Source organism: Erinaceus europaeus, chromosome 17, assembly GCF_950295315.1.
Source record: "Erinaceus europaeus chromosome 17, mEriEur2.1, whole genome shotgun sequence".
Lineage (NCBI taxonomy): Eukaryota > Metazoa > Chordata > Mammalia > Eulipotyphla > Erinaceidae > Erinaceus > Erinaceus europaeus.
This window is the reverse complement of record NC_080178.1, coordinates 28,793,717-28,915,612: the sequence shown is the minus strand read 5'-3', so window position 1 is coordinate 28,915,612 and position 121,896 is coordinate 28,793,717. Positions and strand designations below refer to the sequence as shown.

Sequence of the window (121,896 nt, the reverse complement as noted above, 5' to 3'; positions counted from 1 at the left end):
TAGGAGAGAGAAAGAACCAGACATCACTCTGGTACATGTGCTGCCAGGGATTGGACTCAGAACCTCATGCTTGAGAGTCCAACACTTTATGCATTGCGTCACCTCCCGGACCACATTTATTTTTATTTTTAATGAGAGCAATATAGAAAGATACACAGAAAGAGACCAGAGCACTACTCAGCTTTAGCTTAGCTTATGGTGGTGCTGGGGATTGAGACCTGAGAGCTTCAGGCAGGCAGGCAGGTCTTTTGTCTAACTATTTTTTAAAAGTGTGCTGTTGTTTTTTAATCAATTAATTTTCCCTTTTGTTGCCCTTGTTGTTTTTATTGTTGTTGTAGTTATTATTGTTGTTGTTATTGATGTCGTTGTTGTTAGATAGGACAGAGAGAAATGGAGTGAGGAGGGGAAGACAGAGGGGGAGAGAAAGATAGACACTTGCAGAGCTGTTTCACCGTCTGTGAAGTGACTTCCCTGAAGGTGGGGAGCCGGGGCTTGAACTGGGATCCTTATTCTGGTCCCTGTGCTTTGCGCTACATGCGCTTAACCTGCTGCGCTACCGCCCGACTCCCTTGTCTAACTATTATGCTTTCTCCCCAGAACTCATGATTACTTATTTTTAAATGCTACTGTTGAGTAATATAAGTAGCTGTTTTCAAATAAGATGCAAACAAAAGTATCAGGAGGCATGACATTTTTTTGAGATTCTTTTATTTTTTTAAAGGATTGTTTTTAAAATTTTCAACTACAAAACGGATTTTCATACATTCTGCCATAAATAAAAACAAACAATAAGGCAGGACTCTACATAAGCAAACAAGAACAACTGTTTTCAGAAAATGTGATAAAATGCTTTACAATCTGTAAGCCATCCAGTTTTAAAAATAAAACTGTTGAAACTCACAAGTCTTCAAGTGGCACAGAAAAGACACCCTTGAAAAAGGAACAAAATGTGGTTCTGCATTTTGTTCTGTTCTCACATTTTTTGAAAGCCTAATTTTGCTTAGAACATTGGTCTGTTCCTTATTTTAAAATTCACAGATTTTTTTTTTTTCAAGAACCATATGATAGAGGCACCAATGACAATACGACTTTGTTTCCAAGAACCTTGTAACAAAGCATTGTCTCTTAATTATATGACTTAGGCAAAAAGGGAATCCTGGGTAAGAGTTTTCTGTAAGTGGCAAGTTTGGAGCCTGTTTTACCGAATTCGCTTCTGTTGCCGTGCTCTGTAAATGTCATGAATAGGGGGGACAACAGCTCCCTTTTCTTCATCGTCATCTGAGTCCTCGTTGGGCCTCTTGACAGCCTTGGTGAGTACTGCATTGCTTTCCACTGGGCCATTGCCTTCGACAGCCAGCTCCGGGGCTCCACCAGTAATAATCCTGACAGCTTCCTCAACAGCTATTGAACAAAATAAAAGCAGAAAGGACTTTGGAGGATGCTTCAAATGATGCCATTATAAGATGTGTATGTACTACTTTGAATACTTTGTAGGTGAATTCATAGCCTGCCTATTCTTAAAAGCATGCAATAGTACTATTCACTATTATGAAAGAGAAGGAAAAGTTAAAAGCTGCTGTTGAAATAAAAATAGTTTTTACAGCCAAGTCTGGTAGTATATGTTCCTATGAATAGAAACAACAAGGTTTTATGACATTTTACTTAGTGGAATTAGAATATGAGGAAGTCTTTCTGGATTACTCTGTATTTTGCTGTATTTCTGCCAGAAGGCTAGACGCTTCTGGAAACTTCAGTGACAAAGAGTAACAATCTTTTTTGGTTAGGAAGCAGTGTGAATTCCACTGTAAAAATGAAGCTTCTTATCACTTACTTATCTGTATCTTCTTATCACTTACTATTTGGTATCTTGCATCTTCGGAAAATTTCCATCAGTTCATCCACTTGTACAAAAGGGCCCTATTTGAACACAAAATTCAATTCTTAGTCATCTCACTACTCTGTAATCCCCATGACACAAGAGAAAAAGCATACAATTACTATTATATATCCCTTAATGCAAGGCTCTGTCATGAAAAATAGTGAACAGACCTGAAAACAGATTGGGGGAGGGAGGAGTTTCATCAAAACAACGGCAGCAGGTGGTACTGGGAACACGCCACCAGGAACAGGGTGTAAACCAGGAGCTGCAAGAGAAATAAAGTGCGAATCAAATAGGTTGGAAGAATTTCTTCACATGCAAGAGCTCAAACAAGTAATTCACAGCTGAAAGAGAGTCTATATCTAGACTGCTTTGTTCCGAACATTCTAAGCTTTTAGTGCTTAACACATTTGACCAAATACAAGTAGATGAGATAGTGAAAGTGGTCTCAACCCCATGGCCTCTGGAAGCAGAAAAGTAGTAAGTGACTGTAACACAGCCCAAGGGCTGAACTAAAGTCAGCTTTCATCAAAAAATACTTAGTCCAACAAGAGCAACAAAAGGGAAAATAAATAAATATAAAAAATTAAAAAAAAAAAAACTTAGTCCAATGGACCTTCTTCAAAAATCCTAGAAAGAGCTACTTACTACCCACTAGTAAGTTTAAGTAATGTCAAAATGATGTTACTGAAGTAAGTCTCTAACCTGTACAGATAGTCTATGTAACTGGGGAAAGGAGCAGCTACAATATACTGGATCTGCATGCAAGAGGGCCTAGGTTTAGTTCTCAGCACCACTAGTGGCCAGAGATGAGTGGTGTTCTGGTTATTAAAAAATAAATAAATAAAATAGATGTTTTAATTTTGCACCCAAGATAATTTGTATGTAGCAAAAGTTTTAAAAACAGTCCCGGGGTAAATGAATTAGCTCACTTGGGTAGTATGTTGCCTTTGCCATGTGTGTGACCTAAGTTTCAGCCCAGTCCCCGCTGCATTGGAGGAAACCAGTGCTGTGGTCTCTTTCCCTCTCTCTGCCTTTCTTAAGAGAAAAGGAAAAAAGGGGGGGGGGGTGAGGGGTGGAGTGTGTGTGTACATGCGGGGAAGAGAGCATAATGCAAAGAGAATTTCATGCCAGAGGCACAAAAGATTCCAAGTTCAATCCCCTACACCACCATAAGCTAGAGATGAGCAGTGCTTAGTTAAATAATAATAATAATAACTACAATTAAGGGCAACAAAATGGGAAAAAAATAGCCTCCAGGAGCAGTGGATTCATAGTGCTGGCACCGAGCCTCAGTGATAACCCTGGAGGCAAAACAACAACAACAACGGGAGATAGCATTATGGTTCTGCAAATAAATTTTCACATCAGAGGCACCAAGTTCTCAAGTTCAACCCCCAACACTACCATAAGCCAGAGTTTAACAGTGTTCTGGTCTCTCTTTTTCTCTGTATCTATATCATTAAAATAAGTAGAAATGTAAGAAGAAAAGAATTTGCCCTAAATATCACTACAAAAATGAATTACTGGAATCTGGCTCCAATTTGAGGGCTTCCCTCCCACCAAACATTTTTATTTTTAGCTCAAAGTTTATAGCCAAGTATCACTTGTCCCAGTGACCCTAAATCTAAGAATTAACTTACAATGGAAAGGTCACATTACTTTCCTCCCATACCTCTGGATCTCAAATAGTGGCTTACGTGCTAAATGTCGTGGCTGAAATGGAATCATCTGCTGCGTGTCGGGTTTAGGGTACTCTGGTTTTCTATCCACTTCATCTTTCAGAACAGGCACTATAGAAGGAGCTACAACTGGGTCTGGAATTATAGCTGCTAGCTTAGCACGGGAGACATCCTGAAAATGCAGAACAGAAGAATCCTAAACCTGAAAAAAGGGACTTAGAGAGTATGACTGTGCAATCCTATAATCTTGAGCATATACTGCGAATCACTCGGTTCAAACTGTAGAAAGTGGAGAGGGGGTAAGCAAGAGCTTCAATGATGGAAAAGCAAAAGGCTCTAAGCAAGTATGCTGTAAACTGACTGACCCCAGCTCCAGTTAAGAACCATTAGGCTGCACAAGGACCGGTGTAAGGATCCCAGTGCGAGCCCCCAGCTCCCCACCTGCAGGGGAGTCGCTTCACAGGCGATGAAGCAGGTCTGCAGGTATCTATCTTTCTCTCCCCACAACAACAATAATAACAATAACTACAACAAGGTCAACAAAAGGGAAAATAAATATAAAAAAATTAAAAAAGAACCATTAGGCTATGTTAGCAGGGAAGTCATTTGTAGGATAGACACCTTTTTCACTAAATATGTAAAAAGTGAGCAGCACATACACTGTTCTGACATCTCCCTTCACTAGACTTGAATAACATCAGTTCCCTTCATCAGAAAGGTTGGATTAAATAAGGTCTCTAGCTTCATGAATGCTACTAGTTCATCATCACTTAACTACTTAATAAGGTTTTGCATTACTTCCAACCTATTGTTATCGTATTAGTTTTAATGATCCCTTTCTTTCCTTTAACAAAGGAAGCAGTAACTTTTCCATTGACTACCAGGGACTTTAGCTCAAAAAACTTCTGGCATTTCCAGCTTCATATAGTCAGAAAGTAAAGAATTAGGAGCACAAGTCCCTCAGAGCTCAAGTCCATCCAATCTTTTCAATATACAGCAGTGCTCCAGCAGGCTGAGAGCAACTCTCCAAGATATGTCAAAAGAAGCGTTATGACCACTTATCAATAGAGGCCCCAACTCAGAAGTTCCTCTGCTCTAGACAACCCACTATTAGTTTACCCATTTGGAACCAAAAGTGCCTTTTGCCACCATTAAGGCATATGAGAAAATTTCCTCGAAATTTATTCATAACGCAGCTGGTTACATCAAATGTAGCTTGTAGGAAATTGAAATGAGTACTCAGTCCTATTGGCAACTCTGTGTGTGTGTGTGTGTCCCCTCTCTTGTTTATATGTTACACACACAAAAGTACATGAATCCTCCCCAAATAAACAAGAGGAGAAACAGAAATGCAAAGTGGAAAATTAATGTTTAAGAAGTTTTCTACTTAAAAACAGTAGTTCCAAATAGTTATACTTGGAAATGGTAAGATCTTTATTAACTTTCTCAGTTTCCATTTTTATCTTGGCAAGTCTTTCATAATAATAATCTTCTTTTATAGTAATACACATAGCAATCTTATAGTATCTCCTTGGTTCAAAGTAGAAATTTGGGGCTGAGGCAAGACTGGAACTTCTGTTAATGAACATATCTGAAGTTCTTTCTATTAAGGGTTTCTTAAATGTTTTACTCTAGTTCATACAGAAAGTGAGACTCAGGCCAAAAAAGGGTAGTGAGAAAATGGAGAATGATTAGGTCAAGAACATTCTAATGCTGGTTAGCTTAAAAGGACACGCTAGGATACAGCTTCCCTTTGTATTTCTATCTTGGGCTTGGTTTATAGAGAGAGAGGTCAAGAAAATATAGAATAATAGTTTTCTCAGTAAGAACTATTTCTAAGGCTTTGTCAGTATTAATCTCTTCCCCAGGTCTCAACAATTTCAGGTATCAGAATGAGTTGTTTTACTATGACTGCAATCTATACAGAGAAGATCCACTCCTATGTAAGTTCTCTTAAGAGCCCCACAGAAGAACCCCCTCGTGGGCTGGGAGGTGGCACAGTGGATAAAGTGTTGGACTCTCAAGCATGAGGCCCTGAGTTGAATCCCCAGCAGCACATGAGCCAGAATGATGCTGGTTCTTTCTCTCCCGTTATCCCTCTCATTAATAAATATTAAAAAACAAAACAAACAAACAAAAAAACAACCCAGAAAAAAACAACAACAGTAAATCCCTCAAACAACTTGGCAAATCTCTGTTTACAGAACTGTGACATTATTATATCTACAAACTATGTTAAGGGAATACATTACCTTTAAGGTATTCTGCTAAAACACACTCACCAGTTCTAAAAACTATTAGACAAAAATGTAATAAGACGACTATCAGATTTTTGTTTTTCTTCCCACCACAAACCCTTCATTTGCCTACTAGACAAGTCACAGCAGTTTTAAGGGAAAGAAGGAAAGTTTTTGTTAAATCTCAAACTTTCACTTTGTTCAGTACTCATAATATTCAAAGTTTCATAAACTCAAAGAGAATTTGTAAATATTTTTCTTCTGCAAATCTATCCTCAATCTAAATTGATTTCTGTTTCAGAATTCAGAGTGACAGTTATTCATATATTATTTTAAAACATTGGGAAAGGACTCTATACCACATCTTGATACTGAGTACATACCTTATAACCAAGTGCTTTTAGTTCACTTGCAGAGCAAGGATATAAATCCATGAATTTGTATCTATCTACTAGTAAGGCTGTTTCTTTGCCTTCATATTCTTCTTTGAATGCTGTAAACCGTCTTTTCTCTACTTTGAGTATGCTAGCTAGATCACCAATATTGCTTTCAAAAGCTAGAAACCGTGCCCAGATTTCCCTGTTAAAAAACAAGAAATATAAGAATATAAAAATAAGAGCAGTAAGAACAGAATTATATTCAGTGCTAATTTATCCTATTGGGCATGCAGCAAATTTATTTACAAAAAAAAAACCAAAAAACCAAAACATTTAAATTCATGGTCTCCCTCTCATTCCTGTTTTCTTCCTTCACCAAGCATCACCAAGCCAGGCCTACTTTTTCAGACAGAGAAAGTGAGGCACCACAGTACCAAAACTTCCCCTAGTGCTATAGAACTTCCTTGCATTAATACTATGCCAAGGGATCGAACCTGAGTCGTAGATAAGGCAAAGCAGTTGCCCTGTCACATGAACTATCTCGGTGACCTTCTTTTTAGAAAATAGTAAAAGCCCTTACGTGGGTCTGGGAAATTGTTGCACAGAACTTGCATGCTTGATGCACCACAGGTTCAGAGCCAGGTTCAGTTCCTGGCTCTGGTCTCTCTCTTCACTTTCTACCTCTCATTTTAAAAACGAGTAAAGTGCTTAGTGATATTTAAAGAGTGCCAGAGCATTTATTTTGGTTATTTGGTGTAACCAGGGAGCATGGGCAAGTTAATAAAGTATTAGGATCTCAAGAATGAGGCCCACCATTTGATCTCTGGCATCACACGTATCAGAGTGATGCTCTGGTTCTCGCTCTCTTCCTCATTAAAAAAAAAAAAAAATTACACACAGAGACACACACACACACACACTTCATCCTTGGGGCTGGAGAGAAAGCTTACTGGTTGGCATATGCCCTGTAATGTGCGCAGCCCATATATAAGGTCTGGTGCCACATAGGCACTGTGTTTGAATTTTGTAGAATACATTCTCTAATGAGTGTATAAATAAAAACGTATTCCAAAATCTATCAGGACTCCTCTCTTGTTCCATTAATATAGTACTTTTTTTTTTTTTAAACCAGACACTGCTCAGCCCTGGTTTTTGGTGTGGTGATGGATTGAACCTGGACTTTGGAGCCTCAGGCATAAGAGTATCTTTGCATAACTATTATGCTATCTATCCCCACCCAAATTAATTAATATAGTTTACTGGTAACACGCTTTTGCATAAGCACACCAAGTAACCAAAATAAATGCTCTGGCACTCTTTAAATATCACTAAGCTCTTCTGCATTTAAGTAATACACAGAGTGACATTATATAGCATCTATAGAACTACCACAGAAGTCTTACACTGGTAGACATTATTTTACTCAGTGAGAAAGAACTGGTGAGGTTATGAAATCTGCTCAAGGCATAATCTGCTAAACTAAAATAAGAGCCCAAAAGTGGAAAGACTATACCTCTATACTACATTGTACTATGGTGTTTTGTTTTTCTGTTTAGCTGAACTAACATTAAAATCATAGATCAAAGACTAAAATAAAACAAACTTTCCATATGTCAAGATGGGAAATTATCTAACTTTTCAATTCTCTAATTTGTTCATTTCAGTTTCTAGGAATATGGTAAACTGGAAAGAGAACATCACCATGTGTAAACTAATCTTCAACCAGTATTAACATACTGTAGGTGTTGAGAAGGTTCCCTTTGAGAGAGAAAGGAAATCTCTCCTGGAATCTACACTCAAGCATGCATTTACCCCACAGATAATAATTCAATTAAAGCTGCCATCTGAACCCAACCAACAAGTTTCCACAATGGCTTACCCAGACTTCTCAGGAGGAAGGCTTCCAGATGTTAAAACTCTTTCAAACAAAACTCGAGTATTATTGTCCTCTAGGATATTAAAAAAATATTAATATTTTTAAAAAGCAATCTCACAATTCAACAAAGCACTTAAACATGCATTATCTTATTAAACCCTCACAAAAAATCCTATGCAAAAAGTAACTGTTAAAAAAAAAAAGTGGATCAACGGATCAAACCCCGTGCATCACACATAGTGGCAGGCGCTACCAGAGCCACGTCTCCAGTCTTAAGCCTCATTTTCATAGATGAGGTACTTTGAAGTTTAATAAATAAGTAACCTGAACTGTCACTCACTCACAAAAGAGTGACAACTAAAAACCAGACCTGTAAAACAAAATGACACTGCAACAGGTATCCTATTAGCCTTTTCAAAGTAATGAAAAGTGGGGGTGGGTGGTGGCACACCTGGTTAAGGGCACCCATTACCATGAGCAAGGACCCGGGCTCAGTCCCCCCCCCCCCCACCGTCCTCACCTACATGAGGAAAGCTTCACAAGTAGTGAAGCAGTGGTGCAAGCGTCTCTGTCTCTCCTTGTCCCCTCTTACTTTAGCTGTCTCTATTAAATAAATTAATAGTGAAAACTTTAAAAAATAATAAGGGGAGTCAGGCGGTAGCGCAGCCGGTTAAGCACACATGGCGCAAAGCACAAGCACCCGCATAAAGACCCCGGCTCCCCACCTGCAGGGGTGTCGCTTCACAGGCGGTCAAGCAGGTCTGCAGATGTCTATCTTTTTCTTCCCCCTCTGTCTTCCCTTCCTCTCTCCATTTCTCTGTCCTATCTAACAACGACGACGACATTAATAACTACAACAAGCAACAAGGGCAACAAAGGGGAAAATAAAATAATAATAATGAGAAGTGGGGGCAGATTCTTTAACATGTGGGGGCCCTGAGCTCAGTCATCACGTGGGAGCACCCTGGACGGCACCAGAGGCAGCTCATGGGTGATAAAGCAGTGTTTGGTGTCTTGCCCTCTCTCTATCTGTTCTTCCCTCTCTCTTAAAAAGGTTACAGAAGAGACGTTGGGTTGGGGACGTGGCTTAGTGGTGTCACCATTATGCAAGGTCCTGGGTTCATTTTCCAAAACCATTATCACATGAATAAACGAAAAATGTTTTTGAAATAATAAAAATTACACATCTGCTGACACTGTATGTGTCAGACAACTGACATTTAAAAAATGCATTGAGTGAAGGATGACAAACTCAAAATTAGATATAGTTGTTTTTTATTTCATAGCAATAGAACTACTCTATGTTTAACTATGGGACCAGGCAGTGGTGCAGCTGGTTAAGCGCACATATTACAGTGGGCAAGAACCCAGGTCCTCAACTGCACAAGGGGAGCTTAACTTGTAGTGAAGCAGGGCTGCAGGTGTCTGTCTCACTCCCGCCCCTCTCAATTTCTCTCAGTCTCTACCCAATAATAAAGAAAGAAAGAGAGCCAAGAAAAAAAAAAAAAAACCCAAACAAACAAAGAAATGAAACAACCTATATTATAGTTACTACAAGTGGGTTAAAGTTGTGAGAGCTCCTTTATATCTGGAAGTTAAAAGGAATGCCTCTTGCTAAATCTAAAAGATCTATTAAACTGTTCTAATCTAGTAGTAAATTTATTAGTTATATAAAATGAATTTTGATTGCTAAAGCACAACTCTATAAGGTTGTTTTGGGCTGGAGGACAGCAAAGTGTTTATGCAAAAAAAAAAAAAAAAAAGAAAGAAAGAAAGGGAGTCAGGCAGATAGCGCAGCGGGTTAAACCTTCTCGGTGTAAAGCACAAGGACCAGCGTAAGGACCCCAGTTTGAGCTCCCGGCTCCCCACCTGCAGGGGCGTCGCTTCACAGGCGGTGAAGCAGGTCTGCAGGTGTCTTTCTCTCCCCCTCTCTGTCTTCCCCTCCTCTCTCCATTTCACTGTCCTGTTTAACAATGATGACATCAATAACAGCAATAATAACTACAACAACAACAACCAAAAAAACACAAGGGCAACAAAAGGGAAAATAAAAAATAAAAAAAAAACAAAAAAAAAAAACAACTTTATGCCTGAGGTACCAATGGTTCCAGGTGTAATTCCCAGCACCATTATAAACCAAAGTTGAGCAGTGCTCTGGCAAAAATAAATAAAGTTGTTTTAAAATATCCATAACAGGAGTCAGGCTGTAGTTCAGTACGTTAAGTGCACGTGGCGCAAAGGGCAAGGACCGGTGTAAGGATCTTGGTTCGAGCCTGGGCTCCCCACCCGCAGAGGGGTCATTTCACAGGCGGTGAAGCAGGTGTACAGGTAGGTCTATCTTTCTCCCCCACCCTCCATTTTTCTCTGTCCTATCCAACAACAACATCAATAAAAACCACAACAATAAAACAATGGCAACAAAAGGGAATAAATTAAAAAAAAAAATCCATAGCAGTAGTTGGCTGCTCAGTTATAAACCCCAGTACCACATGGGAGGTGCTATGATGTTTTTACCTGTTTCTTTCTGAACAAAAGTATGCCACTTAACATAATTCCTTCAAGCCTGGCAATTGAGGAGGTGGCACAATGGGTAAAATGCCAGACCTATAAGCTTGAGGTCTTGAGTTCAGCCCCCAGCATTGTATGTGTCAAGTGCTGCTCTGTTTCTCTCACCCACCCTCATCTCTCTCATATATAAATATTTCTTTCTTTCTTCCTTTTTTTAAAGTAGGTAACCTGGAGCAGGTAAATTATGCTACACTGTATGCTTTAGGGGTATAATGTCACCTTCCTGATATATGTCACCACACATAGCACAAGACCAAGTACCATCTTTTCCTCGTTCTTTATCTGGATAATTATTGCTCATCCTTCAAACGTATTTTTATGACACACTAACAGCACCATTCAGAAGAAGTAATACAAGTCACATACGTAATCTACATTTTAAGCTAAACAATTTTTTTTTTCCCCATCAGGGTTATTGCTGGGCTCGGTGCCTGCACCATGAATCCACCGCTCCTGGAGGCCATTTTCCCCCCTTTTTGTTGCCCTAGTTGTTGCAGCCTCTTTGCGGTTATTATTGCCATTGTTGACGTTGCTTTGTTGTTGGATAGGACAGAGAGAAATGGAGAGAGGAGGGGAAGACAGAGAGAGAGGGGAGAGAAAGATAGACACCTGCAGACCTGCTTCACCGCCTGTGAAACGACTCCCCTGCAGGTGGGGAGCCGGGGGCTCGAACCGGGATCCTTACGCCGGTCCCTGCACTTTGCGCCACGTGCGCTTAACCCACTGCGCCACCGCCCGACTCCCGCTAAACAAATTTAAAAGAGTAAGAACAAGTGAAATTAATTTTAATTAAACCCAATATATATAAATTGTCATTTCAACATGTAATCAATATGAAAAAGTAAGTTATTTTTATTTTTTACATGATTTTTTCTTTTTCTTTCCTTTTTTTTTTTCCCCCTAAACTAACTCATTGAAATCCAGTATTTATTTTACACTAAAACCTGGAAGCAACCCAGGTGTCCAACAACAGATGAGTGGCAGAGAATGCTGTGGTATATACACAATGGAATACTACTCAGTTATTAAGAATAATGAATCCACCTTCTTCAACCCATCTTGGATGGAGCTTGAAGGAATTATGTTAAGTGAGATAAGCCATAAAGAGAAAGATGAATATGGGATGATCCCACGGATAAACAGAAGTTGAGCAAGAACAGAATGGGAAATGGAAGGCAGAATTTGAATTTGGAGTATTGCACCAAAGTAAAAACCTCTGGGGGGCCAAGGGGAAGGGTAGGTTTTTCAGTTCCACTATAGGGGGGTGGGGGTAGGGACACAGACATTTGGTGGCAGGAATGGTGTTAATATATACTCCTATTAACTTAAAGTCTTATAAATCACTAATCAATATGAGAGGGAAAAATACATTGCATATTTCAAACTTTTTAATGTACAGACTTCAGTTCTGACTATATCTGAATATATCCTTTAATCTAATCACTTAAGATTTCAAATTAGCAAACTGACTGAATTTTAACACTGGGTTTAAATTGTTAATGCATTTCTAATAACTTAAAAAAATCAAATCATCCATAATCTTAGACCAGGGAGACCAGAAGCAACTAGTCTTGTCAGTATATAAGATATAGTTACTTGTAAATAGCATGAGATGACAGAAATCATGGTAAGGTCTTGTTTGGTACAGTAAATCCCAACCATGGGATTTTTCAAAGTAAACTCAATTCCCAAATAATTTGATAAGAATAATCATTATCTGTTGTCATCTTAAACTCTAAGACAGCATGGAGCCTTCCTCATTCTCCATAAAGCCCATATTTCTCCCAGTCCTAGAACCTCTGGGGCTTTGCTCGTTTTCCTTCATGCTTCTCTTGATCCATACCATTTGATACTGCATCTGCTGAGCTCAACCAAATCAATGCAACCAGTGTCACCTCGACATGTTTCACGTCAGACTGTGCCTGCCTGGGATGTCAACCCTCCAGCTCCAATACTCTGCCACCAAGTTGTAGATGCTACCATGATGCCAATCTGACTTCTCTGGGCAGACGACCTCATTAATGTGTCCTGGAACACCACTGCCCCAGAGCCTACCCCACTAGGGAAAGACATAAACTTCCAATTGAGGGGATAAGGTATGGAACTCTAGTGATAGGAATTTTGTATGGAGTTGTTCCCCTCTTATCCCAATCCTGTCAATCATTATTGAATCACTAGTAAAAAAAAAAAAAGAAAAAAAGAAAAGAAAAAAAGAGAAAAAAGCTTACTACTAAGTACTCTAATTACCATAGCTATATCACATAGCTCTAGAACTTACCCTATACTCACTTCTCTATACTTCTAAAATACTTCATTCAGGCCTCTATTTAGCATATTCTTTTAAAATATATATATATATTTATTTATTTTCCCTTTTGTTGCCCTTGTTGTTTTTTATTGTTGTTGTTATTGATGTCGTTGTTGTTAGCACAGAGAAATGAAGAGAGGAGGGGAAGACAGAGAGGGGGAGAGAAGGATAGACACCTGCAGACCTGCTTCACCACCTGTGAAGCGACTCCCCTGCAGGTGGGGGGCCGGGGGCTCGAACTGGGATCCTTACGCCAGTCCTTGCACTTCACACCATGGGCGCTTAATCTGTTGCGCTACCATCCAACTCCCTAGCATATTCTTTTACAACTATCTTTATCACAGCACAGTTAATGCTTATGCTTACCACCATGCCATATGACAAACACATTTTAAAAAAAACAAACAATTTAATCCTCAACAAGCCTATGAAAATTACTTTTTAACAAGATTGGATACCTAACCACAGAATACATGCTGGATTAAGTGCCAAATAATGCAATTACTTTTATACAACTGATTCCCCTACTTCCCATAAGGAAGCTGGTATAAGACTGGAGTCCCTAGTTCCCTTTATATCCCCAGACCCTAGTAACCAGAAGGTATTAGATAAATAATGGGATGCTGGGTGTTGGTACACCTGTTTGAGCGACATGTTACAATGCACAAGGACCAAGGTTTAAGCCCCCAGTCCCTACTTGCAGGGGTAAAGCTTTGCGAGTGATGAAGCGTACTGCAGGTATCTGCCTCTCTCTTTTCTGTCAATCACTCCCTTCCCTCTTGACTTCAGGCTGTTTATATCCAATAAGTAAATAAATAAATGATAATAATTTAAATAAATAAACAATGGATAACTAGGTGAATGGATAAACGAATGAACTGCTTTAAGCACTAATTTTGGAAGATAATAATGCTGAAATCAGGTATTGTGATTCTAAGAATAACAAATATATATACTCATAATTACTCTAAAATATCACATGTAAAAAAGACATTGATTTATGCAAGAGATTTTTTTTTTTTATAAAGTAAGTGCTCCACTATCTCACATTTTGGGAGTAAAGTCTTTTTCCAGAGTGCAGAATCACTAAGCTGAAATACAAAATCATAATTAAATTTCATTCTTACATACTATTTTGGTATACAGAATGTTCTATTTTTCAAATGTCATTAAAATCATTGATACATAGTTATGACATATAATTCTATAATCATTTAGGTGGGGCATATATTTCTCTCTTAAACCAACTTTTATTTCAGCTCATTTTTGGTCAAGAAATTATATAGCCTAGACTATGGGTTAACTACACTAAGAGATACATATATCATTTACAATATGCATGTAAATAAGAATCCCCTAGCCAATGCCTGTAAAAGAAAAAGCCCAAATAAAGAATGGCCATTATTATTACAACAAAACAGGAAAATAAAATGCTAATATAAACAATCTTCCTTTTTGGAAACCTTTCCCAGGAGCCTCAAATGACTTCACTTTACTACTTGGGCATGTCTGAGTTTTTGAGGATACAACTTTCCTTACTGTGTAGCTGGGTGGTGGTGCACCTGGTTGACCGTATGTTACAACGTGCAAGGACCTGGGTTTGAGCACCCAGCTCCCACCTGCAGGGGGAAAGCTTCACAAGTGGTGAAGCAGTGTTGCTGGTGTTTCTCCATCTCTCTCCCTCTTGATTTCTGGCTGTCTCTATCCAATAAACAAATAAATATAGTAAAGAAAATTTACTTTACTATTGACAGGACTTAGCTAATTATGCATTAAAGACGATGCTGCAGTTAAACAGCTCCTGCCATTACTTAGTAAATGTAAATTTGTGGTTGATAGGCCACAAATATTTATTTGGTGTGCAAGTATCTGGTTCTTGTATGTTGACAAAATTATAATACATTTGAGAAAGAAAAAAAAAAGACCACTCAGAAGCATAATTTTTAAAAATGACATTAAGGAGCTGGGTGGTGGTGCACCTGGTTGAGCTCATGCACAAAGACCCGGGTTCAAGCTCCTGGCCCCGCCTGCAGGGGGAAAGCTTTGCAAGTGGGGAAGTAGGGCTGCAGGTGTCTCTCTGTCTCTCCTCCTTCTCTGTCACTCCCTTACCTCTCAGTTTCTGGCTGTTTCTAGCCAACAAATAGATATAATAAAAAAGTATTTTTAAATGACATTAATATATTATTATTAAGTAACTATTATTGATTAGAATCTGCTTACCATTGAGATGAGAAAGATAGTCAATGTAGGCCAGGACATATTCTGGAATGTCCCCATATTTCTTTAGCCCCAGTTCGAAAATCTTAAAGGCAACAGATTTGTCCTAGAAGACAAGAGGAAAATGCCAATTTCCATGAAATGTCAGGCAAGATACTCAAAAAGAATTATAACACCCAATATGACAAGGAAATGAGGAGTTCGAATGGAATTTATTTTATTAGAGGGCTGCTCAGCTCTGGCTTATGGTGGTGTCAGGGATAGAAACTGGGATGTTTGTTGCCCCAGGTATGAAAGCATTTTTGCAGAGGCACCATGCTGTCTCTCTAGTTCTTTAAATGGAAAGAAAAAGTTTTAAAGTCTTTATTTATTAGCAAGCGAGAACCAGAGCATATGCAGTACCAGCTATCAAACTCAGGACCTTGCAATCTTACACTGTGTACCTCCCCTGCAGAAAAGTAGATATTTAAAACACGTTAAATATAAATGTCCAAAAGTGGGAGAGATGGTATAATGCTTCTGCAAAATGACTTTCATGCCTGAGTTTACAAAGGCCCAGGTTCAATTCCCATACAAACATAAATCCACCACCGCATAAAGTAATTGCTAATTGATTTATTAGTTGATTTATTAGTAATTGAGGCTCAGTGGAAGAGTGAAAGACATCCACTACAAGAGGTCCTTACCTCAGTCCCTGGCATTATCCATGCCAGAATGATGCTCTGGCTATTTCCTCTCTCATTCATTAAACAAATTAAAGAAAAATGAATTCATAGTAATTGCTTTTTCATTTTATGCCATTTTGGTTCACGGAAGGTTTCACAATAACACTCTACTTCTGATAGCGGATGGAACCTGCAGACTTAGATTTCCCTTATGATATTAAGCAACTAAAACTTCATGAAAGCTAGGACTAGCTATCTTTAACCGAAGGAAATTATTGTACTCTTATATTTTATCTTATTATTTACCTTACTGCAGTAATATTCCATGAGTGCTGCAGTTACATAGACATGGTGGCGAGTTCTAGTATCTTCTCTTGCTTTTTTAAATATCATTCTTCCAGATTTGATACCTTCAGCTCTTCTTGCAAATTTCATATATTGGATATATACCTATGCAATGAAGAAAAGTCTTTATTTTCTAGAGGTGAGGCAAAATGTAATCTTTATAAGAGCATTTGGTCCTAACTCATTTGTCTCTATAAGAAAACAACCTCACAAGGCCCGGCATAAGGGTTTTGGTTGCAGGCCCCGGCTCTCCACCTACAGGGGACTCGCTTCACAGGCAGTGAAGCAGGTCTGCAGGTGTCTGTCTTTCTCTCCCCCTTTCTGTCTTCCCCTTCTCTCTCCATTTCTCTCTGTCCTACCTAACAACGACGACATTAATAACTACAACAACAAAACAAGGGCAACAAAAGGGAATAAATAAATGTTGAAAAAAAAAAAAACCCAAAGTACAAATAAATAAAAAGCAAAAAGATGGTATGTGTTCTGTTATTTAAATCCAAAACCAGGAAATCTACTGGTGTTAAAGATGGATACAAATTAATTTCTGTAATTGTCATTATTCACATACATAACAACACTTCCCTAATTCAGGGATTGTTTTTTTTTTTAGTATATTTACAAGGTTGTGCAATCATTGCCTAATTCTAGAATATCTGAATTAAACATTAAGAAGGGATGAAAAGTGAAGTTATAAAAAAAAAAAAGAAAAGTGAAGTTACTGGAAAACATCCCATTAATGAACGCCAACATCTTGAAAGCTTGAAAAGTTTCGTCTAATACAAGCATATTTAACAAAGCATGTTTAATTTCACATTTTCCTGGGCTACTGCTTAAAGCCCACTACTCTATTTTATAACAGAGTAAAAGACTATGTAATGGCACTTCATCAACAAATTACTCATTAGTTATTTTACAGACAAACCCTACAGAGTGCCAAATACATGATGTGTTGATAATACTTGATTGGGGGTGGGGCGGTAGCGCGGTGGATTAAATGCACGTGGCGCAAAGCCCAAGGACCAGCGGAACGATCCCGGTTGGAGCCCTCGGCTCCGCACCTGTAGGGGAGTCGCTTCACAGGCAGTGAAGCAGGTCTGCAGGTGTCTATCTCTCCATTTCTCCTCTCTCCATTTCTCTCTGTCCTATCCAATAACAAACGACATCAACAACAACAATAATAACTACAACAAGGGCAAGAAAAGGGGGGAAAATGGCCTCCAGGAGCAGTGGTGCAGGCACTGAGCCCCTGGAGGCAAAAAAAAAAAAAAAAAAAAGATAATACTTGATCAATGAGCCAATACTGTATTATGAGTAGAGAGACTATGAGTAGTGTCTTGATTTGTCCAGTTTTGATCATGTCAAACAATATCGGAGTGAGGAGACATACATTCAAACCTGAAGGCCCAGACTGGATCTTTCACATCGGATGTGCCAGATATCTCTCAGACAAATCGTAAATATCAGGGCCAGATGGTGTTGCACCTGGTAAAGTCACACATTACCATGTGCAAAGAGGTACCACATCTTGGAAACAGTACTGCAGGTGTCTCTCTTTTGGTCTCCATCTCCTTTCACCTCTCTCCCTCTCTATTTCTTTCTATCTCTATCACAATAAATAAATAAATAAATAAAAAGGAAGAAAGTAAAGATTGATGGCAGGAAGGAAGAGGGTGAAAAGTGGCCACTAGGAATAGTAGAGTCGTGCAGGCACCAATCCACCATAAGCCTGGTAGTTAAAGTAAATAAAATAATAAATGAGAGATTATTAAAAAATAATAATGAGCATTAAAACAACAATAATGTTACCCATTATGGGCAGATCGGGAGTGAATTAGTTTTGAATTTCTTCAGGAAAGAAATTTAGTCTGATGTGGGCCAGGAAGTGATGCATTAGATAAAACATTGGATTCTCAAGCATGAGGTCCTGAGTTCGATCCCTGGCAGCACATGTATCAGAGTGATGTCTGGTTCTTTTTCTCTCTCCTATCTTTCTCATTAATAAATAAATAAAATTAAAAAAAAATTTAGTCTGATGCAAAGTGTGTGGTACATTTTATTAAAAATACTTTGTGGAGGAAACATTTAGCAGGATCAGGAAGCATTTAAGCAGATACAGTGGTTTTCTAAACAAGTTTAAAAATTATTAATAAATTCAGGAGACACAGAATTCCCCCCTCCCATGCCAAAAAAAAAAATAATAATAAGTGTTTAGAGCACTACACACACAGTGACCTGTTCTCTTCACCTCTTACTTAAGAAGCTCTACAGAATTTCATCAGGAATTCTGGGCTTTGAAAATTACACATTTAGCAACAAGTATGTGGAATAAATGGCTTTAAAACACAAGTGTGGAATTTGTTATCTTATAAATCACTAAAAAAAAAAAAAAAAAAAAGAGGAAAAAAAAAAGGAATCCCACTGACCTAGCTCCTATTGAATTAAGGAGAGAAAACAAAACAAAACAAAAAACCTAACAACAAACAAGGGACTGGATAACATAAGAAACATTCTTGTGGCCAGGTGGTGGCACACCTGGTCGAGCACACATGTTACACTGTGCAAGGACCAGGTCCCCCCAAAAGCTCTGTGAATGGTAAAGCAGGGCTGCAGGTGTCTCTCTCTCCCTCTCTATCACCCCTCCTCCCTCTCAATTTCTGGCTGTCTCTATCCAATAAATAAATATATAAATAAATAAGTAAGTAAATAAATAAAAACATTTTCCCCCTGAGGATGATCAAAATGTTTTGTGTCTTTTTAAATGTTTTTATTTATTATTTATTTATTTGCTATTATAGAGACAGAGAGAAACTGAGCAGGGAGAGAGACAGAGATACCTGCAGTCCTACTTCACCACTTGTGAAGCTTCCCCTCTGCTGGTGGGGACTAGGTGCTTGAACCTGGGTCCTTGTGCACTGTGATGTGAATGATTAACCAGGTGCACCACTGCCTGGCATGCTACGTCTTAATTGTGAAGTTGGTTCCATGACTTGATATTATTGGTCAAGACTCATAGAGCTATATGTATAGCAAATACAGCAAATTTTACTACATGTAAATTTTTTTAAAATTATTTATTTATATATATATTTATTTATTCCCTTTTGTTGCCCTTGTTGTTTATTTATTGTTGTAGTTATTGTTGTTGTTAGATAGGACAGAGAGAAATGGAGAGAGGAGGAGAAAACAGAGAGGGGGAGAGAAAGACACCTGCAGACCTGCTTCACCGCTTGTGAAGTGACACCCCTGCAGGTGGGGAGCCGGGGACTTGAACCGGGATCTTTACGTTGGTCCTTGCACTTTGCGCCACCTGGCTTAACCTGCTGCGCTACCGCCCGCCTCCTTATATATAAAATTTTAAACAGGCTACAGCAGTAGAAAAAGATTTATGAAATTACTCACCAAGGTAGGGTCAATGTCCTCAATTGCCAGAAGTCTGTTATATATACTGTGAACTTTCTCATACTTCATACGACTCTAAGATGGTAGAGAGAAGTGGATTTAAATATATATTCAAAGACTAGCAGGATATGAGCTCTGAGGAATCCAGAGGCTGCACCCCACAATGGCACCTGCTTTGAGCATAAATATACAGTCAGCTAAGGACTAATAACTGTTTTGCATCATCTCTGTCTACCAAAAACAAATGCCTGACAAAGAAGCAACTGGAAAAACACACACACAAAAAAAAAAAAGAAAGAAAAAGAAAAAAATAGTTATAAAGTAAAAAATCCCCACTAAGAAAGTTCTAAATACTTAAACTCACCTCTTCGTAATCTGCATATGCAAAATAAAGAAGCATATTCTTCTTCAATAAAGTGCTTATGGCTCTTTCATAAATATTAGCAGCTTCATCACTAAATAGTTTGGCATTATTCATATCCTAAGAGTTAAATAAAAAAAGTTTACTCAATAATTTTAATATAAATAAAAGAATTAAATTAACTGCATATAATACACACACACTTCTTATATACATATGCACAGATAAAAACTTTTGGATTCTAAAAATATTCCTTATATATTTCCCATTATTTTTATTTATTTATTGGATGGAGACAGAGAAATTGAGAGGGAAGGGAGAGAGAGAGAAACAGAGACAACTGCAACACTGATTCACTGCTCAAGAAGCCTTCCCCCTACAGGTGGGGACTGGAGGCTTGCACCTGGGTCCTCGAGCACTGTTCTGTGTCTACTCTGCCATTGTACCACCACCTTAGCCCTCCACTATTTTTTTTTTAGCCCTCCACTATTTAATATACATTAAATGACTCAAAAATTTATTCTTTTAAAAAACAACCACAATATTTTAATTCTGACTAAAGTAGCCTAATTATGAGTCACTAAAATTCTTTTAGTTTAAATTTCAATGGGAACTGACATGCTCCAAGGAGATAAAATCAATATGAAAACAATTCACACAATAAAAAAATTATGAATAATGAAGGTTTGGGCAGTGGCACTACCAGTTGAGTACTCATGATGTGCAAGGACCGAGGTTCAAGCACCCAATCCCCACTTACAGGGGGAAAGCTTCATGAGTAATGAAGCAGTGCTGCAGGTGTCTTTCTCGCTCCTCTTGAGCTTAAGCTTCCCTCTTAATTTCTGTCTCTATCCAACAAATAAATAAAATATTAAAAAGAAATCTGGGGGGTGGGGCAAGTGGTGGCACAGCCGGTTAAGAGCACATACTACCATGCACAAGGACCCGGCTCCCAGCCCCTGCTCCCCACCTGCAGGGGGGATGTTTCACAAGCGGTGAAGCAGGTTTGCAGGTGTCTCTCTTTTTCTCCCCCTCTCTATCTTTCCTCCCCTTTAAAGTTCTCTCTTTCCTGTCAAATAAAACAAGAAAGGAAAAAGCAAACAAACAACAACAAAACTAGGGGGAGTGGTGGATTTGTAGTGCTGGCACTGAGTTCCAACAATAACAATTAACTCTGGTGGAAAAAGAAAGAAAGAAAGGAAGGAAGGAAGGAAGGAAGGAAGGAAGGAAGGAACGAACAAAGAAAGAAAGGAAGAAAGAAAGGGAGAGAAAAAGAGTGGCCCTGGAGGTGGTGCAGTGGGCAAAGCATTGTATTCTTAGTCATGGGGTCCTGAGTTCAATCTCTGGCAACACATGTACCAGAGTGATGTGTGGTTCTTGCTCTCTCTCCTCCTATCATTCTCACTAATAAATAAATAAAATCTTTAAAAAAAGGAAGGAAGAAAGGAAATGAAAGAAAGGGGGGCCGGGTGGTAGCACAGCAGGTTAAGCGCACATGGCGCAAGGATCCTGTTTCGAGGCCCGGCTCCCCACCTGTGGGGTGGAGGTCGATTCACAAGTGGTGAAGCAGGTCTGCAGGTGTCTTTCTTTACCCCTTTCCGTCTTCTCCTTCTCTCTGGAATTCTCTCTATCTTATCCAACAACAACAACAACAACAACAGCAACAACAACAACAATGATAAATAAGGACAAGAAAAAGGGGAAAAAAAATAGCCTCAAAAAAAAAAAAAAAAAAGGGGGCGGAGGGTAGATAGCATAATGATTATGCAAACAGACTCTCATGCCTGAGGCTTCAAAGTCCCAGGTTCAATCCTCCACACCACCATAAGCCAGAGTTGAACAGTGCTCTGGTTAAAAAAAAAAAGGAAGGAAAGGTACATAGGTGAAGATGTGCCCAGTTCCTCATGTCTAATCAAGTATTCCGGTCTATCAGCTTCAGTTATTACAAGGGTCTTTTTTTTTGTTGTGATTGTTGCTTCCAGGGATATCACTGGGGCACGGTGCCTGCACTACAAATCCACTGCTCCTGGAGGCCATTGTTTACCATTTTTGTTGCCCTTGTTGTTGTTATTTTAGTTATTGCTGCTGCTGTTGTTGGATAGGACAGAGAGAAATGGAGAGAGAGGGGGAAGGTAGAGAGGGGCAGAGAAAGACAGACACTTGCAGACCTGCTTCACCTCCCATGAAGCAACCCCCCTGCAGGTGGGGAGCCAGGGGCTTGAACTAGGATACTTGCACTTTATGCCATGTGCCCCATACCTGCTGTGCTACCACCTGGCCCCCTACAAGGGTCTTCTTATAGTATTGCTCACATAATGGGATTAAGACACACTGAGATTAAAATATTTAACACATTTTATTGCCAAAATTCAGCAACACACACAAATATTCACACTTAGAGGGAGATTTTTTTCATGAGACAGAGATATACAGAGAAACTAAACTGAGATAAAGAGGCAAGGGTCATGCACGACATTCAGGACTTCATGCTTACAAGTTTAAAGTTCTACTTCTGTACCATTTCCTAGGTAGCCAGGGTTATATTTTTAGCAGATGACATAAAAATGATAAGAAGGTCAGAAGTAGGAAAAGGAACTCACCCCCTTCTCTGCTAGCAGTTTACTTGACTGTTCAAGATACTGAGCAGCTTCATACCAAATGTCAGGATGATGGCCCAGCACAAGGAGGCACTGTTCATAAGCAAACATAACTAGAAGACATTCACAAACAATATTAAATAAAAAAATTACATAAAAATCTATCAATATAAGTATCAAAAGTAAATTATTAGGACCTTCAATAACAAAATATAATTAGAGCTCTGAAGTCCCAGGGTCAATCCCCAGTCCCACCATAAGCCAGAACTGAGTAAGCCAGAACTGAGCAATGTTCTGGTCTCTTTCTCTCTCTCTCTCTGTATCTACTCTTTCTCATTAAAATAAACTAAATAAAAATATTTTTTAAAAAAGATAATTAGAAAAAAAAGTTTTGAAAGATTTATGACATCTCTATCTACCTAAGTCCATCTATTCATCCTTGATTAAATATTTATGGAGAGTCAACTATATTGTTAGGAAATGTGAAAGACAGAGTGGCTTTACCACTGAATAAGATTTCCTGCACTCAAACAGTCTACACTGTCTGAAAGACAAACATTAAGAAAACAATTATAGGAGCTAGGTATTAGCATACCCAGTAGAGCACACACATTACCGTGCATTAGGGCCTGGCTTCAAACACCTAATCCCCATCTACTGGCGGTGTTGGGGGAGTGGAAGAGAGGAAGCAGGGCTGCAGGTCTCTCTCTCTCTCTCTCTCTCTGCCCTTCTTTATCCCTCTAACCTCTCAATTTCTCTCTCTATAAAAGAAGAAAAAGAAGAAGAAGGAAAAGGAGAAGAAAACAAGGAAAGAAAGAGAAAACAACTATAAAATATAGTAGGTGATTATGTAGAGGAAAGTAGAGTGTAGTATTGAACTTTGTTATTTCTTTTTTATTATTTTTGCTTATGACAGTCAGAAATCAAGAGGGCAGAGGGAGATAGAAAGGAAGAGAGAGAGCCACCTGCAGCACTCTCAAAACCCACTAGTACTGTACTTCATGCCAGCAGTACTTGACATAGCTTAAGGAGTCAAAAAAGTTTTTAGGAGCCGAGTGGTGGCACACCTGGTTGAACGCATGTTACAATGAGCAAGGGCCTGGGTCCAAACCCCCAGTCTCTACTACAGGGGGAAAGCTTTGTGAGTGGTAAAAACAGTGTTGCAGGTGTCTTTCTGTCACTCTCCCTCTTTCCTCTAAATATCTGTGCAGTAGGTTAAGTGCACATGGTGTGAAGCCCAAGGACCGGCATTTGGAGTCAGGTTCAAGCCCCGGTTCCCCACCTGCAGGGGGGCTCCCCACCTGCAGAGGAGTCGCTTCACAAGCGGTAAAGCAGGGTACAGGTGTCTGTCTTTATCTCCCTGTCTCCCCCTCCTCTCTCAATTTTTCTCTGTCCTATCCAACAATAATAACAACAACGATAAACAACAAAGACAACAAAAGGGAAAAAAAAGAAGTTTTTAAAATAAATAAATATAATAAGAAATTAAAAAAGAAAAAAAAAAGATTTCAGTATGGAACTGGCATCTTAAAGGAAAAGTTAAAGAACAAAGTATTCTTTCTATTAATGAGACAGTAAGTGCTGTAGAGGAAACAAAATAAAAAGTGGTTTTAATAAGGAAAACAGTATGTTCAAAGACCTATAATGAGAGAACAGGTCCCCCCCCCACACACACACACTCTGCACCATAAGCCGTAGCTGAACAGTACTCTGGTAAAAAAAAAAAAAAAAAAAAAGTTTGAATATGATCAGAGATCTATATAAATTACTGAATTTGGAGAACCTTAAAAAATTAAATGGTCAAACATACTTATACTTGGAGTCTCAGGATGATTACTCTTACCTCTTTTTGTTATAAGGGTCTGATCTTCTGTACGAAGAGGGTTACTCTTTTCCCATTGTATGTATTTCTTCCACATATCCACTTGCTGAGCTTCTTGAGGAGTATTCTGAGGAGGTACTGAGGGAGCATTGCGATCTAGACCTTTCATTACGGTCTCATATTCCTAAATAAGCATTGAAAATACTATGGTAAGCCTCAAACAACTCAAATATAGAACACAAAGACAGCTTGTAGCACTTCAAAGTATCCGTTTAGTTCAAATACCTCTTTGTTAATTTAATCTAAGAATAGGGAAAAAGATAAAAAGAATTAGCCACCCAGGAACAGGATCCCAGGACAGAGTGATAAAATAGGACATCATGAGTCCCCTCTGTAGGTGATCAGAAGATCATTCTCTAGGAAAGAGGAGTTGACAGATTAATGACTGACAGCCCTATGGCATCAGTAGAGCAATCTTTGGAGGGTCAATCTGACTTTTACTCAGGTATTTTCCTTAAGTTCTAACAGTACCCCAAACCTGGTCCCGAAAGTTGTTATCTCAAAGACAGAGCAGTATCCACATAAGCAGATTCATCCCATTTCAATCCCCAGCACCATAGTAAGCCTGAGCTGAGCAGTACTTGGGTAAAAAAAAAAAAAAAAAAATTTAAATAAAAAATAAGTATTTTATCAACTTTAGGTATAATCCAGAGTATGTTAAAATGTAAATGTACAACCTTCTTTTATACGAAAAGAAAAACTTCCAAACTTGACTTACTATATTTTGTTTTTCACCATATCTATAAAGAGGTATTTCATTTCAAATATATTAGCTGATATACTTAAAACTGATAGTTAAGACTGTGAATAATTAAAAATATTACAAGCAATAACAGACAGTGAAAGCTCTTCTGTAGACACACTTAAAATAATAATTGAAGGGGGTTGAGTGGTAGCGCAGTGGGTTAAGCGCACATGGCGAAAAAGCTCAAGGACCAGTGTAAGAATCCGGGTTCGAGCCTAGCCTCCCCACCTGCAGGGGAGTCGCTTCACAGGCGGTGAAGCAGGTCTGCAGGTGTCTATCTTTCTCTCCTCCTCTCTGTCTTCCCCTCCTCTCTCTATTTCTCTCTGTCCTATCCAACAACAACAATAACTACAACAACAATAAAACATGGGCAAATAAATAAATAAAAATAATAATAATTAAAGTAAGTGACCTGATGGAAATCCATACCTTTGCTACACGCCTAGCATTCATATAATCTCTGCTCCGGTCTTCAATCATTTTTTTTGCTAAATGAATATTGATACCCTATGGAAAAAAGCAACAAGAAAGAAAAACATGCTCCATTTAAAAGATAAATATACTTTTAATACTGGCACAACAGTCAATTTATTCATTTACTAAGTTATTTTTAATACTGCTATTATTTTTCCACCATAGTTATTGTTGGGATTCTGTGGTTACATGACTCCTCCACTCCCAGCACTTACTGTTTTACCCAGATAGAGGATGACAAATAGAGGGAGACACAGAGAGAGTAGGACAGAGACTCTAGCACTGCTCTGCTGCCCATGAAGCTTCCACCATGCAAATGCTCCATTATGGTGGTCAGGGATTCAAGGCCAAGTGAAATCTCTACCAGAAATCTCTACCAGATTTCTCAGCCCCTCATTTATTAAGTTACTTTACTTTTCTTTATTTTTTAGCCACCAGGGTTGTCAGTGGGGCTTAGTGACTAAATAACTACAATGCTCCTGATAGTCACCTATTTTTTTTTCTTTTCATTTGTATCCTCTAGCTAGAGGGTGAAAGACAGAACTAGAGTATGTGACAGAAAGGAGACACACCACAGAATCACTCCACTACTCATGAAGTTTCCCCTTACAAGCACTCCCTCCCAGGTCCTCATGGATGTTAATGTGCATTCTACCAAGTATGCTGTCCCCTCAACCTCACTAAATTACTTTAAAAATTTCTATGGTATGTTCTAAAAATAGCTCATCACTTATGATTCTGAAACCTTACCAAAATATTAGGAATGGCTCTTGTATTATAGTGAATATAAAAAATATTAGATACATGTAGCACTGATATTCAGGTATCTCATAGCAGAAAGGTAGAATCTACAAATTCAAAAATTAAAATGGGAACCATGGTACAGCAGATGGAGCAGTGGATTTGAAAGACTGAGATTCTTCCGAAGTTCCATCCCTGGCATAGCATATGTCTGAATGATGTTTACTCTCCAAACAAACAAATTTTTAAAAAAAAATAAAAATGACTTGGCTATAACAATGAACTATTCTGTTCTAGTTTACCTCTTCATACTTGTTATAGTCTCTCCAGAGTTGTTCAATGTTGATCATTGGATTAACACAACCTCGCTGATAAACTCTTCGGACAGCTGTTATTCTCTGATTTTCTGCATAAGATCCAACAGCTTCCCTGAGGTTAAATTAAAAGGATGCCATCAATTATATTGTAATTGTATGATATGGTGACTATATTATAATTATTTATATAGCTAAATAAGCTGTTCATACATACATAAAACTATAAACACACTTACACGCCCTTTAAGAAATTGATGTAATCCACCCAAATCTAAGGAGGAAAAAAATAATATATTAATATCTTTCTAGATATTTTCAAGTGTACAAATTATACAGAATAAAAAATTTAACTTTACCTGATAAGACATAATTTCCATTCCAATTTTGTCCAGTGCAAAGTCATAGGCTTGAGCCATTTTTTCTCTAAAACAATTGAGGTGTTTTTAAAATTGTGTTATGAACAAATATCTAAAATTAAAACATAATATAACTTCTATTCACAAGTTAAGAATAGAATTTGAATGTTTTCTCTAAAAAGACATTTTCTGCAAGTATATAAAGTAGTTCTTTAGGGGCCGGGTGGTGGCACACATGTTACAATATGCAAGGACCTGGGTTTGAGCCCCTGGTCCCCACCTGTAAGGGGAGAGCTTTGCAAGTGGTAAAGCAGTGCTGCAGGTGTCTGTCTCTCTCCTTCTCTACCACCCACTTCCCTCTTGATTTCTGGCTGTCTCTATCCAATAAATAAATAAAGATAAATAAAGTAGTTTATTGTTAAAATTACTATTAGTTTATATGCTCTGTTCCTTTTCCTACTGCTTGTGAGTATATCAAAGATAAAGCCCATGTTTTTGCTTTTCTTTCTGTCCTTTCAATCACCTTATATGTACAGCAGATTCAAATGTAAAAACAACCGGTTCTTTGATCAAGGAAGTAAGTTATATCTGACAATCTATTAGCTCTGAAATAAAATTTAGGGAAAAGTTCCAAAAGGATAATGGGGGAAAAGGAATTTAACATAGACTTCAAGTTATAGAACAACATGCCTATGTATAAGTATTTGAATGGTTCACCATTCAGATTCAGCAAACATGGACACATATGTAATTCATAATGGAAAGGGCAGCTACATGACCAAATAGTTGTCCAAGACACCTTGGAATCCTCAGGTAGTACAGTGCTTTGTAATCTGACAAAAGTGGTACCGTACACAAGTAATAAGATTTTTCTTTTTTTTTAAATTAAGTTTGACATGGGCTTGGATGATTCAGTTCTCTACAATAAGATTAATACTGGTGACTTTGTCTGAATCACTTTTTCCAAGTTTTATGAATCCTACCTCATGCACCTACCTAGTGAGTAATCTCTGGCCTCAGATGTTCATTATAACGGGATTTATTTATCTATTCATGAGAAATATAGGACTATGGGGATAGAATCATAGCATAACGGAGTCGGGTGGTAGCGCAGCAGGTTAAGCGCAGGTGGCACAAAGCGCAAGGACCGGTGTAAGGATCCCTGTTCAAGCCCCCAACTCCCTACCTGCAGGGGAGTCGCTTCACAGGCGGTGAAGCAGGTCTGCAGGTGTCTATCTATCTTTCTCTCCTCCTCTCTCCATTTCTCTCTGTCCTATCCAACAACAACGACATCAAAAACAACAATGATAACTACAACAATAAAACAACAAAGGCAACAAAATAATTAAAAAAGAATCAGAGCATAACTCTAGCATATACAGGGATGGGATAAAACGAAGGACGTCATGCTTGAAAGTTCAAGGTTTTAAAAAATATTTATTTATTTATTCCCTTTTGTTGCCCTTGTTTTATTGTTGTAGTTATTATTAATGTCGTTGTTGTTGGACAGAACAGAGAGAAATGGAGAGAAGGGGAAGACAGAGGGGGAGAGAAAGACACCTGCAGACCTGCTTCACCGCTTGTGAAGCGACTCCCCTGCAAGTGGGGAACCTTGGGTTGGAACCAGGATCCTTAAGCGGGTCTGTGCGCTTAAGCCGCTGCGCTACCGCCCTGACTCCCAAGTTCAAGGTTTAATCCACTAAACCACCTCCTTTGCCACACTTGCATTTTTTTCTTTAAAAGATTTCATTTGTTTATTAAAGAGAAAGAGAGGAGGAGAGAGAGAAAAAAACAGACATCACTCTGGTAAATGTGCTGCTGGGGACTGAACTCAGGACCTCATGCTTTAGAGTCCGATCTACTGCGCCACCTCCTGGACCACCACACTTGCATTTTTTAAAAAAGATTTGTGAGAGAGAAGGAAGTGAGAGCCAGAGAATCAATCTGGCATATGTGATACCAGGGATCAAACTCTGGACCTTATGTTTAAGAGCCTTAGTGTTTTATCCATTGCACCACCTCCTGAGTTGCAACTTGCATTAATTTTTAATTTTTATTGCCTCCAGGGTTACCGCTGGAGCTCAGTGTCAGCACTACCAATACATTGCCTTGGTGGTCACTTTTTTTTTTTTTTTCTTTTCTCTTCTTTTCTTTTGCTTTTTCTTTTCCTCTGTTTTATTTGATAGGACAGAGAGAAATTGAGAGGAGAAGAGAGACAGGGAGAAAGACAGACACCTGTAGCACAGTTTTAACACTTGTGAATATTCTCCCTGCAGGTGGGGAGTGGGGGCCCCAACCAGGGTCCTTGCACATGGTAATGTGTGTGCTCACTAGGTATGCCACTGCTCAGCTCCCACATGCATACATTTTCAAGATCCCGATTAACTTACTTGTAACTTGGTAGTTTACCCTTGGTTTCTCGGACATAGGAAAGATAACACTTCCATAAATCAATGTGCAAAACCTTCATGAGGCACCTCTGAAATAACTGCAAATACAGGAATATACTATCAAAATTCCCAATTAAAATTCATGTGCATGGGGTAGAAAAAAAATTTAATTCTTTTTCTTTTCTATTTTTCATATTTTCTTTTGGAAAGGATGGAAAGAGAGGGAAATAGGCAGAGGGAGAGAGTGAAAGACCGTAGCATCGAAGGTTCCTTCAATGTGATGGGGACCAATTTCAAATCTGGGTTACCCACATGCTAAAGCGGCGCACTATCCAGAGAGCTATTTTGTTAGTCTTTTTTTAAAATTAATGATTTAACAGTGTTAAAAAAAAAAAGGACTGTAAAATTTCAGGTCTATAATTTCACACCTATCCATGCTGTGTAAGTCATCACACCTTAGCCGGATCACTGCTCATCTCTGGCTGTGGTCATGCCAACAACTAAATCTGGGACCTCAGATACTAAAACACTAAAGTCATCTGCAGGACCACTATGCTATCTCCCAGGCCAATTTGCTTCTTCTAGTGAATTTACCTTATAAGTAAATAACAAAGAATTCCTTCATTTCAATTTAGATCAAAGCCATTTCCATTATTTATCTGCAAATATTTTCCCAAAATTATGCATGTTTTCAACCATGCAAAATGCTGCAAAAATATAATGTGCTCCAATATAAACAATCTTTAGTTAACAATATTTGTTAACTTGTTATATTTGCCTTATGTGGTAAAATTCAAAATATACTTGACAACTTACCTTTTCAACCTTGTCATAATTTTTAGCTTTAATCTAAAGAGAAATAGAAAGACTTAACATTATTTTTCTAGAATACTATAGTACTATCTCTTAGTATTTTAAAAATTGACTTTGCATATCCATTCCCACAACTAAAAGTTTGAACTCAATATAACATGGATATGTGTTATAAATACATTTTTCTAAACTGATTCCATATAATATTCATACTTGTGTGAAAATTCCTTAGATTTTAGAGCTACTAAGAAAATCTGAGTAGAATAGCAAAAAAAAAAAAAAAAAAAAAAAAAGGATTTGCTAAATTTAAGAACCCATAATTTTTAGGTAATTACCACATTCCAGGCACTGTGCCAGGCACAGTGGCTAATACAGTGAACAAGACATTTATGAGTCTTCATAGTTTACACTTTTATGAGGAAGATAGGTGCCAAGATAAGGGAGCTACAGAGCATTATGGGAGCATTTAAGAGCATACTAGTCAGACTTAAGACAAAATTAAACTAAAGAATGAGGCACTAAACTGGGAACAGTAGAAGGAATAGCATGTGCTAAAACATTTCTTGGGGAGCCAGGTGGTGGCACATGCGGTTAAGTGCACATAGTACTATGCACAAAGACCAGGGTTCTAGACTCCCCTCCCCACACGCAGCAGGGAAGCTTCATAAGTGGTGAAGCAGGTCTGCAGGTGTCTCTTTTTCTCTTCATCTCTATCTCCCCATCCCTCTCAATTTCTTTCTGTTCTATAGAATAAAATGGGGGGGGGGGAAGGGAGGAAGGGAGGAGGAGAAAAAAAAAAAGGCAACCAGGAGCTGTGGCTTCATGGTGCTGGCACCAAGCCCCAGTGATAACCCTGGAGACAAAACTAAACAAAACATCACTTTCATTTTCACCAAATGGAAGGCTTAGTTAGATCTACTATGGCGTATCAGCAAATCCTTCCTTCACCCTGACAGGTGAATAATGTGATTGGTCAGAGAAATCTGTGGCTGTGGCCCTTTACTCTCAATTGTATACGTAAGTATTCCCATATTATTCTGATTTAAGTATGAGAACTGAACTTTCTTTTAATGACTTGCAATTTCTCTTTAGAGCTGGTGAAGTTTCCACTTAATTATAACCATAAGCATAATACATAACCTTTAAAGGACATAACTAAAGACAGGCCTTTGCTCTTTAAAGTAGTTTAGTCAAGACTCCAGTCAGACCAACTAGATTCACATGTTGATTACCCACTTAACACTCTTTTTCCCCTCATGGATGAATAAGTAAAGGAGATAAGAGTACTCATTAATTAGGGCTCTTATGAGAATTCAGTGAGTTAACATGAAGTCATTTGAACATAGCTGGCAGAGTGAGAACATGATAATCACTGTCATTTATTACTGCCACAAATTCTTCCTGAATAACCTTGTTCACATATTTTCATGTTTTAAAATTATTGCCTTTGTTTTTTCTATTCTTTACCTCCTAGAACGCCTAACAACAAGTGGAATCTCCTTGATCTATTCTCAAAGTCTGTGACCTTTTGGATTTTTCTCCTGATTTAACAATGTAATCTATTAACCTCCCAGTAAAGAATTAAAAAAGAAGGTAGGGGTAGACAGCATAATAATGGTTATGCAAAGAGACTCTCATGCCTGAGGTTCCAAAGTCCAAGGTTCAATCCCCATCACCACCATCAACCAGAACTGAGCAGTGCTCTGGTAAACAAAAAACATTTAAACAAGGGTTGGTGGGGTATACCCAGTTAAACATACACATTATCATATGCAAAGATGCAGGTTCAAGCCCCTGGCCTCCACTTTCAGAGAGAGAAAACTTCATGAGCAGTGAAGTAGTGCCTTCTCTGTCTTTATCTAAATTAAACCAAAAATAAAATAAGCACATAATGGCTATGCAAAAACACTTATGTCTGAGACTCTGAGGTCCTCAGTTCAAACCCTGCCACAACCATAAATCAGAGTTGAGATTGCTCTGGTAAAAAATAATAAATATAAAAGTAAGGCAGATCTAGAGCTGGGGAGCTTCACAGTGGCAACACACAGAATTTGCGTGGGATAGTCTGAATCCTGGCACCATCAATAGCAAGAGCTAAAGAGAGCTCTGGTGATATCAACATCAACAACAAAACAAACTACAACCACTGGGAACATAAATTAATGTTCATCAGCTCTTAGTATTAGGGAATTACACATCAAAACAACTATGAAATATCTCATACTTTTGAGAATGCTATTTATCCAAAAGGCAGAAAATAGCTGTCAGGGAAGAGGTAGCTAGTCTAGGCCTTGTACGCTGCTGATGGGAATGTAAACTGGTACAGTCACTCTGGAAAACATGGAGAGTCCTAAAGAAATGAAAAAAATCTATACAATCCTGTTAGCCCATTTCTATTCATCTGAAAAATTCAAAAACATCAATCAAATGTTTAAAACTTATGCATGTATAAACTATTGTATTTACTGTTGAATGTAAAACATTAATTCCCCAATAAAGAAATAGATTTAAAAAAATTAAATAAAAAAAGAGAAAGAAATGTTTAAAACACCCCCTCATGTGTTTATTGCACCCTTATTCACAATAGTAAGGAAAAATCTAAATACTCATCAACAGATAAAGATGTCACACACACACACACACACACACACACACACACACTGGAGTATGCTGCTATAAAAAATATGAAATGCCACCATTTGCAACATGGGTGAACATGGAGGTTCATGTAGTCAGTTAAATAAGTCAAATGGAAAAAGACAAATACTGTATAACTTCATTTACATGTAGTATATTTAAAAAAAAAATTAAATGAAACAAAATTAAAGTTATAAGACTGGTAAGTAGTTACCAGAAAGGAATATAGGAGGAAAAGGATAGTGTGTATGGGTGTGTGTGTTCATAAAAATGAAATGAAATTTCAGTTTTTTTGTTATATGACAACAGAAGAACTAGAACTTAGAACTTCACATATGCACAATGTAGAGCAACCAACCTGACCCAATTATTTGTTTATTTTAGAGTTAGGGTAAGCAGAGTAGAGACATCAAAGAGTCACTCCCACCTTCCATGATACTTCCATGTGGCAGAGCTCAAATCCAGATTCTGACACATAGCAAGGTATCTCCTGGTTCCAATTTTTAAAAAATAACTTAACTTTAAATTACAGGGACTAGGGTTGGGGAGACAGCATAATGGTTATGCATGCCTGAGGCTCGGAGGTCCCAGGTTCAATCCCCAGCGACATGGTTAGTTAGAACTAAATAGTGCTCTAGTCTTTCTCTCTATATCTCTCATTAAAATAAAACAAATAGGGAGGCGGGTGGTAGTGCAGTGGGGGTAAGCACAGGTGGCGCCAAGCGCAAGGACTGGAGTAAGTAAGGATCCTGATTTGAGCTCCTGGCTCCCTGACCTGCAGGGGAGTCACTTCACAGGTGGTGAAGCAGGTCTGCAGGTGTCTCTCTCTCTCCCCCTCCTCTCTCCATTGCTCTCTGTCCCATCCAACCATGATGACATCAACACAACAATAATAACTACAACAATAAAACAAGGGCAGCAAAAGGGAATAAGTAAATATTTAAAAAAGGTAAACTTTATTTTAAAAAATAAAACAAATAAAAATGTATTTTAAATATTACAGGGATTAAGGGTGGTGGTGCAACTGATTTGAGTGCACACACTACCATGTGCAAGGAGCAGGATTCAAACCCATGGTCCCCACCTGCAGGGGGAAAGCTTCATGAGCAATAAAGCAGTACTACAGGTATCTTGTCTGTCTCTTTCTATATACTCATTTATATTCCTTCTTGGTTTCTGTCCCTATCCAGTACATAATAAATTAAAAAAGAAATCTGTATTTAGTCTTTAGTTACCAAGCTTTTTTGTAATATTTTCTTATTTATTTATTGGATAGAGACTGAGAAATTGAGAGGGAAAGGAGAGGGAGAGAGTGAGAGACATCTGCAGCACTTCCTCACCGCTCATCAATCTTCTCCCCTGCAGGTGGAGGCTGGGAGCTTGAACCCAGGCCCTTGTGCACTGTAATATGTACATTCAACCCAGTATGCCACTACCCAGTCCCAGTTTTCAAACTTTAATGTGTACTCAGTCATTCAAGGTGATTTGTTTTTTTAATAGAGATAGAAAGGTAAAGGGAAGTAGGGAGAGACAGAGACAAGTACAGCATTGCTTCAGCACTTGTGAAGCTACTCTCTGCAGGTGGGGACTAAGAGCTTGAACTCAAGTTCTTGCACACTTGTAAAGTGTGAGCTTTTCCAGGTATGGTACTAAGGTGATTGTTAATGTGTGAATTTCTGCATTTTTTAAAAAATAAAATCACTTTGTGGTCCGGGAGGTGGCACAGTGGATAAGGCTTTGGGCTCTCAAGCATGAGGTCCCAAGTTCAATACCCGGCAGCACATGTACCAGAGTGATGTCTGGTTCTTTCTCTCTCTTTCCTATCATTTCTCATGAATAAATAAATAAAATCTTTAAAATAAATAAAATCATTTGTGGGAGATCAAAATTTATAAGACTGCTGTCACAGGTTTCTTATATGAAAAAGGACAAGAATAAAAAATATTCTAAGCTTTTTAATAAATATTTTATTTTATTGTATTTTATTTTTTATATTTATTTATTTCCTTTTGTTGCCCCCGATGTTCCATTGTTGTAGTCATCATTGTTGTCCTTGTTGTTGGATAGGACAGAGAGAAATGGAGAGAGGAAGGGAAGACAGAGAGGAGAGAAAGATAGACACCTGCAGACCCGCCCCACTGCCTGTGAAGTGACTCCCCTGCAGATGGGGAGCCCTTGCCAGAACCAGGATCCTTAGCCGGTCCCTGCGCTTTGCACCACGTGCAGTCAACCCTCTTCGCTACCGCCCAACTCCCTTAATAAACATTTTATACAGTAAAAAGATAGTTAGAAATGCTACCAAGATTCATTTTTTAATTAGAATGAGTTATTTAGCACAGAGTAAAAGAACTGTAACACACTGAGTAAACAAATGTCTGTTCCTGATACTTTTGAACAATTCCCATTTTCCTTGTTAATTTTCACAATTATGTTCTATGGATGTAATGAATATTGTGTTCTGGAACTAAAGCTATCTTCTGTGCATTTAGAACCAATAATCAAGCTGGGCAGGCAGCATGATTATGCAAAAGATTTTCACACCTAAGGCACCAAAGGTGCCAGGTTCAATCCTCAACACCACCATATGCCAGAGCAGAACAGTGCTCTGGTCTCTCTCCGTTAAAATAAAATAGAACTAGTGACCCCATAGCAGATCATTTCATTTTGTAAAATGTCAGCCTTGTCAGAAGAAGTCAAACAATTTTCAACCAACTGTGGTAATGTCTTTTTTTTTTAAATAGATCACTTTATTGAGGAAATGTTGATTTACAAGACTTGTGAACACCCATTTTTTAATACACAGAGGTCAGTTATAATACTTACCTAGAAAGTTTTTATAAGGACATCTAAAGAAACAATAATATATATTTGTTTGTTTGTTTTGTTTTTGTTTTAATGCTACTAGGGCTCAAACCCAACTCCTTGCCTTTGGTAATATGTGCACTTAACCAGATATGCCACTGCCTGGCCCACAAGAAACCACAATATTTAACTACTCAAAATAATTTACCACTAGCTTTTTAATAATACCCTATTGAGCACCTTATGAAACACTGATATAACTGCATATAAAAGTAACAATTTTTCTTTAAATAATTAAAAAATTATTAAATAATTTTTTGATTTGTGATTAGTAGCACTTTGCAAGACCCTAAGATTATAGGGTATAGTCCCACACTACCCAACACCAGTTTTGTGCCCCTACCCTTCCGCCATAGTTCTCAGAAACTCTCAAAGACAAATCAAAGAGTAGAAAACAGTCTAAATGCTCAAGGACAGATGATGACTAGACAAAGCAGTTATGGGATATGTAGTCCAAGGAATACTATTCTGTAATCAAAAGGTACTGATTGTGTCCTTTGGGACAAAACGGATGGAAGTGAAGGTGATTATGCTTAGTGAAATAAAAATGTTTTCTTAGAGAAATAAACTGGGTGGCCAGGTGGTGGTGTACCTGGTTGAGCATACGTTACAAAGCAGAAGGACCTCGGTTCTAGCCACCAACCCCCATCTGCAGGGGGAAAGCTTTGCAAGTGGTGAAGTGGTATTTTAAAGTGTCTCTCTGTCTCCCTCCCTATAACCCCCTACCCTCTCAATTCTGGGTCTCTATCCAATAAATAAGATAAAAACATTAATTCTTAAAAAACTATTTAAAATGGTATATGTTGACTATGATTTTCTCACATACAACTTTTTCCTTATTATAATACTTAAGAATCCAAATCAAGGGACCAAATGGTGGTTCACCTGGTTGAGCACACACATTATAGTGCACAAGAATCTAGGTTCAAGCCCCTAGTCCTCACCTGCAGGGGGAAAGCTTCACGAGTGGTGAGCAGGTGTCTCTCTATCCAATAAATAAATAAAGATAATTTTAAAAAAAATAATCCAAATCAGTTATTAATAAGTACATTTAAGTTTTTTAATTTTTTAAAATATTTATTCCTTTTGTTGCCCTTGTTTTTTATTGTTGTAGTTATTATGGAGAGAGATGGGGAAGACAGAGAGGGGGCGAGAAAGACAGACACCTGCTGACCTACTCCACCGCCCGTGAGGCAACTCCCCTGAAGGTGGGAAGCTGGGGGCTCAGCCCGGGATCCTTACTCCAGTCCTTGCACTTTGCGCCATGTGCGCTTGACCCACCATGCTACTGCCTGACTCCCTTAAGTTTTATTTTTTACTCTACAATAATTTTTAGATGGTTTAAAACCCTATATGACAATTGAACTAAACATAATGGAACAGAGGTGGGGAATGAAAGGCCTGTGAAATTACTTGGTTTGGCTTGGCCAAGGTAACTACAGGCAGAATTCAAAATTTAGTAAACTTAGGGATTTTCTTCATAGCAACACTAAATGCTAATTTTTAAAATGATATTTTTGTATGGCCCTCAAAGAAAAAAGCTTCTCCGGGGGTCGGGCGGTGGCGCAGTGGGTTAAGCGCACGTGGCGCAAAGCGCAGGGACAGGAGTAAGGATCCCGTTGGAGCCCCCGGCTCCCCACCTGTAGGGGAGTCGCTTCACGGGTGGTGAAGCAGGTCTGCAGGTGTCTGTCTTTCTCTCCCCGCCCCCTGTCTTCCCCTCCTCTCTACATTTTTCTCTGTCCTATCCAACAACAAAGCAACGTCAACAATGGCAATAATAACCGCAATGAGGCTGCAACAACTAGGGCAATAAAAAGGGGGAAAAATGGCCTCCAGGAGCGGTGGATTCATGGTGCAGGCACCGAGCCCAGCAATAACCCTGGAGGAAAAAAAAAAAAAAAAAAGAAAAAAGCTTCTCCACCACTGCTATAGAGGAAAGTAAAAATAATCTAATGGAAAGTAGCTATGTATTTTAACACAGACTAGTTCATAGTAACTAAGTCAATAGTTATGTTTGATGATATTACATAGCAGAGATAGGGCTAGAACTCAGCTCAAGAGAATATACATGGCAGCTGTTTTAACAATGAGTGAATTGTAAACCCACATTCCTAATTTGTTCCAGCATCATTCGTAATCTATATACATGCAATTCTGTGAAATTTAAGACAATCAATTTAAATAGAATGAGTTGTAACAGCTATTTGTTTCTGCTTAATTATTAAAAAGTTATAGTCCCACCAAAGTAAAAGACTCTGGGGTGGGTGGGTGGGGAGAATACAGGTCCAAGGATGACAGAGGACCTAGTGGGGGTTGTATTGTTATATGGAAAACTGGGGAATGTTATGCACATACAAACTATTGTATTTACTGTTAAATGTAAAACATTAATTCTCCAATAAAGAAATTAAAAAAAAAGTTATAGTCCCTACCGTGAAATGCTAAATATAAACCTCATTTTTGCAACCTAGGAAGTGGCACAGCAGTTAGGGCACTGGACTGAAGAGTCCTGAGTTCGATCTCCAGTATTGCATATACCAGAATAATGATTTGTTCCTCTTCTCTTTCACTAATAAATACACACACACACACACACACACACACACACACACACACACAAACAAACACATACACAGTGTTCCAATTAATAGTCTTTGGTCATCATTGGGTTTCACTGCCCAAGGCCTATTTTTTCCACAGACAGAGACAGACAGGGAAACATGCCACAGCACAGAAGCTTTATTCAGTGCAGTAAGAGCCAGGCTAGAAATTTGGTCAAATGCATGACAATGCAAGCAAATTATCTAAACTATCTAGATCCACCAACAGATTTTTAAATTGCTAACACAGAGTTGCAAGTTCTTCTAACACCAAATGCTAGATGCTTTTTTTTTCCATTTCTTTTTCTTCTTCAGTTCCACTAGTAATGTGAAAAATATGCATGAATCAGTTACAGCAAATTTAAGGATTGTAATGAATTTGTTTTAAAGTAAAGATATCAGGAAGTGTCAGCAAAAATCTTCTAACTTCTCCCAGGGCCTTACATCTTTGGGATTTCACTGTTTCTGATATTCTCTCTCTCTCTCTCCACACCCTACTCAAAAGAGAAAGTAGGAAAGGGGAGAAGAAACACCACAGCCCCACTCCACCATTCAGGTCAGTGATAGGCAAGAGTGCTCCCATGTGATGTCAGGGGTTTGAATCCAGGTCCTAAACATGACTAAGTTATCTCCCAGCAATTATCTGTCTATATTATGTAACAGCCCCCACCCCAGCTCTGGAGAGGTGTAGTTATGACTTTTAAACTAGTTGATAATTCATAAATTTAGATCCTCCAGGCATTTTAAAATGTGTCACAGAAATGAAATTAGTTAAATATCAGTGAAAGTATGGACAACTTAATCTCATTATGGTTGAAATAAAAATGTGTTAAGCAAAATAGGACTATCCATATTGTTTGAATGTTACTAAATTAAGTATTAATCTTTGCTTTCATGAACCAACTAAAAAGCATCTGTAGTACATACTTAAATTTTACCAATATGTTGCATGCCAATTCAAAGTACTAAAGAAAATTTCACCGAGGAAGTGGAATCTAGGCCACTAATGTGAAGCTAGTGTAAGACCTGAAAGGATAGTTCTATGAAATTTTCTGTGGGGAAATCGAACTGGAAAAACTGTTTAGCTAACTATGGCTGAGGTCCATTAAAGTACCTAAAATCTGACATACAAAATTAAGTATCACCCATTAGTAATGTCTAAAAATGGTGGTTCATCCACAGTATGGTGATGGACACAGAAAATACACAGGTGGCTTTCAACGCTGTGGGATAAAGCAAATAGTACCTTGTTGAAAGAAATGGTAGAAAAGTTGTTGTCATCATCCATAAGTGGGGTAGTTAGTCTAGTTTTGGGAAAGGGTTAAGAGAGAAAACCAGTAGCGTAGTGAGGGAAGCCCCACCCCACACACACACACTTGAAAAGACAATAAAAAGAGGTATTTGAGCCATGGGAACAAAAACTTAAAAATGTCATGAAAGTTGTTTTATAGTCAAATGTACTTTTATTGGATATAGAATGAGGTAGATTGTTTAAAGTGAGGAGAAAAGCTATTGGCTTTCAAACAGTAGGATTAAAGTTGAGTATTTGAGTCACATTACCTCCAAAACTTTTAATATACACACCCAAATTATCTAAATACTTAAGATATTAAGTATACTGTCTGAAGCAGAGAATCACCAGGGAAAGAGCAGAAACTCAAAAGTGGACTTGAGATAAGAGAAAAATGAAGTTGTATCTAAGAAGTCAAAGATCAATATTTAAAATGAGAGACAAAACAGACTTGGTGACTGGAGAAATGGTTAAACTTAAGAATTATTACTTTTTACTTAAGAGGAGAAAACTCAAAAATAAGGATTTAGTAATCTGTCCATGATCACACAATTGAGGTCTTATCTACATACACTGCTTCTCAACAAGTAAATGAGTTATTGAAAGAATGCTCATATTATAATCAATAAAATGTATCAAATGTTTTGTCCAAACAATGAGATGGGATACACACACTCACAACATTGCTTTTTCTGTCTTCTTCTTCTTTTTTTTTTTTTTTTTTTTTAACAAGAGCACTACTCAGCTCTAGTTTATGGTGATGCAGGAGGATGAACATGGGACTTGGGAGCCTCAGGCCTGAGAGTCTCTTTGCATAATTTATTATGCTATCTACTATCTACCCCTGCAAGCCCCCATCTTTAAAAGCAATGATGTATGTTTATAAAATAAAATGGTTATGCCTATTTTATTAATTTTATTTATTGTTTCCAAGCCCTTTTGCTTGCACAAGTCACTGCTCCCAGTGGACTTTTTTTTTTTCTTTTAATTTCAGTTAGACAGGGAAAGAACAGATAGCACAGCACCATTTCACCATTCAGTTTCCCCTTGGTGCCTACCATGCTTCTCATATGTAGTTCTGGGGACTCAAATCTTGGGCATGGCAAAATGTGCGCTCTACTGGCTGGGCTACCTACCAGTCCCACACTATATATATATATATATATATATATATATATATATATATATATATATATATATATATATATATATATATGAATTTAAAATATGTATATTTATTTATTCCCTTTTGTTGCCCTTGTTTTTGTTGTAGTTATTATTGTTGTCATTGTTGGATAGGACAGAGAGAAATGGAGAGAGGAGAGGAAGACAGGGGGGGGGGGAGAAAGATAGACACCTGCAGACCTGCTTCACTGCCTGTGATGGGACTCCCCTAAGGTGGCGAGCCGGGGGCTCCAACAGAGATCCTTACGCCGGTCCTTGCACTTTGTGCCACCTGCGCTTATCCTGCTGCGGTACTGTCGGGCTCCCTAAGTAGAATTTTAAACATATATACACATTCACCTACACTCATCGATCTCACATGCAAAAGACTTATTTAGGAGAAAAACACAAAAGTATTAGTAATAGAAAATAAGAAATCAGTGGTTGGGGAGGTGGCGCAGTGGACAAAACATTGGATTCTCAAGCAAGAGGTCTGGAGTTCAATCCCCGGCAGCACGTGTACCAGAGTGATGTCTGGTTCTTTATCTCTCTCTCTCCTATCTTTCCTATAAATACTTAAAAAAATATATAGAGATCACATATTAGCTAACACAAATTATTTCTGTAACACAGTATCACAGTAGTAAAGAAAATTAAGGGGCCAGGAAGTGGCACATATGATTAAATACACATTACAGTGCACAAAGACCCAGGTTGAAGCCCCCTGTCCCGACCTGCAGGGGGAAATCTTCACGAGTGGTGAAGCAGGGCTGCCAGATGTTTCTTTCCCTCTTTATCTCCCCCCTCCTCTATCCAATAATAAACAAGTAAAAAAAAAATTAAAGGGAAGATTATTGGTTTTTTTTTCATATTTATTATTTATTCCCTTTTGTTGCCCTTGTTTTGTTGTTGTAGTTATGATTGATGTCGTCGTTGTTGGATAGAACAGAGAGAAATGGAGAGAGGAGGGGAAGACAGAGAGGGGGAGAGAAAGATAGACACCTGCAGACCTCTTCACCGCTTGTGAAGCAACTCCCCTGCAGGTGGGGAGCCGGGGTCTTGAACTGGGATCCTTAGGCCGGTTCTTGTGCTTAGTGCCACGTGTGCTTAACCTGCTGTGCTACCGCCCGACTCCCAATTATTGGGATTTTTAAGACACAGAGAATTACAGCTGGTCTGAGTTTATTCCGAATAGCTCCTTGACTGCTTTTCTATAGTAATAAATACTTCCACTTCAAATCCATTTTAAAATGTTCTCACATTTTTAGCTAAGCATACAAAGTTACAAGTTAATTTTTAGATAAGCAATTCAGGGAAAGTTAATTTAACCAACAATATGATAGGCAAGAGCTGACTTAGTTTTGTTTCTGCCCCAGTGATCTGCCAACAATAGTCAATATATATAGTCTGCTTTACTTAATGTCTAAACACTTTGCTTCTAGTCAATAGTCTCTCCTGTACTGTATATCATTCTAGCCTTACTAGTAAGGTAACAGGATGCTCAGGTAGGCTCCTATCAGAATACCATCTTACATATCCTCTATACACTTTCACACTTATTTTCCCTTTTGTTGCCCTTAGTTGTTTTTCATCGTTGTTGTAGTTATTATTGTTATTGATGTCGTCGTTAGATAAGACAGAGAGAAATGGAGAGAGAGGAAGACAGAGAAGGGTAGTGAAAGACAGACACCTGCAGACCTGCTTCACCTTCTGTGAAGCGAACCCCCTGCAGGTAGGTAGGGAGCCGGGGGCTGGTCCTTGCACTTTGCGCAACCTGTGCGCTACTGCCTAACTCCCACTTTTACATTTCTGAATCAAGCACGTTTATACAAGACACAAAGTAATGTCTTACTTAAGCTTTTTATTAAAACCACTCTTCCAAAGCGTAATTCAATTTCTACAGTCAATTGGATAAAAAATTAAGTTGATTGGGATGGAGTGAATAATAACCTACATATTTTGCATAATGAATATGCAAAAGACTCTCATGCCTGAAGCTCTGATGCCCCAGATTCTCTCCCCAGCACCATCATAAGCCAGAGCTTAGTAATTATATTTTTCTCATTAAAATAAATAAAAATATCTTGTCTTTTTGTATCTGTCATTAAAAATAAATGAGTGGTCGGGGAGGTGGCGCAGTGATAAGGCTTTGGACTCTCAAGCATGAGGTCCGGAGTTCGATCCCTGGCAGCACGTGTGCTAGAATGATGTCTGGTTCTTTCTCCTCCTATCTTTCTCATTAATAAGTAAATAAAATCTTTAAATAAATGTTAAGAGGACCGGACGGTAGTGGAGCAGGTTAAGTGGACATGGCTCAAAGCCCAAGGACTGGCATATGGATCCTGATTCGAGACCTTAGCTCCCCACCTGCAGGGGGGTTGCTTCAGAAGTGGTGAAGCGAGTCTACAGGTATCTTTCTCTCCCCCTGTCTTCCCCTCCTCTCTCGATTTCTTTCTGTCCTATTCAGCAACAACAATAAAAAATAAAGATTTAAAGAAACAAAACGTTAAAAAAATAAGTAGATTATATTTTTCTACAATTACTCCTACCAATTCAGAGCCACAACTGTAGAAAAATTCCACTTCCACTTTCTGCAAAACTCATCCATATTTCTCAGGGTTAAGTTTTATCAATGATGCCAATCAAAAATTTCTAAAATCAGATTTTTTCTAAGTTATACAGAACTTTTTAAAGCTTTATCCCAGAAAATCATTTGTATTTTTGACTCAATTCCAATTTTTCTTAACTCTATACCCAGAGCTTATTTTTATTTTAAGACTATCTAATCCTATTTCTAAAAATTATCTCATTACCTGGTTCACTTTGTAAGATTATGTCAGCAACCTCTGAAAGTGAAATACAATTTTCTCTTTTTATTGTTGCTACCAGGATTATCAGTGGGGTTTGGTGTTGTCACAAGTACACTGGTCCTGGAGGCCATTTTTTCCTTTTCTTCTTTATATTTAATTGATAGGACAGAGAGGAATTGAGGGAAATGGTAGAAAGAAAAACATCTGCAGAACTGCTTCATAATTCATGAAGTGTTTCTCGTGCAAGTAGGAGGCAGAGGCTTGGTCCTGGGTCCCTCCCTGTGCATGGTAAGTAAGGTATGTGCTCGACCAGATGTGTCACCACCTGGACCCCCAAATATCAATTTCTAAAGACTAAATGTACTCCTCTGGTTATCCCCATCTTATAGATTTAAAAAAAAAAAACTATTTCCTCATTGGATAGCGACAGAGAGATGGGAGGGGAAGAGAGAAAGATGTCTGTGGCATTGCTTTCACTTGTGAAGCTTTCTCTCAGGCGAGGACTGGGGACTTGAACCTGGGTCCTTGTGCATTGTAGATTGTGCGCTCAACCAAGTGTGCCACTGTGCCCCCACCTCTTATAATGATAAAAACTTAAGACTTTCAAAAATTTGTCAAGAAATTTATCTTCAATAACTGTTTATGTAGGCCTACTATAATAACTGTACTTTTCAGTATCCCATATATACACAATTTTATTGCCTCATTTGAAAGATTCCACATGAGAAAGAGGGCAGAGCATCATTCTGGCAAATGTGTAGCTAGGGGTTGACCCCAGGCCTCCCTCACACATAGAAGTCTGCACTCTACTCACTAAGCCTGGTTATTCCACTGCTTCAACTGGAACAAATCACAGCTGTCAAACAGTTTTAGAAGTTTTCATAAAAGACATCTTACTCCCTTAAAAAAAAAAAAAGTGAAACATTACTATAAAACTTCAATGTTATAGCACTTAATTTTATCAACTCATTTTAAAGCAGAATCATAACTAAAATTCAGCTAAATGAGCCAAATAGATATCATAGTGATTGTGCAAAAACAAACAAATAAAACAAAACCAAACCAATGTCATGCCTGAGGCTCCACAAACTCACATTCTATCCTTAGGACCAACATTAGCTGGAACTGAAAAGTACTCTGGTGACAAAATAAAGTAAAAATCTACCACAAGGTCAGGGAAGTGACTCAGTGGAGCCAAGGACTTAAAAGCATAGGGTCTGAGTTTGATTCCTTGTACCACGTATGCCAAAGTGATGCTCTGGTTCTCTTCATTACGTAAATAAATCACACCAGAAGCTAGAGATAGAACTCAGAAGCAGAGCCCACACTGAACTTATAAGAGTCCCCAGGTTCAATTTCCACCCCAATCACTGGATATCCACGTGCCAACAACTGGACTGCAAACCATTATCCCATCCCTTCCTCCTACAACAAAATTGGGGGGGGGATATCTATCACTGCACAATTATTTAAAGTAAACTTGTAGAATTATTGCATGCTCATGGTCCCAAGTGTTTGCTTAGTCTGAATACCTCAGAGTGATGTCCTGGTTCTCTCTCAGAAATAGATTTTAAAAAGAATCATTAAAAACCCAAAACTTCACTTCAGTCAAGATTCAGAGAGGTCAGGTAGCGGTAAACCTGCTTAAGCGCACACACTACAGTGTGCAAGTACCCGGGTTCAAGGTCCTGGACCCCACCTGCAGGGGGAAGGTTCACTAGTGGTGAAGCATGGCTGTAGATTTCTCCCCTGTCCTCTCAATTTCCCTGGGTCTATCCAATAATAAATATATTTAAAAAAAGATTCAGAGAGAGTGTTAAGTATATACTGTCTGTCAACACAACTTAAAGTTTTACAACATGAATAAGGACTGGTTAAAAATATAACTATTTTCAGGGAGTCAGAAGGTAGCACAGCGGGTTAAGTGCACATAGTGCCAAGCCAAGGATCACGGTTGAGCCTCCAGCTCCCCACATGCAGGAGAGTCGCTTCACAAGTGGTGAAGCAGGTCTGCAGGTGTCTATTTTTCCCTACACCTCTCTGTCTTCTCCTCCTCTCTCCATTTCTCTCTGTCCTATCCAACAACAGTGACCAACAACAATGGTAATTACAAATATAAAACAAGGGCAACAAGAGAATTAATATTTAAAAAAGTAACTATTTTCTAGGTAGCTTTTCACATGGATTAGATAAATTCTTATGAAAACCCAAATGAATTTTAGTTTTCATTATTTCTTTTGAAAATAAACATGTTTTTATTTCTCAGGTAGCAAATTAAAGAGTGGAGATTTAAGTGAAAAAAAAAAGCATTAACTACAAATTTTATTTGTGAAAACCAAAGAAAATTTAAGATAAAAATTAAAACTGTAGAAAAATCAAGAAATGGGGCCGGCTGGTGGTGCACTGAGCACACGTTTTACAACGTGCAAGGACTCGAGTTCAAGACCTAATCCCTTCCTGCAGAAGGAAAGCTTTATGAATGGTGAAGCAGTGCTGCAGGTGTCTCTGTGTTTGTCTCTGTCCCTATCACCTCCTCACTCTCAATTTCTGCATGTCTCTCTAGAATAGAGAATAATAAGTCAAATAAATGAGATTGAAATATGTAAATTTTGCCCTTTTGACAGCCATATTAAAAAACTGAAGTTTTGTGGTTTGGGAAGTGGTGCAGTAGATAAAACATTGGACTCTCAAGAATGAGGTCCTGAGTCTAATCCCCAGCAACACATGTACCAGAGTAATATGTGGTTCTTTCCTCCTATCTTTCTCATTAATAAATATAAAATGTAAATAAAAAAACTGAAGTCGTGACTATTTTGATGGATTCAGTGCTACTATTTTAATATTTATAATCTTCATAATGTTTATTAGTCTACTAGTACTTACATTTTTACATTTTTTTTTCCTTTCTTCGTTGCTGAATGCATTTCTACAAAAACAAATATGGGAGGAGAGGTGTCTTGGCAGGTAGAGCACAAGACTTCCACATGTGGGATCTCTCCTGGGTTAAATCCCTTAACTCTGAACATACCAGAGCAGGGTTCTGGTAGCTTTTGCTCATAAAAAAGTGAAGTTGAATACATCTTAAATAAAAGCATGTTCTTCCCCTGAAATTAAATTTATATAGTTTGAAATGCTTACTTTGTATTTTTTTATATTTTGTTTTCTTCAAATGTTTGATAGCATTTTGCAAAATAATATGGGGGACAGGACTCAGGACCTCAGAATTAAGAGTTCAACACTTTACCCACTGCTCCACAAATTCAAATTATTTTAGACAATCCACTGGGAGTATAACTACTTTACAATCTGTGCTATCCCCACACACTGGGGGAAGCTTTAGTGTTAAGATATGCAGACTCTGCTCCTCTCTAACAGAAAACCTGGTCTGAAGTAGTTAAGTTCATTGATCACAAATAAATAAATAATAAAAGATTGATTTCATGGGGTCAGGTGACAAACCAGCCAGTTGTTAAAGCACACGGTAACATGTCCAATTATCTAGGTTCAAGTCCTCAGTCCCTACCTTCAGGGGGAAAGCTTCACAAACCAAGGAGCAAGCCGTGCTGCACATCCGCTCCAGCCCCTTCTCTCTGATTCTGTCACAGAAAAAGAAAGACTGCGGGGGACAAAAATAAATAAATAAAATAAAAATGGTTTATTTTGGGTGGAGAAGACAGCAAAATTATTATAATAAAAACTTTCTTGCCTGAAGCCCAGTTTCAATCCACCACACCACCACAAACCAGAGCTGTGCAGCATTCTGCCTTAAGGGGGGAGTGGGGGGACAACGACAAAACAAAATAAACAAACTGAAAAAAAAGACACTTTCCTTCTAATGGATCCTAATTTATTATTAATAGTATGTTGGAAGATTGTAAGATTACAATATATAGTTTCACACAGGACTAACTTCTGTTCAGACATTATGTAGCAAGACAACGGAGCTGTTGGATTATCAGGCTATAACAGATAAAGGAAAGATTTGCCTAATGTCCAGTTTCTCAAAGCTGAGACCCCCCATAACCCTTTCATAATAATTACCTAAGCCTGAGGTAAGGACAGACAAAGATAATACATCCATAAATAAATAAAAGGAAAGATAAGATGATTGCTTTTTTCTTCACATAATTTCTTATCATCCCCCAACATGGAAACAAACAAGACAATAAACAAAACTAAGAATGGGCTTTCAAACTATCGTTGAGACAGATAGGGACGCGTGAATTTTGGAACACCAAATTTTATGAAGCATTTAATTATGCTATTGTTATTAAACTCAGCTTTTTAAGTGTCTAATACTAATACAATATTATCTGCTATGCGTTCTCCACTAATGTTAATACAAAAATACAATACACAACAGTCAGGAAGTCATCAGTGAACAGAAGATAGGACTCCCATGAGCCAGGCCCCAAGGTCAAAACCGGACAACACAGGCTGGAAGCACGTTGTGGTTCTCTTCTTTTTAAAAGTTAATCTTTAAAAATATAATTGGGTTGTCAGAAAAGTTATGACATTATTCTTCTGTTTTCCTATGCAAATATGCATCCTGAGTTTTCCCACAACCCTATGTAACACATATGATGAAACAAGTTTTCCCATGTATATAATAGGAGTGGGGGGCTTAACAAGAAAGAGGGGCCAAAGGAAGCCAGATGTGATGCTGGAGTTTGAATTTAGGACCTCATGCATGAGGCTACAATGATTTATCTATAGTGTCATCTACCAAACCACTGGTGCCTAACTTTTCAACAACACAAAATCCTACAAAACAAACATCCTTGTGCAAACAAGATTAAGTGGGAAATTATGTTTGATCAACTATGTGAAAATCTTAACATGTTACATGTATTTGAAAATATTGGTCTTTCATCTTAAAACGTGTCTTAGCTTTCAAACATAAATTATAATTTCACTATTATATCAAAATTACTTGAAGGGTCAAGATATAATTCATTTGATAGATTACATACCTTACCATACTCAAGGACCCAGATTCAAGTCTTCTCTCCTTCTACTTGAATGAAAGAACAGTCCAGAGAAACTGCAAATGCATGAGGCCTGCACTTCACACACCCTTGCACAATGAATGGTATTATTTAAACTAAGGACACTGACAAAAACTTAAAAGTAGTAGCACTGTGTTAAAATAATGTGAGGAAGAGAACTTTTCTGAGAATTACCAAAGGGATTTTAAATTGTTACCAGCTCTGTGGAAGGCAATTGGAATACAGAAAAATGCCTATAAACTAACATTCTTATTTAAAATTTTTTTGTTATTATATTTATTTATTGGAGACAGCCAGAAATCAAGAGGGAGACAGAGACACCTGCAGACTTGTATCATCACTCATGAAGCTTTCCCTCTGCAGGTGGGGACCAATGGCTTACACCTGGGTCCTTGAGCATTGTAGCACGTGAGCTCAACCAGGTGTGCCATCACCTGGCCCCCAACTCACATTCTTTTCAATCAAGCAACTTCCCGGCTAGGAATTTACATGGAATACTAAATACTTTCAAAATTCATCTTTTTGGGCTTCTGTGTGAAACAATTTTTGTATTCAACACAAATTCTAAAACAAAAAAACAAACAAACAAAAAAAAAACCAAAAGAAACGGGACAGTATTATGAAAATAGAAATAAAATGTGTATTTTACTCAGTTAGTGGAAGACACACTACAGGACCAGAGCATCTCCTAGTGCTATGGCAACTCCCAATGTAGTGCCAGAGTTCTAATCTGGGCATATTCAGCTTTCTGGCCCTTCACTTTGATCTTAAAAATGAAGTTAAGGGGCCAGGCAACTGGCTAAGTGCAAAGAGTATCATGCACAAAGAGCTGGGTTCAAGACCCTGGCTCCCACCTTCATGGGGAAAGTTTCACAAGTGGTGAAGCAGTGCTGCAGGTCTCTCTCCTCTATCCACTGTCTCTCTCAATTCCTCTCTTGTCTAAGAAATTAAAATAAATTTTAATTAGCAAAGAAGTTAACTGAATCACAGCAAAGGACTTTAAGGGTGAGCAACACTGGAGGGGTTGAAGAGGCAGATAGACGGGGCTGAGTGCTGGCACATCTGTTTACACATTACAATGTGCAAGGACTCAGGTTTGAGGCCCCAGTCCCCATCTGTAGAAGAGTGGTGAAGCAGTGTTGCAGGTGTCTCTGTCTGCTTCTATAACACCCACGTCCCTCTCGATTTCTGGCTTTATCTTAAAAAAAAAAAATTAACAAGAGGGAAGTGGGGGGTCAGTGCATGATGGTAGAGAAAGCCTTAAGTTGGGAGTGGCAGAAATAGCATAATGGTTATGCAAAAAGACTTCCATGCTAGAATGTCTGAATTTGGTCCAGTTACGGTTACCACCATAAGTCAGAACTGAGTACTCTTTAAAAAAAAAAAAAAAAAGAATGGTGGTACAGCGGGTTAAGCACAAGTGGCGGCAAAGCAGAAAGACATGAGTAAGGATCCCAATTTGAGACCCTGGCCACCCACCTACAGGAGAGTCGCTTCACAAGCAGTGAAGCAGGTCTGCAGGTGTCTATCTTTCTCTTCCCCTCCTCTCTCCACTTCTGTCCTATCCAACAACGATGACATCAATAATAACTGCAATAAAACAACAAGGGCAACAAAAGTGAATGAATAAATAAATATGAAAACAAAAAACCTTAAGTTACTGGTGGGAATGATGTACACAGTACCTATGTGGCATGGTGGTAAGCCTGGTAGAGCACACATGCTACCATGTGAAAACTGGGTTCAAGACCCTGGTCCCCCCATCTACAGGGAAAGGCTTCTGGAACAAAGGAGCAGTGCTGCAGGTGTCTCTTCTCTAGCTTAACCTCCCCTGAAAAAAGAAAAAAATGGTCTCCAAAAAAGGTGAAATTGTGCAACGATTTGTTGATCCCCCACAATAAGCCTGGTGGGGTGTATATGTGGGGGAACTGTGCACATGTATCAACTGCCCTATAAATCATAACTTTCCCCCAATAAAAAAAATTTTTAATGCACATACAATGAACTAAGCTGAAACTGTTTTGGGGGTACCTGGGGAGAAGGGAAGAACAAGCACAGAAAACATGCATTTCTATATCCCTATATATGTGCTCTATAGCCCCCACTGATTATAATTCTGAGCCCTTTCATTTAATAAGAACAGAGTAACTTTGCAAAATAATGTTTTAGTTTTTGAGTTAAATAGGGGGGCTGGGTGGTGGCAGAACCAGTTGAGCCCAGTTAAAACTTCACAAGGAGCTGGGTTCAAGTTCTAGTTTCCCACCTGAAGGGAAGAATGCTTTGTGAGCATTTCTTTCCTTTCCCTCTCGATTTCTGTATTTATCCAATAAATAAGTAAATATTAAAAACAAAACAAAAAGACATAATTGGAAACTTCCAAAGATCTGTTAATTTTAAATAACAGTATTTTACTAACCTTGCCTACAATGTCTTTTTAAAATGTCTTTTGGGCATATAACTTTGACAGCTATTTTCTTTTCATCCCGCAGGTGAAATAGTTTAACTGTTATCGTGTTCCTGTTTTTGCTGTGCATTTGTTCTGCAGTTAAGTTTTGGCCTGGTAATTCCTTTTCTACACTTGTCAGGTTGTTTTTTTTTTTTTTGCCTCCAGGGTTATTGCTGGGGCTCAATGCTTAAGAGTCCACTGCTCCTGGAGGAGCATTTTCCCCATTTTTGTTGCCCTTGTTGTTGTACAGGACAGAGATAAATCAAAAGAGGGGAAGACGGTGTGTGTGTGTGTGTACATAAAGACATCTGCTTCACCACTTGTGAAGCGACTCCTCTGCAGGTGGGGAGCTGGGGGCTCAAAGCGGGATCCTTAACGCTGGTCCTTGTGCACTTAACCCACTGTACTACTGTCTGGCACCTTAGTGTTTTTAAAACTCTATAAAACAAGGGTGCCAGGCCATAGCACACCAGGTTAAGCACACATGGTGCAAAGGGCAAGGACAAGGATCCCAGTTTGAGTACCCGGCTCTCTACCTGCAGGGGGGTCGCTTCACAAGCGGCAAAGCAAGTCTGTGTCTCTTTCTTCCCCCATCTTCCCCTCCTCTCTTGATTTCTTGTTTTATCCCACAACAATAGCAATAGTAGTAACAATAAGGGAAACAAAAATTGTGGTGGTGGGGAGGAATCTGTAAAACAACTTTAGTTGCTGCAGTAGTGTGCACAAGGACCTGAGGTCAAGCCCCTGGCCACCACAGGGTAATACCTTGAAGGTATAGCAGTGCTGCAGTGTCTTCTCTCTTCCTGGGGGGTGGGGGGGGTGGGGGGGTGGAATGACAACAAAAAACAGCTTGCAAGGGAGCAGTGGAATCACTGTAGGTGCAAAGTTTGGGACGGGGGTTAAATTTAAAACAAAATACCCAAGCATTAAAAAAGAAGGGAAAAAAATAGCATGCAAGCTATGTTGAGAAACAAAACCTTCAAAACCTCACATGCACTAATAACATTAGATTTGAAAGTTTAAAAAGTTAAGAATTTAAGTGTATTTCTTGGAATATTACAAAATTCCCCCCCAAAAAGTGTTTTATTTGCTGAAACACTTTTTTTCATCTACTGTTTGTATCTATCCCTAATGTTTGCTATACGCAAGTGAAATTTGGTTGAAAGGCATAAGGCAAAGGTGAAAATGACAAACATTTAACACAGTATTTTTTAAGACAAATGTCAAAATAATTCATCTCAAACATTTGTTTTGTGAAATAAACCTATAAAAAATCTACAGATTAAAGTAGAAATACATAAGTATCTAGACATCTTAATGAATTCCCACACAACAGATGTTGGCATTGTGTAGACACACAGCATTAAACTTGTGTAAAATCAGATAGAAGATTGTGCTATATTAAGTGTAACAACACAATCTGTAAAATTTGGTAAACCAACATATGAGACCTCAATATTCCCTAACAGGTGTTTGGACTTTACAAAAACTGGAAAATACAAAAACTGACACCAATGCTTTGTGTGTGTGGTTAGGGATGCCAGGACTGAATTTATTTGAGGACCAGCTTGCTATACATGTTTCACTTACTTCCTTTGATGTGAACATTTTTATATCAATGTTTGGTAAATTTTCTCAGCTTTATGCTATAGGTATATTTGTAACTAGATTATATACATCTAGCTGGAAAGCTGGAAGTTGTTCAGCCTCATATGTAGATGCTAGATGTATATAATCTAGTTACAAATATACCTATAGCATAAAGCTGAGAAAATTTACCAAACATTGATGTAAAAATGTTCACATCAAAGGAAGTAAGTGAAACATGTATAGCAAGCTGGTCCTCAAATAAATTCATCAGGTTCAACCTTTTAATTGACTCTTTCTGACCGTAGCCACTCAGAAGGTAACACTGTCAGTAGAGGAGCTACAGGAATTGTTCCACTTCAAGTCACAGTCCCCAAAAACACAGATATTTGATGTTCATTGAAGGCTAGTGTGTACGATTATTTTGGAGTAGATAACAAGGAAAACTTATTACAATGGACACTACTAGAATGAATAAATATCAGATAAGCTGGTTTTCATACAGTAAATGTATATTACTTTCTTATTAGGAGATAAAATGAAGTAAAATGTGTTTTTTTTTTATTTGTTTGTTGCCTCCAGGGTTATTGTTGGAGTCCGGCAAATGCCAGGCTCCCCATAAGAGTCCTTTTTCAAAATAAATTCTAAATAACCTATATAAAATTACTTTTTTTAAAATGGGGGGGGGGGAAATGGCCACCAGTAGTGCATTCATAGTGCTAGCACCATGCCCTAGCAATAACTCTCCTTGTGACAATAAAAATAATGATAAAATAATAATTTTTCATATACTAGTAAATCCTGAGAACCAGAAAAACAAGGTATTCAAACTGATTATCTAAGTGCAGGGACTGGCATAAGGATCCTGGTTTGAGGCCCTGGCTCCCCATCTGCAGGGGAGTCACTTCATAAGTGGTGAAGCATGTCTGCAGGTATCTATCTTTCTCTCCCCATCTTCCCCTCCGCTCTCCATTTCTCTCTATCCTATCTAACAACAACAACATCAATAACAGTAACTACAATAAAATAAGGGCAACAAAAGGGAATGTTAAAAAAAATAATCAAATAATGATGAATGAAAATAAATGTACAAATACAGAGAATAGGGGCCGGCTGGTGGAGCACTTGGCTGAGCACACATGCTACAGTGTGCAAGGACCCAGGTTTGAGCCCCAGTCCCCACCTGCAGAGGGAAAGTTTTGTGAGCAGCGTGTCTTTCTCTATCTCCCCCTTCCTTCTTAATTTTTGATTGTCTCTATCCAATAAATAAAAAAATATAAATATAGGGTAGTTATGTTATTGGTATCACTTCAAAACTAAGCATACACTTGTAAAATTATTATGTAAAGGGTACTCATTTTGGTATTTAAGCTTCATAAAGTTGGGAAAATAAGGACTTCGAAATGTTTTATGGGAGGCAAAACACTCAAAAAGTTGAAACCAATACCCTTCAGAGTGGATATTATTAACTAGAAATACAAAATTACAAGTTTAACTCATATTTGATTTCAAAACTTGAAAGAAGTGGGACCAGGCAGTAGCACACCTGGTCAAGTGCACACATTACAGTGTGGAAGGACTCAAGTTCAAGCACGGGTCCCCACCTGCACATGAAACGCTTCAAGAACGTTGAAGCAGGACTACAGGTGTCTGTTTCCCTATCTTCCCTTTCCCTCTCAATTTATGTCTCTATCCAATAGTAAATGAACAAATAAATTAAAGTCGCATAATTAAAAAAAAAAAAGCTTAAATGACCGAGGCCAAGTGGTGGCACACCTGGTTAAATGCACCTATTACCATGCACAAGGACCCAGGTTCAAGCCCTCTAGTTCCACACCTGTAGGGGGAAAGCTTCATGAGTGACCAAGTGTCTTTCTCTTCCTATCTTCTCCTCTGTCTCAATTTCTGTTCTAGCAAAAAAATAAAAGAAAAATATCCTAAACCAATGATTAGTAAAACAATCTTTAAAATAAAGATATTAAGGAAAATATTTAAATTAGGGTATATGAATTTTAAAATGGTTGAGAAAGGCTGGAGATAGCTAACCCAGTAAAGCATGTTATCTTATATTGTGAAACTCCCTGGTTTCAAGCCCCAGCAACATGTTGGAGAGCCATGGACAGAACTGAGGTATCTCTACAAATGTAGGTTCTTCCCTCTAAAAAAGAAAATAAAATCCAGGACACTCAGTGGTTATATCATGTAAGGCAGGCCCTGGGTTCTTTTAGCCACAGAAAATAAAGTTGAGAAATACAGCATTCATTTGTGTTGTGAAAATCCCAGAAACAGCTAATGTTTATGAGGACAAGCATTCCATGCCCATTTTTGAATCAGAAATACTTAGAAAAACTGAATTACTGAAGATGCTAATAATCTGAAATCTTAATGATAGTAATAGTTAAAATTCCAAAAGTTAGTTATCCAATAAAAGCAAACTACTGTGTTACTGTCAAGTGTGGGGCATTAATTCCCACTAAAGAAAAAAAAAAGTAACAATAAACTAATAGTTTATATTTAAAAAACAGAGGATAAAATCTGGGCCAGAAAACAACGCCAGCAACATCAAGCGCACATGAAAGCCTTTGGTTCATCCCATCACACGAGTTTTATGTTCTAAAAGCAAAAATACTGAGTTTTCAAACCTAAAGAAAAAAAAAAAAAAAACACCTGGCAGAGGACCCAGTGAGGGTTGAATTGTTATGTGGAGAACAGAGAAATGTCACACATGCACTAACTATTGTATTTTACTGGACCATTAATCCCCCAATAAATTAAAAAACAAAAATCTGTCAAAAATGTGTTAGTGGAAATGTACCCTTGTAATGACCACAATCCTGTAAATCAACATTTCCTTAAGAAAGTGAAACTGAAAGGGGGGAGGGGAAGTATGTATCAATTCAATCTAATCTTGACTTTAAATTTAAGAAACACTCACTACACAGTACTAGTAACCCCCCAAAAAGACTGTAAGATTAACTCTTGACTGCATTCTGGTAGTCAAAGTAACAATCAACTAGTGATTCTTCTGTCCAGACACAGAGTATTCATGTAAAACAGATGTCCATCCTTTGAGTGAGTCACAAGTACTAGTATGCTAACTGTAATTCTAGTATGCTTTAAAAGCTTCCCATGCAGCTCTGAAGCAGTAAAGCTTATTATTTAAAAAACATTTTTAAAAAATTATTTTTATTTATCAGAGACTGCCAGGGGCAGGGTTAGATAGCATGATGGTTATGCAAAGAGACTCTCATGCCTGAGGCTCCAAAGTCCCAGGTTCAACCCCCACACCACCATAAGCCAGAGCTGATCAGGGCTCTGGTTTAAAAAGACAGAGAGAGAGAGACAGAGAGAGAGAGAGAGAGAGAGACTGACTTGTAGCACTGTTTCACCACTCACAAAGCTTATCCCCTGCAGGTGGTACTGGGGGCTCGAACCTGACGCTCAACCAGATGTACCACCACCTGGCCCCTAAAGCAGTAGTTTATAAAGTTTCTCTTTAGGATAAAAATATCTTGATTTTACTCATGTAAAATGGAGGCTAAACTAATTCATCTTGTCTTCAGTCAAGTTTTTTTTATTTCAATACCGTGTCATGTGTTAGTGACGCTCTGGTTCTCTTTCATTTACATACATACACATTTATGTATTTTCCATATACAAATATAAAACATATAGATGCATGTTTTACAAATGAGATTACTTAAAGACCATTTTGAAATGCAAACGACTCTAAATCTTGTACATCTTAATATCAATTACATGCCAAGAACTTACTGAGAGAAAAGATACCATTTCCCATATGTGAAAATTTAGACATAAAGTGCCTATGTATGCTTGAATTAAATTTGTGGATTATAAGTCAAAGAAGTAGCTCTGCACTAGAGTACAGGTCTTGCATTTTTGAAGACTTGATTTGATGCCTGGCAATGCATACATTATAACAGTGGACTACTGAAATACACTAATGCCTTCAAATCTTGTTTAAAAGGTAGCATAATGGTTATGCAAGACTTTGATATTTGTCAATCCCAGAACCACTATAAATCAGAACTAAGCAGTGTTCCGGTAAAAAAAAAAAATATTAACAAACAAAAAGGACAAACTGAGGATCTGAAGAAAGCGTACCAAGTAGAGCATGAGTGCCCACAGATGGTAGATTGAGTACACTGGTATCTCTCACTCCTTATACAGAAAAGGGTGGGGGGAGAGAAGAGTTGGCCTCAGCGGTAAGATTTTGCATGCTTGAAGTCCTAGCACCACAATGAAATGGGGGGGGGGGGGGGAGAAGAGTGTTGTGTTCCGTTTGGCAAAATAGCTCACTTGGATAGTTTGTTTCATATGCATCATCATATGCAGGACTCAAGCTTGGCCCCCACTAAATTGAAGGAGGATTTGGTGTTGTGGTCCTTCACCACACCTCTATCTTAAAAATAAAAGACAATTTATAACTGAACATGTTCAATTTCAGACTTTTTTGAGATGTGTTATACACCGAACTATTACTATTTTTAAGATAAAGACAGAGAAGGCAGAGACTGTGTGTGTGTGGTGGCAATGAAGTACACTATGCAGGTGAACTAATCTAATTATTTTAAAATTACATTTCCATCCTCTTTGATGCCAAATTACATCTTCTAAAAATGAAAAATCATATTCATTTATTTATTGAACAGAGACAGCCAGAAATTGAGAGGGAAGGGTGTGACAGAGAGGCAGACACCTATAATACTGCTTCACCACTTGCAAAGCTTTCCCCATGCAGGTGGGAACTAGGGGCTCCGGACCTGGATCCTTGTGCACTGTAACGTGTGCTAGCTAGGTGGACTAGCACCAGCTCCTCAAATTATTTAAAAAATTTTCATTGGCAATCTCCTGGCATATTAAATGGTAAAACTTACCCAAGGGGGCAGGCAAGATAGCATAATGGTTATGCAAACAGAATCTTAAACCTGAGGCTTCAAAGTCCCAAGTTCAACCCCCTATCCCCACCCCATAGTCCAGAGCTGAGTAGTGCTCTGGTAAAGAAGAAGAAAAAAAGAGGGGGGGAAAAAAAAAAAACCCTTACCCAGGTTATATTTCTCTGGGCCTTACAAATGACATCTAGTTTTTCAACAAGCTATATTCAAAATAAATAGATTTCTTGTTGTAATCTTTGAGGATTCCGAATGTGGGTAAAATTTTAAATATGGATTTTAATATTTTCCCACCACTGTCATGTTTTCTATTTCAAAATTGCTAACAACAACAACAAAAAAAAAACAGAAAGAATGCAGTCAACAAAATAAAAACAATGGACCTACTACAGTATATCTGAACCTTCAGCTTTGAGAAACCTGGCTCACTTTATTATTATATTTTTATTTATTTTGAATAGAGAAGTTGAATGGGGAAATAGTCATCTGCAGCACTGCTTCACCATTCATGAAGCTTCCCTCCTGCAAGGGGGGGCTAGGAGCTTGAACCCCAGGTCCTGTGCACTGTAATGTATATGCTCAACTTGATGTGTCACAACCAGACCTCCTGGTTCACTTTTAAAGAAATAGTCAATGAATTGTCACCTGGTACATTTATGCATAATAACCAAAAATGTAAAACATCCAAAAAGGCTTTTAAAAAAGTATTAGAATAGTGTTAGAATTAGCTCCAAGAGTAGGAAAGATACAGTAAGTTATACAAAAGACTTTCAAGCCCGAGGCTCTAAAGTCCCAGGTTCAGTTCTTAGGTGTGAAGTACTGAGAGTTCTTAGCTCTAAAGTATAGGGGGTTCCTATTCCTTAATACTATGAAAGGGTTAAGTGTGTCTGTTATTCATGGTAGTCAGATGAGGACATCATTAAGCAATATCTCTTAGAACAGAGCTAGAGGATTATTTATCAAAATACCCCCTTAAATTTCCTTGATTATAAATAATGCCCTATCAAGTATCCAGTATTATATTAAACAAACACCGAAGAAATTTAAACTAAAACACTATCTGACACAGGGCAACCTTAAGCTCCATTATTAAGTAGATCTTTGTTTTACCGTTTTTATTATAAACTTGGCAAGATGCCTATTTCATTTTCAGAACATACCAAAACAGCTTTTCACACATAGAAATAGAAGAGAAAGAAGCTGTTTTTTGACATGTAAAGAGTGTTTTCAGAGGGAGAAAAATCACCATATTTCTTTCAAAGTGACAGTCAAGTTTACTATTGTTTTCAAAGTTGAGAAAAGTTCATTGGGTTGACCAACATAATGTTTTTGCTTGAAAATAGCTACATTTCACATAAGAGTAAGTCACCTCAAAGACATAGGAAACAACTTTTCTAAAAATAATAATAAATTTTGTTATCTATGCAAAGGGTAGATAGCATAATGGTTATGCAAACACTTTCATGTCTGAGGCTCCAAAGTCCCAGGTTCAATTCCCACCCCCAGCCCCAACCCCACCACAAGACAGAGCTGAACGGTGCTCTGGTGTGTAAAAAAAAAAAAAAAAAGTTATCTAGGTGAATTATATATGCCCTTTTGCAAATACTTATATAAGTAGAGAAAGCCAGAAGGGGAAAAGTACACAGACCTTATTAATAGAAAGGACAACACTTAAAACATTTTTGGCCACCAGAATTATTGCTAGGGCTTGGCGACCACAGACAACTACACTGTTCTGGGAGGCCTTTCCCCACACTCCCGTCTTCTTTTCTCTTTTCATTTTTCTTTAGAGAGACAGAGAGATACAGAGTTGAGGAGAAACACCTGCAGCATTGTTCCACAGCTTGTGAAAAACTTCCTCCAACACACTGGGACTATGGGCTTGAACCCAGGTCCTCACCCATGGTATTGCGCACTCTTACTAGGTGCAGCACCACTCAGCTGCAAGCCTTAAACTGATAGTGCTAAAAAAAAACAAAACTGAAGGGAAGATAGATGGTGAAAAAGGCATTTTAATAAAATCTAACATCAAAATTCACTATTTAAAATATTAACCAAGCAAATATTTCCTTTGCACTAAAACAGCATGTATTCAAAGCACTTTCAGATGTTTAATCAGTTTTCAAATAATCCCTGTTGCTTTTTTACAGCCCTAGTCTACATCACACATACACTTAAGAAACTCTAGGTGAAAAGCCATATGCATATTAGAGTAAAATCTGAATAATCACACGGACAGACCAACATTTATTACAAACAGGAAAAGAGCAGATCTATAAGAAAGAGTACAGACTTTTTAAAGCTCAAAAGTTGAAGAAAAGAATATCATCTATGTAAAATGCATTAATTGTATCTACATTTTAAAAAGTCACATTTCTCATTATATACAAAACAGTGAAGTACAGTAATTGAAGCTTCTAATTAAGAGGCATTAAAACAATGACGGTGTTTATTTCAATTTAGGTCACTCATGTTCCATCCTGAGTTCAGTTCCATTTTCCAAGAAAAAAGATTATTTTAAAGTTATTCCAAAGCAGAAAGGTTATTTGGGAAAGCTGAAACGTAAACTTCACAACCCATTATTTAAAAGGAAAGCACTCAGTTTTACATCTTTTAAAATAAAAAGCAATCAATTCTCTACATTTTATTAGAATTAACAGTATTCACAAATAAGATATGACACCATATTGCTATTACCAGCAGTTTTAGTTTCTTCATTTCACCTTTTGTTACCAAAATGATTAAATTACTTTTTAAGGAAAAATTTTTGTGAACATGGCTCAACTCAAAACTACTTCTAACAATAAAATACCATAGATTTCATGCTGTTTAGCTATAGGAAAAGCTATAGAAACCAAGAGGTTTTGAGATACTGAATAGCCCTTCTAACAGTCCTTTAAAAAAAAAAAAAAGTGACTCCTTAAAGAGCATTGGGTATTCCACTGAATACCGTAGTTTAAAATCTATTTTTTAAAATAAAAAGCATACTATACCCGCAGCACTTAAGATATACACACAGCTACTACAAGGAGATGTTAAAATGTTTCCTTTATTTAAAGTAAGAAGCAGCATAAATTTTTCATATTAAAAGGAATATAGATAAGATTCTATACTTGCTATAGCAGTGTCACTTTAAGAATAAGTCTAATTGTGTTTATACTGTTACATCATGTGAAGTACTGGTTTTGGAATTAAGAATAAAGCAGCACACATCACATATTAGGCAAAATAGTATTTCCTATGCTATTATATATAAACACTAAAGTATTTTAGTCCAATTTTGAAATTATATAATTACAAATACATAGGTGCTGGTCCAAAATGTCCTTTTACTAGAACAAGGGAATTTTACTTTCAAAAATTCCTTTGCAGTAAAATAAAAACACATGAAGAGTTTTAGGATGCCATTTTAACATTCAAATTTTAGAAGTAGCTGGGTACTATTAAATGCTTGATTGTATGAAAAAAAGCAGGCAAATGTTAAAGACATTAACTTTACTAAACTTTTTTTTATCATATCACTTGCAACTGATATTTCAAGTTTAAAAGAAAAAGTCACCTTTTTTTGGTCATAGTTATTAAGCAAGACTTATACGGAAGTAACTTTTCTCTTGCAATCAAAGATGCATGTGCTTTCTATTGGGAAAGAACTAAATGTATTTGGACTCATACATCCGTTTCTCCTAGTGTAAAGAAATGAAACATTACAATTTCCCCAAGAAATACTGATTTACAACAAGTATTAGCAAGACTTTATTTTCTTGAGTGAATACAAGATGTTACGCAAACACTGTTAGTATTAACTTTAATATAAGACATTATTATCACTTCATATTTTTAAAATGTACTATTAATGTGTACTCTCCAGAATTATTAAAGGTCATACCAGGCAATGTGACCAAAGAAAACTTTTAGCCTGTCACATTCTAAGTAAAGAACAAAAGTATAAATTAAAAAATAAAGAGCAAGCCAGGAAACAAAGTCATATCTTAAAATTTAAGTGTTTCTAAAATCAGCATCGATTTAACATCTTAATTCCTAAACTGAACACAGACTTTACAAAACATACATTTATATTCTTTACCGTTTTAAAAGATGTTTTATATATATAGACAGATTGTGTGTGTGTAAAATAACTTCAAACCACCTACTAAATAAGTCAAGCAACCCAGAAGTAACTATGGAATATGCTTGTTATTTAAACAAGTTTCAACCCCTTGGAAGACATCTGTTATGTTTTAGGATTCTTTTTTAAAATGCAATTCATATACAAGGATATCAGAGAAGCAGACTCGCTGTGTTTATGCTTATAGAATGGAGTGCCGAGCCACCAGGTTTGCTTGTGTATGAGTATTTATATGTAAATATACAAAAACTGTTAAGTAATGATCATATTAATTTTCGATGAGTTCATATAAAACTATGTATTTGTAAAGTTACACCAGAAAGAGGATCAAGTGCAGGTGTGGTGCAGATTCCTTACATTAATGAGTAATACACACAGAGGGGAAAACAAACAAACAAAAAAACCCCTGCTGTCAGCATACTTCAGACTTGCCTACTATTCACTTACCTGAATTTTACGCTAGTATACTCTGATGATTCAATATATTTACAGAAAGGAATGGTCCTGAAGTGACGAAACCTTACGGATATGGTCTTGGGTCAAAACCACACCCAGACTCACAAGATACTCTCTCACATATACAAACACACAAACACACATACATAACCACACCAAAAAAATTGAACACACGCACAATGTTCCTGCTATTGTTAGTAATCCTTCCCCACACCCCAATTAATGTAATATTTTGGGTTGTGGGAAAAGTGCTTCTATGCAAAAATGCATCATGACTTTTCTGACAACCCAATAGTATACACTATAGTACAAATATAGTGAGTACACTGTAGCCTCAATTTCAATCTACTGTTGGTTGGGTCCATTCTAAGGAACACACAACAAATGGTCTGTGTTGCTGCTGTCTGTTCAACACTGCTTATACTAAAGGCCCTCAATAGGTCAAAACAGACCCACATATTATTAAATTTCAATGACTGTGGAAAACGCTATGAAAAGGCTGCAGTGTACTTGATTATGTTGTAAATTTATATTATGAAATTAATATTCAAAATAAAGCTGTATCAGTTTGTTATAAAACACAGTATTATTTTCTGCTTAATGTGATATCAATTATTACCATCTCACCCCTTCCACCTCACTAACTTATATCTAACCTGAAAAATCATTATTTGGTGCCAATTGTTATTGACATTATTATTGATCATCTTATTGCTAATTCCAATCTTAAAAAAAAATGAATGTTTTTCCTTCTAGTCATAATTAAAATGAAGCCCTGACTCTTAAACAAACATGCTTAGCTTCAAATTTTAAGATAATTAAAAAAGCAAGAAAAAAGAAAAAAAATGTATTGCAGGATAAGTTATGATTACATAGATTTGAGTCACATTAGCTTATTCTTCTAAAATGTAAATAGTATCCTTCAGAAAAATCTTCTTAAAACTATTGAAGTGCTTAAATTTATTGATATAACCATGCATTTTCACAATATTAAGTCTGAATTAATTTTTACCTGGATGTTTCATATTAGCAGAGACACTCAATATGCCTATAAAATTAACATTTCTATATTTCTTGTAATACCATTCATATTTGTTTGTACGTAGGAATAAAAAGGAAATTTGAGGTCTAAATAAATGACACAGGAGGCAATAAATTGACACATGACAAGTAAATAAAAGGCTAAAGCACTCCAATACCATTCAAACTGTTTTAATGTTGTTGCAACTGCAAAATGCAACAATCATCAGCTTGTAAAGACTCAAATTTCAAAAATTCATTTTAATTACTAGTTCATACCTATTTTACAAAATAAAGGCAAGAGACATTTAAATCCTCCTTGTCCTAGTTGTGCTATCTATGCTCCTGATTTTCTATCACTTTAGTGTATGTCGCAATTCCTATCAAAAGCTATATAAGAAAAAATAAAATAAAATATTAACCTCAGCTTCAATGTACAGTTTCCAGAATCTGCCAGAACTGGGGAACTGGGCAACAAGTCGTTCATAAGTCTTCCGTGCTTTGTCTATAGGTTGATTCTAAAATTGAAAACCAATAAACAGCATTTACAATGTTAGGATCATGAAAATATGATTTACTGCAGAACCAAGTAGTGTGATTGGACCCATAGAGAAGGAAATGTAATCCTATTATCACTAAACCTGTGCCTCTCGAATGAGAATGCTCCAAGCGTCAAGGTCATATGGATTCTCTTCTAATTTCTTTTCCGCTTTCTTCACCTTCTCTGGGACATACTCAGCTGCCTGAGAGGAGGAAAAACAATGAAATGAAGTTACTGGTTTAAAAAACCCATATCTTATTTAATGCAAACAAAGAATATTTAAAGTCATAATACAATATAAAGATGTCCTCTTACACAACAAGCCTACATTTTCTGGAATTATATTTACATATACTGTATAACTAACAAATCATACTTAAAGACATTGGAACATTCAAGTAACCCCCCCCAATTTTTTTTTTAATTGGACAGAGACAGAAATCAAGAGGGATGGGGAAGATAAGGAGGGAGAGAATAAGAGAGACACCAGCAGCATTGCTTCACCACTGGGAAGCTTCTCCGCTGCAGGTGGGGGGGGGGGCCCTTAAACTGGAATCTTTCCACACACTGTAACACTGTGTGCTCCACCAGGTACACCACCATTAGGGACCCTAAGCCCAACGTTTATATTAGATAGTACGAAGTCATTCTCAAACTTTGCGGTCTCAGGGGCCTTTTTATTATGTTCTTTAAAACTGAGTATGGTGGGAACATAAACAGGGAAGGAAAGGGTAAAACTCGGACTAGGCTGGCCTACTGCAGCATGGCCAAGGACTCCCAGAGTTGGGGGGAAGGGAACTACTGGGGGGAGTTGCTGAGTGGACACTGGGGACCCAGTCCATGGTGGTGAAGGAGAACTCAAGCTGGTAGCAGAAGTGGTGTACAGAGACCAATTACAGAAAGACAAGAGACTGTGCCCATGTGACAACTGAATTGTAAGCCATTACTTCCCTAAAGCAAAAATAATCTTAGAAATGGAAAGAAAAAAAAAGTATGCCAAAAAGCTTTTGTTTACATAGGCTGTCAGGAAAAGCATGATTTGTTATTATTCTATACAAAAATGTGTCACGATTTTTCTGACAACCCAATAATTTATGTTATAATACACAGTTTAAAGCTGTACTAAGATGTTTATAGTGGTGATATTTGGGTGGTAGGTGGGAAGTGCAGGTGATTTTCTTTTCCTATCTTTCTGTATTGTTTAAAACCACAAATCAGGTAGGTTTTAAATGACAGAAAAAGTAAACTGGGACTGGGCAGTGGTGCAACTAGTAGAGTACACAATTACAAGAACCTGGGTTCAAACCCAGATCCCCAAGTAATGTGGTGAAAAGCTTTGTCAATGGTGAAGAAGTCTCTTTCTTCCCTCTCAATCTCTGGCTCCCCTCTCAATTTCTTAAATTAAAATAATTAAACTATAGCCTAGGGGATGGTGCAATAGTAGTGTTAAGATTCTCAAGCATGAGGTTAAATTCAATCCCGGTCCTTGCACATGCAAGAGTGACCTAGGAAAGGATGGAGAGTTGGAGGGAGGAAGGCAAGAGGCATAAATAATATAAATACTACTTCTTGAACTGCTCTCACAGATTTACTTCATGAGAAGAAGTCAGAGCACCTTCTATGACATATATGATGCCAGGGATAGAACCAGGGAGCTACACCTGTGGAGCCTGTGCTCTGAGTCAATTCCCCAGCTACTTAAATTGTTCAAACTACTATGTATAGTCACACAAATGTTACTTATACAAAGTACTGTTTTGTCTTTTTGCAAGACTTCTTAAACCTAAAAATGGAAGAACACAGGGAAGCACTGCTCTTTTTTTTTTTTTTAAAGAGACATAGAGGAGGGAGGAGGCAAAGAAGACCATAGTACCAATACTTCCTTTATAAGTGTAGGGTTGGGGTCAAACCTGGGTCATGTACACAGTAAATCAAGCAGTGCAGTACTGAAGTGAGCTATTTTACTGCTGCATAAGCACACAGTGTCAGTCTATCTCACTCTTTCTCCCAATCTCTCTCTGCATGTGTGTGTGACAGTATCACATCAGAGAGAAAAGCCAGAGGGGGGGGGGAGAGGTAGAGGGAGGGAAGGGGGAGTGGAAAGAGAAAGAGAGGCCAGAGCACCCCTCTAGTACATGCAAGTGCTGGGGACTGAACTGAGAGCCTCAGGCCTGCAAGTCCAACACTTTACCAGTCAGGCCATTTCCCCAGATGCTAACCCTTTCCTTTCTCCTCTCTTTCCCTTCCTTTACCTTCTCTTCCTTTCCTTCCCCTCCCCTCTCCTTTCTCATTCTTTCACCAGCACTGCTCAGCTCTGGTTTATGGTGGTGTGGGGGACTGAACTTGGGACCTGTGAACCTCTGGCATGGAAGTCTGTTTGCATAACCACTGTGCTATCTCCACCCCCGCTTCCTTTTTCTTTTTAAACTGGCAATTAAAATCTTACAGCTGGTAGAGAAGTAGCTCTGCAGCTGAATACCTGCCTTGCATTTATAAGGCCCAAGACTCAAATCACTAACATCATATGTGCCACAGTAGTGCTCAGTTCTCTCTCTTACTCATAAGGAAAAGGTAAGAATGCTGTCTTCTTTAAAAGCAAACTTAAGGGGCTGGGTGGTGGCAAACCTGGTTGAGTGCACGTTACAATGCACAAGAACCCAGGTTCAAGCCGCCCCCCCCCCCCGTCCCCACCTGCAGGAGGAAAGCTTCTTAAATGTTGAAGCAGGGATGTAGGTTTCTCTCTGTCTCTCTCTCTATTTGCCCCATCCCTCTTGATTTCTGGCTGTTTCTATCCAGTAAATAAAGATAATAAATAGGAAAAAATAATTAAAGCGAACTTAAAAGGTTGTGGAGACAGTCTAGTGATTCTGCAAATGACTTTTATGCCTGAGTCTCTGAGGCCCCAGGTTCAATCCTCAGCGCTACCTTTAACTAGAGTTGAGCAGCGGTGTGTATTTAAAGAAAAAAAAAAATTGGTATTTTAATTTATTATTGGATAGAGACAGAGAGAAATTGAGATGGGAGGAGGAGATAGAGAGGGAGAGACAGAAAGACACCTGCAGCCCTGCTCTACCACTCATGAAGCTTTCCCTCTGCAGGTGGTTACCAGGGGCTGAAACCTGGATCCTTGTGTACTATAATGTAAGTGCTTAACCAGGTGCGCCACCGCCTAGCCCCCAAAATGAAAAAAAATTCAAAAAGCACATTTAAGGGGCTGAAAACAGAAATGTCTCATCTGGTGCATGTTTTATGTCTCTGAGGCCCTGGGCTTGAGGCCCTATTTTGTCTCTTTTGCTTTCTGCTTCTCTATGAGGGGGAGGGGAAAAATTATCTAGAAGAAACACTCTTCTAAAAATTAGTTTATTTTTTATTATTTTTATTTACTTACTCTGAATAGAGACAGAGAGAAATTTAGAGGGGAGAGATAGAGAGGGAGAAAGACAGACACCTGCAGACCTGCTCCACCGCTCATGCTTCCCCCTTGCAGGTGGGGACCAGGGGCTTGAACCTGGGTCCTTTCATGTTGTGATGTGAACACTTAGCCAGGTGCGCCACTGCCTGGCCCCCTCAATAAGTCAGTTTACATCATTGTACATATAAACTGATTTAGGGGGCTGGGTGGTAGCGCACCTGTTTGAGCACACGTTACAATGCACAAGAATATACTTATAGAGTATTTTAAAGGATTAACTCAATTTTGAGTCAAAAATATGCTTTTTAAATTTTTATAAAAATATAAAGAGCTTTAGAAACAACTTACACAAGAAACAAAAAATGGCAACATCTAACGAAAGAGGTGTAGTGAATCCATTCACACAGCAAAACTAAATCACACAATGCAAAGTTTTGAAGATGACAAGTCAACTCACTGAGCCAGGATGATTTAAAAAAAAAAGTGTGGGGGCTGATGGTAGTGCACCTGGTTGAGTGCACATGTTACAATGTTCAAGACCCAGGTTCACGTCCCCAGTCCCCACCTGCAGGGGGAAAGCTTTGTGAGTGGTGCACTCCATGTGTCTCTTTCTATTTCCCCCCTAACCTCTTGATTTCTGGCTATCTCTAGCCAATAAATAAAGGTAATAAAAAACTTCAATGTGGAAAATTAAAAAATACTAAGGGGGGGGGGGGGAGACAGCTTAATGGTTATGCAAAGACTCATGCCTGAGGCTCCATAGTACCAGACTGAATTCTTGGCCCCACCACCACCACCACCACCACCACCACCAAAAGCCAGACCTACGCAATTCTGGTAAAAATAAACAAGAAAAACAAAGATAGCATTTCAAATCAGAATTGTGGATTCTCAATATACATTATTCGACAGACTGCATTTAGTCAAGTTAAAATAACTATAAAGTCAACTCTTCACAAAATAAAGTTGAATTCCCGTTCCACCTCTTCTACCAAGCAGCAGAAATAAAAGAACTACAGGGAAATGTGATGAAGTCTATCTTTGCACGGGAAAGACTCAAGTCTTTATTAAGTAATTACATAAAATATTAATTTATGCACAAGAAAAATATAATAAAAGTTCAACAACAAGCCTAGAGAATAACACTGGGGCCAGCAAAATAACTCAGAGGGTGTCTGCTTTGCCATCCATACAGCCCGGTACATGACCGGGCAGCTGTACTGTGGTTTCTTCTTCCCCCAGTCTCTCTCTACCTGAAAGACGGTAAAAACAACATCCAGTGGCAGGGAGGTGGCTCAATGGCATAGTGCATGCCTTCCACACTTGAGGCCCTCAGTCTGACTGCCGGCACCATCAAGGACAGAAATGGGCACGAATCCATTGATGATGGAGCGGTGCTTTCTAGTCTCTAAAAATACAGAATTAAAAACTGGCTTGTGTTACTATTTTTAAAGGTAATATTTTTTGTTGTATTGCACCAAGTAAAAGATTCTGGGGTGGGGGGGAGAGTACAGGTGCAAAACGGATGACAGAGGACCTAGTGGGGGTTGTACTGTTATGTGGAAAACTGAGAAACGTTATGCATGCATGTGCAACTATTGTATTCTGTGTCAAATAAAAAAATTAATCCCCCAATAAAGAAATTTAAGAAAAAGTAAATATTTTCCTATAAAAGATTTTTTTATTAACTCCTGAGATTCACTGCTCCAGGCTGCCTTTTTCAGACAGAAAGGGCAAAGAGTAGGCATGGGAGATAGCATATGATTATGCAAAGAGTGCCTGAGGCTCCTAAATCCCAGGCCTAAGCCCCTACACCACCATAAACCAGAGCTGAGCAGTGCTCTGGTAAACAAACAAACAAAAACACACACACAGAGAGAAAGGCAAGCGGAATGAAGGAGGAGGAGGTGTGGAAAAAGAAACCACAGCACTGAAGCTTCCTTCAATGCAATGGAGGCCAGACTCAAACCCAGGTTGCACAGATGACAAAGCAGCTCAGACTATCCAACTGAGCTATTTTGTTAGCCCTATTCTAAAAGCAGCTTAAAAACAATCAAAAAGCCTGTAGTCTGTAATGTTTTAAAATGTAAATTATTTGTCTATTTTCTTCTGATTTCCATGTACATATGAAAATGTTACACACTTCCAATTACAGAAGCCAGAATTCCCACTTGTACCCCAAAAAGAATTCTGGTCCACACTCCCAGGCAGGGAAGAAATAATAGGGGGAAGATAACCAGGACTCTGAACTCCAACTCCATCAGGACCCAAAGAGAAAAAAAGATTAAAAAAAAAAAAAAAAAAAAGAGGTACATTTGGATGTAGTAATGGGTGTAGGTGTGACTTGGAAAGGAAGAGAAGATGGGATCATGGGGGGAGGGGGGGTGGCAGCGGCAAATATATACAAACATAGACAGCTGTTAATCCATATCTACAAACCTTTGGAGAACTGCTGTAGCTTACAATGGAGGGAATGTGGATACAGAATTCTGCTGGTGGGAATGATGCAGAGTTGTTCCCCTTATCTTGTAATTTTTTAATTTAAATTTTTTAATTCAGTATCAAATCACTAATAAAATTTTAAAAGAAAAAAAACAAACTAGGTTGTGACTAGAGGCATAACATCATTGGTAGCACATCAGACATTCATGACTGAAGCACCAGAATTGCCAGGTTTAATAGAAAAAGAACTGTGCTCTTGTTAAAAAATAACAGTAAAATTTTTTTAAAACAAATGAGCCACAGTAGAGCTGGGCTGTAACCTACCCAGTAGTGCACACATATTACCGTTACCATGTGTCAGGACCTAGGTTCAAGCTCTAGGTCCCCACTTGTGTGTGTGTGGGGGGTTTCCCCACAGTGGAGCAGTGCTTCAGGGTCTTTCTCCTATCATATATATATATTTTTTAAAAAGTGGGGGGAGGGGGAAGTGCAGCCACCAACTCAGTATTTAGTAGTGTCACTTATGCACAAGCTGCTAGGTTCATGCACAAGGACCCGGGTTCAAGCTCCGATCCCCATCTTGATTTCTGGTTGTCTTTATCCAATAGATAAAAATAATAAAATTTTAATATATATATAATAACCCAGAAATAATCCTGGAGGCAAAAAGTAAAATAAGCAAATAAATAATAAAAATGGGCAAATGGACATTGGTGAAAGGATATTAGTGGGTGCTTTGTAGTAAATTTTGAAAAAAATGTGTAATTGTACTTCTAAAACATTTATAGTCAAATAAACGAAGGTTAAAAAAATAAAGGAATTGGGTAAATATGACCAATTCATAGAAAAAGTAACTTTAAACACTCAGAAGAATTAAAAATGTAAACCATAAAGTTTATAATTCACATTGCACTACTGACGGTATGCAGATACAGAATTTGAGAAGACAGCAATGCCGATCAAAATTTAGCATGAAAACCTGACTCTAGGCGGTTGTATTGTTATGTGGAAATGTTACACATGTACAAACTATGGAATTTTGCTGTCAACTGTAAACCATTGATCCCCCAATAAAGAAATAAGAAATAAAAAAGAAAAAGAAAAAAATCTGACTCTAATTTCACTTCTGGCAACTTAACCTACTGCATGCATATACATACATACATACATACATACATACATACATATATATACACACACACAATGTCAGTTGGAATGCAGTGAAGATAAAACAGCTGCTAGGCAATTTGTTATATAACTGTTTGAGGTTAGACTAATGGGGCCAGGCCATGGCACACCTGGTAAAGCACATATTATACAAGACCTGTGCAAGACCCGGGCTCAAGCCCTCAGTATCACAGGTGGGAAGCTTCATGAGAACTGAAACAGTGCTACAGGTCTCTTTCCCAGCCTGCCCCTTCCCTCTAAATTTCTGTCTCTATCCAGAATAAATTATTATTTTTAAAAGATTAGAAATAATTAGGCATTCAAGCACTACTCCACATTCTTACCAATACTCTTTAATCTGTCTTTGATACTATAGCCATCCCATTGGGTATGAAGTAGTAATATGATTGATTTTGATCGACATTTCATTTCAGTCCTCAGGAGGGCTGAAGGTTTTTTCAGTGTGTTATATCTACCTACATTATGTTTCAAATTAAAAATGGGGAAAAACAAAAAGAAAAAAAAAATCAAAAGTGAAAATTCCGGCAGGGGTAGATAGCATAATGGTTAATGCAAAGAGCCTCATGCCTGAAGCTCCAAAGTCCCAGGTTCAATCCCTGGCAACACCATAAACCAGAGCTGAGCAGTGCTCTGGTTTAAAAAAAAAGTGAAAATTCTAAGTGTTTATTAATTCACTCAAAATAAACTCCCAGGGCCCAGGACATGGCTCAGCTAGTCAAGTGCATGCCCTACCATGTGTAAGAAGCAATCTCCAGCACCACCTGTGAGAATCATGGACAGCACCAAGGGAACACTATGGATGGTGGGACAGTCCTTTGGTGTCCCCTCACCCTGAAACTTCTAAAAACAAAAACTGGGAGACAGATTGGTGGTAAATACATCAAGTCCTGGGTCCATTTTCAGACAACACACTAAAAAATAATGAGTTTTTTTTTTTTTTTTAAATAGAAACCACTTTCTGACGAGGGAGATAGCATGATTATACAAAAAAAAAAAAAAAAAAAAAAACTTTCATCCTGTGGTCTAGGAGGTAGCACAGTGAATAAAACCTTGGACTTTTTTCAAGCATGAGGTACCAAGGTAGCACAACCCTGGCAGCACATGTCCCCACCAAGTGACACTCTGGTGTCCACTCTCTTCCTATCTTCCCATCTCTCTTACTAATAAAGTTAGAAAGAAAGGAGAGGAGAAAGGAAGGGAAAAAGGAAAGAAGGAAGGAAGAAAGAAGGAGGGAGGAAAAGAGGGAAGTGGGGAAAGAGAGAGGGAAAGATATTCATGCCTGAGACTCAGGTTCAATCCCCAGTACCATCAGGAGTAAAACATGAGCAATGCTTTAGTAAAATAAAACTAAGATAAATTATTAGAATAGGGGGTTGAGTGGTGGCGCAGTGGGTTAAGTGCACATGGCGCAAAGCGCAAGGACTGTCGTGAGGATCCAGGTTCGAGTTGCCGGCTCCCCACCTGCAGGGGAGTCGCTACACAGGCGGTGAAGCAGGTCTGCAGGTGTCTTATCTTTCTCTCCCCCTCTGTCTTCCCCTCCTCTCTCCATTTCTCTTTGTCCTATCCAACAACGAACAACATCAACAACGGTAATAATAATAATAACCACAACGAGGCTATAACAACAAGGGCAACAAAAGGGGGAAAAAATGGCCTCCAGGAGTGGTGGATTCATGGTGCAGGCACCGAGCCCAGCAATAACCCTGGAGAGGGAAAAAAAAAAAAAAAGATGATTAGAAGGGAGTTGGGCGGTAGCACAAGGACCAGCGTTAAGAATCCCGGTTTGAGCCCCCAGCTCCCCACTTGCAGGGGAGTCACTTCATAGGTGGTGAAGCAAGTATGCAGGTGTCTATCTTTCTCTCCCCTTCCTCTCTCCATTTCTCTCTGTCCTAACAATGATGACAACAATAATAACTACAACAATAAAAACAAGGGCAACAAAAGGGAAAATAAACAAAATTAAAAAAAGGTTTAAAAAAATATTAGAAACTGGATGGTACCGTATTTCTTCTTTTTAATTTTTTTTAATTTTATTTATTTATTTATTCCCTTTTGTTGCCCTTGTTTTATTGTTGTAGTTATTATTGTTGTTGTCGTTGTTGGATAGGACAGAGAGAAATGGAGAGAGGAGGGGAAGACAGAGAGGAGGAGAGAAAGATAAGACACCTGAAGACCTGCTTCACCGCCTGTGAAGCGACTCCCCTGCAGGTGGGGAGCCGGGGTTTGAACCGGGATTCTTATGCCGGTCCTTGTGCTTTGCGCCACCTGCGCTTAACCCGCTGCGCTACAGCCCGACTCCCCGTATTTCATTTTTGTGATCTCTTTCTGTTTGCATAACCATTATGCTGTCTCCCCCACCCTTGTGATCTCTTTAATGGCTGGCCAAATAGAAAATATCTGCTTGGGCGGAGGGTAGATAGCATAATGATTATGCAAAGAGACTCTCGTGCCTGAGGCTCCAAAGTCCCAGGTTCAATCCCCCCCCCCCAAAAGCCAGAGCTGAGCAGTACTCTAGTAAAAAAATAAATAATAAATAAAAAATATCTGCTTCCACTTTCTGTCTATGAATATATATATATAGCTTCAGGGCTGGGGGTGATGCACCCAACAGAGCAGACATCACCACGAGCAAGGGCCCAGTTCAAGTCCCCACTCCCCACTCTCAGGAGGGAAGCTTCATGAGGGTTAAGCAGTACTGCAATTATCTCTCTCTCTTCCTCTCTCCCTCCCGCTTCCATTTCAATTTCTCTATCTAAAAAAAGGAAAAATGGTCACCAGAAGCAGTGGGCTAACTGGAAAGGCACTATACCCCAGTGATAACCCTGGTGGCAATAAAAATAAAGTACATTAAACTTCACAGCAATGTAGTTCAAAAGGGAAAAGTTTTTTGTCTTGTTTTGCTTACCAGACTACTGCTCAGCTCTCTTATAGTGGTGCTAAGGGCAGAATCTGGTACCTGAGAGCCGCAGGCATGAGTATTTTGCATAGCCAGTATATTATCTCCCCAGCCTGGAAGACACATTTTTAAGTGTTTTCATATAATTTGGATACTCTATGAATTATATATTTTATATAATTTTAGATGTGACAGTGAAAGAAGGGTGGTGGTAGACAGCATAATGGTTATGCAAAGAGCCTCTCATGCCTGAGGCTCCAAAGTCCCAGGTTCAATCCCCAGCATCATCATAACCCAGAGTTGAGCAGTGTGTTGGTTAAAAAACAAAACAAACAAAACCAGTGAAAGAATCCACAGCACCAAAGTTTCCTTCAATATAGTGGGGGTCCGCAAACTAAAGCAACACAGTATCCAAGTGAGCTATTTCACCAGCCCTATTGCATGAATCATATAACTGCAGGCATCTGTTAAGCTTTATGGAAACTGCAAATCATTTTCAAAGCAGAATCTTTTATTAGGAGCTATGAGCTGGGTTTGGGGAGAAAGGCCACAGACAATACCTTATTGATGACTAAAGAAACAAAATAGGCTAGCCTCTTCCCATGACCTCTATGGAAATAAAACCTAGACTATATTTTTTATTTTTAGATGTTTTTATTCACTACATTTTAGAGACAGAGTGAGTGCAAAGCACTCCCCAGCTCTGGCTTACAGTGGTGCTAGAGACTAAACCTGGGACCTCAGAGCCTTAGGCATGAAAGACTTCTGCATATCCATTACGCTGTCTCCCCAGCCCCAAGCCTGGACTATTTAAAAACAAACACTTTATTGGGAAGGGGTAGATAGCATAATGGTTATACAAACAGACTGTCATGCCTGAGGCTTTGAAGTCCCAGGTTCAATCCCCTGCACCACCGTAAACCAGAGCTGATCAATGCTCTGGTTAAAAAATAAATAAATAGAACACTTTATTTATTAATGAGAGAATCAGGACATCACCAAACCGTGTACAATGCTATGGGCAAGCATGCCAAGCAAATCTGGAAGTCTATCTACTACGTAATGCTAGAGATCACACCAAAGTTGAAATTAAAATAAAGATAAGGAAGAAACTATACTGAAATTTAGTTTCGGGGGTTGGGTGGTAGAGCAGCGGGTTAAGCACACATGGTACGAAGCGCAAGAACCACTCCGGTTCGAGCCACCTACAGGGGAGTCACTTCACAGGCGGTGAAGCAGGTCTGCAGGGGTCTATCTTTCTCTCCCCCTGTCTTCCCCTCCTCTCTCCATTTCTCTCTGTCCTATCCAACAATGACATCATAACAACAGTAATAATAACCACAGCAATGATAAAGAAAATAAATAAGGGCAACAGAAGAGGGGGAAAAAAGCCTCCAGGAGCAGTGGATTCGCACCGAACCCCAACAATAATCCTGGAAGGCAAGAAAAAAAAAATTAGTTTCCACAGTAACAGATCATGGTTCTAAGTCAAGGAGAATTAAGTGATCAACTTAAGGAACAGAGCCTGCCTGTAAGCTCTCCCATAAGCCTGTGGTGCACCTGCAACTCCAAACTTCTGGTTACCACAACCTTAGTGCTATACCTTCAGTCAGACACTTTCGAGACTGTGAATCTCTTGTCACTGCCCAGGCCCCAGGGATTGTCAAGCATAATTCACCTACACTAAAAGAACAAGACAGTAGCCTCAAGAAAACCCCAAATTCAACAGCTACATAATAATAAATAATAATAAATAAATCAGAGAGATAAACAGTATAGTAATTGAACGAAAAAGTAAATAAATGATGGGGGAACCACCTGCAAAAAGACAGAAGCCAAAAATTGAAGAAGTAGAGGAAATCATAAGAAAAGAAAAAGAAAGGGAGTCAGGCAATGGCACAAGGACCCACCAAGAATCCAGGTTCAAACCCTCACTCCCCACCTGTAGGGGTAAAGCTTCAGGCAAGGTGAAGCAAGTCGGCAAGTCTCCCCTCCCCCACTCTCAGTTTCTCTGTCCTATCCAATAAAATGGGGAAAAGAGGCCTCCAGGAGCATTGGATTTGTAGTGCCAGCAATAACCCTGGAGGCAAAAAAAAAAAAGGAAGGATCTAAAACAAATGAAGATAACATGAGAACAATGAGGTAACAAGAGAAACATCTGCATTAAACAGGCCAGAGGATAGTGTACCTAGTTGTATGAGTGTATCCATCACAAGTGTGCAAGGACTTGGGTTTAAGCCCCTAGCCCCCATCTGCGGAGGGGGGGGGGGTGTTCACAGGGAGTAAAGCAGTGCTGCACTCTCCCCCTCAATTCCTGCCTATCCAAAAGAAAGGAAAATAATTCCTTTTTATTTATTTATCAGAGCACTGCTCAGCACTGGCTTATAGTGGGACAGGGGATTGAATTTGGGACTTTGAAACCTCAGGCATGTGATCCTTTTTGCATAACCTTTATGATATATCACCCCCCCCCCCCCGTGCAAGAATTCTTATTTGAAGAAACATTAGTAAAATTCTCTAAACTGAAAGAGATACAAGAGGCCCAAAGAGCTGTAAGAAAAATAAACTGGTGGGCTGGGCGGTAGCGCAGCAGGTTATAGCGCAAAGTGCAAGGACCGGCATAAGGATTCCGGTTCAAGCCCCCAGCTCCCCACCAGCAGAGGGTTCGCTTCGCAAGCGATGAAGCAGGTCTGCAGGTGTCTATCTTTCTCTCTCCCTCTCTGTCTGCCCCTCCTCTCATTTCTCTCTGTTCTATCCAACAACAACAACAACAACTATAACAACTACAAGAGCAACAAGGGCAACAAAATGGGAAAAACAGTCTCCAGGAGCAGTGGATTCATGGTGCAGGCACCGTTGTGCCCCAGCAATAACCCTGGAGGCAAAAAAAAAAAAAAGAAAGAAAAAGAAAAAGAAAAATAAACCCAAACCCAAGATCAGCAAAGGATATTATATAATAGTTAAAAAGGCAATGATCAAAGATAAATATCAAAAGTAGCTAGAAGAAAAACCAAAGAGTCATTCATAAGGGAAATCCAACTTAGTTCAACAAAAACTCTAGAGGCTAGATAGGGCCAGTAGGTCATATTCAATCTTTTTGGGAAATGATATCCACCAAAGTACATATTATCCAGCTTACTAACCAGGTTTGGGGGAGTGATAACATTTTTTCATAAGCAAGTTAAAGGTATGTACTTCTAAAACGTCACCTGGTTGAGCACACATTACCATGCCCAAGGACCCAGGTTCAAGCCCCTGGTCCCCATCTGCAGGGGGAAAGCTTTGCAAGTGGTGAAGCAGTGTTGCTCTGTCTATCACCCCTTTCCCTCTCAATTTCTGGCTGTCTCTACCCAATAAATAAAGATGACTTAAGGGGGGGGGTGGCAGGTTGTAGCATACCTGCTTAAGTGTACGGGTCACAGTGCACAAGGACCCAGGTTCAAGCCCCTGGTCTCCACCTACAAAGGGAAAGCTTCACGGATGGTGAAGTAGGACTGCCAAGTGTCTGTCTCCCCATCTCAACTTCTGTGTCTACCTTTAAAAAAATGAAGCCTTCAAACAATCCTCTGATCTGATTATGTGCACTGCGTAACACAATAAAATAACAGAAAGCAAATGTATTCACTAACACCAAACTAGTTGTAAAAAAAATATTTGAGATTTATATACAAGCAGAATAGTGAATGATCTTTAAGCATGAGGACAAGTATAGTCAAATGGAGATAAACCTCAGACTACAAGGTGAGATTTAAATCTCAGAATGCAGAACTTAGAACAGTTGGAAGAGCATGAGCTGCCAACGGTGTTAAGGGGTCCAATGACTTTGTCTTGTGACTGGGAGAAAGTAACTAGTGTTTAGAGAGGAGAGGGCTGTAAAATGTGAGAACACAGTTTGAAGAGGAGAAAATTGTACTTATAAAACCATTTACAGTGTTGTAAACCAAGGCTACCTCAAAAACAAATTTAAGGCCTGAGGAGACAGCAAAAGACTCATAACTGAGGCTCCAAAGTCCCAGTCTCACCATAAGCTCAGGTCTTAGCGTGTCTTTCTCATCAGAAGATTAAATAAAAACATAATATAAAAATTAACTGCCAGGAAGATAGCAAAGCAATTTATGTAACGAACTTTTGTGCCTGAGAGTTGGAAATCCTAGGTTCAATCCCTGGCATCACTACAAATGAGAGCTCAAAGAAAAAAAAAAAAAAAGAATAAAAAAGTAAAATAAATAAATGAAGGGCTGAGGAGACAGCATATGGTTATTATGCAAAAAACTTTCATGCCTGAGGCTCCAAAGTCCCAGGTTCAATCCCCAGCCCCATCATAAAACAGAGCTAAGTAGTGCTCTGTATCTTTCTGTGTCTCTTTCATTAAAAAATAAGTACATAAAATATTTTTAAATAAAATAAAAATAGTAAATTAAAAGTAACATAGTATCCTGCATGACTATTTGTGAGTAGTAACAGCTGGTTCACATGCCTGAAGAATAAAGCATTTTGGGTAACAGGTATCTCATAAGAATTGGATTTTGGGGAGTTGGGCGGTAGCGCAAGGACCGGCATAAGGATCCCGGTTCGAGCCCTGGCTCCCCACCTGCGGGGGAGTCGCTTCACAGGCGGTGAAGCAGGCCTGCAGGTGTCTGTCTTTCTCTCCCCCTCCTCTTTCCATTTCTCTCTGTCCTCTCCAACAACTACGACATCAGTAACAACAATAATAACCACAACAATAAAAAAGGGCACAAAAAGGAATAACTAAATAAATATTGAAAAATAAATATTTTTTAAAAATTCAAAAAAAAAAGGATTTTGGAGAATCAGGCGGTAGCGCAGCGGATTAAGCACAGGTGGTGCAAAGCACAAGGACCGGCATAAGGATCCCGGTTCAAGCCCCCGGCTCCCCACCTGCAGGGGAGTCACTTCACAAGCGGTGAAGCAGGTCTGCAGGTGTCTGTCTTTCTCTCCCCCTCTCTCCATTTCTCTCTGTCCTATCCAACAATGATGACATCAATAACAACAACAATAATAACTACAACGATAAAACAACAAGGGCAACAAAAGGGAATAAGTAAATATTAAAAAAAAAAAGAATTGGATTTTGTCCTGTAAACCATTATCAAATCACTAAATAATCTCAGCATCTGCCCTACACTATAAAGCAATAATCCCAACAATCCTAGAACTAATGAGTGGAAATGGGGAACAGATAGCATAATGGTTATAAAAAGAGACTCTCACGTCTGAGGTTCTAAAGCCCTAGGATCAACCACTGTACCATCATATGCCACAGCTGAGTGGTGCTCTGGTGGTTAAAAAAAAAAAAAAAAAAATATATATATATATATATATATATGCATTAAATCATTTCTGTTGTACCTCCAACCCCCCTTACTAATATATACATGCATTAGTATTGGGATACACACACACACACACACACACATATACATAGTCTTTTAAATCTCTCATAAGACAAACTTGTCAATTCAAGTATCCTATATAATTCTGTTCTTTCCAGAAATATTTACAATAGATATTAAAAATAACTTTACCAAAGACTGTTACACTTAAAAACAGGGAATAGGGTATGAGACGGGAAGATAGCCACAAGGATACGCTGGTTTGTTTTTTCTCCCTCTCACTAACGTGACTAAGTCTAAAGAACATGCCTTTTACCCTTTCCTTCTGTTTCCTTAACGCCTCCCCTAACCACCAAACAGAATCACTGGCTTTAAAATTGTTGACAATGGGGAGTCGGCGGCGTAGGTGGCGCAGAGCACCAAGGACCAGGGGAAAGATTGAAGTTGAAGCCCCCAATTCAGGCGGTGAAGCAGATCTGCAGGTGTCTCTTTCCCCATCTTCCCCTCCTCTCTCCATTTCTCTCTGTCCTAACAATGACAACATCAATAATAACTATAACTACGAAAAACAAGGGCAAGAAAAGGGAAAATAAATAAATAATTGTTGACAATGCTGCTACCTCTCAACAGCCAATGAGTACGAATCGTACCCAACAAAATCAACCAGGTTTCACATGTCCATACTGTGGAGATTTCATCTCTTCAGTCATAACAATAGAACACAACTTTTCATGTTCTCTGTATCTCCAAACTTATTTGTTATCACAACACTAACAGAACGAACCCTACTTTTTATTAAATATTAATTATTCAATTAACATTTATCTGTGCTTCAAGTTCTACAATTCTTCCCAACTGAGGATCTTTTAAAAATACATATATTTATTGGGGGGGGGGGGTCATGAAGTGGCACACCCCACAGAGCACACACATTTATCATGCACAAGGACCAGGGTTCAAACCCCCATTCCTCACCTGCAGAAAAGCAGCTTCAGTGTCAGTAATGCTCAGGTGTCTCACATTCTCCCTCTACCCCACCCACTTCACTTTCAATTTCTCTGTTCTCTAACAATAAAACGAAAGGGGGGTGGTAGTGTAATGGCCATCAGGAGCAATAGATTTGTCATGTAGGCATCATGCCCTATTAATAACCCTGGTAACAGAAAAAAAAGGGAGAGGGAAAATTAACATATATGTAAAATGAAAGAGAGAGGATGAAAGGACCAGGGTACTGCTCAGCTCTGCAATAAGCGGGTGCCAGGGCATGCACCTGTGCCTTCTGGTGCCTCAAGGACATAAACTTGTGATATAACAAGCTGAGCTATCCCCCCAGCCCAGGACCCCCCCCCATTCCAAATTAGAACACATACATGATACCACCAAGCCATCTCCCAGGGCCAACTTTCTCATCATTTTAATGAGGGAGCAGCAAAGAGGAAGAGAGACCACAGCACCTGCTCCATTGTTTATTGAGTCTCCCACCTGCTTGTCCCACATGTGTCAGAAGCTTAATGCCAGGGTCTCATGCACAATGAGGTCTGTCATCTACCCAGGGAGCTATCTCTAGACCCCAAGGATCATCTGGTTTACACTTCAGGCTCCCCAAATTCAGTTGTTAGGCTGTAGATAACTTTTAAAAGGAATGTATGGGGGTGAGGGGCAGACAGCATAGTAGTTATGCTAAAGACTTTCGTATCTGAAGTTCGAGGTCCCAAATTCAATCCTCTTCTCCACCATAAGCCAGAGCTGAGTGAAGCTCTGGTAGAAAATAGATGTATTATTTCTAAAAGACAAGAACCCTGTATCTTCTTTTTTTTTTTTTAACCAGAGCACTGCTTAGCTCTGGCTTATGGTGGTGTAGGGGATTGAACCTGGGACTTTGGAGCCTCAGACATGAAGAGTCTCTTTGCATAACCATTATGTTATCTACCCCTGCCCAAGAACCCTGTATCTTAAGAACTTAAAGGTTCATACAGATTGACCTGGCTGACCATTTCTTTCTCCCTTTTATCCAACAAGATTTTAGAAATCATCCACTCTTTTTAAATTTTTCCTTGTTTCTTTCTTTCGTTCTTTCTTTCTTTTCCCTTTTTGTTGCTCTTGTTGGAAATCATCCACTCATGTATATATTCAACACCTGCCTTTCAAAAATATCAAATACCTTAAGCACTTGTAACAACAGATTGCACATAGCATAGAGACAGAATTCATCCACTCATTTACTGTTTTTAAATATACCCATAATTCCATAAAGGAACCAGATGGGTTAAGGGGAAAACTGTGGTTTTGTCACCATTAGACTAGCACAAAAGAAAAAAGAAAGAAAAGAAACTCTAAACCCAAAATGCAACTTATATTGCAAGTTAAAAAAAAGTTATAATAAACCTTAGTAATTTTGCTTATCTACAATTATTTCAGAGAGCACAAATAGATATATTCAGTACCAAGAGAGAAGTGATCATCTCCAATATTTTTGAATAGTAAATTTAAGAAATTGAGGCCTGGAAGGTGACATAGTAGATTAAGCAAGTATGAAGCCTTCAGTTCAATTCCTGGCAACACATGTGCCTGAATGATGTTCTGATTCTCTCCCCCACCACGTTAATAAATTATTTTCTTTTCTTTTCTTTTTTTTAAAGAAATTTGGTTTAATCAAGTATCTTTTTCTCTGGAGGGAGGAAAGAATATTTTATACATAGAGACATAGAGAAATTGAGAGGGGAGGGAAAAACAGAGAGGGAGAGAGACAGAGAAACACCTACAGCCCTGTTCCACCACTCACAAAGCTTTCTCCCTGCTGGTGGGAACCAGGGGCTCAAACCCGGGTCCTTGCACGTTGTAATCTGTGTGCTTAATCAGGTGAGCCACTGCCTGGCCCCTATAGCTGATCTTAAAACATGAAATACGGGAGCTGGGCGGGAGCACAGCAGGTTAAGGGCACACGGTGCAAAGTGTAAAGATCTTGGTTCAAGCCCCCATCTCCCCACCTGCAGGGAGGTTGCTTCACAAGCAGTGAAGCAGGTCTGCAGGTGCCTATCTTTCTCTCCCCGTCTTCCCCTCCTCTCCATTTCTCTCTGTCCTATCCAACAACAACAGCTATAACAACCACAACAAGGGCAACAAAAATGGAAAAAAATACTCTCTAGGAGCAGTGGGATTGTAGTGCTGGCCCAGTGATAACCCTGGAGGCAAAAAACAACAACAAAAAAAACACCATGAAATACACAGAAACTAATGTGCCCAGTGATACCAGATCTTTTAAAAGGAGGGGTCAAGTATGTAGTTCACTGGTAAAATGTATTTTATTAGCCTGTGGGTTCAATCCTGAGCACCAAAATAGTTGAATATGAAAAGGGTGCACCTGGTTGAATGCACATGTTATGATGTGCAAAGACCTGGGTTCCAGCCCTTAGTTCCCACCTGCAGGGGGAAGCTTTCCAAGTAGTGAAGCAGGGCTGCAGGTGTCTCTCTCCCTCTCTATAGCCCCTTTCCCTCTCAATTTCTGACTGTTTCTATCCAATACATAAAGATGTTTTAAAAATTAAATAAAACATGTCAATAAGATAAATAAATAAATGGGGGAAAGTGGCAGTGGGGGGCAAGTGGTGGTGCACCCAATTAAACAGAGACACTACAAGGACCTGGGTTAAAATTAAAACCCCTACTCCCTGCCTGCAGGGAGTGAAGCAGGTCTTTCCTTCTGAAAGTTCTCTCTTTCTTTCTTTCTTTTTTGTAATTTTTTATTTAATTTGATGAGACAGAAAAATCAAGAGGGAAGGGGATCAATGTGGGGAGAGAGACCTACAGCACTGTGACACAGTTTGCAAACTTTCCCCCTGCAGGTGGGAGTCAGGGGCTTGAACATGGGTACTTGTGCATGGTTACATGCACGTAACCAGGTGCACCACCACCTAGCCCTCTCTAAATTTCTATCTGTTTTATCTAATAAAAACAAAAACAGAAAGGTAGGAAGGAAGGAAAAATGGCCACCAGGAGTGGTAGATTCATAATAAAACAGGCACTGAGCCCCAGGAATAACCTTGGTGTCAACAACAATTAAAAAAAAAAAAAAAAAAAAAAAGGAGGAGAAAAATAAGGGAAAAAAAGAAATAAGGCAGAGTGGAGGACTTTTATCTTTATAGATAAAAGCAAGCAGTGATAGAACAACAGAATTGGAGAAGTCAGGCTGTAGCTCAGTGGTTAAGCACAGGTGGTGCAAAGCGCCAAGACCGGAGTAAGGATCCTGGTTTGAGCCCCGGCTCCCCACCTGCAGGGGAGTCGCTTCACAGGCGGTGAAGCATGTCTGCAGGTGTCTATCTTTCTCTCCCCCTCTCTGTCTTCCCCTCCTCTCTCCATTTCTCTCTGTCCTATCCAACAACAATGACAACAATAACCACAACAATAAAACAACAAGGGCAACAAAAGGGAATAAATAAATATTTAAAAAATTTAAAAAAACAAAACAATTGGGTTTTGTTCTGGCCAAGACTTCACCTCTCCCAAGCAACTTTCTCAGATACCAAGAGATACTACAGCACCAAAGCTTCCCACAATGCAGCTGAGGCTCCAACCTAGGTTGTACATAAGGCAAAACTGGCACCTGCCCATGTGCCAATTCTGAATAATAATAAAAATAATAAATCACTGTCACCCCTAATGTAATAATGACTTATTCAAGGACTTATCAATTACCCACCCCTATCAATTTCTGGCTGACTCTATCCTATAAATAAGGACAATAATAATAATAATATTAGAACCCGAGGCCTGGGAGATGGCTCTGCAGGCACAGCACCAGGCTTGGGGGTATTAGGTCCCAGAATTTGCTCCCTTGCATTAAACTACAGTGTCCCTCTCACTTGCATAATAATAAATGAATAAATAAATCTTTAAGGGGCTGGGGAAACAGCCTAATGATTATGTAAAAGACTCACGCGTGAGATTCTGAGGTCCCAGGTTCAATTCCCAGCACCACCATAAGCCAGAGCTAAGCAGTGCTCTGGTATCTCTCCCCGCCTCTTTCTAATAAATATTTTTTGAAAATTAAAATAAATCTTTAAGGACAGACAAATTATTGACAGCTCACTTGGAAAGTGTGCTGCTTTGTCATGTCCACAACCCAGGCTCACCCAGCCCCGAATGAAGTGATGAAAGCTCTGCCTGTCTCTAGTGGCTCTTTTAAAAATATTTTTTATAGGGGAGTCTGGTGGTAGCGCAGCGGGTTAAGTGCATGTAGTGCAAAGCACAAGGACAGGTGGAAGGATCCTGGTTTGAGCCCCTGGCTCCCCACCTGATGGGGAGTTGCTTCACAAGTTGTGAAGCAGGTCTGCAGATGTCTTTTTCTCCTCTCTCCATTTATCTCTGTCCTATCCAATGACGATGACAACAATAATAGCTACAACAATAAAACAACAAGGGCAACAAAAGGAAATAAGTAAGTAAATAAATATTTATAAAAAAAATTTTTTTATCTTTGTTTATTGGATAGAAACAGCCAGAAATCAAGAGGGAAGGAGGTGATAAGAGAGGGAGAGAGACAGACAACTGCAGCACTGCTTCACCACTTGAAAAGCTTTCCCCTTGCAGGTGGGGTACAGGGGGCTTGAACCCAGGTCCTTGAGCATTATAAATGTGCACTCAGCCAGGTGGGCCACCACCCGGCCCCCTGTCTCTAGCTACTTAAAAGAAAAAAAGTAGCATTCACAGGTGAGAGGTATGACACAACCAGAGAATCACTCTGGCACACATGATACACAGTGGTTGAACCCAGATGCATGACAGCTCACTACTTTATCCACTGAGCCAACTCTCACGTTGCAAAAAATAAAATAAAATTTGCAACTATCTTTCTCTCCCCCTCCTCTCTCAATTTCTCTCTGTCCTATCCAACAACGACATCAATAATATTAACAACAACGATAAGGCAACAAGAGCAACAAAATGGAAAAAATGGCCTCCAGGAGCAGTGGATCAGGCACCGAGCCCCAGCAATATTCCTGGAGGCAAAAAAAAAAAAAAAAAGCATTTAAGAGCATGAAGTCTCAAGTTCATCCCAGGTAGTGCATGTACCAGTGAAGCTCTAGTTCTCTTTCCCATTTTCTCATCTCTCTTAATCATAAATAATAGCAAGGTCGAGTGGTGGTGCACCTGGTAGACTATATATGTTATAATGCAGAATATCCCAGGTTTAAGCCCCCAGGTCTTTCTCCCTTCCTTCTGGAGTTCTGTCTCTAGCCAATAAATTAATAATAATAATAACAAAATCTTTAAAATGGATTTCAAAAGATGTTGCTTTAGTAAAGGATTGTTTTTTAAAAAATTAATTATTAATAAACTCTTTTTTTAATATTTATTTTTATTTATTCCCTTTTGTTGCCCTTGTTGTTTTATTGTTGTAGTTATTATTGTTGTTGTCGTTGTTGGGTAGGACAGAGAGAAATGGAGAGAGGAGGGGAAGACAGAGAGGAGGAGAGAAAGATAGACACCTGCAGACCTGCTTCACCGCCTGTGAAGCGACTCCCCTGCAGGTGGGGAGCCGGGGTTCGAACCGGGATCCTTATGCCCGTCCTTGTGCTTTGCGCCACCTGCGCTTAACCCGCTGCGCTACAGCCCGACTCCCTAATAAACTCTTAAAACAGAAAACTGAAGCCAAGCACTATCAGTTTGAAGTTTAGATGTGGTAAAGGTTTCAGGAAATGTATGCATATGAAAGGACAAGTTAAAAGGTGCCACATGCAAGTGGAATAAACCCAGAAATTAAAATTCTACAAGAAAGCTGTCACGGTTTCTTAAATACACAATACCCTAGAAGAGGAAAAAAGAAAATAGTGGGCCTGGGTCAGAGATAGAAAATGACTTTGAAGGGGTGGGTGGCTCATCTGGCAGATTGCACACACTGCCATGTAAAAGGACCTGAGTTCAAGTCCCAGGTCCCCATCTGCAGGGGGGAAACTTTATAAGGGAAGGAGCAATGCTGCAGGAGGCTGTCCCTTCTGTCTTTCTAGTTCTTACACCCTCTATCAAAAAAACAAAACAAGGGGGCTGGGTGGTAGCACTGCGGGTTAAGCGCACGTGGCGCAAAGCGCAGGGAAGGCGTAAGGATCCCAGTTCGAGCCCCCGGCTCCCCACCTGCAAGGGGTGGCTTAGCTAGTGGTGAAGCAGGTCTGCAGGTGTCTATCTTTCTCTCCATTTCTCTCCGTTCTATCCCACAACAACTACTACAACAAAATGGGAAAAATGGTCTCCAGGAGCAGTGGATTCATCAGGATCCCAGAGGCAAAAACAAAACAAAACAACAAGACAGGCTGCCAGGAAGGATGGAACTGTGCAGGCACTGAACTCCAGTGATAACCTTGGTGGCAAAAAAAAAAAAAAAAAAAAAAAAAACCAAGCTTCTTGCCTGAGGCTTAAAGGTCCTAGTTTAGCAGCACCAACATAACCCAGAACTGAGCAGAGCTATGGGGGGGGGGGGGGGGGGGAGAGAGGCAGGTTGGGGACTAGACCAGATTGTGAAGTTACAAATAAATAAATAAATAAAAGCCTCACTCGGGGCCAGGTGGTGGTGCATCTGGTTGAGCACACATATTACAGTGTGCAAGGACCCAGGTTCAAGCCCCTGGTACCCACTTGCAGGGGGAAAGCTTTGCAAATGGCAAAGCAGAGCTACAGGTGTCTCTCTCTCTCTCTCTCTTTTTTAAGATTTTATTTATTTATTCATGAGAAATGATAGAAGAACCAGACATCACTCTAGTACATGAGCTGCCGGGGATTGAACTCGGGACCTCACGTTTGAGTCCAAAGCCTTATCCACTGTGCCATCTCTGCGACCACTCTCTCCCTATCTCCCCTCTCTCTCGATTTCTGTCTATATAAATAAATATGGTCAAATAAAGATAATGAAAAAAATGTTTAAAAAAAGATAATGAAAAAGGCCACACCCTACAAAACATTATTCTTGGGATAATTAGTTGTGATCTTTCAAATATCTGGAGAAATAAAGTAATTATGACATATGTTTAACAACTGTTGAATTGTTCTGCAGGTGTTCACTGAACTTTCAACTATTTCCTATATTGTACAACAAAATTTTGGGTTAAAATTTATTTGGTAAATTGTAACCATCATCTCCAGTCTGTTTTTTTAAGCACCACAGTTCTAAAATATGGACTGTTATTGCAATTTCAGTGTACATACAGCAACAACACATTTCAAAAACTTTCAGTGAAACGCAGTAGGTCACTCCTCCCTCCACTTTCAGATGGCAAAATGAAGCCAGAAAAAGGACGAGGTTAAGTCTTTTTTTTTTCTTTTTACAATAACACTCTGCATTTTGGGCGTTCTAACAGCACACAAAATACAGATGCTATGAAGACCTTATGACCGAAACCAGGCGATGAGTAAACACAAAAATCAGATTACCTAAATGTTCTTATAGAATGAAAACTAAAGTCACCCTGACTACTCGATAGGCACTCTATCTCTGTCAAGTTCCGAAAAACAGCCTCCACGTTATAAGTTTAAAAAAAAAAAAAAAAAAAAAGGCGGGATTTCATTGCTATGGCAATGAGAATTTCAGGAAGCTAATTCTCTACTAGTCTCCATTTTAAAAACGATTACCCCAACATACCAGGTTAGGTGTGTGTGTGTGTGTGTGGGGGGCCGACCCGTAATGACATCTTTCACAAAACATTAATTTTCTAACTACAAGGAAAATACAACCGCAGAAAAGTCTTAAGAGCCAAAGAAACTGTCTAAAAACCCGGACCGTAAATACATCTAAATATCCTGAACCAGGGAGCATGTTTTCTTTTACAATGACCAAAACTAACTTGTTTTCGATTTACCGGTATTTGTGCCCTGGAAAAATGAAACTTTCCAGTACAAAACTGTGTGGAAAAGATGCAAGTGGGAAAAACACAAGATTCCCCCAGTTCAGTGCATCTATTTGATGTTTCTTTATTCATTAGTTCTGCAGTCGGTTTCTACAGGGTCGTTCCACCTTAGATCACTTCCCAAAAACTATCAACAGTAACCTACGTTCTGGATACAGCATTTCTCGAGGAATACCCATCTTAACACAAACCGCATCAAAGGAAGCATTCCGGGCGAAGCAGGTCCCGTAACCTGAAAGGGACTGTAAGCAACTCCCCCACCATTGTCTTAATCAAGTATTTCTTCAAATTAACTCGAAAAGCAGAGGATAAATAAAATATTAACCTCAGTCAGATCTTGTTTCCCATTCCCACCATTCTCCTGATCATTGTCCTCTGTGTTCATTAATAGACCCCCAAATTCTCTCCCCAAACGACTACGGGGAGAATATTCAGAGAGATGAGGAGCTGAGGTCACCACGAGGCCCCACCACTCTCCTTCCTCACCTGCTCCGCAGCTCCGTCTCCCGACATGGCCTCAGCTAAACAGGACGTGAGAATCTGCCCGTAAGAAGGCGCTAGAAAGGAAAATCTAAACTAATAACCACCCCCAAGCCAACACTGGTCGCCCCCTTGCCCAGCGAAACCAGAGAGCCGACACTACTCGCCACCGCCCACTCAGATGTGAATTAAGATGGCTGCGCCCCCGCCGGAGGGGGAGGGAGGCGTGGCATCCGCATTAACTTCCGGAGCAATGGGAAAAGCCCGGAAAGCAACGAGCTAGTTTACATGCCGCGCAGACGCAGAAAGACCTCAGGACCCGCGCCGAGGTCTGTGCTGACGTCAAGTCGCTGAACTGGAAATGGTGTTACTTAGGTGACTGTTGGTCGCCGGGAGGCGGGAAAATGGGTGAAAGACTCGCGCCTTTGGGATTTGATTATCAAGATGTGGAAGCTGATTATCCACAACTGAAGCCTGTCAGGCAAACTGACCCTCGCAGTGCTAAATCTTACGTTGTCTCTTAGGAGATATTTAGAGAATACGAATACGTTCAGGGATGGGAGACCGCATAATGGTTATTAAGGGAGTCGGGCGGTGGCGCAGCGGTTTAAGCGCACATGGCGCAAAGCGCAAGGACCGGCGTAAGGATCGCGGTTCGAGCCCCCAGTTCGAGCCCCCGGCTCTCGCTTCATAGGCGGTGAAGCACGTCTGCAGGTGTCTTTCTCTCCCCCTGTCTTCCCCTTCTCTCTCCATTTCTCTGTCCTATGCAACAACGAACCACATCAATAATAATAACCACAACAAGAGCAACAAAATGGGGGGAAATGGCCTCCAGGAGCAGTGGATTCACAGTGCAGGCACTGAGCCCAGTGAGCTCCAGCCCTGGAGACAAAATAATAATAATAAATAATTATAATAATGGTTATTCAAAGAGACTCACATGCCTCCGAGGCTCCAAAGTCCCAGGTCAGCCCCCCCCCCCCATCAGCCAGAGAACTGAGCAGTGCTTTGGTAAAGTAAATACATAAATAACAAAACAAAACAAAACAAAAAAATCTGTTTGGGGCTGAGGAAATGGCATAATGATTAGGCCCGAGACACCAAAGATCTCAGGTTCAATCTCTATTTACCACCATAAACCAGAGCTGAGCTGTCTTCTGGTACAAAATAAATGAAGAAATATGTGCAGGTTATCTGTGGTGTGGGCTAATTAATGCCGAGTAATGCTTCTTGGAGGGAAGAAGTACTGATCAAGCTATTTATTGCCATCACCAACCACTGTTGTGGGTAAGACTGTACGTAATGCTCAGATTTAAAGTTCAGCTTCTCAGTGAGATTCTTAGGCTGCATAGTGAGAATAGTGCTCAGACACTGGAGTCAGATTACATTCACTTGCACTGTCTTCTCTCAGTAGGTGGGTTACCTTGAGCACTATAACTTTGTCCCTCTGTTCCCCTGCCTAGGTGGGAAAGAGGGGACTGGGACGGGTTTTGGAATCCTGGTGTTGGTGTTCTGCAGACACCTTTCACAAGAAAATGAGGAAGTGTACCCATGTGTCAACAACTGTAATTAACCCCTTGTAATGAACATAATGTAGTGAATATATAAATGTAGTGAACATGAACTTGTAAACCAAGTGTAACCATAGTGCAGCTGCATAGAGTGACAAGACAGAGACGTGTATGCACAAGATAAGACATCAGCCTGAACCTTGCCAAAGGAGATGTAACTCTGAAACCGGAGGCAAGCTAAGTATAAATAGAAGCTCAGAATCAGCTAAAAGCAAGCAATTTCCACCCTTACTGAATGGCATGCTGTTCGAGCCCTCAGTACACTGCGTGGGAGTACTATACCATTGGGAGAAGCTTCAGTGCTGTAGTGTCTTTTCCTCTTTTCCTGTCTCTGTCTCTGTCTGAAAAAGTCCACTCAGAGCAGTGAAACCCTGGAAACTCGTAGACACACAAAGAAACAAATACTAAAATTTCACCAATAATTCATTTGATAAATTTAAGATTTCTTTTTTTAAAAAAAATATTTATTTCCTTTTTGTTGCCCTTGTTGTTTTATTGTTGTTGTAGTTATTGTTGTTATTGATGTCGTCATTGTTGGGTAGGACAGAGAGAAATGGAGAGAGGAGGGGAAGACAGAAAGGGGGAGAGAAAGATAGACACCTGCAGACCTGCTTCACCGCTTGTTGTGAAGTGACTCCCCTGTAGGTGGGGAGCCGGGGGCTCGAACCAGGATCCTCATGCGGGTCCTTGCACTTTGCACCATGTGTGCTTAACCCGCTGCACTTACTGCCAGAGATTTAAGATTTCTTTAAAGGATTCAGAAGGCACACATGTCCGTGCACAGGGATCTGATTTCAAGACCCTAGTCTCCCACCTGCAGTGAAGCAGTCCTGCAGGTGTCCCTCAACTCTGACTTCTGTGTGTGTGCGTGTGTGTGGGGGGTTTGAAACTAGGACCTCAGAGCCTCAGGCATGAGAGTCTATTTTGCATCACCATTATCTATCTTGGCGTTACTCTCGATCGCACTCTGTCATTTCACAAACATCTCATAAAAACTGCAGCAAAGGTGGGCGCGAGGAATCACATCATTGCAAGACTGGCCAGCTCCTCATGGGGCGCGAGCGCTTCCACACTACGATCATCATCTCTGGCATTATGCTATTCCACTGCAGAATACTGTGCCCCAGAATGGTTCTGTAGCCCCCATGTCCACTTGGTCGATTCCAAATTATATTCCTCCATGAGGATAATTTCTGGAACCATCCGTTCCACCCCGGTTCCATGGCTGCAAGTTCTCAGCAACATCGCCCCGCCAGATATTCGTCGGGATGCGGCATCATCTAAGTTCATTTCCCACGTCTACGCTTGACGGGACCTGCCAATATACGCGGATATCTTCGCCCACCCTGTCCAACGCTTGACGTCTCGTCACCCAATCTGGTCCCCTACGCCTACACTGAACTTCTCTGTTCCAGACTCTTGGAAACAGAGTTGGCAGTCAGCTGAGGTAAAGAACAAACACCTCATTACGGACCCCTGCAAGCGTCAACCCGGCTTTGACCTAGCACGTTATGATTGGGCCCTCCTCAATCGCTATCAAACAGGCCATGGCCGGTGCGCCGCTATGTTCCATCGCCGGGGAGCCAGAGCCGACCCGAACTGCCCCTGTGGCCCCAGACAGACTATGACCCACATAGTCAACGACTGCCACCTCTCCAGATTCAAAGGAGGTCTCGAAACTTTACATCAGGCTCAACCTGATGCTGTTGACTGGCTACGGAAGAAGGGCAAACGCTAGAAGAAGAATCACCATTATGCTGTCTCTCCCACCTTTTCTCTCTATCTCCCCCATCCCTCTCAATTACTCTCGGTCTCTATTCTAAATAAGTAAATCTTTTTTAAAAATAGTTATTTATTCCGTTTTGTTGCCCTTGATGTTTTATTATTATAGTTATTATTGTTGTTATTGATGTCATTGTTTAGGACAGAGAGAAATGAAGAGAGGATGGAAAGACAGAAGGGGAGAGAAAGACAGACATCTGCAGACCGTCTTCACCGCCTGTGAAGTGACTCTTCTGCAGGTGGGGAGCCGGGGGCTCGAACTGGGATTCTTACTCAGGTCCTTGTGCTTTGCGCCACCTGTGTTTAACCTACTGTGCTACCACCTAACTCCCAGTAAATCTTTTTTTAAAAAAAAGATATATTCAAAGTTCTTCTTGTCTTTAAATTATGTCCTTAGGATGTTCAGTCAGAATGTCTTGTACAAAAGTTTCTTGAAGTAGGTTAAAAATTCTAACTCTGGATAATATCCAAGTAAGGGACTAAAAATATCTCATTGCTAAAGTATATGTCTTTTGACAGAAGTATTGTGTGCTCTAAAAAAAAAAAAAAAAAAAAGTGTGGGCAGGGGTAGATAGCATAACGGTTATGCAGAGACTCTCATGCCTAGGGCTCCAAAGTCCCAGGTTCAATCCCCTGCACCACCATAAGCCAGAGCTGAGCAGTGCTCTGGTGTTTCTCTCTCTCTGCATCTCTCTCAGAGATAAAATAAAGAATATATTTTTTAAAAGTGTATTTACTTATTTGGAAAAGATAAAAGGTGATATAAAGAAAGAACCAAAGCATCACTCTAGCATATGCAACACTGAGGGGTCAAAACATTTCACCCACTGTACTACCTGCTTAGCCACCAAAAGAATGTAAGTTCCAGAATTCTGAATGGAGATTGCCTTTGAATAAAAACTTATCTTGGGTTGGTGAGACAACTCACTTGGATGGTGTGTTGCTTTGCTATGTGTGTTCGGCCCCATATTGACAGAAGCTTTGGTGCTGTGATCTCTGTCACTTTTTCTCTGCCTCTCTGCCTCCTTTGTCTCTATCTCAAAATATCAAGAAACAACAACAAAACACACAAATGAACAAACCAAAACTTAGTATCTGGTTTGGGGAGAGAGAGAAATTTAAGCTTAGGGGGCTGGGTGATGGCAAACCTTATTAAACACTTAGTACTATGTGGAAGGACCTGTAAAAATACCTGGATTCGAGTCCCGCTCCCCACCGGCAGCGGGGACACATCAAGAGTGGTGAGGCAGGTCTGCAGGTGTCTCTCTTTCTCTCCCTCTCTACCTACCACTCTCCTTTCAATTTCTCTCTGTCCTATTGAATTTTTAAAAAATTAAAAAATAAACATGGGGAGTAGGGCAGTGCGCAGTGGGTTAAGCGCACATGGCCTGAAGTGCAAGGATCAGCCTAAGCATCTGGGTTTGAGCCCCTAGCTTCCCACCTGCAGGGGAGTCGCTTCACAAGCGGTGAAGCAGGTCTGCAGGTGTCTTTCTTTCCCCTTTCTGTCTTCCCCTCCTCCCTCCATTTCTCTCTGTCCTATCTAACTAACAATAGCATCAATAACAACAATAATAACTACAACAACAACAACAAAAGGGGCAACAAAAAGGTAAGTAAGTAAATATTTAAAAAAATAAAAATAAGTTAAAAATGGCCGCTTGGAGCGATGGATTCGGCACTATGACGTAGTGTTAACACTGGAGGCGGGGGTGAGGGGGGTCGAGAAATTTAAGTTTCTCTGCCTCTTTTTTTGGTAACCTTTCTTCTTATTGGCTGACCTTATCAAAGGAAGAGCTTTTCTTGCTTTAATTGACCCCTCCTTTTTCCTTCCCAAAGTTGTCTGCTAGAAAGCTTTTCAATCTTTGTCTCAAAACCACATGAGGAGTTACTCAGGTTTGCCAAGTTTCATGAATAGGAGACACACTATTATTAATTTATTTCTCCTTGTATTTTTTTTCATTTTTTTCCCCTTTTGTTGCCCTTGTTGTAGCCTTGTTGTGGTTATTATTGTTATTGTTGATGTCATTCGTTGCTGGATAGGACAGAGAGACATCGAGAAAGGAGGGCAAGGCAGAGAGGGGGAGAGAAAGATAGACACATGCAGCCCTGCTTCACAACTTGTGAAGCGACTCCCCTACAGGTGGGGAGCCAGGGGGTCCAACCGGGATCCTTACCGGTCCTTGCACTTTGTGCCACGTGCATTTAACCTGCAGTGCAACCGCCCGACCCCTTCTCCTTGTATTTCATCTTATTAATTTTGTTTGGTTATTTGTCCAGTCTTGAAGTGTCCAGAGGGGTATAGGATGATTTATTTTCAACCCCACACCTCCAGTTTTATTTGTTTGTTGTTGTTAGAACACTGCTCAGCTCTGGTTGAAGGTGGTGCAGTGGATTGATCCTGGGACTTTGGAAGTCTTTTTACATAATTCCCAGCTAGATTGTATTGTGGTCTCTGTCTTATAAATACATATATTCAACAATGTATCAAAGTCTGATCAAATGAAGTATAAATATTTGAAAATAAGATAAATTTGTCAATGTTTTCAAGAAATATGACTTTTTACTGAGAAAACACAATTGTGGTGGGGGACTTAGCATAGTGGTTATGCAAAAGACTTTTATGCTTGAGACTCCAAAGTCCCAGGTTCAAATAAATCAGAGCTATGCAGTGCTCTGGTTAGGAAAAAAAAATTGGGGCCAAGGAGGTGGTTCAGTGGTTGAACATAGAACTTGGGTTCTATGTGGAAGGCCCAGCTTCCGTCCTTGCCAGGACCAGAGTTCTAACCTCTTTCAGTCTCCTTATCACTGTCCCATGAAATTAAAAACAATAAATAGAAAGAAAGTGGTGTGTTGAGTAAGACTCTGGACTTGGAAGCAGGAGGTCCCTGAGTTTGAGTCCGATCTCCTGCACCCCATGTGCCAGAGTGACGCTCTGCTGTGTTCTCTTTCTATTCTCTCCTCTTGTGTTAAAAATCTTTCAATAAAAATTTAAAAAGAAAGTAAATGTAAGTAAGTCATTGAACAGAGTATTTAAAATAATAATAAAATCCAGTTTAAGTGATCAAATAAATAATTAAGATACAGGGGGCTGGTTGGTGGCACGCCAGGTTAAGCATACATAGCATAGTATGAAGTGCAAGGATCCTGGTGTGAGCACCCAGCTCCCCACCTGCATGGGGGTCGCTTCACAAGAGGTGAAGCAAGTCTGTAGGTGTCTTTCTCTCCCTCTCTCTATCTTCCCCTCCCCTCTCAATTTCTCTCTGTCAGGGAGTGGGGCAGTAGCTCAGCGGGTTAAGCGCATGTAGTGCAAAGTGCAAGGACCTGCATAAGGATTCTGGTTGGAGCCCCAGGATCCCCATCTGCAGGGGGGTCACTTCACAGGTGGTGAAGCAGGTCTGCAGGTGTCTGTCTTTCTCTCCCCCTTTCCATCTTCCCCTCCTCTCACCATTTCTTTTTTAATATTTATTTTATTTATTTATTCCCTTTTGTTGCCCTTGTTGTTTTATTATTGTAGTTATTATTGTTGTTGTCGTTGTTGGATAGGACAGAGAGAAATGGAGAGAGGAGGGGAAGACAGAGAGGAGGAGAGAAAGATAGATACCTGCAGACCTGCTTCACTGCCTGTGAAGCGACTCCCCTGCAGGTGGGGAGCTGGGGTTCGAACCGGGATCCTTATGCCGGTCCTTGTGCTTTGTGCCTAACCCGCTGCGCTACAACCCGACTCCCCTCCTCTCTCCATTTCTTTCTGTCTTATCTAACAGACATCAATAACAACAACAATAAAAACCAAGGGCAACAAAAGGGAAAATAAACAAATATAAAAAATTTAAAAATAAATTCTCTCTATACTATCCAAAAATTGAAGAAGAAAAAAAAAAAAAAAGGTCACAGGAGCAGTGGGTTCTTAGTGCAGGCACTGAGCCCCAGTGATAACCCTGGAGGAAAGAAAAAAAAAATATCAAGATACAAAACTTAAGTTTCCTGTACTCTGCCAGCAGTAGAGAAATATCATAGAATAAAAAACTTATGTTCTCCTCCTGAACTGCTGGTGGATATGTAAATTGGTCCAACCTTTGTGGAGAACGGTCTGGAGAACTCTCAGAAGGCTAGAAATGAACGTACCCTATGATCCTACAATTCCTCTCCTGAGGATAGATTCTAAGGAACCCAACACATCCATCCAAAAAGATCTGTGTACACATATGTTCTGAACAGCACAATTTGTAGTAGCTAAAACCTGGAAGCAGCCCAGGTGTCCAACAACATGAGTGGCTGAGCGAGTTGTGGTATATATACACAATGGAATACTACTCTGCTATAAAAAATGGTGACTTTGGGAGTCGGGTGGTGGCGCAGCAGGTTAAGCGCACATGACGAAAAGCGCAAGGACCGGCATAAAGATACCGGTTCAAACCCCTGGCTCCCCACCTGCAGGGGAGTTGATTCACAGGCAGGGAAGCAGGTCTGCAGGTGTCTGTCTTTCTCTCCTCTCTCCATTTATCTCTGTCCTATCCAACAACATCAATAACAACAATGTTAAACAACAAGGGTAACAAAAGGGAAAATAAATAAATAAAAATCTTAAAAAATGGTGACTTCACCGTTTTCAGCCAATCTTGGATGGACCTTGAAAAATTCATGTTAAGTGAAATAAGTCAGAAATAGAAGGATGAATATGGGATGATCTCACTCTCAGGCAGAAGTTGAAAAATTAGGTCAGAAGAGAAAACACAAGTATAACCTGAACTGGAATTGGCGTATTGCACCAAAGTAAAAGACTCTGGGGTGGGTGGGTGGGGAGAATACAGGTCCAAGAAAGATGACAGAGGACCTAGTGGGGGTTGTATTGTTATATGGAAAACTGAGAAATATTATTTATGCATGTAGAGACTATTGTATTTACTGTCGAATATAAAATATTAATTCCCCAATAAATAAAAAAAACCTTATGTCCGTAATAGCTTTGAATAAGTGAAAACATGTAAACTGTAAGACACTGAGAACCACCTCTTGTTCTGGTTATCTGTGCCCTCCTAATAGACCAATACTGTCATCAACCTTCCGTTCTCTTAATCATATTTGACTGGACAGCAGATTTGACAAAGCTCATCACTTGATGTGTTTGTTTGTTTATGCTGGGGATCTAACCCAGGGCCTCCCCCATAGGAGGCATCACTTTATTACTGAGTCGTCTTCCTGACCACTGGAAACAAATTTATCACTTGACATAAAGACGGAAAGTTTCTTGGTTTAGTCACTGCCTCTTTGGCCAACTGTATGTTTATATGGCACTCCAATGCCTTTGTAAGAGACATATAATACTATTAACATCGGGAGTCAGATGGTAGCACAGCAGGTTAAGCACAGGTGGCGCAAAGCGCAAGGACCAGTGTAAGAATCCGGGTTCAAGCCCCCGGCTCCCCACCTGCAGGGGAGTCACTTCACAAGCGGTGAAGCAGGCCTGCAGGTGTCAATCTTTCTCTCCCCCTCTCTGTCTTCCCCTCCTCTCTCCATTTCTCTGTCCTATCTAACAATCACAACAATAATAACTACAACAATAAAACAACAAGGGCAACAAAAGGGAATAAATAAATGGTTCCAGATGCCATCAGGATGCTGGCCAGGCTTCCCTGGATTGAAGACCCCACCAATGTGTCCTGGAGCTCAGCTTCCCCAGAGACACACCCTACTAGGGAAAGAGAGAGGCAGACTGGGAGTATGAACCGACCAGTCAACGCCCATGTTCAGCGGGGAAGCAATTACAGAAGCCAGACCTTCTATCTTCTGCAACCCACAATGACCCTGGGTCCATGCTCCCAGAGGGATAGAGAATGGGAAAGCTATCAGGGGAGGGGGTGGGATATGGAGATTGGGTGGTGGGAATTGTGTGGAGTTGTACCCCTCCTACCCTATGATTTTGTTAATTAATCCTTTATTAAATAAAAAAAAATCCTGAAGCCCTACGTGGGGACCATGGTGACTCTGCTAGAGAAAAAATAAAATAAAAAATAAAAATACTATTAACATCTATGTTGTAACCTTTTCTAACCATGAATTTTGCATTTGCAATGTTTCCATGAATCCCCTAGATGGCAGACAAACACAATGTCTAGCCATTGATTGGTAAGATCATTACTTCCTTTTAGCAATTCAACTAGAAATATTAGAATTCTAAAATATACTGGCTTTATGATGAAGGAACTAACTTCTCTTTTATTTGTTATTTTTTTAAAGAGTTTATTTATTTATGAGAAAGATAGGAGGAGAGAACCAGACTACACTTTGGCACATGTGCTGCCAGGGATCGAACGAACTCGGGACCTCATGCTTGAGAGTCCAAAGCTTCATCACTGTGCCACTTCCCAGGACCACTTTATTTGTTATTAATAGTATGTTATAGGTTTGTAAGATTAAAATGTATAGTTCCATACCACACCTACTACCAAAGTTTCATATCAAAGAACTGACTTCTTAAAACTTATATGAGAATTTTACTTTATTGCTATTTAAAAAAAAATTATTTGTTTATTTTTGCCACCAGGGTTATCGCTGGGGCTCAGTGCCTGCACTACAAATCCACTGCTCCTGGAGGTCATTTTCCCCATATTTGTTGTCCTTGTTGTGCCCTTGTTATCGTTGTTATTATTGTTATTGTTGTTGTAGTTGGATAGGACAGAGAAATCGAGAGAGGAGGGGAAGACAGAGAGGGGGAGAGAAAGATAGACACCTGCAGGTTTGCTTAACTGTTTGTTAAGCAACCCCCCTGCAGATGGGGAGCAGGGACTCGAACCGTGATCCTTATGCTGATCCTTACGCTGATCCTTGTGCTTCACACCAAGTGAGCTTAACCTGCTGTGCTACCACCTGCCCCCCTGAGAAAAGTCTTTCTTTCTTTATTTTTTTCAATATTTTATTTATTTACTTATTATTGGATAGAGATGGAGAGAAATTGAGAGAGGTGGGGGAGATAGAAAGGGAGAGAGACAAAGATACCTGCAGCCCTACTTCATTACTTGTGAAGCTTTCCCCCTGCAGGTGGGGACTAGGGGCTTGAACCTGGATACCTGCACACTGTAATGTGGTGTGCCACCACTTGGCTCCGAGAATTTTATTAGAAGCACAAATGGCAATTGTTAAATTGCTGAGGAATTATTATAATTAGTTACTCTGATAGTCTATAATCGACCAGCTCCCTAACCCTAAATACTTGGAAGTGTGTTTGCTGGCTATAAAACACAATTTCTGGGGGTCAGGCGGTAGCACAGCGGGTTAAGCACACATGGCGCAAAGCGCAAGAACTGGCATAAGGATCCTGGTTCAAGCCCCCAGGTCCCCACCTGCAAGGGAGTCACTTCACAGGCGGTGAAGCAGGTCTGCAGGTGTCTATCTTTCCGCCTCTCTCTCTTCCCCTTCTCTCTCGATTTCTCTCTGCCCTATCCAACAACAACGACATCAATAACAGCAATAATAATAACCACAACAATGATTAAAGAAGGGCAACAAAGGGGGGAAAAAAAGCCTCCAGGAGCAATGAATTCGTGGTGCAGGCACCGAGTCCCAGCAATAACCCTGGAGGTAATAAATAAAATCCCATAATTTCTGTCCCTTGGTGTAACATCTGACTGCACATATTACAATACAATATGCAAGGAGTCAGGTTCAAGCCCCTGGTCCCCACCTACAGGGGGAAAGCTTCACAAGTGGTGAAGCAGGGCTGCAGGTGTCTCTGTCTTTATCCCTTTCTACCTTCCCCTTCCCTCTTGATTTCTGACTGTCTCTATTCAATAAATAAATAAAGATGAAAAAAATTCTTTGGGGAGTCGGGTGGTAGCGCAGTGGGTTAAGCACAGGTGGCACAAAGCGCAAGGACCGACTCCCCACCTGCAGGGGAGTCGCTTCACAGGCAGTGAAGCAGGTCTGCAGGTGTTTATCTTTCTCTCCCCCCCCCCCCGTCTTCCCCTCCTCTCTCCATTTCTCTCTGTCCTATCCAACAATAACGACATCAATAATAACTACAACAATAAACAACAAGGGCAACAAAAGAGAATAAATAAATAAATAAATGTTTTTTAAAAAATTCTTTAGGCCCAGAGAGATGGCTTACTGAGTAGTGCATGCTCCTTGCCATGAAAGTGGCTCTGCTTTGAGCTCTGGCACCATGTGGGAAGTGCTATTACTATGGTGTTTCTCCACCTGTTTCTCTATAATGAATGAAAAATCAGTCTATAGCAGCAATCCTTTACACACATGAGGCACCAGCTCCATCAAAATAAAACTCTCTAAAAGTGGTCCAGGAGGTGGCACAGTGATAAAGCTTTGAACTCTCAAGCATGAGGTCCCGAGTTTGATTCCCAGCAGCACATGTGCCAGAGTGATGTCTGGTTCTTTCTCTCTCCTCCTATCTTTCTAATAAATAAATAAAATCTAAAAAAAAAAAAAAAACAACTAAAGATTTCAGTATTAGGGGCCAGGCAGTGGTACACTTGGTTAAATGCACACATTACACTGAGCAAGGACCCAGATTCAAGGCCCTGGTCCCCACCTGCAGAAGGAAAGCTTCACAAGTAGTGAAGCAGGGCTGCAGGTATCTCTCTCTCTTTCTCTCCCTCTATCTCACCCTCCCCTCTCAATTTCTCTCTGTCTCTAATCCAATTATAATAAATAAATAAATAAAAATATTTTTAAAAAAATTCTTTAAGCAGGGAGATAGCATAAGGCTCTGAAGTCACAGGTTCTCTGTAATACCAGAAGCCAGAGATCAGCAGTGCTATGGTAAAAGCAAAACAAATGAGTGAACAGTAAATTATGCATGATTCATAACCATGATGTAATAATATTCTGCACAACAGTACAATACTGTCACTATAGTCTGTGTAGTGATTTTCCTCCAAGGACTTAAAATTCTTTTTATCTGCTTTGCCACTTCCCCCAAGGTTCAAACCCAGCCCCCACTTCATTGGAGGAAGCTTTGGTGTTGTAGTCTTTTTCACTCTTTCTCTCAGCCTATTTGCCCTCAGTCTCTGTCTTTAAAAAAAAAAAATCCATTTATGGGGTAGCAAATATTTCTTTAAATTTTTTTATCTTGATTTATTTATAGGATAGAGACAGTCAGAAATCGAGAGGGGTGGGGGAGGTAGAGAGAGGGAGAGACTGAGAGACACCTGCAGCCCTGTTTTACCACTCACAAAGCTATCCCTGCAGGTGGGGACAGGAGGCTTGAACCTGCGTCCCTGTACATTGTAACAAGTGTGCTCAACCAGGTGTGCCACCACTTGGCCCCAGCAGCAAATACCTTTATTCTGTGATGGCCATTTCATTGTTTACTGCTAATCTTACACAGAAGGATGCAAAGAAAGTACTCTCTCTAACATGGAAAACTCTGCTGGAAATTTCTTTTCTTGGGCGGGAGTAGATATCATAATGGTTATGCAAAAAGACTGTGATGCCTAAAACCCTGAAGTCCCAGGTTTAGTTCCCCACACCATCATAAACCAGAGCTAATCAGTGATGCAGAAAAAAAAAATATATATATATTCTTTATTTAGTTCAGATAAAGAGAGAGACCAGAGCACCACAGCTTCTTCCCCCAGTATTTTAGTACTTCCATGTAGTGGTAGGGGTCAGATCTGGGCTGCATACGTGACCGGATATATACCCTTGTCTGGTGAAATATCTCTCTGGCTCAGGACATGGTTATCTAAGAACACATTTCGCAATGTTAGCTAGACCCCCCTCAAAAAAAAAAAAAAAAGGCATTGTACAGTTTAGAAACAAATCTTAGAGTCATGTTTCATTTTTTAAATTTTTTAATATTTATTTTCCCTTTAGTTGCCCTTGTTTTTTTTTATTATTGTAGTTATTATTGTTGTTGTTATTGTTATTGATGTCATCGTTGTTAGATAGGACAGAGAGAAATGGAGAGAGGAGGGGAAGAGAGCAAGGGGGAGAGAAAGATACCTGCAGACCTGCTTCACCGCCCATGAAGCCACAGGTGGGGAGCCGACTTGAACCAGGATTCTTACACCAGTCCTTGCACTTTGCGCCACATGCGCTTAACCTACTGCGCTACCGCCCAGCTCCCCATGTTTCTTTTTAAAACATTTTTATTATCTTTATTTATTTATTGACTAGTAACAGCTAGAAATCGAAAGGAAGAGGGGTGGAGAGGGAGAGAGAAAGAGAGACACCTGCAACACTGCTTCACTGCTTAGGAAGCTTTCCTGTTGCAGGTGAGGACTGGAGGCTTGAACCTGGCGCCTTGCACATTGTAACATGTGAGCTCAACAAGGTGCACCACCACCTGGCCCATCATGTTTTCTTAAATGTTTTATTCATTTACTGGATGAAGACAGAGAGAAATTGATAGGGGAGAGGGAGAAAGAGAGACACTTGCAGTACTGCACCACCACTTGTGAAGTTTCCCCCCCTGTAGCTGGGGAGTGGGGGCTTGAACCCAGGTCCTTGCACACTGTAACATATGCACTCTACTAGGTTGGATTCCATATGATCCCCCTCTTTCTCCTTTTTTAAAAAAAAACATTTATTCCCTTTTTTGCCATTGTTGTTATTGATGTCATTGTTGTTAGATAGGACAGAGATATTGAGAAAGGAGGGGAAGACAGAGAGGTGGAGAGAAAGACACTTGCAGACCAGCTTCACCTTTTGTGAAGTGACTCCCCTGTAGGTGGGGAGCCGGGAGCTCGAACTGAGCTCCTTACTCTGGTCCTTGCACTTCACACCATATGCACTTAACCTGCTGTGCTACCGACCGACTCCCTTCTTCTTTTCATAATATTTTATTTATTTATTTTAATGAGAGAGATAGAGAGACAAATAGAAAGATACAGAGAGACCAGAACACTGCCCACCTCTGGTTTATGGTAGTGCTGGGGAGTGAACCTAGGAATTCCGAGCCTTAGGCTTTAAAGTTTTTGCACAATTATTATGCTGTCTCCCCACCCCTACAGTCTTAATTTTTTTTTTTTTAATTTTTAAAGTTTTACTTTTTTGTTTATAAGGAATGAATGGTATGTGGAGTGTGGGGTAGGGAATAGTACTGCACTGGAACAAACTTTTTCACCATCATCTCCATTTTCCTCTCCTTTTTACCAGCCTCTCTCTCTCTCTCTCCTAATCAGGCTTTGTTCATTTGACTTGCTATGCATCAAAGGCCTCTAAAAAATTTCCTTTAGCTTATCAGTTTTCTCCTTTTAAAAAAAAAAGAATTTATTTATTTATTTATTAGAAAGATAGGAGAGAAAGAACCAGCCATCACTCTGGTACATGTGCTGCCATGGATCGAACTTGGGACCTCATGGTTGAGAATCCAATGCTTTATCCTCTGTGCCACCTCCTGAACCACTTTCCTTTTTTTTTTTTTTTTTAGCTTTAGATTATTTAAAACAATTTTTATTAGTGATTTGATAATGGTTTACAAGATTCTAAGATTGCATGGGAAGAAGTATAATGGTTATACAAAACATTACATGCTTGAGACTCCTAGGTCTCAGGTTCAATCCCCAGAACCACCACAAACCAAATGCTCAGATGAGTCCTCCTCCTCCTCCTCCTCCTCTCTCTCTCTCTCTCTCTCTCTCTCTCTGTCTCTTTCTCTGTTTCTCTCATTAGAATTAAAAAAAAAAAAGATTACAAAGATATAGTTCTACCCCAAACTTACCACCAAAGTTCTGTACCACTCCCCCCAAGGACAATCACCATAGTTCTCGCAAAGTTTAACAGTCTTCTTCTCAAAAGACTGTTTGTCATTTGCAACAGTATTATTCCATATCTCTTCTGATTTCTTTGTAACACCACCAATGAACAGACTGGGGTGTTGTCCTTTCATTGGGGGACAATAAAATAAAATTATGAAAAGTCCATATTTCCCCTGTAGGAGGGATCAAGGTTTCCCTTTTTCTTTCTCAATGTGTCTTGTCTGCCTTTGCCTTGTGTTCAAGATTTCCTTTCTTGTTAAACTGACGTAATCTTCCATCTCACTAAGTATTTCTCAAAAATAAGTTGCAGGAAGTATTTCAATGCTTCTTGTGCTCCTCCCCAGCAACTTTGTACGAAGGATGCATTTGACAACATTTTGCCACTCGGCTCCTACAGAGTCACTCAGTACTCAACTGGTTTTCACTTGCCCTGGCTCTATAAAGCTCAATGCTCCCAAAGTTTAAGGAAGATTTGTTTAAGGGGGCTGGACAATGGTGCACTTGGTTAAGTGCACACACATATATATTTTTACCAGAGCACTGTTCAGTTCTGCCTTATTGTGATGTGGGGGATTGAACCTGGGACTTCGGAGCCTCAGGCATGAGAGCTGTTTGCATAACCATCATGCTATCTACCCTCCCCCGCTAAGTGCACATATTTACATGTGCAAGGACCAGGGTTCGAGCCCCTGCTCCCCACCTGCAAGGGGGACACTTCAGAAGTGGTGATGCAGATCTCCCTCTCTATCTTCCCCTCCTCTATTAATTTAGTTCTGTCTCTATCCAACAAATTTCTTCTTCTAGCGTTTGCCCTTCTTCCGTAGCCAGTCAATAGCATCAGGTTGAGCCTGATGTAAAGTTTCGAGACCTCCTTTGAATCTGGAGAGGTGGCAGTCGTTGACTATGTGGGTCATTGTCTGTCTGTAGCCGCAGGGGCAATTCCGGTCGTCTCTGGCTCCCCAGCGATGGAACATAGCAGCGCACCGGCCATGGCCTGTTCGATAGCGATTGAGGAGGGCCCAATCATAATGTGCTAGGTCAAAGCTGGGTTGACGCTTGCAGGGGTCTGTGATGAGGTGTTTGTTCTTGACCTCAGCTGACTGCCAACTCTGTTTCCAAGAGACTGGAACAGAGAAGTTCAGTGTAGGCGTAGGGGACCAGATTGGGTGACAAGACGTCAAGCGTTGGACAGGGTGGGTGAAGATATCCGCGTATATTGGCAGGTCCGGTCGAGCGAGCGTAGACGTGGGAAATGAACTTAGATGATGCCGCATCCCGACGAATATCTGGCGGGGCGATGCTGCTGAGAACTGGCAGCCATGGAACCGGGGTGGAATGGATGGTTCCAGAAATTATCCTCATGGAGGAATATAATTTGGAATCGACCAAGTGGACATGGGGGCTACAAATAATCCAACAAATGATAAATAAAATATTTTTTCAAAATAAAGATTTACTTATTTATGTATGAGAGGGAGAAAAAAGACCAAAGGACCACTCTGGCATATGCAGTGCTGAAGATTGAACTCAGGACCTCACACTTAAGTCCAATATTTTATCTATTGCAATACCTCCTACGCCACTGCTCCCAATTAAAGAATAATAATTTATTTTTTTATTTGTGATGAATAGTGGGTTACATTCTCAACCATGAGGTCTTGAGTTCAATCCCTGGCAGCACATGTACCAGAGTGATAGCAAGTCTGGTTCTTTCTCTCTTTGCCTATCTTTCTCATAAATAAATAAATTATTATTATTATTTTTTTTTAAAAAGTCTTTGTGGACTTTAAACATAAAAAAAAAAAAAAAAAAAAAGTCTTTGTGGTCCTGGAGGTGGCGCAGTGATAAAGCTTTGGACTTTCAAGCATGAGGTCCTGAGTTCGATCCCCAGCAGCACACGTGTCAGAGTGATGTCTGGTACTTTCTCTCTCCTCCTATCTTTCTCATTAATAAATAAATAAAGATCTTTAAAAAAATAGTGGGTTACAATATTTTAAGATTACAATGAACTACAGTTCAACACTACACCCACCACCAAAGTTCTGTGCCCCCATCCCTCCCATCTCCCAGAGATAACCACCATGGTTTTCACAAGTTTCAGAAATAGTTTGCTTGCTTCTTTCTCTCTCTCCTCCCCCCCCACACCCAATTCATGTGTATCAGTTCTCTAGATTTCACATATTTGTGAAGCCATCCAGCAGTTGTCTTTCATCTGTTTATTTATTTTGCTAAGCATAATCACCTCCAGTTCCTTCTGTTTTGTCCTATTGGACACAACATCATATGTTTTTATTTCAGAGTAATATTTCCACGGAACATATGTTCCATAACTTCTTTAGCCAATCATCTGCTGATGGGTATGTAGGCTGTTTCCACTCTATGGTGATTGTGAATAATGCCGTTATGAACAGGGATATGCACATGTCCCTCCAATTTAGTCTTTGAGTGTCTGTTGAATAAAGACCTAGGAATGGTACTGCTGGATCATAGATAATTTCAGTTTTATTTGTAAAATAATAATTTACCAGGTTCAATTTCCCATACTACCATAAACCAGAGTTTAACAATGCTCTGGTAAAACAAACAAATAATTCCCTTTGGGGCCGGGTGACGGTGTACCTGGTAGAGTGCACATGTTACAATGCACAATGACCCGGGTTCGAGCCCCTGGTCCCCACCTCCCTCCAGAGGTAACACTTCTTTTTATTTATTTATTTTTTATTTTTATTATCTTTATTTATTGGATAGAGATAGCCAGAGATTGAGAGGGTGGGGGAGATAGAGAGGGAAAGAGACAGAGAGATACCTGCAGCACTGCTTCACCACTTGTGAAGTTCTCTTCCTGCAGGTGGGGACCAGGGGCTCGAACCTGGGTCCTTGTGTACTGTAATGTGTGCGCTTAACCGGGTGCACCACTGCCTGCCCCCGAGGGAACACTTCATAAGTGTTGAAGCAAGGCTGCAGGTGTCTCTCTCTGTCTCTCTCCCTATAACCCCCCATCTTCTCAATTTCTGGCTATTTCTATCCAGCCAATAAGATAATTTTTAAAAAATTATAGTTGGGCAGTGGTAGACTGGATTAAGTGCACATGTTACTATGAGCGAGGACTCAGGTTCAAGCCCTTGTTCCCAGTTTGTAGGAGGCAAAACTTCATGAGCAGTAAAGCAGTACTGCAGGTCTCTCTCTCTCTCTCTCTCCTCTCTCAATTTCTCTTTGTTCTATCAAATAAAAGTTTAAAAATAAATAAAAATTTAATAATTAGAGTTGGGCCACTGAAATAGTTCACTTGGGTATTGTGTCGCTTTGCCATCTGTGTAACTCAGGTTTGAAACTGGCACTCATAACACTGAAAGAAGCTTCAGTGCTATGGTTTCTTCTCTCTATTTGTCTGTCTCTATCTTAAAAACAAACAGGTGTGGTCCAGGAAGTGGTGCAGTGGATAAAGCATTGGACTTTCAAGCATGAGTTCAATCCCCTGCAGCACATGTACCAGAGTGATGGCTGTTTTTTTTTTCTCTCCTCTTATCTCTCTCATTAATAAATTAAATTTAAAAAATTATAGTTTTCAGGGGGTCGGGCTAGCCCATCGGGTTAAGCACACGTGGTGTGAAACCCAAGGACTGGTGTAAGGATCCCGGTTCAAGCCCCCAGCTCCCCACCTACAGGGAGTTGCTTCACAAGTGGTGAAGCAGGTGTCTTTCTCTCCCCATTCTCTTGATTTCTCTCTGTCTTATCCAACAACAACGACAGCATGAACAAAAACAACAATAATAATAACCACAACAATTTTAAAAAAAAAGGGCAACAAAAAGGGGAAAAAATAGCCTCCAGGAGCAGTGGATTAGTGGTGTAGGCACCGAACCCCAGCAATAACCCTGGAGACAAAATAAATAAATAAATAAATAAATAAGAAAGAAAAAAATCATAGTTTTGTAAGCCAATGTCACATCGAACACAAATGACATGTTTTTTTGTTTGGTTTTTAGGTTTTTTGTATAAAGGCAGAGAGGCAGAAAGAGAGTGAAAGTAACTGTAACACTAAAGCTCCCTTCATGGTTATGGGCTGGGGGTCAGACTTCAAGCTGAGAGCATTATTCAAGTGAAATGTTTTGCTGGATCATAAATTATTATGATTTTTTAAAAAGTTTTAACCTTTATTTATTTGTTGGATAGAGACAGCTGGGAACCGAGAAGGAAGGAAGAGATAGAGAGAGACAGAGACAGAGAGACACCTGCAGCACTGCTTCACCACTTGTGAAGCTTTCCCTCTGGAGGGGGTGGGGACCAGGAGCTTGAACCTGGGTCATTGTTCATGGTAACATGTGTGTACAACCAGGTGCGCCACCACCTGGCCCCCTCAACTATAAATTAAAAAATATATATTTTATTTTCTCATGTACTGAATAGAGGCATAGAGAAATTTAGAGGGGAGTGGTAAGATAGGGAGAAAGAGACATTTGCAGGGGCCAGGCGGTAGTGCAGTAGGGTTAAATTTACATGGCGCAAAGCACAAGGACAGAGTAAGGATCATGGTTCGAGCCCCCAGATCCCCACCTGCAGGGATGGGGGTGTCACTTCACTAGTAGTGAAGCAGGTCTCCAGGTATCTTTTTCTACTCCTCTCTGTCTTCCCTTCTTCTCTCGATTTCTTTGTCCTATCCAACAGCAATAACAACAACAGCAACAGAAAATGGCCTCCAGGAGCAGTGGATTCTTAGTGCAGGCACTGAGCCCCAATGATAACCCTGGAGGCAAAAATGAAAGAAACAAAGAAAGAGAAAAAGGAAAAAAAAGAAAGAAAGAAAGAAAGAAAGAAAGAAAGAAAGAAAGAAAGAAAGAAAGAAAAAGAAAGAGATATGAGGCCAAGTGGTGGTGTATCTGGTTGAGCACATATGTTACAATGCTCAAGGGCACGGGTTCGAGTGTGGTGATGTGACATGGATGGAAGTCCCAACACAGTGCTGACATCAGCCTTGGTGACAGAACATGCAGTGATCTGCACAGGAACATGGTGGACCATGGATGAATCCATCTGCTGGTGCACAAAGCATTGGGGGTGGGCTGGATTGGAGGGAAATTGTGAGGATGTGGTTGAGCTTGGCAGGGCTTGACTTGAGGGGAAATCCATCCCATCAGTCTCTCTCTCTCTCTCTACTGAGAGGTCGAGCAAGGAGAGACACAACCCCCCAAGGTTTGCCTCGTCTTATCAGACTCCCTGCCTCACAAAGCACCCTGCACTCCTGATACTATGGCCTGCTCCCTTATTATCTACATAATCATTGTTTTGCCTGACGGGTCTCCTTCCTGCCTGCAAGGTATTATTAATTCTACCAGTTAAAACCCTCGCAACAGTTGCTAAGGAAGTTCCTGCCTTTCCCAGTCCCCTTTTGCCTCTCTCCGCCCCTTTTCAAACCATGTCAAGCCATTTCCGTTTCTGACTTGACACTTCAGGGTCCGACTCTTAAAAGCCTTGGCTCTCTGATCAATAAAGAATTGAATCCTTTCTCTCCTTTTCTCCGCCATCATGGCGGACCAACTTGTCTTCACCATGTCTTCCCACAAGACTTTCAGAATCAAGTGCTTCCTGGCTAAGAAGCAAAAGCAGAACCGTCCTATTCCTCAGTGGATTCGGATGAAAACTGGTAATAAGATCAGGTACAACTCCAAGAGGAAACACTGGAGAAGAACAAAGCTGGGTCTATAAGGATTCCTCTCTAAGATGCGCACATGTTTATGCTGGGCTAGACTGCTAGGATTTTGAGCGGAGCACTGTTGTCTTGCACACTTGATTAGGACCCCACTCGGCCTTGTGTCTCTTCCTGTTACCTGACTCAGTAATAATAAATATGTGAGCTATTTAAAAAAAAAAATTGAATTGCCTCACCACCACGAGCTCTGTTCCTGGGTCATCTCTCTCCTGTCACTGAATAGCAGCCCAGGCTGGCTCCAATCACGTTCTCTCCAACCCAGAGAGTACATGCCTGAGAAGAGGCACCCCCACACTAGCCTGGCACTGGATAGACTTAAAAGTACAGCCAGTCGGAAGTCAGGCTCTTGCTCTCTTTGGCTGCTGTTGCTTCTCCTCATCAGAAGCATCTCAGTGGAGGTGCGTTAGGTTCCGCCATGGCTCTTTTCCTGGGAACTGAACACGTGTGACTCTGCTAGCCGGTAAAATTTTAGACCCCTCTACAGCCATGAGCAACCTTTACCAGAGCTGATAATTGTTTATCTTATGGGACTAAACTTTTGATAACTATACTCAGACTTTATGGACCCAGTGTACTCTTAACCCTTGATGATAAGTGCTTATTTTGTCTTTTACCTGTTTCACCCTAATAAACCTTGTATTGTTTAAACCAGTTCCCAGCTCCATGCTGTGAATCCTTTTATGTGCCACAGCAGCCCTAACCCAAACCCTTATTTATTTATTTATTTATTTGTTATTGGCTAGAGACAGAGAGAAATTGAGAGAGAAGGGGAGATTGAGAGGAAGAGAGACCCCTGCAGATCTGCTTCACCGCCTATGAAGTGACTCCCCTGCAGGTGGGGCCCCGGGGGCTCGAACCGGGATCCTAACTGGTCCTTGCGCTTTGTGCCACATGCGCTTAACCCACTGTGCTACTGCCAGACTCCCTGCCAAACCCTTTTTTAAGTTAAATTACAACATTCGAGTCCCTGATCCACATCTGCAGGAGGAAAGTTATACGAGTGGTGAAGCAGTGCTACAGGTGTCTCTTGTCTATCACCCCCTTCCACCAACCCCTCCCCTCTTGATTTCTGACTGTCTTTATTCAATAAATAAATAAAGATAATTTAAAAAAGAAAAGAGACACTTGCAGCAATGCGTCACTGCTCATGAAGCTTTCCCTCTGCAGTGGGGACAAGGGGCTTGAATCTGGGTCCTTGTGCATGTGTGCCGCCACCGAGCCCCCAACTGTAAATGTTTTAGAGGAATAATTTTACCATTCTCTCTCTCTCTGCTACCTACCAGGATTTTTGCTTGGACTTTGTAACTGCATGATTCCACTACTCCCAGATGATCTCTTTTTAATTTAATTTGTGTGTCCTTTTTTTCGATAGAAGGCAGACTGGAGAGACACCCCAGCACTGCTCTGCTGTTCAGGAAGCTTCCTCTTTGCATGGTGCTCCTAGATGGTGGCTGGGAGCCTGATGGATCCTCATACATGGTAAAGTGTGTGCTATCTCCTGGGTCCCAACCCCTCTTCCTTGCATATTGACACAACACAGCTACCACCAAAATACCAATGTCCTTCCAAATGCTCCCAATTTTTAAAAATATTAATTTATTCCCCTTTCTTGATGCCTTTTTTTTTTTATTGTTGTAGTTATTGTTGTTATTGATGTCTTCATTGTTAGATAGGACAGAGAGAAATGGAGAGAGGAGGGAAAGACAGGGGGAGAGAAAGATAGATACCTGAAGACCTGCTTCACCACCTGTGAAGCAACTCCCCTGCAGGTGGAGAGCTGGCTCTAACCGGGATTCTTACGCCGATCCTTGGGCTTCACTCCATGTATGCTTAACCCACTGCACTACTGCCCAACCAACTCCCAAATAAAATCTTTTTTTTTTTTTAAAGCAGGATCTTGAATTATTGTAATTGATTAAGGGACACCTCTGAGGCTCTCAGGAGTGCAGGGCCTGCCACGTGTCTATGGGACCACTGTTGAGGATGTATTTGACTCCACAACCGTCTAGGGATGAGGCGCGATTCAGCCACCATGTCTTCAAATTCATCTGTGTTAAACTTGGTGAGACCCCACTTCTTGGAGACGTGGATCTTCTGGTGTCCAGGGAATTTGAACTTGGCCCTGTGCAGGGCCTCGATCACATGCTCTTTGTTCTGCAGCTTGGTGCAGATGGACATGATGACCTGGCCAATGTGGACTCTGGCCACGGTGCCCTGGGGCTTTCAAGAGCATTGAAATCATCCCAAGCATCTTCTCAGACCACAGTGGAATTAAACTAACACTTAACAATCAACAAAAGATTAGTAACAGTGCCAAAATGTGGAAGCTCAACAGTACACTTCTTAACAACTTCTGGGTCAAAGAGGAAATCAAGGAAGAAATCAAAATGTTTCGAAAGTTCGATGAAAATGAAGACACAAGCTATCAAAATATTTGGGACACAACTAAAGCAGTCCTAAGAGGGAAGTTCATAGCTATACAAGCACACATTAGGAAACAAGAAAAACCACAAATAAACAGCCTGATTGCACATCTTAAAGACCTAGAAGAAGAACAACAAAGGAACCCTAAAGCAACCAGAAGGACAGAAATCACTAAAGTTAGGACAGAAATAAATAACATTGAGAATAGGAAAACCATACAAAAGATCAACTAAAGTAAATGTTGGTTCTTCGAAAGAATAAACAAAATCAACAAACCTTTAGCCAGACTCACAAAACAAAAAAGGGAGAAGACCCAAATAAATCGGATAGTAAATGAAAGAGGAGATATCACAACAGACATTGCAGAAATTCAACATATTATGCGAGGCTCTACAAGTGGTGAAGCAGGTCTGCAGGTGTCTATCTTTCTCTCCCTCTCTCTGTCTTCCCCTGCTCTCTCAATTTCTCTCTGTCCTATCCAACAACAACAATAACAACAATGATAAACAAGAAGGGCAACAAAATGGGAAAAATGGCCTCCAGAAGCAGTGGATTTGTAGTGCAGGCACCGAGCCCAGCAATAACCCTGGAGGCAAAAAAATAAAAATAAATGGCCAGAAGAGCAGTGAATTCATAGTACAGGTACTGAGCCCCAGGCACAACCCTGGAGGCAAAAAGAAAAAGAAAATAGACACATATGAGTGTGGTGCTGTGGAGAAAGCATTGGACTCTCAACCCTGAAGTTCTGAGTTCCATCCCTGACAGCACATGTACCAGAGTGATGTCTAGTTTTCTCTCTCTCCTCCTTTCTCATGAATAAATAAATAAAATCTTTAAAAAATAGACTCATATGCCACACTTGGTACTATTTCTTTGGAAAAAATGGAGGAATGTCTGAGATAATAAGATAATGGAAGATGGAAGGAGACAAGAGGCATTTGGATTAACTTAACTATTGTCCAGTTGAGTTTAAAAATGTAGTGTTCTACACATGCACAAACATAGATCAGTAGCAAATTTAGGGGTGGATGCACTGTTGGACTGCACCTGTTGGAGTCCTTAATGAATCCAACCCTTGTTGAAGGCTTGCATTTGGAGCTGGCAGTTGTTGTAGGGATTAAATTATTTAAAGCTTTCAGCTGGCTAGCAAAGGCAAGCAGTATCTTAGAAAATACTTACTCTATTTTTTCAAATCTGTTCCTAAGTTTGCTTAGCTTAGGCTGTAAGACTACTTGCACCAACCACCTGCCCCATTCTGGAATCTTTTGGTCAGAGCAAGTAAATTTATCAAAGAGTAAATTCTTGAATGAATATCTATATTGTAATACATTGTAATTACTTTGAACATAATTTATAATACAATGTATTTTGTTAATCAACTAAAACATTGTTTAAATTAATTTTCAAGAAGGAATTAACAGCATTTTAAAGTTATAGTCAGAGAGGCTTTTGGTGATAAACACTATGTGGACTAATAGGAACACTTAAAAAGACAGCTTTGGGGCCAAGTGGTGGCACACCAGGCTAAGAGCACACATTACAGTGTGCAAGGATCTGGGTTCAAGCCCCTGGCTCCCCACCCCCATCCCATCCCCACAAAGGGAAAGCTTCGCAAGTAGTGAAGCAGGGCTGCAGATGCCTCTCTGTCGCTTTCCATCTCTATCTCCCCCTCCTTTCTCAGTTTCTCAGTTTCTCTGTCTCTATCAAATAAAGAAATAAATAAAATCTAAAAAATAATTTTAAAATGCAGCTTCATGTACATTATTAAGGAATTTGAGAGTCTGTTTCATCATGTTTAACTTTTTTCCCCCCAGAAAATTGCTACTCAATAACTCTCACTGTGTTTTGAACTGATCTCACAAGGAGTTTGAATAAAATCTTCTGGATAACTTTGAAGCAGAGGGATCAATAGGTAAATCTACTTATATATAATTAGCCATTCCTGAGAGGCCCAGTGTTTGGGACTTTTTGTTGTCTCCACTAAGGAAACCTACAAATATGTTCTTTCTAGCTTATACTGTCGTTGCAATTTATTATATGCATGATACATCAAATGCATGTACTTCCAAACTAGAGAAATATATTTCTGACATCATGCCTGACATTCTTTCCTGACTGCCACTAAAAATAATGCTGCTATTTTTTTCAAGTTGTGGAATGCAAAATAAAATAACTATGATCAGCATGCACTCTTATTTACCTAATATTTACATGTAGAATTTTTTCAAGCAAAACCCTGTGAAGCAGGAATATAATATTGAAGGAGCTCTTTTATTTGTAAAAGCTAACATATTGTATCACCTTCTTCCTTATTTTTCCTAAGGCTTTTCGTTATTTTTAGAAGCTGGTTTTGGTCATGATAAGATGAAGGCAAATATTTTAGGTATGTGGCTGTGGAAGAAAATCTGTTTAGGACAAACTGCCTCTTAAATACAGAAAATAGTGGCTGAACTTTTCTGATGCAACTTCTTACTTAGCTGCTGATATATCCCTAAAGTGGAATGTGATTTTGTGTTCAGTGATGGTGGTTTTTTGTTTGTTCTCTTTGGTTTTGTTTCTTTTTGTCACTAGTGTTTCACTGCTCTGGGATGACTTTTTTCAGATAGATAAAAAGATGGAGAGGGAGAGGGGAGAGGAGGGAGGGAACGAGGGAGGAGGGGGAATTAGGGAGGAAGGGGAGGGGGACTAGGGAGGAGGGGGAGAAGAAGGGGGGAGGGAGGGAGGGAGGGAGCAACAGAGGCCAAAGCACTGAAGGTGCTTTGCAGTGGGGGTTGGGCTAGCACACGTGGCAAAGCTGAGCCCTATCCAAGTAAGCTATTTTGCCAGCCATAGTGATGGCAGTTTTGGAGAGTCAAGTCAGGGTGGGAGTAGATTACATAATGGTTATGTAAAGAGACTCACAAGCTTGAGGCTCTGAAGCCCCAGGTTTAATCCCCCACACTATCATAAGTTAGAGCTAGCTGATCAGTACCCTGGTTAAAAAAAAAAAAAAAAAGTCAAATCAAAGCAAAATAAAGATGTACACCAGCTGCATTATTGTGATTATAATATAACTCACATTGCTTCATTTTACTTCAGGCAGGATTTCATACTTTCTCCAGTTTGGTTGCTTAAAAAATGTTATCATTGGGCCAGGCAGTGGCACGCTCGTAGAACACAGATGTTACAACACACAAAGGCCTGAGATCACAGCCCTGGTCCAGGGTGGGTGCAGAAGCTTCATGAGCAGTGAAGCAGTGTTGCAGTGTGCTCTCTCTCTCTCTCTCTCCCTCTTTCTGTCCCCCTTTCCCCTCTCAATTTCTTTTTGTCCAATAAATAATAAGTCAACTAAAAACAGTTTTAGGGGGCTGGCAGTAGCTCACATGGCGCGAAGTACAAGGACCGGCTCAAGGATCCCAGTTCGAGCCCCCGGCTCCCCACCTGTAGGGGGGTCACCTCACAGGCGGTGAAGCAGGTCCGTAGATGTCTATCTCTCTCTCTCCCCCTCTCTGTCTTCCCCATCTCTCTCAATTTCTCTTTGTCCTATCCAACAACGACTACAGCAGCAGCAGCAGCAATAATAATAACAACAGGGGCCGGGTGGTGGAGTACCTGGTTGAGAGCACATGTCTCAATGCGCAAGGACCCAGGTTCAAACTCCGGGTCCCCGTCTGCAGGAGGAAAGCTTTGCGAGTAGTGAAGCAGTGCTGCAGGTGTCTCTCTGTCTCTCTCTCCCTGTCTATCATCCCCTGTCCTCTGGATTTCTGGTTGTTTCTATCCAATAAATAGAATAATGATAATTTAAAATAGGGTGGGGGTAGATAGCATAATGGTTATGCAAAGAGACTCTGATGCCTGAGTTCAATCTCTAGACTCTAGAGTCCTGGGTTCAATCCCCTGCACCATAAGCCAGAGCTGAGTGGTACTCTGGTAAAAAAAAAAAAAAGATAATTTAAAATAATAATACAACAAAGATAAACAACAAGGGCAACAAAAGGTAGAAAATAACCTCTAGGAGCAGTGGATTCGTAGTGCAGGCACGGAGCCCAGCAATAACCCTGGAGGCAAAATAAATAAATAAATAAATAAATAAATAAATAAATAAATATTAAATAAAACTTTTTTAAAACTAAAAGGACCAGCTCTATTTCCACATCTAGACTACCTCCCTCCTTGGAACCTCTCTCCATCTCTCTCTTTCTCTGTGGCATGTGGCAGGTTTCCCAGGAATTCAGCACTCATTCCTCTACTCCTCACAACTGTCACCACCTGCTCTGTTTCCTAGAGTGGCTCTCCCACTCCAGCCCACCTAAGACTGGTTTCTTGCTTCCCCACTTCCTTTCTGACTCTGAAAATAAGCATAAAGGATGTTTACGCAGTAAGGGAACAAGGTGCTGGGAGGAACCTACAGATCAGCTGTCTCTGCCTTTGTCATAAAAACATCGTTTGTAGGAGACCCTTCAACCCTCAAATGCCTAACTTCCCCTTAGAATCGGTGCAGTAAAATGGTATGTTCAGTTTTTTAATGATCCCAAATGATCTTCATTCCCTAAATGTATTTATTCATTTATTATTGGATAGAGACAGAGAGAAATTGAGAGGGGAGAGGAAGTGAGAGAGAGAGAGAGAGACACCTGCAGCCTTGCTTTACCATTCATGAAGCTTCCCCCCTGCAGGTGGGGACCAGAGACTTGAACCTGGGTCCTTGTGCACTATAATGTGTGCGCTTCGCCAGGTGTGCTACCACCTGACCCTGGTATGTTCATTTAGTTTCACTTTGAGCTATTGGTCTTTTCCACTCATACCACCTCCCCTAGAGTATCTGCTCACTCTATACACAATGATTGCTGGTACAAAATAGTTAATCAAAGAAATCATAGGCTGCTGTGGGGATAGATAGCATAATGGTTATGCAAAGAGACTCTTATACCTGAGGCATCAAGGTCCTAGGTCCAATCCCCTGAACAACCATAAACCAGAGCTAACCAGTGCTTTGGACAAAAACCAAACAAAAAAGTGGGCTGCTGTACCAAGAGGTGCCCTTGGATGGAATCTACAGTAAGGAAATATTCTTCACTTGGAAACATTGGCCTGCTGCATCCACTTAAGTTACTTGCTTGTCCAGTGTAGGCATCTGAGCTTTCCTTTCCTGTCTTAAATCTCTATTAGTTGAAAACTTGTCAAGGAGACAGCTTAGTGGCTACACAAAAGACTTTCATGCCTGAGGCTCCAATGTATCAAGTTCAATCCCTAGCGCCACCATAAACCAGAGCTGAGTAGTGCTCTGGTTAAAAACAAAGGAACAGGGCGCCGGGTAGTGGTGCAGCGGGTTAAGCGCACATGGTGCAAAGGGCAAGGACTGCCTAAGGATCCCAGTTTGAGCCCCCGGGCTCCCCAAGGGTGGTGAAGCAGGTCTGGAGGTGTCTATCTTTCTCTCGCCTCTCTGTCTTCCCCTCCTCTCTCTATTTCTCTCTGTCCTATCCCACAATAATAACAGCAATAATAACAATAATACAACAAATAATAAAAAACCAACAATGATAACAAGGGCATTTGTCTTAGGTAAAGACAGAGAAATCGAGAGGGAAGAAGATAGGAGAGAGTTGAGTGCACATGTTACAGTGCCCAAGGACCTGGTTTAAACCCTTGGTCCCCACCTACAGGTGAGGCATGAGAGCTGAGACAGTGCTGCAGGGGTCTCTCTCTTTCTCTCTTCCCCTTCCGTCTCAATTTCTATCTGTCTCTGTCCTATATATAGTAAATAAATAAACTGTTTAAAAAGAGAGGAGAGAGAAAGAGATATACAGAACTGCTTCACCACTTGTGAATTATTCTCCTGCAGTAGGGACCAGGGGTTTGAACCTGGGTCTTATGCATAATAATATGTGCAATTTACCAGATGTACCACCACCTGGCCCTTATTTATTTATTTAGTTAGTTAGTTAGTTGTCATTGCGGCTTCACCACTCCAAAAGAATATGTTCAGATAAAGATAGAAACAGAGATAGAAAGACACCACAAGGAGGGCTGGGTTGGCACCGGATTAAGAGCACATAGTAGGTGGGAACGCGCAGGGATTGGTGTAAGGATCCTGGTTCAAGCCCCTGGCTCCCCACCTGCAGGGGCCTTGCTTCTCTCCCCCTCTCCGTCTTCCCCTCCTCTCTCCATTTCTCTCTTTCCTATCCAACAACGACAACATCAATAATAACAACAATAATAACTACAACAATAAAAGAACAATGGCAACAAAAGGGAATAAATAAATAAATATTAAAAAAAAAAAAAAGCACATAGTATGAACGAAGCACAAGGATCCCAGTTTGAGCCCCGGTTCCCCATCTGCACAGGGGCCGCTTCACAGGCAATGAAGCAGATCTGCAGGTATCTTTCTCCCTTTCTAATTTTTCCCTCCCCTCTCAATTTCTCTCTGTCCTATTGCGGGGAGTCGGGGGGGGGTGGGCGGGGAGGCTTCAGGAGCAGTGCTGTGAAGTGTGCTTGGGCAGGATCTGGGCTGTGAGCTCAGGTGCTCCAAAGCACTGACCAGTTTTCAACTCCTAGGTCTTATAAAAAAAGGAGGTGGAGGGGGGCTGAGCGGTAGCTCGACGGAATAAGTGCACATATGCGAAGTGCAAGGATTGGCACAAAGATCCGGGTTCGAGCTCCTCTCCACCTACTTGTAGGTTGCTTCACAAGCGGTGAAGCAGATCTACAGGTGTCTTCGCCTCTCTTTCTCCCCCTCCTTTTTAATTTCTCTCTGTCCTATCCAACAACAACAATAACAGTAACAACAACAATGGAAAATGGCTGCCAGGAGCTGTGGATAAGAAAGACAGAGGGGGTCGGGTGGTAGTGCAGCGGGTTAAGCGCACGTGGCACAAAGCGCAAGGACCGGCATAAGGATTCAGGTTTGAGCCCCTGGCTCCCCACCTGCTGGGGAGTGGCTTCCCAGGCGGTGAAGCAAGTCTGTAGGTCCTCTGTTTCCTCCCCTCTCTCCATTTCTCTCTGACCTATCCAACAACTACGACATCAATAAAAACAACAAGGGTGGGCGGTGGGAATTGTGTGGAGTTGTACCCCTCCTACCCTATGGTTTTGTTAATTAATCCTTTCTTAAATAAAAAAAAAAAAACAAGGGAAACAAAGGGGGAAATAAATATATATGAAAGAAAGAAAGGAAGAAAGAAAGAAAGAAAGAAAGGAAGAAAAGAAAGAAAGAAAGAAAGAAAGAAAGGAAGAAAAGAAAGAAGGAAGGAAGGAAGGAAGGAAGGGAGACACCACAATACCAAGGCTTCCTTCAGTGCTGTGGCGGCCAGGTTCGAACCAGGGTCATGTCCATGAAAAGTAAATGTTCTCTCCAAGTCAGCTATCTTGCAAGTTTGGATCTTTGCTTTTTCACAAAGTTCTCTTAAAAAGAAAATAGAAAAGAAAAAAGAAAGAGGGAGCCGGTCTGTAGTGTAGTGGGTTAAGTGTACTTGGCGCGAAGCGCAAGGACCGGTGTAAGGGTCCTGGTTCGAGCCCCCAGCTCCCCACCTGCAGGGGAGTCGTTTTACAAGCGGTGAAGCAGGTGTCTATCTTTCTCTACCCCCTTTCTGTCTTCCTCTTCTCTCTCTATTTCTCTCTGTCCTATCTAACAATGACGACATCAAAACAACAATAACTACAACAAAAATTTAAAAAATCAAGGGCAACAAAAGGGAAAATAAAATGAAAAATATATTTAAGAAAGAAAGAAAGAAAGAAAGAAAGAAAGAAAGAAAGAAAGAAAGAAAGAAATATTGGGCTGGGGAGATAGCATAATGGCTATTCCAAAAGACTGTTCATGCTTGAGGCTCCAAAGACCCAAATTCAGTCTCCAGCACTACCATAAATCACCCGAGCGGTGCTTTGGTCTTTCTCCCTGTATCTCTTTCTCATTAAATTAAAATAAAATAATCCTTAAAACATAGAAATATTTTTCACACAGGGAGGCACTTGGAAGTATGTGTTCAAGTATAGTAGATGTATGAAAGTGTGGGGTCAGGCGGTGGCGCACCTGTTTAAGTGCTCACATTACAGTGCACAAGGGCTCAGGTTCAAGCCCCTGGCTCCCACTTGCAGGGGGAAAGCCTCATGAGTGGCAAAGCACGGCTGCAGGTATCTCTCTGTCTCTTTCCTTCTCTGCCTCCCCTTTTAATTTCTCTCTGTCTCTATCTAATAAATAAATACAATATTTTTTTAAAAAGAAGTACTAAAATGTTTCTTTTCGGACATTTCTACATTTTTTTGGCACATTAAGACTTCCTAATATATTGACTATACCACCCTAAAAGGGAATGATTAGAATAAAGCACTGTGCATTCTTAAATTAGTCCACTGTGCAGCTGTTTAAAATAATGTAGTGGGAGTCGGCCGGTAGTGCAGCGGGTTAAATGCAGGTCGAGCAAAGCACAAGGACCGGCACAAGGATCCCGGTTCCAGCACCCAGCTTCCCACCTGCAGGGGAGTCTCTTCACAAACAGCTTTCTTGGTATCATCTAACTGATAACTTATGAATAAATTAGTTTTATTTAAATCTTAATATATGATTGTTTTGTTATAAAGGACACAATAAGGAGTTGGGCAGTAGGGCACCAGGTTAAGCACATGTGGCACGAAGCACAAGGACCAGGTAAGGATCCCAGTTCAAGTCCCCGGCTCCCCACCTGCAGGGGAATTGCTTCACAAGAGGTGAAGCAGATCTGCAGGCGTCTATCTTTCTCTATCCACTTCTCTCTGTCCTATCTAAAAAAAAAAAAGCACAGAAGTAAGATGCATATGGAGAATAAAGTGCCTTTCTTGCTTTGGCAGTCTATATAGTTGCACCAATTTATCACTTTGAGCCTTAAGTTATAAGTTTGCAAACATCCTACTTCTTTGTTTTTTATTCTTTTTTTAAAAAATGTTTTTATTTATTATTGTATAGAAACAGAGAGAAATTGAGAGGGGAGAGGGAAGAGAGAGAGAAGCAGAGAGACACCTGCAGCGGTGCTTCATCACTCATGAAGCTTTCCCCCTGCAGGTGGGGACCAGGGGCATGAACCTGAGTCCTTGTGCACTGTGATGTGAGCGCTTAATCAGGTGTGCCACTGCCTGACCCAAAACATCCTTCTTTTGTGTTGTTTATATTTATTTATTTATTTATTTACTAGAAAGGTAGGAGAGAGAAAAAGACCCAAGCATCACTCTGGTACATGTGTTACCGGGAATTGAGCTCAGGACCTCATGCTTGAGAGTCTAATGGCTTAACTACTGCACCACCAACCAGACCATATTAGTGTGTTTTTGCTTTGACTTTGTGAAAGAAAGAATCTTTGAACAAGATTGTTTATGTACCCTTTACCATTGGCTAAGGCACAATGTCCAGTGTTGTATATATTCAGCAAATGTGCGTAGTGCAAAATATAATGGGTACAAGAAGTTATAGATTGAAATCACTCATTCAATGCCCTTTTCTTTTCATCATTTGGTACCCTTAGAATAGGTATTTGTCCTGTTCCTGCATGTATCTATCTATCTCTACTTATTTCTATCTCTCTTTTACGAGAGAGACACAGAAAGCAAGAGAGATCAGAGCACTGCTCAGCTTTCACGTATGGTGGTGCAGGGGATTGAACCTGAATCCTTGGAGACTCAAACATGAAAATCTTTTGCAGAGTCACTATATGCTGTCTCCCCAGGCGGTGATGGGGACTTCTAATTTTCTAAAAAAAAAAAAAAAAAAAAAAAAAAAGGGTTTTAATTATGATTTTTCACAAGATTGCCTCTGAGGTTTAGAAGGATATTAAAGGGAAAGAACATACAGTTGTTTTTTTACTTAGGCCTTATTTGGGGTATGGCTGAAGTAATAGTGTTATTACAAAAGCGTATCTGAACATACCATACATGCTGTTACTCATTGTCCTTTTTTTTACTTATTATTTATTTTCCCTTTGTTGCCCTTGTTGTTTTATTGTTGTTGTTGTTGATGATGTTGTTGTTATTGGATAGGACAGAGAGAAATGGAGAGAGGAGGGGTAGACAAAGAGGGGGAGAGAAAGATAAGACACCTGCAGACCTGCTTCACTGCCTGTGAAGCAACCTCCCTGCAGATGGGGAGACGGGAGCTCCGACCGGGATCCTTACACCGGTCCTTGTGCTTTGTACCACCAGCGCTTAACGCGCTGCGCTACCGCCCGACTCCCTCATTTTCCATTTTTATCATAACGGAGTGGCTGTCCCTTATTAATATGCACACATTTACTACATTCTTTTTTAAATATTTATTTATTTATTCCGTTTTTGTTGCCCTTGTTTTATTGTTGTAATTGTTGTTGTTATTGATGTCGTCGTTCTTGGATAGGACAGAGA

The 121,896-nt window shown here is 39.9% G+C and overlaps 2 protein-coding genes across 3 annotated transcripts; one reads left to right on the top strand and one right to left on the bottom strand.

Moving 5' to 3' along the window:
• Positions 1-661: 661 nt before the first annotated feature.
• On the bottom strand, positions 662-88,569 carry CSTF3 (cleavage stimulation factor subunit 3). Of its 2 annotated transcripts, XM_060176630.1 has the most exons (22): positions 88,361-88,569; positions 73,639-73,742; positions 63,792-63,893; positions 63,573-63,668; positions 30,233-30,265; positions 29,417-29,514; positions 27,027-27,093; positions 26,907-26,941; positions 26,656-26,782; positions 25,568-25,645; positions 24,355-24,517; positions 22,515-22,624; positions 19,918-20,034; positions 19,554-19,628; positions 16,116-16,259; positions 15,148-15,250; positions 8,055-8,124; positions 6,182-6,377; positions 3,580-3,733; positions 2,050-2,144; positions 1,857-1,917; positions 662-1,401 (listed from the first exon to the last, which is right to left on the bottom strand). In XM_060176630.1, the coding sequence occupies exons 2-22, from the start codon at positions 73,717-73,719 to the stop codon at positions 1,199-1,201; spliced, it is 2,208 nt and encodes a 735-aa protein (XP_060032613.1). In that variant the 5' UTR covers positions 73,720-73,742; positions 88,361-88,569; the 3' UTR covers positions 662-1,198. The 2 variants fall into 2 exon arrangements, with proteins under 2 accessions (XP_060032613.1, XP_007530155.1); XM_007530093.3 differs by lacking the exon at positions 73,639-73,742 and having other exon boundaries at positions 663-1,401.
• Positions 88,570-108,949: 20,380 nt separating this feature from the next.
• On the top strand, positions 108,950-109,211 carry LOC103119770 (large ribosomal subunit protein eL39-like). Its single transcript, XM_060177472.1, has one exon. It carries the CDS (start codon positions 108,969-108,971, stop codon positions 109,122-109,124), a length of 156 nt encoding a protein of 51 aa, XP_060033455.1. The 5' UTR covers positions 108,950-108,968; the 3' UTR covers positions 109,125-109,211.
• The last annotated feature ends 12,685 nt before the right edge of the window (positions 109,212-121,896 follow it).

Bases quoted from the DNA above. Each gene is read 5' to 3' on its own strand.
- CSTF3 (XM_060176630.1), bottom strand. From the start codon at position 73,719: ATGCAAAATACTCATGCCTGCGGCTCTCAGGTACCAGATTCTGCCCTT. The intron at 8,125-15,147 runs GTAAGCAGATTC...TTAATATCCTAG, and splicing joins CTATCTTTCTCATCTCAATG to AGGACAATAATACTCGAGTT. The intron at 6,378-8,054 runs GTAAGCCATTGT...GTTTTTTAACAG, and splicing joins CTTCCTCCTGAGAAGTCTGG to GGAAATCTGGGCACGGTTTC.
- LOC103119770 (XM_060177472.1), top strand. From the start codon at position 108,969: ATGTCTTCCCACAAGACTTTCAGAATCAAGTGCTTCCTGGCTAAGAAG.